The sequence below is a fragment of the Lynx rufus genome, unplaced genomic scaffold (assembly GCF_022079265.1).
Source record: "Lynx rufus isolate CCGP_SWC_20201006 ecotype Redwood Valley unplaced genomic scaffold, mLynRuf1.p SCAF_14, whole genome shotgun sequence".
Taxonomy (NCBI): Eukaryota; Metazoa; Chordata; class Mammalia; order Carnivora; family Felidae; genus Lynx; species Lynx rufus.
In genome coordinates this window covers 16,627,740-16,771,918 of record NW_025814828.1, presented here as the reverse complement: position 1 = coordinate 16,771,918, position 144,179 = coordinate 16,627,740, and positions in this window count along the sequence as shown.

Sequence of the window (144,179 nt, the reverse complement as noted above, 5' to 3'; positions counted from 1 at the left end):
ATGGGTTGATTGCCAGTTTCAACTCAGAACTATTTTCCTTTTTATTATACATCTTCATTGCTGCTTTTCTGGACACCAAAATCAATTCAGATCAATAACCTAAATTAAGGAATTCTGAAAACTTTTTAGAAATAGGAGTAGAATCTATTCCTTTCACTCCTCAGAACATGAATCTCTGATTGGAAAAAAAATATTTCTTTAAGTAAGCCCATGTCTTGAGTCTCTTCAATCCATGCCAGATGGAATGTTCAGGAGCAGATTGTACAAGCAAGATTGCAAGGGAACATGGTTTTGTAAATATAGCTTCTCTTGTTGGTGGCTGTGACTCTACTTGGTACAAGAGAAGACCAATACAAAAAGCATACACAAAAAAGTACATTTTCTCCAGTACTGACAGACTTGTTGTACTGGTGCCAATAAAATGATTGTTGATTTCCAGAGGGTTGCAGGCAGGGTGAGGCGGGTGGACACAAAGCTACCCAGTGAACAAGCTGTTTCTCTCTCTCTCCCCACACCTCCTTTAAAAAATATCCAAAATAGAAATTTCAAAGCTTGAAAAACTTCAACGCAATTTAATTTAAGTTGCTTCCCATGACTTTAAATACTAAATGTTCACACCTACGTCAGTACTACATTGAGAACCTCCCACTCAGAGACTGTATTTAGGAAAGAAAGGATGCCGTGGTCTGCAATGAGGCCTAGATTTGAGGGACCTTGAATTCTTAGACATGTTCTTCTGCAAGACTCCAGAGTTCAGCAGATCTAATTCTTACTCATCAGTGGAGGGTCTGGTCAATGTTTTCAGGAAATTTCCTTTTAAGGATAATTATTGAAGATAAAAATATTTATTACAAGATAAACACAGTACACCTATATAACCAGCTTCATCATTCACATATACCCTGCTCCATGCAGTAAGTTTGTTCCCAAGAATCTGGATACATATTGAGTTTCAGCCTTTAGGGCTTTCCTGATATAATCCTAAAGGACAGACATTGCTATTTCTCCCCACACTTAGGCACTGACAAATATCCATGCCTCATTTTCTTCAACAATGATTGCACCTTTATTAGTTTTTAATATATAGTGTAGATTTACTGAACATCCCTTTTCTGGGAAAGTAAATTTTGTTTTTAGTGTTTAAGCCATAACATGGCTAAATTGTATACCTGGCATGTTATTTCACACTCCACCATTTTCATGTTTTTTTAGTTTAAGCCAAGCCAGGTGAGTAGGCGTCATCCAAGATAAAATCTTACTGACTTTTTTTTCCCCAAAGAAAAGCTGGTGAACAGGAGGTGATAAATGCTATGCTTCCTACTCAGACTCTGTCATATAAGATGTCAGGTTTTTTTTTAAAATTATATTCTTTGCCAGATCAAAGAGGCAAGTAATTTTGCTACATATTATCTTACCTTTGTTAGAGTTCCTCACAAGCAGCAATGGAAGACCTTTCATTTGTTGTGCCAGAGCTGGTCTTAATACCCAATTCTAAACCAATCTCTTGGCATCCTGGAAAAAGAAACAGATTATTAGTTGTCAAAAAAGCAGACCAGACAATTACTAAAATGCAAGCCAGGAATGAAAGAAGAAATACTTTTGTGAAACAATATAGCAACTGGAGAGTTTGTTTTTTTTTAAGAAACTCTGTATATTTAATCCACTCAAGTAGTAGCATCGAACTACTAGTTCAATGAACTACTAGTAGCAAATGAACTAACACAATACAGACATCATCAAGAAGATGCTGGAAACAAAGGAGAAACTAACAGCTGCTATCTTAATTGGATTTCCAAGAATCAGACCCTGTCATCAGGATTCTATTGCCAGTTGTGTATTTGGGAAGCACAGGTACCACCAATGGAATAGTGAGGAAAGAATAAGGGAAAGGGAAGGCAACATTTTCAACGACAGGGTCCATTATTAAGCCAGTCACTACAGTGGACAAATGAAGCTTAATCCTGAGAGAAAACTCTGGGAAATTCTGTAAAATATATGCCTCAGAATTATCCCACCCAGAAACCAAGGGAGCTGAAGCAATTATACCACAACCTCAGGCAGTCATTGGTTGAGGGCTACTGAGGTAGAGGAAGGGTAGAAATTATGTCATCAACATTTCTCATCTGCCTTGCAAGTTTCAGAAGAAACCCTCAGGCCCAGAGATGCAGACATTGGAGGTAGATGTGGGCTGGAGCGTGCTAGCCAGCCAGGTCCAAGGACAAGAGCAGCAGACTGATAGCATCTGCTACAGCTCCCGTTTGTACCTAATCATGATATCTTCAGACCGAGAATGTTGTACCAGTCTTTGTCATGGGGCTTCCAGTTAGGGTCAAAAAATTTAGCAAATAAAATACAGAATACATAGTTAAATGCAAATTTCAAATAAGCAACAAATAATTTATTAGTTTATGTTTGTATTCTTTTATGAGATTGTCAGTCAGATGTGGCAAGAGGAGACAGAGGAGAGGCTCCAGAAAAAGCAAATTTTATTATACTCACAGATCCTAGACACAGGAGCATGGCACACTGTTCGGGGTCATATGGCAAAGATACCAGAATGGTCAGGAAACAGAAGTCGGGAACAAGGGAAAAGTTTGGGCCACTGTCTTTACTAGGGTTTCCACAAGGCAGGGCAGAGGACTGGTTAGGTTGAATACTTTTATCAGGCTTTAGACTATAGGCGTGCTCCCTAGTTACCTGGCATCTAGCCCTGGGATTATTAAAGCAGAGTAATATGGTCTTGTGGGGTGTACAGGCCAGATAAAGAAAGTATAGCCCCTGATTGTTTAGTTTGTACATTAAAAACATGCTCTGCTTAGGCCCTTTGCTATCTCTAAGAATTGGCTAGCTCAGGGAAGGGTAATTGCTCTCTAGCCAGAAAGGTTTTGTCTTTATTTTAGGATGCCAAAACATCATAATATATAGAAAATTAAAAATGTTTACACTGTACTATATTATGTCCATACAGCAAATGGTTTGTTGTTTATTTAAAATTCAAATTAAACTTGATGTCTTGTGTTTTATCTAGTAACCTTACCTTCAGAGAGATATGACAGAGAAATGCAATAAAGTCAACCTGTATCGGAGAGAACAGTGTACACTTGTATTACCCCCTCTTCCTTCCTTACCTATATCTCCCACTTCTCATTTACTTGAGTCAGACACTTTGGCCTTCTGTGTGAAAGATGCAGGTGGTGAGACCCTGTTCAGTTTATTTGTGGAAAGATGAGGGACAAGCATTTGATCCTGGAAACAGACATAAGTCTTTTTTGTGATGATGTGTATGCAATAAATAATAAAATATGCTCACATTTATTGAAGCTATTCTTAATGCTAAACACCATTTTATATGATTTACACATATTATTCAATTAATCTTCACAACAAGATTATGAAGTAGGTGCCATTATTATCCCTGATTCACAAATAAGGAACCTAAGACACAGAAAAATTAAGTAGCCTGCCTATGGGTACTTAACTACATAACTAGAAACTATCTTCAGAAACCATGCTCTTAACCACCATGCTAAAGGGGGAAAGAGGTGATAGTTGATGGGATACAGGATAAGAGGTTGACAAAGAAATAAATGTGAGAAGAAGATAGAAAAAGATCTCTGAGCAGTGGATTGGACTTGAGGATTCCAGATATTTTGAACAAATGGAAGAATAAAGAAAACACACAAATGTAGGGAAAGAGAACACATAATTATCTAACTCCTTTTCTTGCCACCATGGGAAAAGACAAGGTAGGAAGAGAAGCTACCAGGACAATGAGATCTAAATAAGTGCTCTAAATGAGCTAATGCATATCCAGTTGTCATTATCACTACTGTACAAATTATAAACCTTGTTTAAATACAGCACCATAAACATGACAGATACTTTACAGTATTTTTAAATTAATTTTACCCTTTTTGGTAATGAACTTGCAAATGCAAATAAGATGTCTACAAAAAACAAAAGCAAGATAAGGTGAGTCTGGAGAAGGTGAAGCTTTATAAGAGAATCCTTGAGGATAATAAGGTGTTATCTTGCCTTTGAACAGAAAACAATTCTGGCTGAAAGCTAACAAAGGTTCCATAGCTTTCAAATAGCCAAAGTGTCCTTGAAATGTGATGTTCTCTTGGCAACTAGGAATGTAATGTAGTAAGATGGCACAATGTTATTTGGTATTCAGCCCTAGCCGGGCTGTGAAATGGGGGCAAAGAACAGCAGCAAAAAAGCCAGCCTAGAAAACAGTCACTGAAGTCTTTTCTGGAACCAAAGGTGTTAGTAAGTCTGGAAGAGAGAGGTAAAATTGCAGCTAGCAACACCTTCCAGCAGCCAACAGAGAGAAGACAGTTCACAAAGGGCATATCACAGAAGGCACAGCTGCAAATCCAGTTCTTCTTTTGGTTATCCATCAGAATAATGAAAATGGGAAGAGCAAAATGAATTCATTATTTTTTGAAAAAAGATCTTTTCTGGTTCTGTTCAATGAAGGGGTCTGGAGACAATGACACCGAACAGCAGTGAACACAGATTTGGTGTCTAGATACCATTTGTCTTTGAAAGGAAACAGAATTCCTTTGAGAAATGAAACGCTTGTAGAAATGCTTAAAGAGAAATGCTTATAGGTCAGGGGCAGGAAGAGTAAGAGAGTGAGCCTGAAATATTTTTCCATGCCAGAAAGTAAGGAAGCACTCAGAGTGCTGGAAGGACATAAAAGCCAATTTGAAGGAGTTCCTACTTGGTAAATTTATACAATTTGAATATCAAAAGGAATAATGGCCATAAATTATTACAATGCTAAATACATAAAACTCCCTGGGTCCAGGTGTTGCTCAAGGAAAAAAAGACAGTGGAAAAAAAAGAAATGCCCTTTTCTACAGAAAGATGTCAGCTAACAAATATAGAAGGACTGACAAAAATAACGAATCACTCTTTTGCATCCATAATGTAATAATTGGTTGGTACAAGAATGTTAAAGCTACTGGGTAAAGGGTTATTGGGGGAACAAAATATTTGGGTGGTGTTGAAATCCTCCCCCCACTTTGGATTACTTGGTAGTTGTAAAGAGAAAGGTTTTCCTTTGATTGGAAAGATCTGGTAGACCCAGAGAAGCAGTCGTATATAATATAAATATAATAATAGTAGCCACATCAGAGAGTTAATATAAGGATTAAATGACTCATCTATGCAAACCACATACCACTGGACCACAGAGTTAGGGCACAGCAAATTATACTACTGCTGTTGCTACTACCACTATTACTCCTCCTCCTCCTCCTCCTCCTCCTCCTCCTCCTCCTCCTCCTGCTACTACTACTACTACTATTACTACTACTACTACTACTACTACTAATGGTTCTTATTCATATTATTTTATCTAAGTTACAGGTCAACCAAAGGCCTAAAGTCAAAGCAGGTCAAATGATTTACTTTTTTAATTTTCCACAAAGATCATAGCCAAATCACAAACTAGTAATTAGATGGCCAATATAAAAAAATATTACAAACTTAAGGGCATAGATCTAGAAGAGAGTGCCCCAATATCTAGAAAGAGTTTGTATAGATAGTTTACTCCAGACTTTTCCAGAGTGGGGCTGCTGCCCCTAAGCTGTCTAGCAAAGCGATGCAGGCTTCTTGTCCTCCTCCCTTCCCCACAACAAGGAGACATAAGGGAGTAAAGGGATTCAAAGAGAGAAAGAGATGGCTAAGTCTTTTCCCAAGTGGTAGCATCCTTAGTCCCCATGACCCCTACTGCTCCAAGGAAGAAGATGCTTTTGAAGAGCTGAAATGGGGATCCAAAAACAAAATGATGGTTGAGATTTCCCCCAACAGGAATGCAGCCCCAGTCCATTTGCCAAGATATCTAGAAGAAAATTATTTTAAAATATGAGGGACATATTACTCCAATGCAAGTTAATTTATTTCTGCCCTCCTAAGGTTTCACACCATGGAAAATGTGTCTGGATGAGAAATCGCACCCCTTGAAGTTGATCAGTCCTCAACACACTTCTTCATCTTGGGACTAAGGTGAATTGGTAATGATAGAGCCAGTAGGAGTTTGCTATGAGCATCTCTTGGCTAAAGTCTAGATTAGATGGTGTTTTTGGACCTTATTCTTTTAGTGCAATCCTGCTTGAATGAATTCCATTACCAGCACCTGCATCTCTTTGCCAGAGAGCTTTCTCTAGCAGTTTGGGCCAGTTCCATCTAATGTACAGCACATCAGAAGTACTAGAGAATTAATGGCCCTTGGAGAAGTCCTCAAACCATGATGAACAGGACTTGGAGTATCTATTCCCCAGATCTCTAATACCTTAGGTGGTATGACTCTAAGGTGTGTCTCCTATAGTTTCCAGAGTTCTCCTATAGAATGAAGCACTAGTTTCCCACAATGAGATCTTTCTTGATAAAAAAACACTCTAATGGCTGTCTTTCCTTCCCTGTCTCACTTCCCTACTCCTTTATTGATGTTTTTCAAGGCCACCTTCCAAATAAGCTATTTGTGCCACAATTCTTGTACTTGTGGAGGAATACAAATTATGATGGCTTACTAAACCAAAATTACCATTACTAACCAAATTTACTAACCAAAATTACCATTTCTAAAGTTACAAATGAACTGCATGACCAAGTCAATCTTTAGGACTAGTACAAACAGCTACATTTAAAATGTGCACCTATAATTTGAGAGAGGATGTAGAACCCTGGGAGAAGTCTCCAGGTGCCTCCTCTTGTTATATATGCTTATCTGAATGGTTAAAATTAGTTTATGATCTATCTGGAGCAACATTAGTATCTTTATATGGGAAGTTACTAAAACATTTACCTACTGCAACAATGCAAACTTTGGAGTAGGATCCTGAAAGATGTCAAGAATGGTGGGTCCAAGGCAGTTGTGGCGGTAACAGCAGCTGGTTTTCTAAGCCAAAGTCATTTACTAACCAGTAGGGCAATGTTTCACTATTTTAACAATCAATACAACCCTATAGTGTATGATAACTGAATATCAATCCTATTCTAGATTACTGAGATGGTTTTTATAGTATTTGGATAAATAGGAGAGTCCCAAGGTTTAAAAAAAAAAGGCTCCTTTTTGCCAGCACCTCAAAAAGAACAGCAAATGATAGTGCAGTACAATCTGGGGTATAGAATGTGCTCTGAAAATTAAGTCTTTGGCATAATAGTTACATCCTGGGTTATCAATTTTAAAATAATTATCCTACAACAAAATACGTTGAGTACTAAAACCAAAAATAACATGTTTTAACTTTTTTCTTCAAAATGACTTCAGAGTCATTAATACAAATAACAATTTTCATTGTTTTGTAGCTTTGTGGATAAAACAGATGACTCCATACTACATACACCTGTTTTTACAGAGTAATTATAATAAAACAGCTGTATAACTTTTGAGTACATTTGATTTCCTTAGAAAGTTACAACCATAAGGAATTTTTTTTTTGGATCTTAAAGAACTATTTTAAACACATCTCTTACAAGGTTACCAGTAAAAACATAAATTCCAATTAGAGAAACCATTTCCATAAGTTCTGTTGGAGCTTATAGAATACTGATAGGGAAATGTCAGAATGTAGCATACAAAATAAACCTGATCCAGACTATATGAGGGATAATTTTATGAATACTTGGCCTACATGGAAACCTCAAAAAGCATACCTTCAGCTTCAGGTAACAGTTGGGTCCTAAAAAATCCTTTTTAAGTAAAAGTAAATTGGTTTTCAAAAAATATATAGTTAAAAACTAAAATTATTTTCTAATACTTTCTTTTAAAACTGAGTATGATGAGTATTCCGAGAAAAACTACCAATAAATATCAATAAACTATAATCAAATAATTATGTAACTATACAAATGTTCTAGAGATAATATGAAGTAAAAAAAAACCCTTTTTTAATAAAAGAATAAAGTTGTATCAGAGGTTTCCATCAAAAGCAAGCTCAGCTTCCAGAGAAGATGGCAACATGAGCCTAAGTGTCTAATCCTCCATATTGTCTCTGATGTTTTTTCTCTTTATCCCCTTCTTTTATATTATTTTTATTCTCTTTTTTACTGCTTTTTATCAATGCATTATTCTCATACTCTGTAGTATTTACCCTAGAAATTATAACATATATCCTTGACTTATTAAAGTGTAATGAAAAGTGGTACCACTTCCCAAAAAATGAAAAGACCATGGAACTCTTTTATTTTATTCACCCCCTTTACACCTTTTTTGTTGTTATATATTTTAATTCTAATGATACTTTAAGTCACATCAAACATTATGCTTTCATGGATTTTAGTTTTCAGCAGTTTTACTATTATATGCTTCAGTATGACTTTGTATTTTTCCTGCTTTGGACTTTTATAGTTTTTTGAATATGTAGCCTGATGTCTTTTGTCTGCTTTCAAAAATCATCTTTTCAGACATTGTTTCTGCTCTATCTGCTTTCTCTTCTCTTTCTGGAACTTAAATCATCCTTATTAATTGAAAATTAAATCAGTGAAAAGTCAGACTAGTTCATTGTGTTCCATATATCTCTTCTGTTCTTGTATGTTTTATCCTTCTGTTCTCCATGCTTCAGTCTGGATATTTTCTTCTCATATATCTAACAGTTTATTTTTCTCTTTTCAATTGTGTATAATGTGCTGTTAAATCATCTATTAAGGGGCACCTGGGTGGCTCAGTCAGTTAAGCCTCCAACTCCAGCTCAGTTTGTGAGCTCGAGCCCTACATTGGGCTCTGTGCTGACAGCTTGGAGCCTGGAACCTGCTTTGGAGTCTGTCTCCCTCTCTCTCTGCCCCTCCCCCACTAGCGCACGTGCGCTCTCTCTCTCTCAAAAATAAATAAACATTACAAAATCATCTATTGAATTTTTACATTTTTTATTATTTTTTAATGTTTATTTTCAACAAGTTTGTTGAATTATATTCTATTTGCATAGCATATGCTTTTATCTGGTTGCATTTTCTTATTTGTTGGTTTTGGTCTATCTCTTCAATATTCAAATTCTTTATTTTTAAAAATCTTTTATTTTTTAGTGTAAGATTTTGGCCTTTCAGTTTAAATTCTTAAGGTACCTGAAACTGTTTGTGGAAAGGAGATCCAATTTTATTTTTTTTTCCATATAGGTATTAAACTGTTTTAGCACATTTTTTTCATTTATACCTCTACTGAGGTATAAATGACAGATAAAAACTATATATATTTAAGGTGTACAACTTGATGTTCTGATTTCTATATTCAAATTCTTTTCAGAATCGGGTAAATATCTTTAGAGAAATAAGATAGTGTACCCATGAAATAAGAAAGAATGTGATGAAAATTATTTATAATAAATCAAATTATACAAGATAAACTTGCAGAATTGAGAAGATTTTAAAAGGAAGTGAACACACTTGCAAAAAATTTCAAATCAAACATCTTGGAAACCCTGAAAAAAGCAGAGTCAGGCATGTGTATGACCTGGGAGCCATCTGACTCAAAGAAAATATTCACTTTGTATTTGTTTTTGCAGCCTTGGAGAGAGAATCAGGATAAAATTAAGCAATGGATTTTAGTAGCTAATGGGTAGTGATAAAAATAACAAAAGGTGTTCAAGTTATAAAATGATAACAAATGCTTAATGATAGATACTAATTAATTTTTAAATACTACCCCCTTGTTATTTGGATTTTAGAAACCATATTTTATAAAAGGCACAAGTATATGAAATATATGGTCTAATCTGACAATTTAGTTACCAAAGTCATGGAAAATCTGACCCTTTGAATTTTGTTATCCTAGCAGAATTATGACAACTTGTCCAAATTTTGGTCATTCTGGTGCCTAAGAAAATGTAACAGTAGCATAAATATTCTCCTTTAGAGTCCAAACCTATAAAATAAAGACAAATTCCAGAAACTGTCTTAATGATTTGTATTCAGCCCCATACATAGTTTTCAATCCGATACTGTTTTGATCATAGACAAACTGAATGTAAGCTTCTACTCTCAAAATCCCATAAGAGATTTTAGGACAATTACTTTCTTCTTCTATTTCAGCTTTGTCTATTAACTATAGAACCTGTAGTGTTCAGAAACAATGCAGGGAAACTACTATTTGAAACATACCCTACATACAACATTATAAACATACAACATTATAAAACCACATGACATAATATGGTAATTAGTAAATGTATATTCTGAGCTCTTTAGCAAACACATACTCAAGAATTAAATTATTTCAAATTTATGTGCCATATCATATCATAATATGTTCCCTTCCTCACAAATGGAAAGGGGAAGAGGAATTGTGTTATCATTTTCACCTATTGCCACTTGGTATCAAGTGTCAAGGGTATATGGCCCTTGACATCCTGTAATAAGCTTTGCGACTTGCCTCCTTTACTTTGGAACAGTGACTCACCTTGATTTATATAATACTTAGTTCTCAGGAAACCAAATTTCTTAGTTTCTCCCTGATCTCAAAAGTGCTTATTGCTTAAAGCAAACAACAACAACAAAACAGGTTTTTTTAAAATTTTTTTAAATGTTTACTTATTTTTGAGACAGAGAGAGACAGAGCATGAGCAGGGAAGGGGCAGAGAGAGAGGGAGACATAGAATCTGAAGCAGGCTCCAGGCTCTGAGCTGTCAGCACAGAGCCCGACGTGGGGCTCGAACTCGTTAACTGCGAGATCATGACCTGAGTGGAAGTCAGATGCTCAACTGACTGAGCCATCCAGGCACCCCAACAACAAAACAGTTTTAAGGAAATATTCAAGGCAACAAAAAGAAGGGGAAATTTTTCAAACAATTGCCAGAACATGCATACTGTTATGATTATCTAACCCTCCATGCACTCACATTCAGATCATACAAGCGTTGACTCTGCATTTGCATGATCTTGAGAGTGAGCACCTCCTTAGTTTGTGCCCTAGGCACCTTGTTTGCTTCACCCTATTTCCCATTAGGTACAGTAGAGAGCCCAGAAAAACAGCATTTAAGACATAAGCAAAAGGAGAGAACCCCTCAGGAGGCACTGAGAAAGTGTAAGAGAGGAAGAAGAAAAGCTGCACCAGTGGTGTCACGGAAGACAAGAAAAGAGAGCACATCCAAAAGAAAGCAGTGGTCAACATCATCCAACTCTAAACGGGAGTCATATGAGATAAAGTTCAAAAAGTGTTCATTGCTAGCAACTGCCAGTTTAAGGGAAACATACGTGACTTTTAAATATACAGAAAGATGCTTAATCTTACTTAGAAATTTTAAAATGCAAATTAAAACTTCAAGAAGACACAATTGATACACCGTGTTGGAGAGGACATCAGGAAATGTTCCCTCAAACATTACTGGTGGGGGCGTAAATTGGTACAACAGCTATGGAGCTCAATGTGGCAGCATCTATCAAAAATTGCTTTGACTCAGCAATTCCACCTCTACATATTATGCAACATATTCTTGATATATGTGTTAGAGGAAATATATTGCAGCATTGATTGTGAATACTGAAACAAAATAAGTGTCATAGAGAATAGGTTAAATAAACCTTGATACATCTATGCCATAAAATTAATACAATACTATGTAGTTCAAAGGAATGAGTGAGCTCTCTATGTAATGATATGGAAAGATATCTACTATCTGTCATTATGTGAAAACAACAGGAGAACAGAACAGTGTTTTTCATATGCTCCAATTTATGATTTAAGACTATTTTACTCATTTTTGCATAAAATGTCTCTAGAAGGAAACAAACAAAATAACCTGGTGATAGCTGTTGCTTCTTGAGAAGGAAACTAAGCTAGAAAATGTGGGTTGGAGACAGAGACTTTCTTTTTACTCTACCTTTTTGAACTTTTAAAACATTAATTTCACGTGTATATAGTACCTATTGAAACTTACAAAAACAATGGGGTGCCTGGGTGGCTCAGTCAGTTGAGCGTCTGACTTCAGCTCAGGTCATAATCTCACAGTTTGTGGGTTCGAGCCCTGTGTTGGGCTCTGTGCTGATAGCTCGGAGCCTGGAGCCTGCTTCGGATTCTGTGTCTGCCTTATCTCTCTGCCCCTCCCCTGCTCCCGCTCTGTCTCTCTCTGTCTCAAAAATAAGTAAACATTAAAAAAAATAAAATTACAAAACCAAATAAAATGAAAGCTTTTCACTGTGTATTGAGAAAAAAGAGGTTGCAAACAACCTTAGTAGTGGCTGCTTCAGAGACATGGTAAGCATAGGAATCATATTGCAGTGGATTAAAGAGTAACACTGAAGTTAATAGAGACATTCTAGTGAGAATAACTTTTAAAGTTCTTTGGCACTGAATGGGAGAAGAGTATAATAGGATAGCAGCCAGAGGTGGACTCAAGGTCATGAAATTGAGGGGCTAAATATCTACATGAATACTGATGTCACTCAGTAGAGAAGAATATGGTGGGTAATTGAACAACCTGACTTCAATTGGACACTTGGCTTCTGACTCTCCTAACCTGTGTAAGATTAGCAAGTTATTTCATTTCCCTGCACATCACTTTCCTCATTCACAAATTTCATACAGAGGCTGTAAGGATTAATTGAGTTAATAGAGGTAAATTATTTAGAACAATGCCTGGCACATAGTAAATACTGTGTGTATTAGCTTGCTAGAACTGCCATAACAAAATGCTAAACACTGGGTGGCGTAAATCACAGAAATACATTTTCTCATGATCTTGGAGGCTAGAAGTCTGAGATCAAGGTGTCAGCAAGGTTGGCTTCTTCTGCGGCTTGTCTCCTTGGCTTGCAGACGGCTGTCTTGTCCCTGTGTCTTCACATGATTTTCTTTCCATGTGTCTATGTCCTCATCTCCTTATAAGGGCGCCAGTCACATTGGATTAGGGCTCACCCTAATGAACTCATTTAACCTTACATACCTCTTTAAAGATGCTATTTTCTAATATAGCCACATTCTGAGGTAGTGAGGGTTAGGACTTCAACATATGAATTTTAGGTGGACATAATTCAGCCCATAACACTGAATGTTTGAGGCCAATATAGTATTCAGGATAATGGCAGATGTTAGGCTACACAAGAAATCAGTGATGCTTGTAGTAATGTTTTAAATCGATTAGGGGGAGGAGGAGGGGTTTGATAGAAGACAGCAATGAGGAAGGGGAAAGAGTAGTTTAACTTCTGGAAATTAAAATGAATAATTGTTGCATTAACTTGATTCAAGCTGTAGAAGATTATTCTCTAAGTCCTTAGAACCTCTTAATGGAAAACGTTAAGGAAAGAAGCTATGGATACAAGTAGTATGTGCAGACCAGACAATGCACCAGCTTAGCCATTAGCTTTTAATTAGGGAAGAATGAAGTTTGGGGAAGAGTTACATACCAACTAGTGCAAAATTTGAGTTAAATCTATATTCATGCAATATATTTTTATCATGAAGTTAAATTTCTGTCTAGTTCTAATTACTAAAAATGGCAGAGAAGTTTTCTTTAACATAGATTTTTTAAAAATAGTCCTAAGAACTGTTCACTTGTCACTTTGAGATTGTCAATGTTTATTATCAGAAACTACATTTGCTACGATGTTTGCATAGAAAGCAGGATTTGTTGACTTAACATCGTAAACTATGGTGACTGAATTTCTGTAATCTATGGAGGTTGCATTTAACACTGATAACCATTGGAGGTAAACTTACCCATCATTGTTGGGATAATTAACCTGCTTACTATGGCTGCACTGATCTAGTTTTAATTACTTAGCCAGTATAAAAGATGATGAAGATTATTTTAGAACTAAGAACATGTCTAAAGACTTTTTGTGTAAAAGCTATTTTCCATGTAAAATAACTAAATGAGCATACATAATAACTGAAAATGAGGCTGAATTTCAATCTTCCATAATGAGCTGATGGCATGAACATCAATGGGGTGTTTTTTTTCCCAATAAGATTGAAGAACAATGTCCTGAAAGTAGCAGGAGGAACTAAAGAGGTGTGAAAAAGAGTATTACCCCACTTAAGAGGGTTTTAGGTGAAGCTGAGTCTTTGGGGAGAGGCCTGGCTTTTAGTTTCAACAAGGAGATGGAGGGAATCTCCAAGAAGAGGATGAGAATATGCAAAGTTTGTAACCATTGAAAAGGGAGTTCTTGGGGACTCATGACAAAGTTTTTGGAGTGAGAATCAGTGAAAGTTTGGAATGGGAATGAGAATGCCTAGGGCATTCTGGAAAAGTGAACGTGGTGGAGAATGGTCAGAAGACCTGATGCTTCATAGATTTGGAAGGTTACCAAGGGTATCAGAGACAAGAGATATGTGGATTCAGCTGTCCATAGTTCTGCCAACTTAATCATTCCACTGGTGGACTGGATGAGCATTCAGGCCTTTCAAGCATCAACCAAGATCTATATGGTTTGCATTTTCAAGAGAGCTCAAGTCAATGGGAAAGATTCCAGCTTATGGAGAGGTTTAGGCTGAGGCCTTCACTGATTATGAAGCTCCATAGCAGAGAGTCTAGGCTCCAGACTATTGGAAACAGGCTCCTTGGGAGTTGTTACAGACCAGATGGATAAATCAGAGGGCCTGGTCCCTAGGAGCTGTTGGATACTTATGATCTAACTGAAGTCCTGTATTTTCTTATTAACTTTGATTACTCCTGGTGTGCCACATACAGATGCAGGGCCTTATTTACCAGTGCAGGGAGGAAGATGTGGTTAGATGAAATATGAAAAGCATGACAGAAAAAAACTTTTGGAAAGAATGAGTTGTTGACTTACAAGTATGCTGAGTTTGAGTATATATGTGGACCACACAGGTTTAACTGATCCATGGTATGCCTTTGCTGATCCATGGTGTGCCTGGAATATTGAGGAAGACTATATGTTGCCTCTCATATTCTTTCTCCTGCTTCTTGCCTAATTCATTTCTATTTATCCTTTATTTCTTCAGCTTATGCCTCTTTTTCCACTTGACCCTTTCCTTTATCCATCAAGCATGCCTGAGTTTTCATTGCCTAAATAAATCTTCCTGAGTTCTGATTCTTCTGCAAGCTACTGCCCCCACCTCCTCACACACATTCTTTTTTTTTTTGTAACTTTTGCAAAATAAGAGATGTATTTGATGTCTACACTTTATTCTTCTACTCTTCAGCTCCCTGTAATCTGGCTTTCATAACTCTTTGGGAAATGGTCCTTGATTCACTTGGGGAGTAGGTGGGGGCATGAGTGAAATAAAGGGGATTAAAAGGTATAAGCTTCCAGTTATAAAATAAATAAGTCATGGAGATGAAAAGTACAGCATAGGGAATATAGTCAATAGTGTATGGTGACAGATGGTAACTACACTTACCATGGTGAATATTGAATAATGTATAGAATTATTGATTCAATATATTACATACCTGAAACTAATATAGCATTGAATGTCAATTATACTTCAATAATAATTTAAAAATTCTCTCTGATGATAAGCTAATTTTCAACTAATCGCCAATTACAAGTAATCATCCTGCTGACCTCTTGGCAACATTCAATGTTATTGAGCACATTCCTTATTGATTCTCTTTCCTAGCCCTTGGCTGCTTTTCTTTCCTCATTCTCCTCCCATCCCTTCTCTCTAAGCTTCACTAGGTACTCTTCCCTGGTTTTATCTTAAAGTTAGCTATTCTGTATATTCTATCTGTTGGATGCTTCATCAACTTAAAGCCATGAGGAGGGTGACTGCCTGAAAACCTTGGGGAGCTCAGGGACATATGCAACCATTGCCATCATGAATGTCACTTTAAGGACTCACCACCACCACCTGCTGGCACAACCATCAACAGAAGAAGCAGGAAGGTTTTTATGTGGGTTTTCACCTGATAGTCAAATGACTAATTAAATGTCACTAAAATAGGAGAATCACAGAATGCTACTTAGAATTTAGCGTTCTACAACTCTCAGCTCCAAACTCCCAAAGTTGCTTAAATGTGCTACTTGTATTGCCCTGTATTGTGATCTCTACTACAATTCTTCAAGCAAAGGTTCCTGACAGGGTGTTGAGAATTCGCACCAGTTAGTTATCATCAAACATACCCACCTTTGTCTCTCTTTATGTGTTATCAGTATGGGGCGAAATGATGGAAGTCTGTAGGATTAAGACATGAGGGCATTTAGGGTTTTGTGAAAGTGAGTAGGTCATATTTTGGTGTTTAGAAGCTCTACACATTTGCTCTGACTCACAAGGTTGATGTAACCTATCAGGTCTGAGATCCGTGTTGTAGCACTGCCTTTTAGCCCTCTTAACTCTCACTCTCCTTATTTTCTCAGACTACCTGATCTTTATATCTAGCCCTGATTCCCATTCTGGTCATTTTCAAGTGATCCATATCCATACCTCCAAGGGCTGACTGGATAACTCCACACAGATGTCCTGAAGGCAGCTTGACCTCATCTATAAGTGAACCTATTTCCTGCCCCCTTAGCTCTTCATTCCCTTTCCCCAATAAAAACATACCTATAGTCTTTACCTTGGCAAATAGCAACTATCCTCAATTCCTTATCTTCAACCCCAGCACACGTTTCTCTTGATATTGACTGTCTGATGTTTCTCCCATCTGTTAACTCCCTCACACCCACTTCCACTGCCCTAGTTTCATGCCTCATCCCATACTGGCTGGACTTGCAATAGCCTCCAGATACTCCCCTCTCCAATCTGTCTTTTACAGTTTTGTCAGAAATGTGTTCCTTAAAAAATAAATATATTCAGTTCCTGGTTAAATATCTCTATTAAAGTCCTGTTGCATGCAGGATAAATTCCAAACATTAACCAGGCTTGCAGGTTTGACCATTATATGGCCCCAAAATAATTTTTCCTTAGATATTTTTTTAAATTATGGTAAAATTTATGTACAGTGAAATGCACAGATATTAAGGGTGCAACTTGACTACTTTTAATAGATGTACACAAACCTGTAACCAATGCCTCAATCAAAATGCAGAACATTCCCATCACTTCAGAAAATTCGCTTATGCCCCTTTCAACCAATTCCCACATTCCCATAAGCAATTACTATTATGATTTTTATCATCATTGATTAATTTTGCTTATTCTAAACATAAAGTATGTGTCATTTTTTCACTCAGCATGATGGTTTGAGAGACTCATTCATGCTGTTTTATGTATCAGTTGTTCACTATTTTTTTTATTGCTGAGCAGTATTCCACTATATGATACCACCAATTTAAGTTATTTCTGGTTTGGAGCCATGATGATAAAGCAACTATAAACATTCTTATACAAATGGTTTTGTGCAGTTATGCTTTCATTTTCTCAGGTGTGGGATTGCTGTGTCACATAGTAACTGTATAGTTAACTACAAAAGTTTGTTAAACAGTTGTTCAAAGTGATTGTATCATTTCCACTTTGTCAGAAATATATGACTTTCTCTATATCCTTGACAAAATTTGGTGCTGCCAGTCATTTTAATTTTAGCCATTCTAGTGGTTGAGCGCTTGTTTAAATAGATCATTGTGGTTTTCTTTTCTATGTCCTGGATTACTAATAAATTTAAGTACTTTTCTATGTTTATATTGGGCATTACTATATCTTATTTTCTTAACTGTTCAAGTATTTTTATAATTTTAAGTTGAGTTTATTGCCTTTATATTATTGCATTAAAAACATTCTTTGTATTTCTTTACTACAAAGAATCTGTCAGTTATCTGTATTGTGAATACTTTCTGCCAGTCTATGGCTTGCCTTCAAATTTTCTCAATCATCTACTTTAATAAGCAGTTTTAAATTTTCATGAAGTCTAATTCATCAATTTTTACTTTATGTTTATTGATTTTTGTGCCCCATTTAAGATATCTTTGCCTACCCCTATATAGCAAAGATATTTTCTAGTAGCTTTCTTCTAGAAGTTTTATGGTTTTAGCTTTTGCACTCACACCTATTACACAGCTTGAGTTTATATTTGCATATGGCATCAATGTTCATTATTTTCTGTATGAATATCCAGGTGGTCAATATTCATATGTTGAAAGGAATGTCCTTTCCTATTGAGTTGCTTTAGTGCCTATATTAAAAACCAGTTAACCTTATAAGGGCAAGTCTACTTCTGCACTTGTTATTCTCCTCCATCTATCTGTCTACTTTTATGCCAATATGACATCGTATTGATTAATGTAGATTTATAGTAAGTCTTAAGTTAGGTGGTGCAAGTGGCCCAGCTTTTATGCCTTTTTCAAGATCATTTTGACTGTTCTCAGTCCTTTTCATTTTTGTATAAATTTTAGAATCAGTTTATCAAATTCTATTTTTAAAAGCCTGGTACAGTTATGACTGGGGTTGTACCAAATCTGTCGATGAAATTGAAGACAATCAACATCTTAACAATATCGAGTTTTACAATCCATTAACCATGGTATATTGTTCCACTTATTTAGGCCTTTTATAATTCCTTTCAGCAATATTTTATAGTTTTCAGTGTAGAGGTCTATTTGTATTCAGTGTGGAATATTTGTTAAATGTACTAAGAACTATTTATGTTTTTGACACTATTAAAAATAGAATTTTAAAATTTCATTATTCAATTACTTGCTGCAAGTATTTAAAAATCAAATTGAATTTTTATATTAACCCCGTATCCTATACCCTTGATACATTCACTAATTATTTCTAGTAGTTGTTTTTACATCCCTTAAGATTTTCAATGTAAAAATCACATCTGCAAATAAAATAGTTTTACTTTTTCTTTCCAATTTATACACCTTCTTTTCTTGCCTTATGACACTAGGCAGGATCTTTAGTACATTGTTGAATAGACGTGGTGAAAAAACATCTTTGATTTGTTCCAACTTATGGGAACACATTCAATATATTACCATTAGGGATGAGGATAGCAGTAGGCTTCTTTTTTGTAGATGCCCTTACTCAAGCTGAGAAAGTTCTCTTTTATTCCTAGTTTTCTGAGAGTTTCTACCATGAATGGATGTACAAGTTTTATAAAATTATTTTCTTGGGGCGCCTGGGTGGCGCAGTCGGTTAAGCGTCCGACTTCAGCCAGGTCACGATCTCGCGGTCCGTGAGTTCGAGCCCCGCGTCGGGCTCTGGGCTGACGGCTCGGAGCCTGGAGCCTGTTTCCGGTTCTGTGTCTCCCTCTCTCTCTGCCCCTCCCCCATTCATGCTCTGTCTCTCTCTGTCCCAAAAATAAATAAACGTTGAAAAAAAAAATTTTTTTTAAAAAAAAATTATTTTCTTCATCTATTGAGATAATATTAAGGTTTTCTCCCATATTCTGTCAATGGTTAATTACATTGATTTTAAACATTAAACCAGCCTTACATTTTAGATAAATCCTACTTGGTCATGATGTATTGTCCATTGTATATATTGTTGGATTCAATTTACTATTGTTTGTTAAGGAATTTTGCATCTAAGTTCATAACACATGTCAACCTGTAAGTTTCTTTTTAAGTTTATTTATTTATTTTGAAAGAGAGCAGGAGAGGAGCAGAGAGAGAGGAAGAGAGAGAGACAGCACAGAGACAGATGTGGAGCTAATCTGTAAATTTCTTTTAATGTCTTTGTCAAGTCTTGATGTTGGGATTTTGCTGGTCTCATAAAACCAAGTTGAAAGGTGTTCTCCATACTTCCATTTTCTGAAATAATTTACAAAGTATTGGTAATATTTCATCCTTAAATGTTTGATCTAATTCACAGATAAAACTGTATGGGTCTGTAGTTTTTTATGTGAAGAATTTGTATTAGGAATTTAATTTTTAATACATAGTACAATTAAGATTTTCTATTTCTTATTAATTTTGGTAGTTTTCATTTTTTGAGAAATTTGTCCATTTTTCTCAAAAATGTTGAATTTATTGGGATGAATGTGTACATAATATTGCCATAGTATAATCTTGACATCTATAATATTTTTAGTTATATCCTTTTTTTCATTCCTGGTATTAATAATTTGTGTTTCTCTTTTCCTTGATCATCCTCTTAGACTTTTGCAATTTTATGTATTCAGAGAATCAGCTTTTGGCTTTGTTAATTTTCTTATGTTTATCTGTTTTCTATTGTATTGCTTTTTTCCTTATCTTTATTATTTAATTTCATGTATTTATTTTGTATTTAATTTATTCTTCTTGCTTTAGCTTTTTTAGGGAGGAAACTTTGAACTAGGTTTTAAACCTTTCTCATTTCAAATATAAGCATTTGGAGCAATGAATTCTCCACTAAATACTATTTCAGTAATATGCTGCAAAATTTGGTATAATATATTTTAACTTTCACTTAGTTCTAAATATTTTTTTAATTTCCCTTGGGATTCCTTTTTTCGACCCACACTTTATTTAAAACTTTGTTGTTTAATTTCCTAATATTTAATGACTTTCATATTGTATTGATTTATAGTTTACTTCTATTATGATCAGAGAATATACAGTATAGGATTTTTGGTCTTTTGAAATAAATTAAGAATCATTTTTATGGCCTGGGATATGGTCTACCTTGCAAATATTTCACAGACACTTGAAAATAATGTGTATTCTGTACTTTGGGGGTACATATTCTATAAATATTAATTAGGTCAAGTTTATTGATGGTATCATACAAATCTTCTATATCCCTACTGGGTTTTTTTTTTGTCTACTGTGTCTATTAATTCCTGAAAATAGAGTATTAAATTCTCCACCTATGATTGCGAATTTGTATCTTTGCCTCTTTATTTTGTCAGTTCTGACTCTATGCATTTTTTTAAATGTGAAATTTTTTGTCAAATTGGATTCCATACAACACCCAGTGCTCATCCTAACAGGTGCCCTCCTCAATACCCATCATCCACCCTTCCCTCCCTCCCAACCCCCATCAATCCTCAGTGTATTCTCAGTTTTTAAGAGTCTCTTATGGTTTGGCTCCCTCCCTGTCTAACTTTTTTTTCTCCTTCCCCTCCCCCATGGTCTTCTGTTAAGTTTCTCAGGATCCTCCTGAGAGTGAAAACATATGGTATCTGTCTTTATCTGTATGACTTATTTCACTTAGCATCACACTCTCCAGTTCCATCCACATTGCCACAAAAGGCCATATTTCATTCTTTCTCATTGCCACGTAGTATTCCATTGTGTATATAAACCACAATTTCTTTACCCATTCATCAGTTGATGGATACTTAGGCTCTTTCCATAATTTGGCTATTGTTGAAAGTGTTGCTATAAACATTGGGGTACAAGTGTCCCTATGCATCAGCACTCCTGTATCCCTTGGGTAAATTCCTAGCAGTGCTATTGCTGGGTCATACGGTAGATCTATTTTTAATTTTTTGAGGAACCTCCACACTGTTTTCCAGAGCGGCTGCAGCAGTTTGCATTCCCACCAACAGTGCAAGACGGTTCCTGTTTCTCCACATCCTCTCCAGCATCCATAGTGTTCAGTTTAGCCACTCTGACTGGCATGAGGTGATATCTGAGTGTGGTTTTGATTTGTATTTCCCTGATGAGGAGCGACGTTGAGCATCTTTTCATGTTGGCCATGTTGGCCTGTTGGCCATCTGGATGTCTTCTTTAGAGAAGTGTCTAACATGTTTTCTGCCCATTTCTTCACTGGATTATTTGTTTTTTCTGGTTTGGAGTTTGGTGAGTTCTTTATAGATTTTGGATACTAGCCCTTTGTCTGATATGTCATTTGCAAATATCTTTTCCCATTCCATTGATTGCCTTTTAGTTTTGTTGATTGTTTCCTTTGTAGTTTAGAAGCTTTTTACCTTCATGAGGTCCCAATAGTTCATTTTTGCTTTTAATTCCCTTGCCTTTGGATATGTGTCAACTAAGAAATTGCTGCGGCTGAAATCAGAGAGGTTTTTTCCTGCTTTCTCCTCTAGGGTTTTGATGGTTTCCTGTCTCACATTCAGGTCCTTTATCCATTTTGAGTTTATTTTTATGAATGGTGTAAGAAAGTGGTCTAGTTTCATTCTTCTGCATGTTGCTGTCCAAGTGTCCCAACACCATTTATTTTTTGTTTCTTTGTGTTTCCCTTCCCTTATGATCATCTGTTTTGTCTCTTAAAGTCCTCATATGAGTGAATTCATATGATTTTTGTCTTTCTCTGACTAATTTCACTTAGCATAATACCCTCCAGTTCCATCCACGTAGTTGCAAATGGCAAGATTTCATTCTTTTTGATTGCTGAATAATACTCCATTGTATACATATACCACATCTTCTTTATCCATTCATCCATCAATGGACATTTGGGCTCTTTCCATACTTTGGCTATTTTGAATAGTGCTGCTATAAACATGGGAGTGCATGTGTCCCTTCAAAACAGCATACCTGTATCTCGTAGATAAATGCCTAGTAGTGCCATTGCTACGTCGTAGGGTAGTTATATTTTTTTTTTTTTGAGGAACCTCCATACTGTTTCCCAGAGTGGCTGCACCAGCTTGCATTGCCACCAACAATGCAAAAGAGATCCTCTTTCTCCGCATCCTTGCCAACATCTGTTGTTGCCGGAGTTGTTCATGTTAGCCATTCAGACAGGTGTAAGGTGGTAACTCATTGTGGTTTTGATTTGTATTTCCCTGACGATGAGTGATGTTGAGCATTTTTTCGGTTGGCCATCTGGATGTCTTCCTTGGAGAAGTCTCTATTCATGTCTTTTGCCCATTTCTTCACTGGATTATTTGTTTTTTGGGTGTTGAGTTTGATAAGGTCTTTATAGATTTTGGACACTAACCCTTTATCTGATATGTCATTTGCAAATATCTTCTCCCATTCTGTTGGTTGCCTTTTAGTTTTGCTGATTGCTTCCTTCACTGTGCAGAAGCTTTTTATTTTGATGAGGTCCCAGTAGTTCATTTTTGCTTTTGTTTCCCTTGTCTCTGGAGATGTGTTGAGTAAGAATTTGCTGTGGACAAGATCAAAAGGTTTTTTCCTGCTTTCTCAAGGATTTTGATGGCTTCCTGTCTTACATTGAGGTCTTTCATCCATTTTGAGTTTATTTTTGTGTATGGTGCAAGAAAGTGGTCCTGGCTGATTCTTCTGCGTGTCACTGTCCAGTTTTCCCAACACCATGTGCCAAAGAGACTATCTTTATTCCATTGGATATTCTTTCCTGCTTTGTCAAAGATGAATTGGTCATACGTTTGTGGGTCCATTTCTGGGTTCTCTATTTTGTTCCATTGATCTGAGTGTCTGTTCTGGTTCCATTATCATACTGTCCTGATGATTACAGCTTGGTAGTATAGCTTGAAGTCTGGGATTATGATGCCTCTTGCTTTGGTTTTCTTTTTCAAGACTGCTTTGGTTATTCTCGGTCTTTTCTGGTTCCATATAAATTTTAGGATTATTTGTGCTAGCTCTGTGAAGAATGCTGGTGTTGTTTTGATAGGTATTGCATTGAATAAGTAGATTTCTTTGGGTAGTATTAACATTTTAACAATATTTGTTCTTCCTATCCAGGAGCATGGAATCTTTTTCCATTTTTTTTTGTGTCTTCTCCAATTTCATAAGCTTTCTATAGTTTTCAGTGTATAGATTTTTCACCTCTTTGGTTAGATTTATTCCTATGTATTTTATGGTTTTTGGTGCAACTGTAAATGGAATGGATTCCTTGATTTCTCTTTCTGTCACTTCATTGTTGGTGTATAGGAATGCAACCGATTTCTGTGCATTGATTTTATACCTGCAACTTTGCTGAATTCGTGAATCAATTCTAGCAGTTTTGGTGGAATCTTTTGGGTTTTCCATACAGAGTATCATGTCATCTGCAAAGAGTGAAAGTTTGACCTCCTACTGGCCGATTCAGATGTCATTTATTTCTTTGTGTTGTCTGATTGCAGAGGCTAAGACTTCCAAAACTATGTTGAGTAAAAGTGGTGAGAGTGGACAACCCTGTCTTGTTCCTGACCTTAGTGGGAAAGCTCTCAGTTTTTCCCCATTGAGGATGATATTAGCATTGGGTCGTTCATATGAGGTTTTTATGATCTCGAGGTATGCTCCTTCTATCCCTGGTTTCTTGAGGGTTTTTATCAAGAAAGGAACTATATTTTGTCAAATGCTTTCTTTGTATCTACTGCGAGGATCATATAGTTCTTGTCCTTTTATTGATGTGATGAATCACGTTAATTGTTTTGCAGATATTGAACCAGCCCTGCATCCCAGGTATAAATCCCACTTGGTCGTGGTGGATAATTTTTTAAATGTATTGTTGGATACAGTTGGCTATCTTGTTGAGGATTTTTGCATCCATGTTCATCAGGGAAATTGGTCTATAGTTCTCCTTTTTAGTGGGATCTCTGTCTGGTTTTGGAATCAGGGTAATTCTGGCTTCATAGAAAGAGTTTGGAAGTTTTCCGTCCATTTCTATTTTTTGGAACACCTTCAAGAGAATAGGTGTTAACTCTTCCTTAAAGATTTGGTAGAATTTCCCTGGAAAGCCATCTGGCCCTGGGCTCTTGTTTTTTGGCAGACTTTTGATTACTAATTTGATTCCCTTACTGGTTATGGGTCTGTTCAAATTTTCTATTTCTTCCTGTTTCAGTTATGGTAGTGTATATGTTTCTAGGAATTTGTCCATTTCTGCCAGATTCCCCATTTTATTGACATATAATTGTTCATAATATTCTCTTATTATTGTTTTTATTTCTGTTGCATTGGTTGTGATCTCTCCTATTTCATTCTTGATTTTATTCATTTGGGTCCTTTCCTTTTTCTTCTTGATCAAACTGGCTAGTGGTTTAACAATTTTGTTAATTCTTTCAAAGAACCAGCTTCTGGTTTCATTGATCTGTTCTACTGTTTGGTTTTGTTTGGTTTGGTTTTGATAGCATTAATTTCTGCTCTAATCTTTGTTATTTTCTGTCTTCTGCTGGTTTGGGGTTTTATTGACTGTTCTTTTTCCATCTCCTTAAGATGAAAGGTTAGGTTGTGTATCTGAAATCTTTCTTCCTTATTTAGTAAGGCCTGGATTGCTATATACTTTCCTCTTATGACTGCCTTTGCTGCATCCCAGATGTTTTGGGTTGTGGTGATATCACTTTCATTGACTTCCATATACTATTTAATTTCCTCTTTAACTGCTTGGTTAGCCCATTCATTCTTTAATAAGATGTTCTTCAGTCTCCAAGTATTTTTTACCTTTCCAATTTTTTTCTTGCAGTTGATTTCGAGTTTCATAGCATTGTGGTTTGAAAATATGCACGGTATGATCTCGATCTTTTTGTACTTACTTAGGGCTAATTTGTGTCCCAGTATATGGTCTATTCTGGAGAACATTCCATGTACACTGGAGAAGAATGTATATTCTGCTGCTTTAGGATGAAATGTTCTGAATATATCTGTTAATTCCATCTGGTCCAATGTGTCATTCAAAGCCATTGTTTCCTTGTTGATTTTTTGATTAGATGATCTGTCCATTGCTGTGAGTGGGGTGGTGAAGTCTCCTACTATTAAGGTATTACTATCAATGAGTTTCTTTATGTTTGTGATTAATTGATTTATATATTTGGGTGCTCTCACATTTGGCACATAAACATTTACAATTGTTAGGTCTTCTTGGTCTATAGACCCCTTGTGATATAATGTCCTTCTACATCCCTTGATACAGTCTTTACTTTAAAGTCTAGATTGTCTGATATAAGTATGGCTACTTCAGCTTTCTTTTGTTGGCCATTAGCATGACAGATGGTTCTCCATCCCCTTATTTTCAATCTGAAGATGTCTTTAGGTATAAAGTCGGTCTCTTTTAAACAGCATAAAGATGGATCTTGTTTTCTTATCCATTCTGTTACCCTATGTCTTTTGATTGGAGCATAGAGTCCATTGACGTTTAGAGTACTGAAAGACATGAATTTATTGCCATTATGCTGCTTGTAGAGTTGGAGTTTCTGGTGATGTTCTCTGGTCCTTTCTAATCTTTTGTTGTTTTGGTATATATATATATACACATATATATACATATATATATGTGTATATATATATATATATGAAATATATATATATATAAAATATATATATTTTCATCTTTTCTCCCCTCAGAAAGTCCCCCTTAAAATTTCTTGCAGGGCTGGTTTAGTGGTCACAAACTCCTTTAATTTTTGTTTGTCCTGGAAATTTTTATCTCTCCTTCTATTTGGAATGACAGCCTTGCTGGATAAAGAATTCTTGGCTGCATATTTTTCTGATTCAGCACACTGAATATATCCCGCCACTCCTTTCTGGCCTGCCAAGTTTCTGGGGATAGGTCTGCTGCAAACCTGATCTGTCTTCCTTTGTATGTTAGGGACTTTTTTTCCCTTGCTGCTTTCATGATTCTCTCCTTGCCTGAGTATTTTGTGAATTTGACTATGATGTGCCTTGTTGATGGTCGGGTTTTGTTGAATCTAATGGGGGTCCTCTGTACTTCCTGGATTTTGATGTCTGTGTCTTTCCCCAGGTTGGGAAAAGTTTTCTGCTATGATTTTCTCACATAACCTTTCTACCCCTATTTCTCTCCCTCTTCTGGGACTCCTATGATTCTGATATTTTCCTTTTTAATGAGTCACTAATTTCTCTAATTCTTAAATCATGCTCTTTTGCCTTAATCTCCCTCTTTTTTTCTGCTTCATTATTCTCTATAAGTTTGTCCTCTATATCGCTGACTCTCTGTTTTGCCTGGTCCATCCTTGCCGGTGCTGCATATGATTGCAGCTCAATTATAGCATTTTTAATTTAATTCTGGTTATTTTTTACTTCTTTTATCTCTGCAGAAAAGGATTCTAATCTATATTTGACTCCAGCTAGTATTCTTATTATCGTGATTCTAAATTCTGGTTCAGACATCTTGCTTGTATCTGTGTTGGTTAAATCCCTGGCTGTCGTTTCTTTGTGCTTTTTCTTTTGAGGTGAATGCCTTTGTTTTGTCATTTTGAAGGGAGAAAAGGAATTAATGAGGTAGAAAAATTGAAATTAAAAAAAATTTAATTAAAAAATATTAAAATTAAAAATTAAAAAAACACACAAAAATGTAATAGATGATGCTAGATCCTAGGTGTGTTTTGGTCTGGGTCTTGAAAGTGGTAGATGAGAGGGAAAAAAGGAGGTCAGGGGAAAAGGAAATCGTTTGGGAATGTGAAAAAATGAATACATTGAAGTAGACTAAAATGAGATGATGGGGTTAAAATAGAATTTGAAAAATATACACAAAAGTAAAGAATATAGTAGAAAAAAATTAAATAAAAATATTTTTATAAAAATTAAAAATAAATGTGTATTTTTTCCATTTTCTGTATTTAATAAAAAAGAAAAGAAACGAAAAAGGTAAAAAAAGGAAAGAAAAAAAGAAAAAAAGTCGTTTGAAAATTTGAAAAAGTGAATACACTGTAGTAGACTAAAACAACGATGGACATAAAATAGAATTTGAAAAAATATAAATAACTGCAAAAAATATAGTAATAAAAATTAAATAAAAATATTTTCATTAGAAATTGAAAATAAAAATGAAGTTTTTCTCTTTCTGCTTTCAAGAAAAAGAAAAGAAATGAAAAAAAGAAAAGGAAAGAAGAAAAGGAAATTGTTTGAAAATTTGAAAAGGTGAGTACACTGAAGTAGACTAAAATAAAATGATGGAAGTAAAGTAGAATTTGAAAAAATTTACACAAAAGTAAAAAATACAGTAATAAAAATTAAAGGGGGCGCCTGGGTGGCTCAGTCAGTTGTGCATCCGACTTCGGCTCAGGTCATGATCTCATGGTCTGTGGGTTCAAGCCCCACTTCAGGGTCTGTGCTGACCGCTCAGAGCCTGGAGCCTGATTTGGGTTCTGTGTCTCCCTCTCTCTCTGTCCCTCCCCTGCTCATGCTCTCTCTCTCTCTGTCAAAAATAAATAAAACATTTAAAAAAGTTAAAAATTGAAAGATATTTTTTAAAAAATTGAAAATAGAAATGTATTTTTTCTCTTTCTGTATTCAAGAAAAAGAAAAGAATTGTAAAAGAGAAAAAGGAAAAAGAAAAAAAAGGAAGAAAATTGAATAGATGAACCTGCTAACAGATTGAAGTACGACTTATATTTCTACGTTTTCCCCTAGAAGTCAGTCTATGTAGTTCTTTATAGTCCATAAATTAAGCCAGCAGTGAGACTTGTGTTCTTGAAGAGCAAAGTTGGCCCAGTTGGGCAGGACTCAGAGTAACAGCTCCGCTCTCCACTAGATGGCACTGCTAGCCTACTGGGGTGGATTGTTGCTGGGCTCGTAGGTGCATATGCACATGCGCGGGAGCGTTGAACATGGCACCACCCAGCTACCCATTCTGTTCTCCCAGATCAACAATTGTGCCCCCTTCCTCCGTCTTCAGCTCTCGTCCACTCCCCACTTCTTCACTCTCTGTGACTCAGCCACAGACAGTACCTGTCTCCCAAGTTTTGTCTCAGATGCAGCTGTTTTCCCCGGCCCCTTACTTCTGAAGGACTGCGGCTTTCACCTGTTCCGCGCCTCTGTGTGAGGGTCTCACCGAGCAATGGCCGAGTGAGCAATGTTAGAATATTGCTGCACCCAGGTACGCCTGCTGGACCCTGTTGTTGCCAGTTCCCCGGGGCTGTGGTAAGGTGCCAGCCCATCCCAGAAAATGTTCATGAGACAGGGTAGCAGCAGCGTCTCAGGGATTATGGAAAATCACAACACATATCTGGCACCAGTCTTCACCCTTAATGACCTTGCCCCAGCACCAGCGAATGTCTCCCACAACCATGTCAAAGATTAGTGGGCCATACATTTGTGGGTCCAATTCTGGAGTCCTATTCTATTCCATTGGTCCATGTGTCTGTTTTTGTGCCAATACCATGTTGTCTTGATGATTACAGCTTTGTAGTAGAGGCTAAAGTCTGGGATTGTGATGCCTCCTGCTTTGGTCTTCTTCTTCAAAATTACTTTGGCTATTCAGGGTCTTTTCTAGTTTCATACAAATTTTAGGATTGCTTGTTCTAGCTTCGAGAAGAATGCTGGTACAGTTTTGATTGGGATTGCATTGAATGTGTAGGTGGCTTTGGGTAGTATTGACATTTTAACAATATTTATTCTTCCAATCTGTGAGCATGGAATGTTTTTCCACTTCTTTATATCTTCTTCAATTTCCTTCATAAGATTTTCATAGTTTTCAGCACACAGGTCTTTTACATCTTTGGTTAGGTTTATTCCTAGGTATTTTATGCTTCTTGGTGCAATTGTGAATGAGATCAGTTTCTTAATTTATCTTTCTGTTGCTTCATTATTAGTGTATAAGAATGCAACTGATTTCTGTATATTGATTTTGTATCCTGTGACTTTGCTGAATTCATGTATCAGTTATAGCAGACTTTTGGTGGAGTCTATCAGGTTTTCCATGTATAATATCATGTCATCTGCAAAAAGTGAAAGTTTGACTGCATCATTGCCAATTTTGATGCCTTTGATTTCCTTTTGTTGTCAGATTCCTGATGCTAACACTTCCAACACTATGTTAAACAACAGCGGTGAGACTGGACATCCCTGTCGTGTTCCTGATCTCAGGGAGAAAGCTCTCAGTTTTTCCCCGTTGAGGATGCTATTAGCTGTGGGCTTTTCATAAATTGCTTTTATGATGTTTAAGTATGTTGCTTCTATCCCAACTTTCTCGAGGGTTTTTATTAAGAAAGGATGCTGAATTTTGTCAAATGCTTTTTCTGCATCAGTTGATGGGATCATATGGTTCTTTCATCAATGTGATGAATCACATTGATTGATTTGCGAATGTTGAACCAGCCCTGCAGCCCAGGAATGAATCCCATGTGATCATGGTGAATAATTCTTTTTATATGCTGTTGAATTCGATTTGCTAGTATCTTATTGAGAATTTTTGGATCCATATTCATCAGGGATATTTGCCTGTATATCTCTTTTTTTTGCTGGGTCTCTGTCTGGTTTAGGAATCAAAGTAACGCTGGCTTCATAGAATGAGTCTGGAAGTTTTCCTTCCCTTTCTATTTTTTGGAAACCCTTGAGAAGGATAGGTATTATCTTTTTTTTTAAGTTTTTTAATGTTCATTTATTTATTTTGAGAGACAGAGACAGAGCATGACCAGGGGAGGAGCAGAGAGAGAGACACAGAATCTGAAACAGGCTCCAGGCTCCGAGCTGTCAGCACAGAGCCCGACGCGGGGCTCAAACTCACAAACCGTGAGAACATGACCTGAGCCAAAGTCGGACACTCAACCGACTGAGCCACCCAGGCGCCCCATGAGAAGGATAGGTATTATCTCTGCTTTAACGCCTCTGGTAGAATTCCCCAGGGAAGCCATCTGGTCCTGGACTCATTTGTTGGGAGATTTTTGATAACTGATTCAATTTCTTTGCTGGTTATGTGTCTGATCAAGTTTTCTATTTCTTCCTGTTTGAGTTTGGAAGTGTGTGGGTGTTTAGGAATTTGTCCATTTCTTCCAGGTTGTCCAGTTTGTTAGCATATAATTTTTCATAGTATTCCCTGATAATTGTTTGTATTTCTGAGGGATTGGTTGTAATAATTCCATTTTCATTCATGATTTTATCTATTTGAGTTATCTCCCTTTTCTTTTTGAGAAACCTGGCTAGAGGTTTATCAATTTTGTTTATTTTTTCACAAAACCAACTCTTGGTTTCATTGATCTGCTCTACAGTTTTTTTTACAAACTCTACAGTTTTTTTTAGATTCTATATTGTTTATTTCTGCTCTGATCTTTATAATTTCTCTTCTTCTGCTGGGTTTGGGGTGTCTTTGCTGTTCTGCTTCTATTTCCTTTAGGTGTGCTGTTAGATTTTGTAATTGAGATTTTTCTTGTTTCTTGAGATAAGCCTGGATTGCAATGTATTTTCCCCTCAGGATGGCCTTTGCTGCATCCCAAAGCATTTGGATTGTTGTATTTTCATTTTCATTGGTTTCCGTATATTTTTCAATTTCTTCTCTAATTGCCTGGTTGACCCATTCATTCTTTAGTAGGGTGCTCTTTAACCTCCATGCTTTTGGAGGTTTTCCAGACTTTTTCCTGTGGTTGATTTCAAGCTTCATAGCATTGTGGTCTGAAAGTATGCATGGTATGATCTCAATTCTTTTATACTTATGAAGGGCTGTTGTGTGACCCAGTATGTGATCTATCTTGGAGAATGTTCCATGTGTGCTACTGGAGAAGAAAGTATATTCTGTTGCTTTGGGATGCAGAGTTTTAAATGTATCTGTCAAGTCCATCTGATCCAATGTATCATTCAGGGCCCTTTTTCTTTATTGATCCTGTGTCTAACTGATCTATCCATTGTTGTAAGTGGAGTATTAAAGTCCCCTGCAATTACCACATTCTTATCAGTAAGGTTGCTTATGTTTGTGATGAATCGTTTTATATATTTGGGGGCTCCCATATTCGGCGCATAGACATGTGTAATTGTTAGCTCTTCCTGATGAATAGACCCTGTGATTATTATATAATGCCCTTCTTCATCTCTTGTTACAGCCTTTAATTTAAAGTCTAGTTTGTCTGATATAACTATGGCTACTCCAGCTTTCTTTTGACTTCCAGTGGCATGATAAATAGTTCTCCATCCCCTCACTCTCAATCTGAACGTGTCCTCAGGTCTAAAATGAGTCTCTTGTAGACAGCAAATAGATGGGTCTTGTTTTTTTATCCATTCTGATACCCTATGTCTTTTGGTTGGCGCATTTAGTCCATTTACATTCAGTGTTATTATAGAAAGATATGGGTTTAGAGTCATTGTGATGTCCGTAGGTTTCATGCTTGTAGCGATGTCTCTGGTACTTTGTCTCACAGGATCCCCCTTAGGATCTCTTGTAGGGCTGGTTTAGTGGTGACGAATTCCTTCAGTTTTTGTTTGTTTGGGAAGACCTTTATCTCTCCTTCTATTCTAAATGACAGATTTGCTGGATAAAGGATTCTAGGCTGCATATTTTTTCTGTCCATCGCATTGAAGATTTCCTGCCATTCCTTTCTAGCCTGCCAAGTTTCAGTAGAGAGATCGGTCACGAGTCTCATAGGTCTCCCTTTATATGTTAGAGCATGTTTATCCCTTGCTGCTTTCAGATTTTTCTCTTTATCCTTGTATTTTGCCAGTTTTACTATGATGTGTCGTTCAGAAGATCGATTCAAATTACGTCTGAAGGGAGTTCTCTGTGCCTCTTGGATTTCAATGCCTTTTTCTTTCCCCAGATCAGGGAAGTTCTCAGCTACGATTTTTTCAAGTACACCTTCATCCCCTTTCTCACTCTTCTTCTTCTTCTGGAATTCCTATTATACGGATATTGTTCCGTTTGATCGCATCACTTAGTTCCTTAGTTCTCCCCTCATACTCCTGGATTTTTTTTAATCTTTCTCTCAGCTTCCTCTTTTTCCATAATTTTACCTTCTAGTTCACCTATTCTCTCCTCTGCCTCTTCAATCCATTCTATGGCTGCCTCCATTTTATTTTGCACCTCTTTTATAGCATTTTTTAGCTCCTCATGACTATTTCTTAGTCCCTTGATGTCTGTAACAATAGATTCTCTGCTGTCCTCTATGCTTTTTCAAGCCCAGTGATTAATTTTATGACTATTATTCTAAATTCTTGTTCCATTATATTGCTTAAGTTGTTTTTGATCAATTCGTTAGCTGTCACTACTTCCTGGAGTTTCTTTTGAGGAGTGTTCTTCCGTTTCATCATTTTGGGTAGTCCCTGGGGTGGCTTGAAACTGCAGGGCACTTCCCCTGTGCTGTCTGGAGTAACTTGTGTTGGTGGGCGGGGCCGCAGTCAGACCTGATGTCTGTCCCCAGCCCACCACTGGGGCCACAGTCAGACTTGTGTGTACCTATCTTCCCCTCTCCCAGGGGCAGGACTCACTGTGGAGTGATGTGGCCCCTGTCTTGGCTGCTTGCACACTGCCAAGCTTGTGGTGCTGCTTTTATGGGTGTATTAGCCAGGTTGGATCCACAAGGTGCAAGGGTTGGGAGGGGTACGCTTAGCTCACTTTGCCATCTGTGGCCCCCTGCGGGAGGGGCCCCGCAGCACTGGGAGGGAGGCAGATCCTTTGGAGGGATGGATCCAGAGAAGCACAGCATTGGTTGTTTGCATGGTGGAAGCAAGTATGGTGATGGGAACAGGTTCCCTCTGGGATTTCATCTGGGGGATGGGAGAGGGAGATGGCACTTGCCAGAGCCTTTGCTCCCCGCTGAGCTGAGCTCTGTTTTCCCGGGGCTCAACACCTCTACTTCCCAGGGTCCTCTCGCCCTCCCGCTCTCTGAGCAGAGCTGTTGTCTTTTAACATTCCAGATGTTAAGTCCCCCTGGCTGTCAGAACTCAATCAGTCTGGCCCCTCCGCTTTTGCAAGCCATACTCGAGGGCTCTGCCCTGCCAAGCGGGCTGCCCCTCCACTGCCCCAGCTCCCTCCCACCAGTCCATGTAGCATGCACTGCCTCTCTGCCTTTCCTACCCTCTTCCGTGGGCCTCTTTTCTATGCTGTGCTCTGGAGAATCCGTTCTCCATCCTATTCCCTCTAAATTACATGTCCCTGCCTCCTTTGCAGTTAAATGTGCCAGGAAGACTGAGTTCTGGCCAAGTGAATGTGAACAAATTAACTTGGTTCACTTCCTGGGCAGGCTCTTCCACATCTGTTTTTTTTTTTTTTAACATTTTGATTGAGATTTCATTTGTATTTTAAATTAATTGTGTCTTTTGTAACAATTGGTTTCAGTTTTACTAATGGAACACTGGACATTGTGTTTAAAAAATGGTAAAAGTGAATGTGAGGCTTTAAATCATCCTCCAGACATGGGCTACTTTTGCTTCTGGCAGAAAGTTAGGGTACAGGAGATTTATCTTATTTTGGCTGGGATTGAGCTGATTTGAAGCTTTGTTTAAATTTTTGTGAGAGATGGTCCATTAAAATTCACTCTTTTTTTTTATTGTGGCAAAAGTCGTGAAACATAAAACTTACTATCCTAACCATTTTTAAATGTATGGTTCAGTGGTAGTAAGTACATTTATATTGTTGTGTGACCATAACCACCAGCCATCTCTAGAACTCTTTATTTTACAGAAATGAAACTGTACCCATTAAACAATAAACCCATGACACCTTCTCTTCAGCTCTGGAAACCGCTCTCCTTTCCTTTTTTTTTTTTCTTTTTTTTTCTTTTTTTTCCTTTTTTTCTTTTTTTCTTCTTTCCCTCCCTCCCTCTCTCCTCCCTCCCTTTCTCCCTCTCTCCTTCCTTCCCCCCCCCTTTCCCCTTGTAAATCTCCCTTTCCCACATGCCCCAGCCTCTGGTAACCACTATTCTATTATTTTCCGTTACTATGAGCTTGGCCATGTATGTATATTTCACATGTATGTGTGATCATGCAATATTTTTTTTTCTGTATCTGTCTTATTTCACTTAGCATAATGTCCTTCAGATTCATGCATATTGTCACAAATGGAAGGATGCATGTGCACATACATGTGTGTATGTATGTGTATCACATTCTCTTTATACATTCATCTGTTGACAGACATTTAGGTTGTTTCCATATCTTGGCTATTGTGAATATTGCTGCAATAACATGGCAATGTAGATATCTCAAGATAGTTATTTTATTTCCTTTGGATACATCCTAGCCAACACTTGTTATCTTTTGACTTTTTAGTAATAGCTGTCCTAACTGGTATGAGGTGATATCTCATTGTGGTTTTGATTTTCATTTCCCTGATGATTAGTGATGCTGAGCATCGTTTCATGTCCCCAGTGGTTGTTTGGATGTCTTCTTTGGAGAAAGGTATATTCAGGTCCATTTTTTAAATTGGATTGTTTGGTTTTTTGCTATTGAGTTGTATGAGTTCCTTATATATTAGGGATATACCCCTTTATCATAACATGGCTTGCAAATATTTTTCCCCATTTTGCAGGTTGAATTTTCAGTTTCTTAATTGTTTCTTTTGTTATGAAGAAACTTTTTAGTTTCATATAACCCCACTTATTTATTTTTACTTTTGTCACTTGTGCTTTTGGTGTCTTATCCAAAAAATTACTGACAAGACCTGTGTCAAGGAGGTTTACCCTGTTTTTTCCTGTGGTTTTTGGTTATGGTTTCAGGTTTTATGTTTAAATCTTTAATCTATTTCATGTTAATTTTTGTGACTGGTGTAAAATAGGAGTCCAATTTCATTCTTCTACATGTGATTATCCAGTTTTCCAAACACTGTTTATTGAAGAGACTGTCTTTTCCCCCATTGAGTATTTTGGGGTCCTTTGTCAAATATTAGTTGACTGTATAGGTGTGTGTTTATTTCTGAACTCTTGATTCTGTTACAGTATGATCTATGTGTCTGTTTTCATCACTAAGGCTTTGTAATATAGTTTGAAATCAGGAAGTGTGATGCCTCCAGTGTTACTCTTCTTATTCAAGATTGCTTTAGCCATTTGAGGTCCTTTATGATTCCACATGAATTTTAGGATTTTTTTCCTTTTTCTGTGTAAAACACCATTGGAATTTTGGTAAGGATTGCACTGAGTCTGTAGATCACTTTGCATAGTATGGCCATTTTGACAATATTAATTCTTCCAACTCATGAACACAGGGCATTTTTCTTTTTACTTGGGTCTTCTTTAATTTATTTCATGAATGTTTTATAGCTTTCTGTGTATAGATCTTTAACTTCCTTAAATTTATTCCTATTTTATTCTTTTTGATGCTATTGAAAATAGGATATTTTTCCTAATTTTTTGGATAGTTTATTGTTAATGTGTGGAAATTGAACTGATTTTTGTATGTTGATTTTGTATTATGAAACTTTACTGAAATTGTTTATCAATTCTAACAGTTTTTTGGTGAAGTCTTTAGGGTTTCCTATATATAAGGTCATGTCATCCACAAAAAGACTTGAATTTACTTCTTCCTTTCCAATATGTGTGCCTTTTATTTCTTTTTCTTATCTAATTGTTCTGTCTGGGAGTTCTAGTGCTATGTTAAATAGAAGTGATGAGAGTGGGCATCCTTGTCTTGCTTCTGATCTTAGAGGAAAAGCTTACAGATTGTCAACATTGAGTATAATTTCAGCTGTGAGCTTGTAATATATGACCTTTTCTATGTTGAAATGCACTCCTTCTATACCTAATTTGTTGAGAGCTTTTATCATAAAAGGGTGTTGAATTTTGTCAAATTTGTCTGTATCTGAGCTAATCATATACACTTTATTCTTTGTTTTGTTAATATGGTGTATCACATTGATTGATTTGCATATATTAAACCATCCTTGCTTCCCAGGGATGAACACCCCTTGATCATGGTATATGATCCTGTTAATGATCTGTTGACCTTAGTTTGCTAATATTTTGTTGAGGAATTTTGCTTCTTTGTTCACCAATGATATTGGTCTATAGTTTTCTATTCTTGTAGTCTCCTTGTTTGACTTTGGTACCAGAATAATTAATGCTGGCTTGGTAAAAATGACTTTGAAAAAGTTCTACCTTAAATTTTTTCGGAAGAGTTTAAGAAAGATTGGTATTAATTCTTCTTTAAATGCCTGGTATATTTCACCAATGAAGCCATCTGGTTCCATATTTTCTTTGTTGGGAATTTTTTTGTTGCTAATCAATTTTACTCATTATTGGTATGTTCAGATTTTCTATTTCTTCATCATTCAGCCTAAGTTATTTGTCTATTTCTAGGAATTTATGCATTTCTTCTAGGTTATCCAGTTTGTTGGCATGTAATTGTTCATAGTAATCTTTTATGATCCTTTGTATTTCTATGGTGTCAGTTTTGTAATATCTACTCTTCATTTATGATTTTATTTATTTGAGTCTTCCTTTGTTCTTAGTCTAGCTAAAGGTTTGTGAATTTTGTTTATCTTATTTTAAAAAAGCAATTATTATTTTCCTTGATCTTTTATATTGTCTTTCTAGTCTCTGTTTCATTTATTTCTGCTCTGATCAGTTATTTCCATCCTACTGACTTAGGGTTTAGTTTGTTATTTTTATTTTTTAAGTTGATTCATTTGGAGAGGGAGAGAGTGCACTGAAGGGGCAGAGAGAGAGAGAGAACCACAACCGGACTCTGCACCACCAGTGTGAGCCCAATGCAAGGCTCGAACTCACAAACTGCGAGATCATAATGTGGGCCAAAATCGAGAGTCAGATGCTTAACTGACTGAGCCACCCAGGTGCCCCTAGTTTGTTATTTTTCTATTTCCTTTAAGTATAAAGTTAAATTGCTTATTTGAGATCTTTCTTTTTCTTTTTCTTTTTTTCCTTTACATGGGGTTTATCACCATAAATTTCTTTTTGGTATATCCCACAAATTTTGGTATGTTATGTTTCCATTTTAGTTTATCTCATTTTTTGATTTCCGTTTTGATTTTTTCTTTGACCCATTGATAGCTCAGAAGTGTGTTGTTTAATTTTCACGTATTTACACATTTTCCAATTTTCATCCTGTTATTGATTTCTAGTTTCACACCATTGTTGTCATAAAACATACTTAATATGATTTCAATCTTAAATTTGTGAAGACTTGTTTTGTGGCCTAACATATGATCTATCCTGGATAATGTTCCATGTGTACTTGACAAGAATATATCTTTTGCTGCCATTTGATGGAATGTTTTGTACATATTTGTTAGGTCCATTTGATCTAAAGTGTACTTCAAGACCAATATTCCCATATTGACTTTCTGTCTAGATGATCTATCCATTGTTCAAGGCAGGGTATTGCAGTTCCCCACTGTTATTATAATGCTGTTGATTTCTTCCTTCGGGTGTGTTTTATTTGCTTTATATGTTTGGGTGCTCTGATGTTGAGTACATAAGTTTTTGTAATTCCTATATCCTCTTGATAAATTGACCCCTTTATCATTATATACTGACCTTCTTGGTCTTTGTGACTATTTTTGAATAAAAGTCTATTTTGTCTGATATAAGTATACCTGCCCCCTCTTTATTCACTTCCATTTGTATGCAATATATTTTTATATTGCTCTGTTTCAGTCTACTTGTGTCCTTAAAGCTGAAGTGAGTCTCTTGTTGGCAGCCTATAGTTGGGTCTTATTTTTTTGTAAGACCCATTCAGCCACTCTGTGTCTTTTGGGAATTAATCCTATTACATTTAGTGATTATTGATTGGTACGGGCCTCCTATTGCTATTTTTTTGTTGTTGTTGTTGCTTTCTGGGTATTTTGTAGGTTTTTTTCTTTATTCCTCTCTTGCTGTATTCCTTTGTTATTTGATCATTTTCTGCTTTTATTAATTTCTCCTTATCTTTCACATATCTACTAAAGGTTTTTGCTTTGTAGTTACCACGAGGCTCACATAAAATGTCTTACAATAGTCTATTTTAGGTTGATAACAACTTAACTCCCATAGTGTACAGTAGCTCTACATTTTTACTCCCTCTTACACTTTATGTTTTTGATGTAACAATTTATATCTTTTTATAATGCGCATCATTTAAAAATTATTGTAGCTACAGTTATTTTTAATACTTTTGTCTTTTAACCTTTATACTAGAGTTAAAAGTATTTACACACCACCACTACAATATTAGATAATTTGACTATATATTCATTTTTTTCCAGTGAATTTTCTGCTTTCCTGTGTCCTTATGTTATTATTCATTGGCCTTTTTTTTTTTTTTTTTTTAGCTTGAAGAACTCCCTTTAACATTTCTTGTAAGGCTGATCTAGTGATGAATTCCTGAAGCTTTTGTTTGAGAATATATTCATCTCTCCTTCACTTCTGGAGCACAACTTTGCTGTGCAAAATATTCTTGGTTGGCAGTATTTTTTTTCTTTCAGCACTTTGAATATATCATCTCACTCCTTTCTGGTCTGCAGAGTTTCTGTTGAAATATTTTCTTATAGTCTTATGGAAGTGTCTTTGTACATAAAATGTTGCTTTTCTCTTGCTGCTTTGGAAATTCTCAGTCTTTAAATTTTGTCAATGTGTCTTATTACAATGTGTCTTATTACAATGTGTCTTGGTGTATCTTTGATTCATCCAATTTAGTGTTCTTGGGTCCCCTGTATCCGGATGTCATTTTCTTTTCATAGATTTGGGGAGCTTTTTTTTTACTGTTTTTTGAATAAGCTTTCTGTCCTTTTCTCGCCCTTTTCTCTTTCTGAAACTCCTATGATATGTATATTGTCCTTTTGATGATATCCCATAAGTCTCTTAAACTATCTTACCATTTTTTTCCACTCATTTTTTATTTCTCTAATTAGACAATTTCCACTGACCTATCTTTGAGTTTGATGATCCTTTCTTTAATTTGGTTTAGTCTGCTGTTGAACCCCTCAATTGAGTATTTCCAGTTCAGTTATTTTATTCTTCAGATTATTTTTTATATTTGATACTTTTTAATATTTTCTATCTCTTTGTTAAAGTTGTCATTTTGTTTATGAATTGTTTTTCTAACCTCAGGGAGCATATTTATGGCTATTATTTGGAATTCTCTGTTGGGTAAATCACTTAACTCTTTTTCATTATGATCAGTGTCTAGATTTATCTTGTTCTTTTGTTTGGAACATATTACCCTATTTCTTCAATTTCCTTGATTCTCTGTGTTGGATTTTGCACATTAGATAAAACAACCACCTCTTCCAGTCTTGACAGACTAACCTTGTGTAGGAAGTGAAACCCACCTCTCAAACTGGCTCAAAACTCTGGGTGCCTGTCAAATTTGTGCTTGTCTATACCACCATTTTTGTTGTTAGTGTTCCCAGGAGATTAAGATGTGTGAAGTCCCAATAGTGCCACAAAAGTGCAGGAAATGCTCACATGCCTATTCAAGCTCCTTCAGAACTATTAATTACTTGGTCAGGTCCTAGATGTGAGCTAATTGGAAGTCTGACCTTCAGGTAGTTTCTGGGAGGGTTGGGATGTTAGATAGGCAGTCTGCTCCTATCAGGAATATTAGGGAAGAAGCAGCATGGTATTGCCTATTTGCTCTGTGCTGATCCAGGAGGAATAGCTGCTAGGAGAACTTGTGCACCCTTAAAAACAGCTTTTTGTTCTCTGTGATCCTGGTAGACTCACAAATGCTGAGTCCTATTAGTTTCCAGGGCTAGATAATTTAGAAGCCAGTCCCTCAGATGACACCTGCTAGAAGAGTCAACAAACTCCTTTCAGAGAGAAGTTGGAGACTTGGGTTTGTTGTTGGAGTAAGCTGGGAGAAGAAGGTAGAGGGAGCACCCACAAACCCTCCAGGTTCCAGAAGCCCCATCAGCTCCCAGATGCAAGCCTGAGGTCAGCAGCTGGGAAAGTATCCATTCCAAGTAGAAACCAGAAGCTGGGTATTTTTGCCTTTTCCCTCTACACTGTGCCCAGCGGAATAGCTGTGGGAGTGTTTGTTCTAATTGTTTAAAAGAGGCTGTTTAAAAACTGCCTCTTTGTTTATTATGTCCTGAGAGACTGGCAAATGCCAAGCCCCTTTGGCTTTTTGAGCTAGGTGGTTTGGGAGCTAGTCCCTTAGGTGGCAGCCATAAAAGTTAGGGGGCTAGATGTGTGGTAAAAATTCTTCCCTCCTCAAGGAGAAGCTGGAATTTGGGAGTTTTCTCCCAATTCTAAGGCATTGTGCCAAGAGTGGGTTTATGTCATAAGTGTGTCTCAGCTTTTCCTATCCATTTTTATGTGGGTATTTTCTCAGTTTCCTGCTGTGTAGGAGTCACTCAACTAGATTCTGGATTTCTCTCAGAATGAATAGATCCATGTGTAGCTATATAGCTTTATATTCAGCATGTCTATGGGGAGAGGGAAAATTAGGAGCTTCCTATTTTACCATCTTGTTAATGTACCAGTTCATACTTACATGTAAAGTGTAGTCCTTCAAGATTTCCAGCTGAAACTCATGATTATTTGCAAGGGCCCCTCCTCACTATAGAGCCCTGTACTCCAGATTTGTTCCCCAAACCTATGAGATTCCTAAATACTCTGTTCAGTTTCTCAGTCTCTCAACTCCTACCCTCAAATTGGCAAATGTGTCAGGGGCTCTGGATAAGTACCTTTCTGAACCACAGTTTCCTCACCTGTAAAACAGGGCTAATACTGCAAACCTTACAGTGTTGGAACACTTGAACGCAAAAACTTTCATAAAATATATAATTTGATGCTTGGTACTTAATAGCTTCTCAATACATTTCATTTTCCTTTCATTTTTTTTGTGGATTTAACCCTTCCTTTCACAATGTTTAAGGAGAAACTACAATGGCAGTCATATGGCAGTTGTTCTAGACAGGACATAAAGGGAAGAAAAGCATTATTTCAACTCTCTTTTCACAGCATCTGAAGCACAAATACCCTATGCTTATCTTATATGTGGAATCCAGCATCACTGTTCATCTTTTTTCAAAGTAAGCCATAAAAAACCACAAGTTATTTAGAGTAAAGTACCTAATTCAGAATGCAATATTTATGAACTAATTTGAATTTCATATGTGGAAGAATTCTAGCATTTTACTTACCCTTGGGAAAATAATAATGTGTAGCATATATATAAATATTAGAGGTCAAAGGATACACATGGGCATGGGGACACTTGCAATCAGTTTTTCTCTTTCACAGAAAAGAATATAAAGATGCAAACATTAGGCACTACTTTACAGAACCATGAATTATATCTCAGAAAGTGCCTCTTTTCTTTTCTTGTTTACTTAGAAAGGTAAGCTTCCTTATCAGAGGCTGGAGACTTCTTTGAGGCAGGCATCTGAAAAGAAATGCCATAATGCAAAAAGGCTTGCCTTCTTAATAGAATTGGCACCCTCAGTCTGCATGAGAGTAGCAATAGCTCTGCCACATGGTGCATTGGAATACATGGTTAATTCTGGGCTCCTGAGATGCTTCAAAAAACAACATTATTGAGTTATTGTTTACATGCAATAGACTTCACCCATTTAAAGTGTATATTTTTGTGGTGCCTGGGGTGGCTCAGTTGGTTAAGCATCCAACTCTTAATATCGGGACAGGTCATGATCTCATGGTCCTTAGATCGAGCCCCATGTTGGGCTCTGCACTGAGTGTGGAGCCTGCTTAAGATTCTCTCTCTCTCTCTGTCTCTCAAAAAATAAAAATAAGTAGAAAAAATAAAATGTATATTTTCATGAATTTCAATAATACATATGTATGAAACTACCAACATAATGAAGATATAGAAAATTTACATATCTCCACCCAGAAATTCTTTGTGCACCTTTGCAGTACATCTTTCCTTTCACACCAGTCTCAAACACCCACTAATATGCAGTCACTATAGATCAATTTAAATTTCTTTATTAGTTTACATCTCCTAGAATTTTGTATAAATATAATCATACAGTGTAACTTTTTTCTACCTTCTCTCACTCACCATAAGTATTTGAAGTTCATCATATTGTTGCATGAATCGATAGTTCATTTCTCTCTATTGTTGAGTAGTATTTCATTATATATGTATACTAAACTTCGCTTAGCTTTTAACCTATTTTTTAATTTTTATTTTTATTTTTATTCCAGTATAGTTAACACTCCATTCCAGTATAGTTAGCAGTGTTATATTAGCTTTAAGTGTACAATATAGTGATTCACCAATTGTATATATTACTCAGTCCTCATCAAGATGAGTGTGCTTTTAATCCTCTTTACCTATTTCACCCATCCCCTCACCTACCTCCCCTCTGGTAACCATCTGTTTGTTCTCTATAATTAAAAGTCTGTTTTTTGGATATATATATCTGACATCTCTTTTATCCATTCACCTATCAGTGGACACTTGGGCTGCTTCTATAATTTGGCTGTTGTAAATAATGCTGCAATAAACATAAGGGTGCATATATCTTTTCAAATTAGTGTTTTCATATTCTTTGGGTAAATAAAGAGTATCAGAATTACTGGATCCTATAATAATTCTATTTTAAATATTTTGAGGAAACTGCATACTGTTTTCCACAGTGGCTACACCAGTTTGCATTCCCACCAACAATGCACAAGGGTTCCTTTTTCTCCACATTCTCACCAGCACTTGTTCTTTCTTGAGTTTTTTATTTTAGCCATTCTGACATGTGTGAGGTGATATCTCATGGTGGTTTGATTTGCATTTCCATGAGGATGAGTGATGTTGAGCATCTTTTCATGTGTCTGCTGGCCATCTGTATATCTTCTTTGGAGAAATGTCTGTTCATGTCTTCTGACCATTTTTAAATTAGTTGTATAAGTTCTTTATATATTTTGATACTAACCCACTATTGGATATCTCACTTGCAAATATCTTCTCCCATTCAGTAGGTTGTCTTTTAGGTTTTTTTGTTGTTTGGTTTGCTGAGCAGAAGCTGTTTATTTTGATTTAGTCTTAGTATTTATTTTTGCTTTTGTTTATCTTTCCTCGGGAGACATGTACAGAAAAATGTTATGGCTGATGTCAGAGAAATTACTGCCTGTGCCCTCTTGTAGGATTTCTATTGTTTCAGGTCTCATATTTAAGTCTTTAATCCATTTTGAATTTATTTTCTGTATACTGTAAGAAAGTGATCCAGTTTCATTCTTTTGCATGTAGTTGTCCAGTTTTCCCAACACCATTTGTTGAAGAGACTGTCTTTTCCCATTGCATATTCTTGCCTCCTTTGTTGAAGGTTAATTGACATATAATTGTGGGTTTGCTTCTGGGCTTTCTATCCTGTTCGATTGATCTATTTGTCTATTTTTTTCCAGTAATGTGCGGTTTTGACTACTAAAACTTTGCAGTATTACTTGAAATCTAGAATTGTGATACCTCCAATGTGTCATCCACAGTCACTGTTTCCTTGTTGATTTTATGTTTGGGTGATCTATCCATTAATGGAAGTGGCGTGTTAAAGTCCCCTACTGCTATTGTATTACTTTTGATTACTTCCTTTATTTATTATTAACGGTTTTATGTATTTGGGTGCTTCCATGTAGGGTAAATAAATATTGACAATTATATGTTATATATATGTTATATCTCTTGTTGGATTGTTCCCTTTATGATTATATAGTGTCCTTTGTCTCTTGTTACAGTGTTTAAGTCTATTTCACCCAATTATAAGTATTGCTACTCTGGCTTTCTTTTCACATCCATTTGCCTGATAAATACTACTCCATCCCTTCATTTTCAATCCGCATGTGTCTTTAGGTCTTAAATGAGTCTCTTGTAAGGAGCATATATGGGTCTTGCTTTTTAATGCATTCCATTATCTTATGTCTTTTTATTGGACCATTTAGTCCATTTATACTCAAAGTAATATTGACAGGTATGCACGTACTGCCATTTTGTTACTTGTTTTTGGTTTGTTTTGTAGTTCTTTTCTTTTCCTTTTGTCTCTTACTTTCTTCTCTGACAATTAGTTGGCTTTCTTTAGTGATATGTTTGGATTCCTTTCTCTTTATGTTTTGCATATATATTACTGATTTTTGATTTATGGTTACCTTTAGGTTTGTGTATAACATCTCTGGATATAGCAGTCCATATTAAATTGATGGTCATGTAAGTTTGAGTCCATTTTATACTCCCCTCCCCCTTCACATTTTTGGTATATGGTGTCATACTTTACATACTTTTATTTTGTGAATCCCTTGACTTATTTTTATCTCTATACTTATTTTCACTGCTTCTGTGCTTACTACTTTTTTGACTCTTACGTACAGTCTTTCCTTTGTACTCAAAGAGTTCCCTTTAAGATTTCTGATAGGAATGGTTTAGTGGTCATGATTTCTCTTAACTTTTGTTTTTATGAGAAACTCTATCTCTCTAGTCTGAATGAGAGACTTTCTGGGTAGAGTATTTTGAGCTACAGGTTTTTTCCTTTCAGTACTGTGGATGTATCAAGTCACTCCCTTCAGGGCTGCAAAGTTTCTGCTAAAAAATCAACGGATAGCTTTCCTTGTATATAACAGTTTTGTTTTCTCTCACTGCCTTTAAAATTCTCTCTTTATTATTACTTTATGTCACTTCAATTATTATGTGTCTTGTTGTGGACCTCGTTGGGTTGATTTTGTTGGAGACTCTGTGTGCCTCCTCGATTGGGATTTCTGTTTCCTTCCCCAGATTTGGGAACTTTTCAGCTATTATTTTTTCGTAAATTCTTGCTTCCATTTTCTCCTTCTTTTCCCTCTGGGATCCCTATGATGCAAATGTTATTATGCCTGAAGGTGTCGCTGAGTTTCCTAAATCTATTCTCTTTTTGCATATTTTTTCACTCTCCTGCTCAGCTTGATTACTTGCCATTACTGTTCTTTCATTTGGAACATATTCCGCTGCCTATTGATTTTGTCTAACTCTCAGTGTCTGTTGCTATGAATTAGGAAAGTCAACTACATCTTCTGCTCTTGAAAGTAGTGGTGCTATGTAAAAGAGTTCCTATACTGCCATGCAGTGCAATGCTCCCTGTTCACCAGAACCTGGTGCTTCAGGGGTGTCTCCTTTGTGTGTTGTGTGTACACTACTCTTGTGGCTGAGCCTCGTTTGTCTTTAGTCCAGATATCTGCAATAGTTCTTGGCCTGTTGTGGGCAGAATTTGGCCACTGTGTTGTTATTGGGCCAGTCTGGTCCACCTTGGGCTTGAGTTAAGTCAGACTAAGCATTTCCCAAGCTACAGTCACACCAAACTACGGGGTGCTCTCCCTGTGTTGTCCCTTGGAAGGTTTATGTTGGTGGTCAGGAACTGCAGTCAGACCAGATTTCTGCCTCCAATCCACTGTTTGTGCCACAATGGAACTGGTATGTGCAGTTATCTGCCCTATTTCCTGGGGCAGGGGTCACTTTGGAGTGGTGCTGGCCCCTGTGGTTGCTGCTTTCTCATTGCCATGTTTGTGGGACCACTTTAGGTGAATTCCTCCTGATGAAGTTTTGGAGGGAATGGGTCCACAGGAGAACACAAGGGTAGGCACATGGTTTTAGCAAGCTTTGCTCTGGTCTGTTATTGGAAGGGCACCTGGAGAAGCTTTGGTGAACTGCAGAGAGTGGGTTGAAGGGATAAGGTCCTTAGAAGAGTATGGGAGCAGTGTGGGCTATTAGCAAGCTAGGTGGAAAGTGTTTGTGCTATTTTGGTTCCCACAGGTGTCCATGTATCTAGACTGGAGGTGGGGGGGTTGGGCGGGCAATGGAGGCAATGGTTCCTGCCAGCCCTTTTGTTTCTGGAGAAGTTTCCCAAAGATCCTGTGCCCCAGCAAATGCTCTGAGATTAGTAAACAAATCCCCGCTCCTGAATGCCCCTAGGTGTTTTTCAAACTTGTGCTTCTGTGTTTTATGTCAGCTGGGCTATTTGTTGTGCTTTTCTTTAAAGGAAGGGACTTGGTTTCCTATCACCCTCTGGCTGTCCCAGAGCCAAGCCCAGATGATTTTTAAGGTTCCAGGTGGTAAGTAAGCTCCACTGATTATAAGAACTCAAAAAGTTAAGTCACTCTGTTTTTCAAAGCCAAATATTATCAGTTTTGTCTTCCCAGCGCAGGTCCCCCATGCCTTGGGTGCCTCTTACGGAGTCTTCTCTTCTCCCATTTCTGTGCCCTCAGCATCCTCCCTCTCTTGTACATTCTCACAGGTCAGTTTGGTTCCCCACCATGTCTACATCCTTCCTACCACTTTTAGTGTAGCCTGTTGTCTACAGTAAGCTGTGGAGAGTTTGTTATGCCAGTCTTTGGGTCATTTTTTCTGGATTGTTTACACTGATGTGGGTGTTGCCTAGGTGTATCAGTGGGACAGGTGAACTTAGGATCCTCCTACCCCACCATATTCCTCAGAAGTCCTTGAAATTCATGTAAATCAGATTTTGGTTGTTCCAAGCTAATGGTATAAATTTCTTATCTTCTCTCTCCCACTTTCTATATCTTTTTGTTTTCCTTTATAAGACATTTCCTCATGTTTATCTTTCAACTGTTGAATATTTTTTATTTCATAATTTTAAACTCCAAAAGCTCTTTTGTATTTTCTGATTATTCCTTTGTTATAACATCCTATTATTGATTTACAGATGCAAGGTTTTCTCTTACTCTCTCCTGTTTTTTAAAAAATATTTTTGTTTTGGGGCGCCTGGGTGGCGCAGTCGGTTAAGCGTCTGACTTCAGCTCAGGTCACGATCTTGCGGTCCGTGAGTTCGAGCCCCGTGTCGGGCTCTGGGCTGATGGCTCAGAGCCTGGAGCCTGTTCTGTGTCTCCCTCTCTCTCTGCCCCTCCCCCGTTCATGCTCTGTCTCTCTCTGTCTCAAAAATAAATAAACGTTAAAAAAAATTTTTTTTAATTAAAAAAAATAATATTTTTGTTTTATTTTAACTTTTGTTTGTTCCACTTATTTTCAGTCTATTTGTTTTGGTCTCTGACAGTCATGTTTCAGGCTATCTAGAATGATCATCTTGGACTGTTTTTTCATATTTAAGAATAAAACATTGAAAAGGTAGTTAAAAGCTCTGCATGATTGGATGGGACCCAACCATTTTGGGGGGGAACCCTCCAATTTTAGCATCTACAAGTGTTTTTATCTTCAAATTGTTTCTTCAGAAAAGACTCTTCCAGTTTCCTGCCTGGATTATTAGAAGTCTAACTACTAGGGTTCTAGAAGTCAAGAAAGGACAGGAACTTCAATAATTTAATAATTTCACCTGCTTCTCTTCCATACCCTTTACCTTGCCAGGATCTGGAGCCTTTCAGGCTAAATTGTTCCAGGCCCCTGTTGAGTTGCAAAGTGATAGCTGGCTGGGCAGGATTATAGAGAGAAACTGGGAGGGGGGGTGCTAACTTTCCCCTATATAATTTCAATAAGTTTTCCTATATTTCACTAAAACTTATGAGGTATTTGTGTGTCTGTTTTTCACCATTTCTGGGATTCTATAGGGCAAATTAGCTTGTTTACTGTTGGCATTTCTCTTTGTAGACACTTAGTTTCAGCTTTCTATTCTAGAGAGTTGCCCTTATAGAGATGGGCAAAGCTGTTTTCCCAGCACTACATTTGCATTTCTGCCCTTAGGAGAGAGAGAAGAGAGGGGGTAGGCCAAACACGTTCCTTTTAAGTAGAAAGTGTATACACATATATATGTATATATGTATATACATATACATATGCCTCTTTGTATCCTTGCTCACATTCCATTGGGATAATTCAATATCATGGCCACAGTTACCTGTAGGCAGGATGATAAATGTAGTCTCTAGCTAGCCAGCTATATATCCTGATAAAACCCATGTGTGTGGGGAGGTGCTTATTAAAAGGAGGAAAAGGAGAAGGGGAAGGGAGGATGATAAGCAGTCTTTGCCACACATAGGAATAGTGTCATGCCATTCCACTTTACAGTGGTTCACCTGTCCATAAAGCCCAAGTCTTCCATAGATGGACATGTGGTCAGCAGCATGTGCACTTCTAAATATCTGCTGCCCTGGGCTTATGGGTGGGCTATACTGACCATTCTAACCCATGGTCCCCGAATGTGTAGATTCCCTGTGAAAAATTCACTTTTTCCTTTGACAGAAACATAGATATAACCAGATAAGGCTTCCAGCTGTGTAGGTAATTTTCTACTCATAAACTGTCAGCAACATCTATAGTAGCATCTCTTTTCTATGCTTGGAGAGAGTTTGACCACAGTCTCTAAATTGATACTTATTTTACCTGGTATAAGAAAGAACATTCTATGTTTAATACAAAATGGGGAAAATTCTGTCTACTACTCAAAATTAGTGCTTTCTATACACCCTATAGCAGTGCTTCTCAAACATGGATGTGTATAAGTATCATCTGGAAACAAGGTTAAAATGCAGATTCTAATTCAGTAGGTATGGGCAGGGCCTGAGTGACTACATTTCTTTCTTTCTTTTTTTTTTTTTTTGGTAGCTGACACACAACATTACATTAATTTCAGGTGTACAACATAGTGATTCAACAAGTTTATACGTTATGCTGTGTTCACCATAAGTGTAGCTACCATCTGTCACCATACATCACTATTACAATATTATTGGTTATATTCCTCATGCTGTGCCTTTTATTCCCATGGCTTATTGATTCTATAACTGGAAGCCTGTATCTCCCACTCCTCTTCACCCATTTTGACCATCTCTTATCCCCCTACCCTCTGACAACCATTATTTTGTTCTCTGCATTTATAAGTCTCATTCTGCTTTTGTTTGTTTAATTTTTTAGATTCTACATATGAGCAAAATCATATTGTATTTGTCTTTCTCAGTCTGACTTAGTCTGCATTTCTAACAATCTCCTGGGCAATGCCGACTTTGCTATCCAAAGGCCACACTATGGTTAGCCAGACACTAAGTAATTCCTCTGTTAGTATCCAGTTACTCTCTGCTTTGAGATCAGATAGCTCACATTGTATGCAGAATTCATATATGTCTAAAGGAGACAACAAATGTATTTCTTCTGATAAGCATAAGCAAAGGAGTATCAAAGATTTTTGCAACTTTTGCTGTACCTATGAAAATTAGCATATGGTAATAGTGAATGATAAATAATGATGGGTGAATTACAATCCCAAAATGAACTGCTTTGCCATGTAAGTAAAAGAAAACATAAATGCCTAAAGCATCCAAAGAGAAAAATTGGTTATTCACCTGGCTATTCTCTTGTCTTATGGTTTAACCTGCTTAATTAACGAATATAAACATGTACTCAAAGACCAACACATTTCAAATTATTTTAAGCAGCTGTTCTCCGGTTTCAGTGTATCAAAAAATTTGGACTGTTTTGATGGCTGTGGTGGCTGCTGGTTTTTGGAAACTGTATTTCAATATGGAGAGCACTACTTACCATTGGAGGCAAGCCAAGATCAGTGATTGTTTTTCCTAAACAAACTGAAGTATAAAAAAACCTTTTAATACCCACATTGCTTCTTAGCTTTATGCTGACCATGTGACTTACTGAGTGGCTCATTCTCCAAGCCTGCCCCTTAGGGTTAACTTGCCAGAGGTATTCATTTTTCCCTAAAGATGCTGTGAAGTGCAAGTCTCTCATTCTTGTTTTCAATTTTTATTTTCTGTCCTCGTATGGGGCAACATGAAGGAAGGGAGATACACATCTGGTTGAGGGAGAGGGAATTTTGCTAAATTCTTATTGGTGGAAAAACTGGTTTCATCCCAGTTTCTCATGAAGTAATTTTTAAGTAGGTGATTGATATAATAATCAATGAAAGAAAGCTGTACTATCAGTAGCCTTGGAAAGGGTTTTGAATTTTGAGGGTGGGAGGATAGAGTCAGGGGTTAATTTCTTTTGAATTTTAAAATAGAAATTAACACACAAAAATAAATACACAGCTTAAGGAATTTTCACAAATTGAACACCAGTAATATAACCAACATCCATATAGATAGAATATTACCAGTACTTCCAGAAACCTTGCTCATGTCAACTTCCATTCACTTACACCCCACTCCACCCTTTGACCTCTACCAGCAAAGGTAACTACTTATCTGACTTTAAATACCATAGACTATTTTGCCTGTTTTTGAACTTTATGTAAATAGAATTATGCTGTGTGTAGTCTTTTGGGTCTGGTTTCTTTTGCTCATTATTACACTTGTGTGATTTTTTGCACCTATCTGTTATGTATTTTTACATATAGTTATAATTTCTTCATTTCATTGCTGTGTATCACAAGCCTGGTAGTGTACAAGCAGCCCTACAGGGGCCAGCACTACTCCAAAGTGACTCCTGCCCTGAGGAGAGGGAAAGATCTGACTTTAGCCCCAGCAGTGGGCTGGGAGAAGACGGCTGGTCTAACCACAGGCCCTGCCCACCAGTGAAAGCCTATCAGAGATCAACACAGGGAAAGTGCCCTTCAGTTTGGTGCTACTACATCTCTGGTAAATGTGTTGTCTGTCTCAACTCAAAACCAGGGTGGGCTCATACCGGCCAACTAACAGCACAGGGACCATACACTACCCACAACAGGCAGAGAGAGCCACTGAAGACAACTGGACTGAGCAAAGCAGCTAAGACACAACCGCAGAGCACATGCAACACACATGAAAGACACCCCTGAGGTGCCAGGTTCTGATGAACAGGAGCATTGCATTGAAGGGCACTATAGGATTACTACTTCATAAGGCCATTAATTTCAACATCAGGATACATAGTTGACTTTCCTAACACATAGAAACAGACACAGACAGTGAGATAAATGAGAAGACAGGGGCACCTGGGTGGCTCAGTCACTGAGGCGTCTGACTCTTGTTTTCAGCTCAGGTCATGATCTCACAGTTTGTGAGTTCAAGCCCCACAGCAGGTTCTGTCCTGACAGTGCAGAGCCTGCTTGGGATTCTCTGTCTCCCTCTGTCTCTCTCTGCCCCTCCCTGTTCATACTCTCTCTCTCTCTCTCTCTCTATCTCTCTCTCTCTCTCCCTCAAAATGAATAAATAAATAAATAAGCATAAAAAAAAGAACAAGAAAAATGAGGAGACAGCAGAATATGTCCCCAATGAAGGAACAGAACAAAATCACAGCAAGAGATCTAAGCAAAACAGAGATAAATAATAACGCTGATAGAGAATTCAAAGTAATGGTTGTAAAGACATTCACTGAACTTGAGAGAGTGGAGGACCTCAGTAGGACCATCAACAAAGGCATAGAACACACAAAAAAGAAACTATAAGAGATGAAGAACTCAATAACTTAAATTAAAAATATACCAGCAGACTAGAGGAAGCAGAATGAATCAGTGACTAGAGTAATGGAAAGCAATTAGGATGAACAGGAGAAAGGGGGAAAAAAGTAGTAATAATAAAGAAAACTTGACTGAGGGAACTCAGAAACACCATTGAGCATAATAACATTTGCATCATAGGGATCCCAGAGGGAAAAGAGAGAAACGGAGGCAGATAATTTATGAAGAAATAATAGCTGAAAACTTCTCAAATCTGGGTAAGGAAGTAGAAATCCAGATCAAGGAGGCACAGAGAGCCCCCAACAAACTCATCCCAAGGAGGACCACACCAAGCCACCTAGTAATTAAAATGGCAAAGAGTAGTAATAAAGAGAGACTTTTAAAGGCAGCAAGAGAAAAGAAAACAGTTACATAAAGAGAAACCTCATAAGGCTATCAGCTGGTTTTTCAGCAGAAATTTTGCAGGCCAAAAGGAAGTGACATGATATATTCAAAGTGATGAAAGATAAAAATCTGTAGCCAAGAATACTCTATCCAGAAAGGCTCTCATTCAGACTAGAAAGAGAGATAGAGTTTCTCAGAAAAATAAAAGTTAAGGGAATTCATGACCACTAAACCATCCCTACCAGAAATGTTACAGGGGACTCTTTGAGTGGGAAGGAAAAACTAACTAAAAGTAAGAAAAGTAGGAAGTACAAAAGAAGTGAAAATAAGTATATCTGTAAAAATCAGTCAAGAGACTCACAAAATCAAAAGATATAAAGTATGACACCATATACCTAAAATGTGTGTGTGTGTGGGGGGGGGTAAAGAATGGGTTCAAACTTAAGCAACCAATGTAATATATATTGCTATATTCAGAAGATGTTATATATAAACCTAGAGGTAACCATAAATCGAAAAATCAGTAATAGATATGCAAAAACTAAAGAGAAAAGAATCCAAGTATATCACTAAAGAAAGCCAACTAATTATCAGAGAAGAGAGCAAAAGAAGAAAGAAGCAGGGAAGAATCACAAAACAAACATAAAACAAGTAACAAAATGGCCATAAGTACATACCTATCAATAATTACTTTTAATGTAAATCAACTAAACATTCCAATCAAAATGCATGGGATGATTAATAGATAAAAAACATGTGCCATCTATATGCTACCTACCAGAGACTCATTTATGACCAAAAGACACATGCAGACTGAAAGTGAAAGTGTGAAAAAGAATTTATCATGTAAATGGATTTGAAAAGAAATCCTGGGTAGAATTACTTTTAGAACAAAATAGATGTTAAACCAAAGAAGGACACTACATAATCATAAAGGAAACAATCCAACAAGAAGATATAACAGTTGTCAATATTTATGTACCCAACATGTAAGAACCCAAATACATAAATCAGCTATTAACAAACACAAAAGAAGTAATAGATGCTAATAAAATAATAGTAGGTGACTTTGAAATCCCACTTATATCGATTGATAGATCATCCAAACAGAAAATCAACAAGGAAACAACGGCTGTGAATGACACATGGAAGCAGATGGCACTAACAGATATATTCAGAACATTCCATCCTAAAACAGCAGAATACACATTCTTTTCAAGTGCACATGGAGCATTCTCCAGAATATATCATTTGTTAGGCCACAGGAAAAGTCTCATCAAATTCAAAAAGACCAAGGTCATACCATGCATCTTTTCTGACCACAATGCTACAAAACTAAAAATCAACCACCAGAAAAAGTCTGGAAAGAAACTAAATACATGGGAGTTAAATAACATGCTACTAAACAATGAATGAGTGACCCAAGAAATCAAAGGGGAAAGCAAAAAATACATGGAGACAAATTAAAATGAAAACACAACAGTCCAAAATCTTTGGGAGGCAGCAAAAGCTGTTCTACAGAGGATGTTTATAGCAATATGGGTCTACCTCAAGAAGCAAGTAAAATCTCAATCAAACAACTTAATCTTACACATAAAAGAGCTAGGAAAAGAAGAACAAAGTCCAAAACCAGTAGAAGGAATGAAATAATAAAGAGTAGAGTAAAAATAAATGAAATGGAAACTAAAATAAGCAAAAGAACACATTGATGAAACCAGGAGCTGGTTCCTTGAAAATATCAAGAAAATTGATAAATTGTTAGCTAGACTCTCCAAAAAAGGAGGAAGAAGAAAAAGTTGTTCTCAAATAAAATAAGGAATGAAATAGAAGAAATTAAAACTGACACCACAGAAATACAAAGGATTATGAGTATGTAATGAAAAATTATATGCCAACTGGACAACCTAGAAGAAATGGATAAAATCCTAGAAACTTATAATGTCCCAAAACCCATTTAAAAAATGGAATGTTTTGACAGACCCAGTTACCAGCAAAGAAATTGCATCAGTCATCAAAAAATTCCCAAGAAACAAAAGTCCAGAACTAGGCAGCTTCACAGGTTAATTCTACCAAACATTTAAAGAAGAGTTAATACCTATTCTTCTCAAACTATTCCAAAAAATAGAAGAGGAAAGAAAGCTTCCAAATTCATTCTATGAGGCCAGCATTACCCTGACACCAAAACCAGATGAAGACACTGCCAAAAAACAGAACTACAGGCCAATATCTCTGATTAACATAGATGCAAAGATCCTCAACAAAATATTAGCAAACCAAATCAAACAATACATTAAAAAATAATTCATTATGATCAAGTGGAATTTACTCCTGGGATGCAGGGGTGGTTCAATATTCTCAAATTGATCAATGTGATACATCACATCAACAGGAGGAAGGATAAAAAACAACATGATCATTTCAAAAAATGCAGAAAAAGCATTTGACTAAATACAACATCTATTTGTGATAAAAACCCTCAACAAAGTGAGTTTAGAGGGAGCATATCTCAACATAATAAAGGCCTTATATGAAAAACCCACAGCTAGTATCATACTCAATGGGGAAAACTTAGAACTCTTCCTCTATGGTCAGAAATAGGACAAGGATGTCCACTCTCACCACTTTTATTCAACATAGTACTAGAAGTCCTAGCCACAACAATCAGACAGAAAAAAGTAATAAAAAGCATCCATATTGGTAAGGAACAAGCTAAACTTTCATTATTTGTAGATGACATGATACTATATATAGAAAACCTGAAAGACTCCACCAAAAAAGTACTAGAGCTAATATATGAATTAAATAAGATCTCAAAATGCAAAACCAATATAAGGAACTCCATTGAATTTCTATACACTAATAATGAATTAGCAGAAAAAGAAATTAAGAAAACAATCCTATTTACAATTGCACCAAAACATAATGAAATATCTCAGAAGATATTTAACCAAGAAAGTGAAAAACCTGTACTCTGAAAACTATAAAACATTTATGAGAGAAATGAAGATGACACAAAGGGAAATATAATGCATGCTCATGGATTGAAAGAACAAATATTAAAATGTCCATACTACCCAAAACAATCTACAGATTTAATTGCAATCCCTATCAAAATACCAACAGCATTTTTCACAGAGCTAGAACAAATAATCTTAAAATTTGTATAGAACCAGAAAAAAAAAAACCTGAATAACCAAAGCAATCTTGAAAAAAAGAATAAAACTTGAGGTATCACAATCCCAGATTTCAAGATATACTACAAAGCTGTAGTAATCAAAACAGTACGATACTGTCAAAAAATAGACACATAGGTCAATGGAACAGAATAGAGAGACCAGAAATAAACCCATAATTATGTGATCAATTCATCTTTTAAAAGGAGACAAGATGAATTCCTTCATTTTGTCATTTTGAAGCGAGAAAAGGAATTAATGAGGTAGAAAATTTTAAATTAAAAAAACTTAAAAAAATATTAAAATTAAAAATTAAAAACACACACTGAGGGTTGTTGGAGGGGTTGTGGGAGGGGGGATGGGCTAAATGGGTAAGGGGCATTAAGGAATCTACTCCTGAAATCATTGTTTCACTATATGCTAATTTGGATGTAAATTTTAAAAAATAAAAAATAAAATTAAAAAAAAAGGAGGCCAGAATTTGCAATGGGAAAAGCTACATTTTTATTAACAAATGGTGTTGGGAAAACTGGACAGCTACATGTAAAAGAATGACACTGGACCACTTTCTTACACCAAATACAAAAAATACACTCAAAATGGATTAAAGATTAAATGTGAGACTTGAAACCATAAAAATCCTAGAAGAGATAACAGGCAGTGGTTTTTCTGATATCAGCTATAGCAACAATTTTCTACGTATGTGTCTTGAGGCAAGGGAAAAAAAAGCAAAAATAAACTATTGGGACTACATCAAAATGTAAAACTTCTGCACAGTGAAGGAATCAATCAACAAAATGAAAAGACAAATATTGAATGGGAGAAGATATTTGAAAATGACATATCCAATAATGGGTTAGTATCCAAAATATATAAAGAATGTATACAACTCCACACCCAAAAGCAAATAATCCAATTAAAAATGGCCAGAAGTCAGGGCATCTGGGTGGCTCAGTCAGCTGAGCATCCGACTTTGGCCCAGGTCATGATCTCATGGTTCATGGGTTCAAGCCCCACATCAGGCTCTGTGCTGACAGCTCATAGCCTGGAGCCTGTTTTAGATTCTGTGTCTCCCTCTCTCTCTGCCCCTCCCCAACTTGTTCTCCCCCTCCTCTCAAAAATAAATAGTAAAAACATTTTTAAAAATGGTGAGAAGTCATGAATAGACATTTCTCCAAAGAAGACATACGGATAGCTAACAGACACATGAAAAGATGCTCAGCATCAGTTATTGTCAGGGAAATGCAATTCAAAACCACAATGAAATATTTATTACCTCACACCTGTCAGAATGACTAAAGTAAAAAACACAAGAAACAACAGGTGTTGACAAGGATATAGAGGAAAAGGAACCTTTGTGCACTGTCAGTGGTAATGGAAACTGATGCAGCCACTGTGGAGCACAGTATGGAGTTTCCTCAAAAAATTAAAAATAAAATTACCATAGAATCCAGTGATTCTATTACTGAGTAGTTACCCAAAGAATACAAAAACACTAAATCGAAAAGATATATGCACCACTGTGTTTACTGCAACACTATTTACAATAACTAATTTATGGAAGCAATCCAAGTGGCCATCAATAAATGAATGTATAAAGAAGATGTGGTACACACACACACACACACACACACACACACACACACACACAAATATTAGTAAGAGATGAAAATGAATGAAATCTTGCCATTTTCCACAACATGGATGGACCTAGTGGGTTATGCTAAGTGTATTAACTCAGTCAGAGAAAGCCAAATGCCATATGATTTCATTCATATGTCTAATTTAGAAAACAAGACAAAGGGGAAAAAAGACAAACTAAAAACAAGACTCTTAAATATAGATAACAAACTAATGGTTACCAGAAGGGAGGTGGTAGGGGGTTGGGTGAAATAGGTGCAGGGGATTAAGAGTACATTTATCATGATGAGCACTGAGTAATGCACAGAATTGTTGAATCACTGTGTTGGACACCTGAAACTAATATTAGACTGTATATTAATTAAAGTGGAATTCAAAAATATAAATAAATAACAAATAAATATAAAAAAGCAATTTCAAAATAAAAATAGTTAAAAGGTGGTGAAGAAATTATAAAAGAGGCAATAGGACATATTCTAGAAATTACAGAAATGAGTTTTCAGAATGCAAGAACTCATTAAATGCTAAGTAAAATGCAGAAAGTAAGAACTACCCATCCACAAGATACATCATTTTGAATGTTAGGATAACAGGGAGATACAGAGAAAGCCTAAAAATTCCTAGAATAAAAATTAAGTTTCCTCACTAAGAACCAAGAATCAATATTCCATTGGGCTTTCCAGCAGCAACACTGGAAACTGGAACAATGCCCATAATATTTTCATTAAAGTTTATTTCCATTCTGGAATTCTACATGTAGCCAAACTAACACTCAAGAATGAGAGAACATTTTCAGGCATGAGAGAACTTTAAAATGTATTTTCAGAAAGCTACTCCAGAATGTGCTTCACTAATTTAAGGGAGTGAACCTACAAAGTGGAAGATTATGATCCAGAAGACAGAGAAGTCAACACAGGAAAGAAAAGAGAATTCCTTTATTAACAGAGGATTGTGACAGGACAGCCATGAAGCTGGTCTAAAGAACAATTAAATCAGATTGAATCAGAATAACAGGAGACTCTAGGACAGATGTCTCCAGGGGAAAGGGAGAGGAGATGGAGCTGATAGGTTACCAGATGTGTTTGATGGTATTGAGAAGCATCTATAACTCTATGGGAGAGTTGGGGAATAATTAGCAATTGGTTCACAGAAAACTAAACAAACATAAAGAAAAACCAGTTATTACCTATAGAAAAAATATACAGTAAAGGAATTAGTGCATACTACATGCCTCAAGTGTGAACAGTTCTACATAGTCATAATAGTGTTTGACATAAGATATTCATTTAACCAAAAATTATGATACAACTATATTGGAAAGATGAAGAGAGGGACCATATGGGTGTGTATAAGTGTACTAAATTCTAATCTTCCACTGTAGGAAGTCAATAAATAATGTGCAAAATAGGTAAATAAGAAAGCACAGTATAAACATTTTGTGTATAATTAGGTACATAAATAGAATAAATAGCTACAAGAATTGAAGCTAGTTTTCTCTGAGGAGTGGTTTTGGGGGGTAGGGAGGAATAGGGCAGTAGATGTATTTTCTTATAAGTTTTAGTGCTAATTGTACTTCTTAAAATTAAATACATCTATTAAATTGGTAAAAATAAAAATACAGGCAGATCAACAACACATTACTTCTCTGAGAAGTATCCCTTTACAATTTGGATTCTCTTCCACCCCCTAGTTGTAACCTGAAGTGATTTATTCCTTGTTAAGAAATGTCAGGCATTAGGAATCAAGTAAGCACTATATAATTGTGGTGAGCCCAGTATCCATGTGATCACATCACAGCATTCCACTTACATGAGTACTGGTCCTAGTGGAATATTTGTATGTGTATTTGGTAACATTGCATTGTAATTTCTAAACAATGTCAGCATCCTTGAGTAAACAGTTATGAAAGCATGATTAAATGATAAAAATCAAACCCAAGGGCATTTTAACAGGAGTCATAGTCCTGAAAGTAGAATGAGGATAAGATGGCCTGATTAAAGGAGTATCAGATATGAACTTGGGCCTCAGTGTCCTAATCATTCAGGAATCTTACTTTCCTAAGAATCATCATCGGCCTCATCTGACATGAGAGGCAGTCTTCCCCCAGGAAATGCCAGATAGATGAGGCATAACAGCATAGATCCAGAGCAGAGTTATACTGGGCCAATAGCTGCCTGGGCATAAGGGAAGCTGGGCTGAAAAGAGCCCTTCAGTTTTATTATTCATTATCCTGACTTAGTGGCTCCTCAGCCATCTTTCTGACAGCCGGAAGCAGTGACCAGTGGAGCATTCAGTCAACAAATGTTATCATCACTGCAATAATAGTCATGTTATCACCCATGATAATGGTGTTTATTCTGAGAGAAGACTCAGAAGGCTTGAGGTTTCCATTTGGGAAAAACTTCGAGAAGAAAGGTGATGTAAGCAGGATGGGTATGCCAGTAGGGGTGGGAAAAAAAAAACAGGGCATATGGATTTGAGAGTGGAATAAAGGGATAAAAGACAGTTGGCAGTGAGGAAAGAGGCACAATAAACGCTATACAATACAAGCTAGAAATTTAAAAGACTGGTTTTACAATAGTGTTGAGAATAAGAGGTTTGTCTGCCACAGTCACATTATATCCACTCTACAATGTGTTCATTAGTCAGGTATACAATTGAGGATAATTTCAATTATATAGTAGATGCTGCCAATGTTCCTCCTATGTCCTCTTTGATCTACTTACCACATACATTGTATACCAGCCGGAACTCCAATAGCCATTGCATGTGCCTTTGCCAGAAAACTGACCTGGAGCTGCTGGAACAAACTTTGCCCACACACACAACAGTGCCTAAGATTAATATTCCTCCAGGGACAGCCTTGAACAAATGGCTGATGGTTATAGAGGCACAAATGTCTTAGGTATCTGGCTCCTTGGGTGGGTTATGCTGCGATGCATGTTTTATCCCATTTCCAAAGTTTCACAATGGGAATAAACTTAATTTGTCCACTTTTTTAAAAAGCACCTTTTATTAACTGTCTTCCCTTCCCTATATCAGTTCCTCATTCCCACAATGTACCTCCCTAACATACATTCAATTTTCTGCCTCAGGGGAAAACCCAACCAAGACAAACTTCTACTCACTTTCACACATGGTCAGCATCAAAGGTTGATCTGTGGTGTGTAATTCCTGCCAACTGCAACAGGATCAAGGACAGTCCAGATAACAGACAAAGGATGATTAGTAATTATAGCTTTTTCCCAAGATGCACCCATTCCATGGAAAAAGTACCTTTCCTGTCTAATGGGTCCAATCAGCACAATGTAAACAATGAAGGAAATTCAATACAAAGATGATGATCTCTAAATATAATATATCCAAAGAAGATTATGTCTTTATAAGAGTCTTAGGTTAGAAGAGGCAATGAGAATTTGTTTTTTAATTTAAGATTATATTCCTCTCACACAATTCAAAGCAACATGCTGCATATCAACCAGGATTTGGTATTTTTCATACGTGGGAGCAATCATAGAAATAATACTGGCCTTACTCTATAGAAGATAAATATGATTATGATATATATTCAGAAGACCTATAATATATTTATTTGTAATATATAATATCATAGGTCTATGACATAATCATTACCATGTAGGTAGTTGCACTAATATGTGAGGTACCACTTGAGGGGGCCACTTGTAGGTCTTTGTCTGAGGGCCTGGAGATCCTCAAGGCAAGGCAATGTTTGAAAAGGAGAGTCTGGTGGACAGTTCTCACCCTTTCTGCAAAGGTACCAAACACCAAGAACAATCCCTTAAACCCCAAGATTAAGTGTTTTCCAGTGTTCCCAGAAAAAAAAAAAAACAATGAAAGAGAGTTGAATGTTCTTGGTCCAAGAACAGTGGTTGTAGCCAGTTGGAAGGAGAGATGGGGTATCCCCTAGCCAAATAATCCTCAAAATGCCTTCTATATTGGATCTCACATTGGGGCCCAGACCAGGATTCCAAGCAAAGGACACCTTAAAGGATAGTGAATGAGACAAGGGAGTTGATTCCCTGGTGTGATTCTAAAACCCTCCAAGAACAATGCAGAGCTATCTTAAGACATAATAAAAATAAAACCTAAGTAGGAGACTGTTCTTGCTCCCACTGCAGCTCAATGAGTGATTAGATGCAAGAGTGGCTATAACCACATCAGACAGCAGAGAATTTAGTTCATCAAATAATTTAATAAATATTTATTGAGCATATACATATGTCAGCAGAATACTGTACAATATAATACCCTATTAGATACATATGCTTGTCAGCCCCCTTTTAAAGATTAAAGCAGAGGTTAGGAGACTTGCTCATAGCCATACAGATAGGGCTAGAGCTGGGATTTGAACTCTACAATGTGCTGCCTTCTAAAGAGTCCTAACCTCTATTGGTCTGTTATGTTGGAATTTATGTTCTGGTCTGCAAAAAAGACATCATATAAGACATTAACAATATTTGCAATCATTTCATTTCAATCTTGGTCTAGACCTTGTAGGAGGTGCTATGTACAGAGTGCCATGAGCATATTCAGCAGCTTATTCACTCCATAATTGATAGCCTACTCTGTGCCAATTTCTGTAGAGGATACTGGAAATTTAATGAGAGCAAAACAGATACTTCCTCTGCTGTCTTGTGGAGGGAAAGGGGTGTCAGACATTATTTAACTAATGGCATACGTTTATATGTGACTACAAAGGTGGCAAATGCTTTGAAGCAAAGTACCAAGCATATAATAGGAGGACTTGACATTTAAAATGAGATCAAATGAGATCTGAAGGATGAGTTACAGTTACCTTGGCAAAGAGAAAAGGAAAACTCATTTCAAGGAGGCGTGTGCCAATGCTCTGAGGTAAGAAAGAAAAGGAAAGGAAAGAAAAGAAAAGAAAAGAAAAGAAAAGAAAAGAAAAGAAAAGAAAAGGAAAAGAAAAGAGGAAGGGAGGGAGAAAGGGAGAAAGGAAGGAAGGAAGGAAGGAAGGAAGGAAGGAAGGAAGGAAGGAAGAAGGGGAAGGGAAGGGAAGGGAATCTAAACCACTGAGGGAAGGCTGGTGAGGCTAAAGAACAGTGAGTGAGGAGGAAAGTGGCATGCAAAGAGGTAGGGGTGGTTGGCAGGGGTCACATGACATCTCAGCCAATCAGCATACTTTTCAAAGTGAAATGTGTGCTGATAATAATTCAACCAGGAGAACAGGCATAAACAGGTATTGAATTGGGTAAACTGGGACAGATGACTAATTTGTAAGGCCTTATAAAGGATTCATTCTCTAGCCTAAGAACAATAAGAAGTCATTGAATGATTTTAAATTAAGGGTGGGGAAATGTATAATTATATTTTACTATGATTATTTTTAATAGCACTTTAGCTGTGTACAGAGAATAAATAAGAGCAATAGTGAATGCAGGGGCAAATAAAGGATGTTGTAACAATAATCCAGGTGATGGTGCATTAGACCAGAGTGGAAGTAATGGAGATGGTAAGAAAGAGAAGGAAACTAGTGATCATGAGTATTAAACTCAACACAACTTGGAGACTTATTGGATTTAAGGAAGGAATACAGGAAGACATAGGAGCAATCTGGAAACTGCTTAATGAGGTTGGGAGAAATGAGAAAGAAATGGCCAAATAAAGAATGAAAAAAAATGATCAAACAAAATGATCAAACAGATTGTCTTCTTGTTTGCTGCTGGAAATTTTATATATTTAGGTTTTACATTCATGTCCCTGAACCTTTCATTTAATATACTTACATGATGCAGGTTATGGATTAAAGTTTTTCTTCTGTTTTTTTTTTTCTGTTTGCATATGGATAGCTAAGAATCATGACCTTTGTTAAAAAATACTTTCTCATAAAACACTTTTCACTTTGAAAAAAAAAAAGGTTCATATGGCCATTTGACTCCTTAGGAAGAATTTGAAGAGGCTAAGAAACCTGCCATCCCAGTGCTAGGGGCTACTGTTTATAGCCCCAGTGTTCTCCATGATGGCTCATAGATAAAAACCAGTTTTTGCTGTCTGAACACATACGCACAATTAGACAATGCCTGTATATCTGAAAGATCTACAAGTAAGTGAGTGACAGAAGCAGAGAGATGTTGTTCAAGGTTGGCAATGTGATTTCAGAGAGGAAATGTATCTTGAAAACAATTTGGAAGAGAAGGAAGGAACCTGGCTTATAAAGGAAATAGTATTCCAGATATAAGAAAAGTCATGTGAGGAAATCCAATTGGGCTGTGTGTTAAAAGTATGTTAGTGATTTTCCAAAATTGTTGTTATTTAATGTTTGAGGTTGTCTTCTGTGTTTCATTTTTCAAGTATAATTAACATACAGTGTTATTCTAGTTTCAGGTGTACAATGTAATGATTCAGCAATCCTTTACATTTCTCAGTGCTCATCAAGATAAGTGTGTTCTTAATTCTCTTTATCTATTTCACCCATCACCCCACTCACCTCACCTCTGGCAACCGCAGATTTGGTCTCTGTATTTAAGGGTATGTTTTTTTCTCTTTTTTTTTCTTTTTTATTTGTTTTGTTTCTGAAATTCTGCATATGAGTGAAATCATGTGGTATTTGTCCCTCTCTGACTGACTTATTTCACTTTTGGAGTTCTTTTATTAATAAAAGTGGAAAATAAGGAGCCCACCCCAAAGTAGTTTCCCTTCCAAATTAATAATTTTCTCTTTTTCTGAACCACTGTCAAATACCATCGGATTCCGTCCCAAATGAAACAAGCAAATTGAGGATGGGGGTGTGGAATCCCCTCAAGGAAATGTGTCCAAAGCATACTACTTTCCTTGTGGATAAGTGAACTCAGAACATAAACTTCTCTTAGCTAACATATCTTTGTTGTTGCTGTTGTTGTTGTTAATTTTACTTATGTCTGAGTCCAATCAAAGTAAACCATGTTTAAAACAGCTCTCAATCAAATTCAAATTCCTCTTATTGACTTTATTCAAAATGGAAATGTTATCCTTTCTAAAATTATAATTCTCATTCTCATTTGATGTGGACGTAACAGTGCGAGTATAAGCAGAAATTCTAATTGTTATTGATATTTCTATAATGCCTCCATTTTTATATTCAGCTGCATGTGTCAGGCTGATATTTCACTCCTTCTACCAAGAATTCTAAGGGAGAAATAAGAGACAGTGATGTTTCCTAATAGTTTGTCTTTACCAGGTAACAAATGAATAATTCAAAGTTAAGGGCTTAGTCCTGGGATGAAATCTACAGATTAGCTACTCCTTTTCCCATATTTTGAAAATGTAGAAAATGAATCTCAGAAAAATTACTTGCCCAAACAGCAGAGTCAGAATAAGAGCTTAGCTTCTTGATGCCCAGGCCCTACTCTTTTCACCACATTGCATAATCCTAAAGCTTTGTTGGTCTTCAAGTCTCATGAAGTTTCTCACAAGCTAATAGTGTGAGAAGACATGATGGTTTATTTAAATAGTATTTTCCAGAAAGAAAATATTCATCTCTTTTAATATCAGTATTCAATTCCTTATAACATTAATATTTAGTTAATGTTCTTTCTTAACATGAAGCCACCTATAACTTCTTTTGGCAATTATATTGTATCAAGGGACTTTTCTGTGGTAGAATACAGCTAATTTGATGAAAACCTCACAAATTCAATCTCTTATGTTGCATTCTCATTTAATCTTCAATTAGATTTAAATCAGAGGAACCAACTTTCTTTGAAACAGTAGAGAATAATAAACATGGTATTTATTTGTTCTTTTTTCAAGTATAAAGCCAACAAAAAATAACAAGATTAATTTGTACTTTATTTTGTTTAAAGCTTTTGAAGAAGAATTACATCTGTCATGTGTGTACAAATAAATATTTTTGTGTTACCTCAGTCCTCCATTGCTGAAAAATAGATGTGGAGTTATGTAAAGGTTAAGAGATGGATATGATTTAATTCAAAACTTATTTTACATAGGAAATAATAACCACAATAACAATAACAATAACCACATCTGGTTTAAAATGTTCTGATATTTGTATTTCATAATAAACAATACACAAATTATTGTTAACCCAAATTACTTCATCTTGAGACTCAATCAATTCCCCTTATTCTTTGGTTATCAAATGAGTTAAAGGTTTTGGTTACATAATTGGGTAATATTTATAAAACGTGATTTGAACTGCCCCCAAAAAGTCTTTCAGCTATCTTACTACAACTTTAAACTACCATCTTGTCTCATTTATTTTTGAACATCACACGTCTCAGAAGAGTATCTTCTCCCCTTGACTTCCACTTCTTTATTAGTCAATTTTTAATTCTACCTCCATTGAAACTGCATTCCTAAAGGTCACTAATGAATGGCTGGCCTTCCTCAGCCACTAACAAGATCTTTTGGTGTTTTTTCAGTTGTCATTCTTATTGACATTTACCCACGATATTTGACATTGTTGACATTGATATTGTTCTTTATCATCTAAACTGCTAAATTATCCTGGTACCTTCATCCTATTGCATCAACAGCACCGCTGGTCAGAGTATAGAACTATCGGGTCCTCTCATTTGGAAGAAGGGGAAAACATTGTTAGAAATAAAATGAGATAAAACAGTACCTTTAGAGGGAATATGTTTTGGTGAGTGAGTTGTCGAAGACATATAGGCAAATTAAAAGAAGAAAAACAGAATGGGAGTGTAACCAAGTAAAGTCAGGTCCCAGCAGAAGCTGAAATATATATGTACCAACCCCAGATGCCCTGGCATTGGAGCTACCTACCTTTCAGTAGTGCCATCATATTGACTTTTAAAAAATACAAAAAAAACAGGATAATTAAAGGTAAAACCAGGAGTGGTTTCAAAGGAGTTTGGGTAGGGTCTGTGCCTCAGACAAACAATGAGACAGATCACAAGAGAAAAAAAATTGGATTAAATACATAAAGATCATGTTGGACCTACACACCTGTTATATCTTCTGGAACCAGTACATTCCTGCTGTTTCTACCTCTATGTTGGTAAAGTCAGTGTTGGTAAAGTATTATCTGGTTGCATATTCATTTTTTTTACTCATTGGCCTAGATGCCTATGAGGAATCTTGGTCTGGAAAAAAAAAAAAAAAGACAGAAAAGCATTTTCCCAGACTGGCATCAGAGCAACTGGAGGTCCTGCTTTTCAGACTGCTCCCCCAGCCCTGCAACCACCCATTGGGTTGGCTCAGCCAGAGTGAGGAGTGGGAGAAGAACTGACATTCAACACCTTCTTCCCTTCTTGGTTTCTACCCCACCCCCACCCCGCCTCCTTCCATCCTTCAGTAAATGTGTATTGAGAACTTAACAAATGTTAATTACTTTGTTAGACACTGAGGGCACAAAAATTAATAATACTGGCCACCAAACAGAAACAGCTTATGCTCTTAAGGGAAAATATATATCTTACAAGCACCTTAAATCAACATTTTAAAAAATTCATGTATTTTAATCCTCATATCTCTCCCAACTCCTACCTGCCCTAGCCCCTCTTCCTGATTTTCCTATTTCTACTCCAGGTAATCAACATTAACCCAAGCTTAAAATTCTAGATTTATTATTAAGTTTCTAAAATTAAGCATCCCTCCCTTCCTTTTCTACTGCCATGCCTCTGGTTCACATACTTATTAATATCCTCCCAGACTAATGTTCTTGCTAGTCTCCCTGCTTCTAGTTGCTCCACAATTCAATTCATCCTGTTCAAGTCCACCAGATTAATTTTCCTCAAGCATGACACTGAGTATATCCATCTCCTAGATAAAACCATCATGGACTCCACAAAGTGTGTATTCAGAGCACCTGCCAGCTGACTGCAACTTATCTCTCCAGCATATTTTCCACCATTCCAAATGTATATTTTTCTCTGATTATATTTGTGTGGTAGGCTGAGTAATGGCCCCTAAAAATGTCTACACCATAATCCCCAGAGCATATGAATATGTTACCTTGCATAACAAAAGGGACTTTGCAGATATGATTATGTTAAGGATCTAAGATTATCATGGATTATCCAGGTGAGTCCAGTGTAATCACAAGAGTCCTTATAAGAGGGAGACAGGAAGTCAGAGGGAGGAGAAGGCAATTTGACAACAGAAGCAGAGATTGAAGTGATGCAGCCATGAATCAAGGAATGCCAACAGTCTGTAGAAACTGGACAAAGCAAGGAACAGATTCTTCCCTGGAACTTCTAGAAGAAACCAGCCCTGCTTACATCTTGATTTCAGTCCTGGAAGGTTCATCTTGGACTTCTGATCTTTGTATTGTTTTAAGCTACTAAAATCATCGCAATTTGTTGTAGCAGTAATACAAATCTAACACAATTCATTAGCAATTGCTCCATAAATGACAGCTACAAAATCTCAGTTGCATACAAACATAAGCATTTACCTCTGGCTCACATGTCTACAGGTCAGCCAGGCTCTATTGGTCTTAGCTGGGTTCTGCTGGCTGCCCACTGTTGGTTCAGTTCACCTCTATTCCGTGTACCTCTCATTGTTCCAGAAACAGCAAGTTTCCTAAAAAATATCTTTCTCATGTTGAAATAAAAGGATGCAAACCACAAGTCTAAGTAGGTAAGTACATTTCAAGTATTTGATTATGTCACATCTGCTGACATTCCATTGGTCATAGCACCTTACCTGGCCAAACCCAAGATCAGCAGGGCAGTAAAATATCACTTGCCTCTAGTGGAAAGAATTTCAAAGTCTCAGGACAAAGAGCATAGATTTAGGGAGAGTTGAGATAATAGGAATCATAACGTAATATACACAGTGGTGTGCTGGTAGACCAGCTTTCAAAAAACAAACGAGAACAAAACAAACAAAAAGAACCCTGATTTATAGTATTTACTAATTTCCATGGTGTAAATATTCCCACCATGGTTGATTTTAAGCTACCAACATGGCATCACAGAACATGAAATTGGGAAGAGATGCACAGAGTATACTCATAACCAGCACCAGTCAGCTCCAGCATAGCATCAAATCTAAATATCAATCAAACCAGTCATTACATATTCCTTCCTGAACAATGTCTCAAGCCATTCTATCTGATTAGAATTCTTCCACCTTTCAAATACCAGTTTTTATGCAAAGCTTTTCTGTTTTCCTAACCAGAAGTAATTCTACCCTACTTCATTCATTTTTCTGCAATACATATTGTGCATACAGACATATGACCACTGGCGTTCAAAGTAGTAGAAGGTTGGGACTATATATAATACATCTTGAGATCCAAGTGCACTTTACACACAATAAGTATTAATAACTATCTAGTGGGTGAATGGATGAATGAATGATGGGTCACATAAAAAGATAAGAAATATTAATTAGATTTAATTGGGCAGGTGATGTTCTGGCAGAATACTGTTACCTGAAAGGGAGAGGCCAACTAAGAATTCTAAGGAGCCATAACTTAAACCCAGAGAACACAAGAATTCTGAGCATGTGCAGTGGGTGAGTTTTATCTTCCTAACCTATTCAGAGCTGAGTATTTGAAAATCCCCACAAAATCTAATTATGACAAGACAAAACATTCTCTCCTCAACCATTAGGAGACAGAAGCTCTAACACCCACAGAGAATTTGGAAGCCCTCAATGACAGAAGCAGTGGAAAAGGAGTCTGCTTCATAATCCATAGCAGCTTTGCAGAAATTCTCCATTTTTATTGTTAGGAGGAAGCCACAGCTGTTACCACCTGGCAGCTGTCAAGACCTGGGATTCAAATTGGTAGAACCAGACTTGTTTCCTGTGGAAATACCTTTTTCAATCCTATCACCAAACTCATCCCTGTGAATGAAAGTCTCTTACAACCTCAATGCAAAGCACACAGATGAATTCTGCTTGAAATTGAGATTGTTACTGAGTCAATTTTTAGAGTTTGTCATTCAAGCACATTCACAGGTAGGCTAAGAAATTATACAGGAACTGTGACTGTCCCCTGTTGCAGTGTTTATGAAATGAAAAATAAGACTCTTTTTTATTGCTTTTGGCCTTTTATAAAGCTCTTTCATACTAGGAGGAATATAAAATTTATAAAATTTATAAAAAAAAATAAATGTAGCTAGAGTCCCTTTTCTTTCAAACAAAGCATTTTGGTACAGTTAACAGAAACTTGGTGCATAAAATACACACAAGGGCTATCTTCCCTTTGTTCATTAAGAGTCATGGACAGCTGTATATGTGTAGGGAGAAAACTTATAGATATAGACAATATTCTTTCTGAAATGAGGCAAATCTGTCCTGTAGAAATATATATCCATCTCTTGGTATATCATGTCAATAATCTCTCTTCCTGCATACCATGAAAGTGGCTTCTCGGGATTAAACAATAAAGCTGGATATTCACTCAAGTGGTGCCAATTAACATGTTCTCATTTGTTCATTCAATTAACTATTTATTGTATACTTACTGTGTTCCTGACACAGTGTTTGACAATAAGGATACCAAGATTAATTTTTAAAAAAGAAAAAAGAGGAAAAAAAAGAATCCCTATTTTAAAGGAACTAAAAGTCAAGTAGAGAAGATACATATAAGTAGTTAGAGCGTTAGGTGTCCCCATGTCTGATCACACATATACATTGCAAATCTGTTATTAAAGAGTGAAGCCAGTGTTCAAAGGGAGCCATATTGACAGTGGTACAGATTCAACTGGGTCTTACCCCCACATACTCATTGAAAACCTCAGACTTTTTAAAAGTATACCTTGAACACATATGGTATCTGTCTTTCTCTGTATGGCTTATTTCACTTAGCATAACACTCTCCAGTTCCATCCACGTTGCTACAAAGGGCCATATTTCATTCTTTCTCATTGCCACGTAGTACTCCATTGTGTATATAAACCACAATTTCTTTGTCCATTCATCAGTTGATGGACATTTAGGCTCTTCCCATAATTTGGCTATTGTTGAGAGTGCTGCTATAAACATTGGGGTACAAGTGCCCCTATGCATCAGTACTCCTGTATCCCTTGGGTAAATTCCTAGCAGTACTACTGCTGGGTCATAGGGTAGGTCTATTTTTAATTTTTTGAGGAACCTCCACACTGTTTTCCAGAGTGGCTGCACCAGTTTGCATTCCCACCAACAGTGCAAGAGGGTTCCTGTTTCTCCACGTCCTCTCCAGCATCTATAGTCTCCTGTTTTGTTCATTTTTGCCACTCTGACTGGCGTGAGGTGATATCTGAGTGTGGTTTTGATTTGTATTTCCCTGATGAGGAGCGACATAGAGCATCTTTTCATGTGCCTGTTGGCCATCCAGATACCATATGTGTTCACTCTTATGTGGATCCTGAGAAACTTAACAGGAACCCATGGGGGAGGGGAAGGGAGAAAAAAAGAGGTTAGAGTGGGAGAGAGCCAAAGCATAAGAGACTCTTAAAAACAACTGAGAACAAACTGAGGGCTGATGGAGGTGGGAGGGAGGGAAGGGTGGGTGATGGGTATTGAGGAGGGCACCTGTTGGGATGAGCACTGGGTGTTGTATGGAAACCAATTTGACAATAAATTTCATATATTAAAATAAATAAATAAATAAAACACTTATGACTATTTAAAAAAAAAGTATACCTTGAAGATCTCTGGAACTCCCCATGGGATATCTCACATATACTTGTGAAGATAGGTACTGTCACCAAGAACCACTATGTCCTGGCCCAGGGAATGGGAGTGCTTATGGGCAGTGCTCAATAGTGCATCCCTTTTGGGGAACATTCTGTTAGGTTGGATCCCGAGTTTTCAAATATCTTTACAGATATTTAAGTATTCTATTTTTCAATTGCCATGCAAGCCCTTTTCTCCCTATGGGCCTTATACTAGTTCAAGAGACAAATCTAAATGACAAATACCATGCTGTACTCAAAATCCCCATGCCCTTGGAGTTTCTTAGCTATTACTTATTGAACCACCCTTATTGGGCCTGCCTCTTTCTTTCTTCAGGGTGATCTGGCTCACAAAAGGGCCTCTTGACCATTTGGGAAGTCATGTTCAAGTATTTCTACAATGTTCTGAGACTCAAGCTAGAACCCTTGCTATTCTTGTAATATTTAAGCAGTCTGGTTCAGCCTAGTGGAAAAAATAAAGAAAACATCCTACAGGAAATCACACACAGCCTGAGGGTTAACAGATGAATAAAAAGTATCCCAAGTAGGGGCGCCTGGGTGGCGCAGTCGGTTAAGCGTCCGACTTCAGCCAGGTCACGATCTCGCGGTCTGTGAGTTCGAGCCCCGCGTCAGGCTCTGGGCCGATGGCTCAGAGCCTGGAGCCTGCTTCCGATTCTGTGTCTCCCTCTCTCTCTGCCCCTCCCCCGCTCATGCTCTGTCTCTCTCTGTCTCAAAAATAAATAAACGTAAAAAAAAAAAAAAAAAAAAGTATCCCAAGTAAAGATGAGGAATGATAATACCAGCAATGAGGTAGAGAAAGCAAAATACTCTGTTTCACTTTAACATTGCATCATATAAGCTATTATGGTTATGTAGTGCACATGGTGGGTATGTGTCCCAGTTCTAGTTTTACCCATTAACATATCATTGATCTAGTCATTGTCAATGAATTGATAGAATTTGAACACACCAATGTATCATGGTGGTACTTATTTGAATATTTTATGGAGACACCACGAGTTACAGTAATATCTATGAAAATCATAATTGATAATTAAATTCAAATATGTATTTTAAGTATAATATATTTAAATTACTCTTCTAGTTTCAAAAATCATTATGAACAAATTTGTTTAAATTAAAATGAAGGCATACAACTGATTCAGAATTGAGAGGAGAAGCAGAAATTAGAACTATGACCAGAACAGGAAAGAAGCAAATTGGAAGAAGGTATGCCACAATCTTCACAATGAATGGCAATTATAATTTGTGACAACAGAACAAAACGAAAAACCTATCTGTGTGTAAAACACTTTAGAAAAAAATTAAGTGGAAAATATCAAGAGACATTTCAGCAAATACATAGTGAATTTGATAAGTTCTGTATCAATAGTCAAAAACAACCCAATGAAATGTGTCACTTAAAATAAGAATAAAATGTCCAACAAATTTTTAAAAAGTAATTCATAACCTTGGCTAGCTGCAAAATGAATGGCTTGGATTCCTGCACAAAAAAAAAACTCATACTTAGAGAAACAGTAAAAGATTTATCATTTCAGTTATGAAAATTGTGTTAGAAACTTATAAGGAAAAGATTTTAAATGATATTTTACAAAGTGAAAGTCAGTTATACCAGCAAACAATTACCTGTGGCATACAAGAATTTTCTAACAATTTCAAAGATCAATTGATTCAAAATCTGAAAAATTGCATGTACTTTTCTGTAGCTTTAATTATGCAGTGTAAGTGGCACTGCCCAATAATACTTTGGGTACATTTTGTTTCAAAGGACTTATGAATTTATAAAGAAACTATGTCAATTAACAGCCTAAAAATCAAATTTATGGTGTAGATATTTTTAAATCTCTTACATCTGTCAAAAAATAGAAAAAATAATTTCTATCATAACAGATGATGCTTTGGCTATGTTAGTTTAGAAAATACAGATTTATTGAATTTTTAAACAAAAGACTGATGTTTCCCTTATTGCTTTGTTCCACTGTATAATGCACATTGAAAATATTTGTGCTCACTTTTCTGAAGCAAACCTAAGAAAAGTGTCATGGATACAGTTATTAAAATTGTTTGGTACACATGCAAATGCTATGAGTCATTGCCAGTTTATGGAACTGTTTACAGAAATAGAAGACAATGATCGTCTGGTCTTTGCCAATACTTATTGGCTGAGTTGCAGAAGAGCTTTGAAAAGATTTATTGTACAGTACTTTTAAATAAAATTCAAGGTTTTCTTAAAGCCAAAGGAACACTTGCCAAATAGTCAATAACCAAAGGCAAAAATGGATGTGGGATTTACATTTCTTCACTGATATCAAACGGCACATGAATATACTAAAGTTTTTATCCTGGCTTTATTGAAGTATAATGTGCATACTATATAATTCACCCATGTAAAGGGTACAGTTCAATGATTTTTTAGCATACTCACAGAATTGTGTAGTCATCACCACAATCTGATTTTAGAACATTTCCATCACCCCAAAAGAAATCTCATATCTGTTAGCAGTTATTGCCCAATTCCCTCCCAGTTTCTCCCTTTTATCTGCTGCTGGCAGCCACCAGTATACTTTCTGTCTTTATGTATTTGCTTGTTTGGGACATTTCATATAAGTGCAATCATACAATCTGTGGTCTTTTACGACGTATTTTTCAATCATCATAATGTTTTCAATGTTCATCCATGGTGTGCATGTATCAGCACTTCATTTCTTTTTATTGATGAATATCATTCCATCATATAAATATGCAACATTTTATTTATCCATTCCTCAGTGGTAACATTTGTATTGATTCCACATTATGGCTATTATAAATAATGCTGCAATGGATATTTGTGTACAAGTTTTTGTGTAGATGTATGTTTTCATTTCTCTTGTATGTATACCTAAAAGTGGAATTGCTAGGCCATATGGTAACTTTGTAAGGAACCACAAAACTCTTTTCCAAGGTGGTTCCACTATTTTGAATTCTTACTAGCAGTATATGAGGAGGTCTCATCTTTACACATCCTTGCCAACGTTATTTCCTTTTAGAGTTTAAATTTAGATTCCTCTTAGTTAACGTACAGTGAAATATTAGTTTCAGGTCTAAAATACATTGATTCAACACTTCCATACAATACACCTGGTGTTCATCACAAGTGCACTCCTTAATCCTCATTTCCTATTTAACCCATCCCCCATACCCATCTCCTTTCTGCAAATCATCAGTTTGGTCTCTATAATTAAGAGTCCATTTCTTGGTTTTTCTCTTTTTTTTCCCTTTGCTCATTTGTTTTGTTTCTTAAATTTCACATATGAGTACAGTAAAACCTTGGTTTGCAAGCATAATTTGTTCCAGAAACATGCTTGTAATCCAAAGCACTTGTATATCAAAGTGAATTTTCCCATTAGAAAGAATGGAAACTCAGATGATTCATTCCATAACCCAAAAATATTCATATAAAATGATTAAAATAGTATAATACAATACAAAATAATAAAGAAAATACACAATATAAGGAAAAATAAATTAATCTGTGCTTACCTTTGAAAAACTTCGTGGTTGGTGTGGGGGAGACAAGAAAGAAGAGGGTTATTGTCTAGGACATCTTTCACTATCACTAACAGAATCACTGCTATCTATTGGCTCAATGGAATCTTTTTCTTTTCATGCAACTTTAACAAGGAACCTATCCAATGACACTTGCTTTTACCTCATTTTGAAGATTTTATGGAAATGCAATCATTGTTATTGTTAAAGAGATTCATCACTTGCACTGCTACAGCCTTATTTGGGTGCTGCTTTTCTACAAAATTTTGTACTGTTTCCTACATTTTACACATCTCCCTAATCTCATTTGAAGTGAGGAATTCCTCTGCCTTTTTCTCCTCCTTTTCTGAAGACGAGATACAGAGGGAGATTTCTTATAAAATCTTGCAATTTTGGCCCCTTGCATACCTCATTCGTACTTCTCCATGATTTCCTTCTTAACTTCCACTGTAATCATCCCCATTCTTCTTACCACCCTTCTTTCAACCTTTTTCTGCATGGGGGCCATTGTATACAATTGCATGGGATGTTGACTATACTACAGTATTAACAAACTCTTGTCATATACTCTGTTTAATGTACCTGGCAATAAAGCAGCAGATGAAAGGGTCTTTATCTGTAGGCAGCCTAACCTAGAATGAAACGAAGCATTCTTAAGCTTACTCTTGTATGGAAAAGCAAAGGACTATCCGTAGGTGATTTGAAGTGACAAAACATACACTAGTACCAGTTGTGGGCACCTTTCAATGTTCTGAAAAATCATTGATTTCTGCCAAACACCGTGCCTTGAGACCGAGCATCCAAGCATGGCAGATGATCACCAGCAATCCCGCAGTGAGAGAGAGAGAAAAACCATTGGCTCAGTTGTGATCATGTGATCTTTGGCATCATGTACTACTTGTATTGCAAGACATCGCTTGATTATCAGTTTAAAATTTATTAGAAATGTTTGCTTGTCTTGAGGAACACTTGCAGAATAAGTAAGTCACTATCCAAGGTTTTACTGTATTTGTCTTTCCCTAACTTATCTCACTTAGCGTAATCGTCTCTAGCATCATCCATGTCCTTGCAAATAGCAAGATTTCATTCTTTTTTATGACTGAGTAATATTCCATTATATATACATACCACTTCTTTATCCATCCATCAGTTGGACTGATTCCATAATTTGGCTATTATAGATGCTGCTGCTATAAATATCAGTGTGCATGTATCCCTTTGTATCAGTATTTTTGTATCCTTTGGGTAAATACCTAGTAGTGAAATTGCTGGATTGTAGAGTAGTTCTATTTTTAATTTTTGAGAAACTCCATAGTGTTTTCCCGAGTAGCTTCACCACTTTGCCTTCCCACCAATAGTGCAAGAAAGTTCCTTTTTCTCCACATCCTTGCCAACACTTGTTGTTTCTTGAGTTTTTTATTTTAACCATGCTCACAGGGGTGAGGTGATATCTCATTGTAATTTGATTTGTATTTCCCTGATGATCAGTGATGTTGAGCATCTTTTCATGTATCTGTTGGCCATCTCCATGAGTTCTTTGGAAAAATGGCTATTTATGTCTTCTGCCCACTTTTATTTTATTTTTTATATGAAATTTATTGGCAAATTGGATTCCATACAACACCCAGTGCTCATCCCAACAGGTGCCCTCCTCAATGTCCATCACCCACTTTCCCCTCTCCCCCACCCGCCATCAACCCTCAGTTTGTTCTCAGTATTTAAGAGTCTCTTATGGTTTGCCTCCTTCCCTCTCTGTAACTTTTTTTTCTCCACCTTACCCTCCCCCCTGGTCTTATGTTAAGTTTCTCAGGATCCACATAAGAGTGAAAACATATGATATCTGTCTTTCTCTGTATGACTTATTTCACTTAGCATCACACTCTCCAGTTCCATCCACGTTGCTACAAAAGGCCGTATTTCATTCTGTCTCATTGCCAAGTAGTATTCCATTGTATATATAAACCACAATTTCTTTATCCATTCGTCAGTTGATGGACATTTAGGCTCTTTCCATCATTTGGCTATTGTTGAGAGTGCTGCTATAAACATTGGGGTACAAGTGCCCCTATGCATCAGTACTCCTGTATCCCTTGGGTAAATTCCTAGCAGTATTACTGCTGGGTCATAGGGTAGGTCTATTTTTAATTTTTTGAGGAACCTCCACACTGTTTTCCAGAGTGGCTGCACCAGTTTGCATTCCCACCAACAGTGCAAGAGGGTTCTCGTTTCTCCACATCCTCGCCAGCATCTACAGTCTCCTGACTTGTTCATTTTAGCCACTCTGATTGGCGTGACGTGGTATATGAGTGTGGTTTTTATTTGTATTTCCCTGATGAGGAGTGACTTTGAGCATCTATTCATGTGCCTGTTGGCCATCTGGATATGTTCTTTAGAGAAGTTTCTATTCATGTATTCTGCCCATTTCTTCACTGGATTATTTGTTCTTTGGGTGTGGAGTTTGGTGAGTTCTTTATGGATTTTGGATACTAGCCCTTTGTTGATATGTCTTTTGCAAATATCTTTTCCCATTCCATCAGTTGCCTTTTAGTTTTGTTGATTGTTTCCTTTGCAGTGCAGAAGCTTTTTATCTTCATGAGGTCCAATATTTTATTTTTGCTTTTAATTCCCTTACCTTTGGAGATGTGTCAAGTAAGAAATTGCTGCAGCTGAAGTCAGAGAGGTGTTTCCCTGCTTTCTTCTCTAGGGTTTTGATGGTTTCCTGTTTCACATTCAGGTCCATCATCCATTTTGAGTTTATTTTTGTGAATGGTATAAGAAAGTGGTCTAGTTTCATCCTTCTGCATGTTGCTGTTCAGTTCTCCCAGAACCATTTGTTAAAGAGACTGTCTTTTTTCCATTGGATATTCTTTCCTGCTTTGTCAAAGATTAGTTGTGTCTTCTGCCCATTTTTAATTGGATTATTCATTTTTTAGGTTTTGAGTTGTATAAGTTCTTTATATATTTTGGATACTAATCCTTTATCTGATATGTCATTTGCAAATATATTCTCCCATTCTGTGGGTTGCCTTTTAGTTTTGTTGATTGTTTCCTTCACTGTGCAGAAGACTTTTATTTTGATGAAGTTCCAATAGTTTATATTTGCTTTTGTTTCCTTTGCCTCAGAAGACATATGTAGAAAGATATTGCAATGGCCAATGTCAAAGAGGTTACTGCCTGTGCTCTCTTCTAGGATTTTGATTATTTAAGGTATCACATTTTTATCTTTAATACATTTTAAATTTGTTTTATGTATGATGTAAGAAAGTGGTCCATTTTCACTCTTTTGCATGTTGCTGTCCAGTTTTCCCAGCACCATTTGTTGAAGAGACTGTCTTTCCCATTGCATATAGTTGCCTCCTCTTTGAACATGAGTTGACAATATAGTTGTGGGTTTATTTCTGGGTTTTCTAGTCTGTTCTATTGATTTACGTGTCTGTTTTTATTCCAGTAATAATCAAAACGTAATGGTTTGATCACTGCAGCTTTGCAATATCATTTGAAGTCCAGAATGCCTCCAGCTTTGCTTTTCTTTTTGAAGGTTGGCTATTTGAGGTATTTTGTGGTTCCATACAGATTTTAGGATTGTTTGTTCTAGCTCTGTGAAAAATTTTGTTGGTATTTTGATAGAGATTGCATTAAATGTGTAGATTGCTTTCAGTAGTGTAGACATTTCAAAAATATGTGTTCTCCCAATCCATGTACATTGAATATGTTTCCATTTCGTTGTGTCATCTTTAATTTCTTTTATCAGCATTTTCTACTTTTCAAAGTACAGGTCTTTTACCTCTCCATTTATGTTTATTCCTGGATATCTTAATGTCTTTGGTGTAATGGTAAATGGGATTGTTTTTGTAATTTCTTTTGCTGCTGCTTCATTATTAGTATAGAGAAATGCAACAGATTACTGTATGTTGATTTTGTACCCTGCAAATTTACTGAATTCATTTATCAGTTCTAGCAGTTTTTGGGGTGGAGTCTTTCAGGCTTTCCATCTAGACTATCGTGTCATCTGCAAATAGTGAAAGGTTTATTTCCTAGTTGCCAATTTTGATGCCTTTTATTTCTTTTCGTTTTGTGATTGCTATGGCTAGGACTTCCACTAGTATGTTATATAACATTGGTGAGAGTGGATATCCTTGTCTTATTCCTTACCACATAGGACAACTTCTCAGTTTTCCCCCATTAATGATGATATTAGCTGTGGGTTTTTCATAGACGGCCTTTGTTATGTTGAGGTATGTTCCCTATGAACCTAATTTTTTGAGCTTTTTTTTTAATTTAAATTCAAGTTAGTTAACATACAGTGTAGTCTTGGCTTCAGGAGTAGGACCCAGTGATTCATCTCTTATATATGACACCCAGTGCTCATCCTGAAAACTGCCCTCCTTAATGTCTATCACCCATTTAACCCATGCCCCCGCCCCCACCCCTTCAGCAACCCTCAGTTTGTTCTCTCTATTTAAGTCTTTTATGGTTTGCCTCCTGATAAGTTTTTACCTTATTTTTACTTCCTTACCCCCATGTTTGTCTGTTGAGTTTCTCAAATTCCACGTGTGAGTTAAATCATATAATATATATCTTTCTCTGACTGACATATATGCTTAGCATAATACCCTCTAGTTCCATTCACGTTGTTGCAAATTCCATTGTGTATATATATACCACATCTTCTTTATCCATCCATCAGTCAATGGATATTTGGGCTCTTTCCATAATTTAGCTATTGTTGATAGTTTTGGTGCAATTGTAAATGGGATTTATTCCTTGATATCTCTTTCTGCTGCTTCATTATTGGTATATAGAAATGCAGCCGATTTGTGTATGTTGATTTTATATCCTGTGATTTTGCTGAATTCATGTATCAGCCCTAGCAGTTTTTTGGTGGATTCCTTAGGGCTTTCCATGTAAAGTATCCTGTCATCTGCAAAGAGTGAAAGTTTGGCTTATTCCTTGCGAATTTGAATGGATTTTATTTCTTTTTTTTGTCTGATTGCTGAGGCTAGGACTTCCAACACTTTGTTGAACAACAGTGGTAAGAGTGGACATCCTTGTCATGTACTTGATCTGAGGAGGAAAGCTCTAAGTTTCTCCCCACTGGGGATGATATTAGCTGTGGGCCTTTCATATATGGCTTTTATGATGTTAAGGTATGTTCCTTCTATCTCTACCTTCTTGAGGGTTTTTATCAAGAAAGGATGCTTTATTTCATCAAATGTTTTTTCTGCATCTACTGAAATGATCATATGGTTCTTATCCTTTCTTTTATTAATGTGGTGTGTCACATTGATTGATTTGAGAATATTGAGCCAGCCCTGCAGCCCAGGAATAAATCCCACTTCATCACTGTGAATAATTTTTTTAACGTACTGTTTCTATTTCTATGTTTTCTATTTCTATTTGCTAGTATCTTGTTGAGAATTTTTGCTTGCAGTTTCATCAGGGATATTGGCCTATAATTCTTTTTAGTGGAGTCTTTGTCTGGTTTTGGAATTAAGGTAATGCTGGATTCATAGAATGAGCTTGAGAGTTTTCTTCCCATTCATATTTTTTGGAATGGTTTGAGAAGAATAGGTATTAACCCTGCTTTAAATGTCTGGTAGAATTCCCTTGGGAAGCTCTCCGGCCCAGGACTCTTATTTGTTGGAAGTTTTTTGATAACCAATTCAATTTCTTTCCTGGTTATGGACCTGTTCAAATTTTCTATTTCTTCCCGTTTGAGTTTTGATAGTTTATGTCTACGAATTTGTCCATTTGTTCCAGAATGTCCAGTTTGTTGGCATATAATTTTTCATAGTATTCTATTATAATAGTTTGTATTTCTGTGGTGTTGGTTGTGATCTATCCTCTTTCATTCGTGATTTTATCTGTTTGGGTCCTCTCTATTCTTTCTGAGAAGTCTGGCTAGGGGTTCATCAATTTTGTTTATTCTTTCAAAAAACCAGCTCTGAGTTTCATTGATCTGTTCTGCCATTTTTTGTTTTTGTTTTTGGTTTTTTTGGGGGGGAATTCTATATTGTTTATTTCTTCTCTAATCTTTATTATTTCCCTTCTTCTGATGACTTTGAGCTTTATTTGCTGCTCCTTTTCTAGCTCCTTTAGGCGTAAAGTTAGGTTGTATATTTGGGACCTTTATTGCTTCTTGAGATGGGCCTGAATTTGCCTTGTATTTTCCTCTTAGGACTGCCTTGGCTGCATCACAAAGGTTTTGGAATGTCATGTTTCATTTTCATTTGCTTCCATACATTGTTAAATTTCTTCTTTAATTTCCTGCTTAACCCATTCATTGTTTAATAGGATGTTCTTTAACCTCCATGTTTGAGGGCTTTCCAAATTTTTTCTGGTGGTTGATTTCAAGTTTCCTACTGTTGTGATATGAAAATATGCATGGTACAGTATCAATCTTTTGGTACCTCTTGAGGGCTGTTTTGTGACCCAATATGTGATCTATTCTAGAGAATGTACCATGTGAACTCAAGAAGAATATGTATTCTGTTGCTTTTGGATGAAATGTTATGAATATATCTGTTAAGTCCATTTGGTCCAATATGTCATTCAGACTCATTGTTTCCTTGTTGATTTTCTGATTAGATGGTCTGTCCATTGTTGGATGTGGGGTATTAAAGTCTCCTACAATTATGGTATTATTATCAATAAGTTTGCTTATGTATGTGATTAATCAATTTATATATTTGTTTTAAATCTAGTTTGTCTGATATAAGTGTGGCTACTCTGGCTTTCTTTTAATGTCCATTAGCATGATATATAGTTCTCCATTTCCTTACTTTCAATCTGCAGGTGTCCTCAGGTCTAAAATGAGTGTCTTGTAGGCAGTATATAGATGGATCTTGATTTTTTATCCATTTTTAAATCCATTGTCATTTGATTGGGACATTTAGGACATTTAGTCCATTTACATTCAAAGTGATTATTGAATGATATGAATTTAGTGGCATTGTGTTATCTGTAGTTTTCATTTTGTGGTGATGTTCTATGGCCCTTCTTAGTCTTTCCTGCTTTCCACTCACAGAGTCCTCTTTAGGATCTCTTGCAGGGCTGGTTTAGTAGTCACAAACTTCGTTAGTTCTTGTTTGTCTTTAGTTCCTATCTCTTCTTCTATTCTGAATGACAGCGTTGCTGGATAAAGGATTCTTGGCTGCATATTTTTCCTATTCATCACATTGAATATTTCCTGCCACTCCCTTCTGGCCTGCCAAGTTTCAGTGGACAGTTGTAGTACTAACCTTATATGCCTACCCTTGTAGGTTAAAGACTTTTTGTCCCTAGTTGCTTTCAGAATTCTCTCTTTATCTTTGTATTTTGCCAATTTTACTGTTACATGTCATGGTGACCTTTTTTGTGGATTTTGAAGGGAGTTCTCTGCACCTCTTGGACTGGGATGCCTGTTTCCTTCCCCAAATTTGGGAAGTTCTCAGCTATAATTTGTTCAAATAAACCTTCTGCCCCTTTTTCTCACTCTTCTTCTTGGAATCCTATGATATGGATATTGTTTCATTTCATGGAATTGCTTAGTTCTCTAATTGTCCCCTCATGATCTAGTCATTTCCTTTCCCTCTCTTTTTTCAGCTTCATTATTTTCCATAATTTTATTTTCTATTTTTCTATTTCTATTTCTATTTATTTCTATTTTTCTCTGCTTATTCAGTCTTTGCTGCCACTGTATACAGTTTATTTTGCATCTCAGCTATAACATTTTAAAATTCATCCTAACTAGTTCTTAGGTCTTTGATCTCTGCAGCAAGGGTTTCTCTGGTGTCTTCTATGCTTTTATCTAGCCCAGCTATTAGTCTTATGACTGTTATTCTAAATTCTTGTTCAGATATATTGTTTATATTTGTATTGAACAATTCTCTGGCTCTGATTTCTTCTTGACCTTTATTTTGGGGAGAATTTCTCTGTCCTGTCGTTATGGTTAAGTTTCTTCCTTTTCCATGTTTTAAAAGTTTGTTATGTGTCCTGCACCTGAGAGTACTACTATATTAAAAAGTATAGGCACTTTCCAGGGACTGACACTCCAGGAAGTGTTTCTGATGTGTGTTGCATGCACTCTGCTGTTGCGTTTTGGCTGCTCCATCCTACTGGTCAATCCTCTGCAGAACTCCTCCTTGCTTGTACTGGTGGAGTGTTTGGGCCTTTAACTAGGTGTGCTTTAATTTGTTTGTTGAAGTAACCCTGAGGGAAAAAAGGTTGGTGGGGTTGGGGGAAGCCTGATCCCATAAAAAGAGAAAAAGAAAAAGGGAGAAAAGAAAAACAAACGGAGAATCAAAAAGCTATAAGGTTAGTTCCAGAGAAAGAGAAAGGAAAATATAGAAGAGGAAGAAAGAAAAAAGACATAAAAAGAATAGAATAAAAGTGACTCATCAAAAAATATATATTTATATATTATATATTATTATATATTTATATATTATATATTAATATAATATGTATATTATATATGTATATATAATAAGAATTGACAAAAAACAAATCAGAAACTATGAGCCTGATTCCAAAAGGAAAAAAGAAGGGGGAGGAAAGAAAAAGAAAAACAAAGAAAGAAATAGGAAAAAAAAGAAATAGTTGTCTGTTGGCACCTGGGGCTGGTGGTTGTGCTGATCTGGAGGAGAGGCCAGCTGTCTTGGGTCAGTCAGTCTTGCTCCAATAAATAAGCAGTTGCCAGGCACAGAGGCTTGGGGTTTGGTATAAGTGTGCCCTGCCTCCACTCGGGGGTACTGTGCTGCTCTCTGAAGTCCCACCATGTTGGTGTTGGGGGAAAGTGGCATCACCCCAATCTCTCCTCCCTGGACCAGGTATCTCAAGCCACACTCTTCAGCAGCCCTCACAGAATAATGAGGGTGGTCAGCTTGCCCTGCTCCACAGTTCTCTAAAGCCTTCTTGGTGCTCGGCTGGGATTCGAAACCCGATGACTTAAAGGATCTAGCCTGGTGCAGCTCCTCTCCCCTGCTCTGGAGTACAGCCTCTCTACCCTGCTAATGAAAGGCCCTTGGCTGAGATGGTAGGGTCTTTTGTCCTTGGGGTGGCAATAGACCCTCTTCTCAAAGTACTCCAGGAAGGGGACTGTTCTCTCCCAGGGCACCCCTGAACTCACTACACCATGCTATGCACTCTGGGGCTGGCTCCCTCTGCTCTGTATAAAGTCATGCACTTCTGAAACCTCTGAGTTCCAGCTCCAAAGGCTGTAAATAAATAAATGAATGAGTGAATGAATGAATGAATGAATGGTGCTCTCTGTATTTCTTGTTCCCCGGTCTGTCACCCAGGGAGGTTTTCCTCTTGTGCTAACTCAATGCTGCACTTTCACAACCCCTCTCTCTTTACCTTTTGTCTCTCCACAGAAGGGGTTCCCTCTCCTCTATGCCTATGCCATTTTATCTCTCCCAATTCACATACACACACCTCGATCTTACCAAGCTGTCTTCTTCCAACTGTGGAGATCTTTCTGCCATTCCACAGATCGATTTCCTGGGTGTTCCAAGTGATTTGACCTCAATACAGCTGTGTTTGAGGGACAGGGAAAATCCCGGTCACCCTACTTCTCTGCCATCTTAAGTCTTGGGTCTGTTGAGGGTTTTTTATAATGAATGGATGTTGTACTTTGTCAAATGCTTTTTCTGCATCTATTGATATGATAACATGGTTCTTCTCCTTTCTTCTATTAATGTGGTGTATCACGTTGATTGATTTGTAAATATTGAACCACCCTTGCAACCCGGGAATAAATCCCAGTTCATTGTGGTGAATGATTTTTTAAAATGTATTGTTAGATTCAGTTTGCTAGTATTTTATTGCTAAGTTTGCATTCATGTTCATCAGGGATATTGGCCTGTACTTCTCTTTTTTAGTAGAGTCTTCATTTTGTTTTGGTATCAGGGTAATGCTGACCTCATATAATAAATTCAGAAGTTTTCCTTCTTTTTCTATATTTTTGAATAGTTTGAGAGGAACAGGTATTATCTCTTCTTTTAAATGTTTGGTAGAAATCCCCAGTGAAGCCATCTGGTCCTGGACTATTGACTGTTGGAAGCTTTTTGCTTTCTGATGAAATTTCTTTGCTGATTATCACTGTGTTAAGGTTGTATATTGCTTCCTGTTTCAGTTTTGGTAAATTGTGTGTTTCTAGGAAGTTGTCCACTTCTTCCACGTTGACCAATTTGTTGGCATATAGTTTTTAATGAGATTCTCTTAAGATTGTTTGTATTTCTGTAGTGTGGTTGTTATTTATCCTTGCATTTGTAATTTTATTTATTTGAGTACTTTCTTTTTTATTTTTGATAAGTCTGGCTAGAGGTTTGTCAATTTTATTGATTCATTCAGAGAACCACCTCCTGGTTTCATTGATCTCCTATTTTTTAATTTTATATATAATTTTTTCTTCTCTAATCTTTATTATTTCCTCCCTTCTGCTGGTTTAGGCTTAATTTCTTGTTCTTTTTTGAACTCCTTCAGGTGTAAGTTTAGGTTGTTTATTTGAGATTTTTCTTGTTTCTTGGGGTAGACCTGTATTGCTAAATACTTCCATCTTAGGACTGTTTTGCTGCATCCCAAAAGTTTTGGATCATTGTGTTTTCATTTTCATTTGTTTCTATGTATTTTTTAATTTCTTCTTCGATTTTCTGTTTGTCCCATTCATTGTTTAGTAGCATGTTGTTTAACTTCCATGTATTCGTGGTCTTTCCAAATATTTTCTTGTGGTCAATTTCATGTTTCATAGCATTGTGGTCAGAAAATATACATGGTATGATCTCAACCTTTTTGCACTGTTTGAAGCCTTATTTGTGACACAGTAAGTAATCTATTCTGGTGAATGTTCCATGTGCACTTGAAAAACAATTTGTATTCTGCTGCTTTAGGATGAAATCTTCTGAATATATCTATTAAGTCCATCCAGTCCAGTGTGTCATTCAAAGCCATTGTTTCCTTGTTGATTTTCTGTTTAGATGATTGGTCCATTGATGTAAGTGGGGTGTTAAAGTCCCCTCCTAATTCCTTTCTATTTGCTATTAGTTGTTTTTTTTTTTATATATCTGTGTGCTTTCATGATGGAGGCATAAATACTTACAATTTTTATATATTCTTGTTGTATTTTTCCCTTTATGACTATATAATGCCCTTTTTTCTCCCTTTTTACAGTCTTTGTTTTAAGGCCTAATTTGTCCAATGTAAGTGCTGCTCCTTCAGCTTTCTTTTGACATGCATTTGCATGATAAGTATTTCTCCATGCCCTCACTTTCCATCTGTAGATGACTTTAGGCCTAAAATGAGTCTCTTGTAGTCAGCATATAGATGGGTTTTGTTTTTTAATCCATTCTGATACCCTATATCTTTTTTTTTTATTATGAAATTTATTGTCAACTTGGTTTCCATAAAACACCCAGTGCTCATCCCAACAGGTGCCCTCAATACCCATCACCCACCCACCCACCCACCCCCCATAACCCTCAGTTTGTTCTCAGTTTTTAAGAGTCTCTTATGTTTTGGCTCCCTCCCTCTCTAACTTTTTTTCTTCCCTTCCCCTCCCCCATGGTCTTCTGTTAAGTTTCTCAGGATCCACATAGGAGTGAAAACATATGGAATCTGTCCTTCTCTGTATGACTTATTTCACTTAGCATAACACTCTCCAGTTCCATCCATGTTGCTACAAAAGGCCATATTTCATTCTTTCTCATTGCCACGTAGTATTTCATTGTGTGTATAAACCACAATTTCTTGATCCATTCACCACTTGATGCACATTTAGGCTCTTTCCATAATTTGGCTATTGTTAAGAGTGCTGCTATAAACATTGGGGTACAACTGACCCTATGCATCAGCACTCCTGTATCCCTTGGGTAAATTCCTAGCAGTGCTATTGCTGGGTCATAGGGTAGGTCTATTTTTAATTTTTTGAGGAACCTTCACACTGTTTTCCAGAGTGTATGCACTCGGTTTGCATTCCCACCAACAGTGCAAGAGGGTTCCCGTTTCTCCACAACCTCTCCAGATCTATAGTCTCCTGTTTTGATCATTTTAGCCACTCTGACTGGTGTGAGGTGATAACAGTGTGGTTTTGATTTGTATTTCCCTGATGAGGAGCGATGTTGAGCATCTTTTCATGTGCCTGTTGGCCATCTGGATGTCTTCTTTAGAGAAGTGTCTATTCATGGCTTCCGCCCATTTCTTCACTGGATTATTTGCTTTTCGGGTGTGGAGTTTGGTGAGCTCTTTATACATTTTGGATACTAGCCATTTGTTGATATGTCATTTGCAAATATCTTTTCCCATTCCGTTGGTTGCCTTTTAGTTTTGTTGGTTGTTTCCTTTCCTGTGCAGAAGCTTTTTATCTTCATGAGGTCCCAATAGTTCATTTTTGCTTTTAATTCCCTTACCTGTGGGTATGTGTCAAGTAAGAAATTGCTGTAGCTGAGGTCAGAGAGGTGTTTCCCTGCTTTCTCCCCTAGGGTTTTGATGGTTTCCTGTCTCACATTTAGGTCCTTTATCCATTTTGAGTTTATTTTTGTGAATGGTGTAAGAAAGTGGTCTAGTTTCATTCTTCTGCATGTTGATGTCCAGGTCTCCCAGAACCATTTGTTAAAGAGACTTGTCTTTTTCCATTGGATATTCTTTCCTGCTTTGTCAAAGATGAGTTGGCCATACTTTTGTGGGTCTAGTTCTGGGGTTTCTATTCTATTCCATTGGTCTATGTGTCTGTTTTTGTGCCAATACCATGCTGTCTTGATGGTTACAGCTTTGTAGTAGAGGCTAAAGTCTGGGATTGTGATGCCTCCCACTTTGGTCTTCTTCTTCAAAATTACTTGGTCTATTCGGGGCCTTTTGTGGTTCCATACAAATTTTAGGATTGGTTGTTTTAGCTTCGAGAAGAATGCTGGTGCAATTTTGATTGGGATTGCATTGAATGTGTAGGTAGCTTTGGGTAGTATTGACATTTTAACAATATTTATTCTTCCAATCCATGAGCACGGAATGTTTTTCCATTTCTTTATATCTTCTTCAATTTCCTTCATAAGCTTTCTATAGTTTTCAGCATACAGATCCTTTACATCTTTGGTCAGGTTTATTCCTAGGTATTTTATGCTTCTTGGTGAAATTGTGAATGGGATCCGTTTCTTTATTTGTCTTTCTGTTGTTTCATTATTAGTGTATAAGAATGCAACTGATTTCTGTACATTGATTTTGTATCCTGCAACTTTGCTAAATTCATGTATCAGTTCTAGCAGACTTTTGGTGGAGTCTATCGGGTTTTCCGTGTATAATATCATGTCATTGGAAAAAAGTGAAAGCTTAACTTCATCTTTGCCAATTTTGATGCCTTTGATTTCCTTTTGTTGTCTGATTGCTGATGCTAGAACCTCCAACACTATGTTAAACAACAGTGGTGAAAGTGGACATCCCTGTCATGTTCCTGTTCTCAGGGAGAAAGCTCTGTTTTTCCCCATTGAGGATGATATTAGCTGTGGGATTTTCATAAATGGCTTTTATGATGTTTAAGTATGTTCCTTCTATACTGACTTTCTCGATGGTTTTTATTAAGAAAGGATGCTGAATTTTGTGAAATGCTGTTTCTGCATTGATTGACAGGATCATATGGTTCTTATCTTTTCTTTTATTATTGTGATGTATCACATTGAATGATTTGCAAATGTTGAACCAGCCCTGAATCCCAGGAATGAATCCCACTTGATCATGGTGAATAATTCTTTTTATATGCTGTTGAATACGATTTCCTAGTATCTTATTGAGAATTTTTGCATCCATATTCATCAGGGATATTGGCCTGTAGTTCTCTTTTTTTACTGGGTCTCTGTCTGGTTTAGGAATCAAAGTAATACTGGCTTCATAGAATGAGTCTGGAAGTTTTCCTTCCCTTTCTATTTTTTGGAAGAGCTTGAGAAGGATAGGTATTATCTCTGCTTTAAATTTCTGGTAGAATTCCCCTGGGAAGCCATCTGGTCCTGGACTCTTATTTGTTGGGAGATTTTTGATAACTGATTCAATTTCTTTGCTGGTTATGGGTCTGTTCAAGCTTTCCATTTCTTCCTGTTTGAGTTTTGGAAGCGTGTGGGTGTTTAGGAATTTGTCCATTTCTTCCAGGTTGTCCAGTTTGTTGCCATATAATTTTTTATAGTATTCCCTGATAATTGCTTGTATCTCTGAGGGTTGGTTGTAATAATTCCATTTTCATTCATGATTTTATCTATTTGGGTCATCTCCCTTTTCTTTTTGACAAGCCTGGCTAGAGGCTTATCAATTTTATTTTTTCAACAAACCAACTCTTGGTTTCGTTGATCTGCTCTACAGTTTTTTAGATTCTATATTGTTTATTTCTGCTCTGGTCTTTATTATTTCTCTTCTTCTGCTGGATTTGGGGTGTCTTTGCTCTTCTGCTTCTATTTCCTTTAGGTGTGCTGTTAGATTTTGTATTTGGGATTTTTCTTGTTTCTTGAGATAGGCCTGGATTGCAATGTATTTTCCTCTCAGGACTGCCTTCGCTGCGTCCCAAAGCGTTTGGATTGTTGTATTTTCATTTTCATTGGTTTCCGTATATTTTTCAATTTCTTCTCTAATTGCCTGGTTGACCCATTCATTCTTTAGTAGGGTGCTCTTTAACTTCATGCTTTTGGAGGTTTTCCAGACTTTTTCCTGTGGTTGATTTCAAGCTTCATAGCGTTGTGGTCTGAAAGTATGCATGGTATGATCTCACATCTTGTATACTTAGGAAGGGCTGTTGTGTGACCCAGTATGTGATCTATCTTGGAGAATTTTCCATGTGTGCTACTCGAGAAGAAAGTATATTCTGTTCCTTTGGAATGCAGAGTTCTAAATATATCTGTCAAGTCCATCTGATCCAATGTATCATTCAGGGCCCTTTTTCTTTATTGATCCTGTGTCTAACTGATCTATCCATTGTTGTAAGTGAAGTATGAAAGTCCCCTGCAATTACCATATTCTTATCAATAAAGTTGCTTATGTTTTTGATTAATTGATTTATATATTTGGGGGCTCCCATATTCGGCGCATAGACCTGTATAATTGTTAGCTCTTCCTGGTGGATAGACCCTGTGATTATTATATAATGCCCTTCTTCATCTCTTGTTACAGCCTTTAAAGTCTAGTTTGTCTGATATAAGTATGACTACTCCAGCTCTCTTTTGACTTCCAGTAGCATGATAGATAGTTCTCCATCCCCTCACTTTCAATCTGAAGGTGTCCTCAGGTCTAAAATGAGTCTCTTGTAGACAGAAAATAGATGGGTCTTGTTTTTTTATCCATTCTGATACCCTATGTCTTTTGGTTGGCACATTTAGTCCATTTACATTCAGTGTTATTATGGAAAGATACGGGTTTAGAGTCATTGTGATGTCGGTAGGTTTCATGCTTGTAGCAATGTGTCTGGTATTTGTCTCACAGGATCCCCCTTAGGATCTCTTGTAGGGCTGGTTTAGTGGTGATGAATTCCCTCAGTTTTTGTTTGTTTGGGAAGACCTTTATCTCTCCTTCTATTCCAAATGACAGATTTGCTGGATAAAGGATTCTAGGCTGCATATTTTTTCTGTTTATCACATTGAAGATCTCGTGCCAATCCTTTCTGGCCTGCCAAGTTTCAGTAGAGCGATCCGTCACGAGTCTTATCAGTCCCCCTTTATATGTTAGAGCACGTTTATCCCTAGCTGCTTTCAGAATTTTCTCTTTATCCTTGTATTTTGCCAGTTTTACTATGATATATCATGCGGAAGATTGATTCAAGTTACATCTGAAGGGAGTGCTCTGTGCCTCTTGGAATTTCAATGCGTTTTTCCTTCCCCAGTTCAGGGAAGTTCTCAGCTATGATTTCTTCAAGTACACCTTCAGCTCCTTTCCCTCTCTCTTCCTCCTCTGGAATCCCAATTATGCATACATTATTTCACTTGATTATGTCACTTAGTTCTCTAAGTCTCCCCTCATACTCCTGGATTTTTTTTATCTCTCTCTTTCTCAGCTTCCTCTTTTTCCATAATTTTATCTTCTAATTCACCTATTCTCTCCTCTGCCTCTTCAATCCGAGCTGCGGTCGCCTCCATTTTATTTTGCAGCTCATTTATAGCATTTTTTAGCTCCTCCTGACTGTTTCTTAGTGCCTTGATCTCTGTAGTAATAGATTCTCTGCTCTCCTCTATACTTTTTTCAAGCCCAGCGATTAATTTTATGACTATTATTTTAAATTCATTTTCTGCTATATTGCTTAAATCGTTTTTGATCAGTTCGTTAGCTGTCGCTACTTCCTGGAGTTTCTTTTGAGGAGAATTCCTCCGTTTTGTCATTTTGGATAGTCCCTGGAGTGGCGGGGAACTTCAGGACTCTTCCTCTTTGCTGTCTGGAGTAACTTGCATTGGTGGGCGGGGCCACAGTCAGACCTGATGTCTGCCCCCAGCCCATTGCTGGGGCCACAGTCAGGCTTGTGTAACTTATCTTCCCCTCTCCCAGGGGCAGGACTCACTGTGGAGTGGTGTGGCCTCTGTCTGGGCTACTTGCACACTGCCAGTCTTGTGGTGCTGCTTCGATGGGATCTGGCGTATTAGCCGGGGTGGTTCCACAAGGTGCACAGGGGTGGGATGGGCAGGCTCAGCTCTCTTTGCCTTTGGTGGTCCACTTCAGGAGGGACCCTGCAGCACTGGGAGGAAGGCAAACCCGTTGGAGGGATGGATCCGCAGAAGCACAGCATTGGGTGTTTGTGTGGTGCAAGCAATTTCCGTGATGGGAACTGGTTCCCTTTGGGATTTTGGCTGGGGGATGGGCGAGGGAGAAAGCGCTTCCCAGTGCCTTCGTTCCCCACCAACCTGAGGTCTGTCCTCCGGGGCTCAACAACTCTCCCTCCCACTCTCCGAGCAGAGCTGTTGACTTATAACATTCCAGATGTTATGTCCCACTGGCTGTCAGAACACACTCCGTCCGGCCCCTCTGCTTTTGCAAAGCCAGACTTGGGGGCTCTGCCTTGCCAGGTGGGCTGGCTGCCCCTCCACCACCCTGGCTCCCTCCCGCCAGTCTGTGTAGTGCGCAACGCCTTTCCGCCCTTCCTACCCTCTTCCATGGGCCTCTCTTCTACACTTGGCTCCAGAGAGTCCATTCTGCTAGTCTTCTGGTGGTTATTGGGGTAAATTAGGCAGATGTGGATGGAATATAAGCAATCAGCAGGACGTGGTGAGCCCAGCGTCCTCCTACACTGCCATCTTCCTCGAGCCCAGAACTACCCTATATCTTTCTATTAGAGCATTTAGTCCATTTACATTCAAAGTAATTATTGATAGATATGTATTTATTGCCACTTTATTACTTGTTTTCTTGTTGTTTCTGAAGATTCTCTCTGATCCTTTCTTGTCTTTGTCACTTTTGGCCTCCCCTTTGTATTCAAAGAGTCCCCTGTAATATTTCTTGTAGGGCTGATTTAGTGGTCAAGAACTCCCTTCATTGTTGTTAGCCTATGGAACTCTTTATCTCTCCTTCAACTATGAATGATAGCCTTCCTGGATAGAATATTATTGGTTGCAGATTTTTCCCATTCAGCACTTTGAATGTATCATGCTATGCCCTCTGGCTTTCCAAGTTTCTGTTGAGTTATCTCAAGCTAGCATTATGGGTTTTCCCTTACAAGTTAAGGACTTCTTTTGTTTTGCTGCTTTTAATATTTTTTCTTTATCACTATATTTTGCAAATTTAATTACAATATGTATTTGTTTTGGTATCCTTTTGTTGATTTTGATTCGATTTCTCTGTGCTTCCTGGATTTGGATGTCTGTTTCCTTCCTTGGATTAGGGAACCTTTCTGCTCTTATTTCTTGAAATAAGTTTGCTGTGACCTTTTCTCTCTTCTTCATCTGCTTCTGCTTCTGCTTCTGCTTCTGCTTCTTCTGCTTCTTCTCCTACTTCTCCTTCTTCTCCTTCTTCTCCTTGTCTTCCTATAATACAAACGTTATTATGTTTGATGGAATCACTGAGTTCCCTAAGTCAGGCTTGCATTGCACAATTCCTCTTTCTCTCTTTTGTTCAGTTTTGTTATTTTCCATTACTTTGTCTTCTATGTCACTAATTCATTCCTCTGCTTCTTCCAGCCTGCTATTCATTGCATCAAGCCTGTTTCCAATTTGTTTATTGCATTCTTCATTTCTGATTGATTCTTTCTTAATTGTTTTACCTCTGTGGTAAGGGTCTCATTGATGTCTTCCATTCTTTTCTCAAGCCCAGTGAGAATCCTTAGGTTTCTTTCTTTCTTTCTTTCTTTCTTTCTTTCTTTCTTTCTTTCTCTCTTTAATATTTTTTATTTTATTTAAAAAAATTTTAATAATTTACATCCAAATTAGTTAGTATATAGTGCAACAATGATTTCAGGAGTGGATTCCTTAGTGCCCCTTACCCATTTAGCCCATTCCCCCTCTGACAACCCCTCCAGTAACCCTGAGTTTGTTCTCCATGTTTATGAGTCTCTTATGTTTTGTCCTCCTCCCTGTTTTTATATTATTTTTGTTTCCATTCCCTTAAGTTCATCTGTTTTGTGTCTTAAAGTCCTCATATGGGTGAAGTCATATGATATTGGTCTTCATCTGACTGACTAATTTCGCTTAGCATAATACCCTCCAGTTCCATCCACATAGTTGCAAATGGCAAGATTTCATTCTCTTTGATTGCCAAGTAATAATCCATATATATATATATATATATATGTATATATATATATATATACACACACACACACACACACACACACACATTTTATCCATTCATCCATTGATGGACATGTGGGCTCTTTCCATACTTTGGCTATTGTGGATAGTGCTGCTATAAACATGGGGGTGCATGTGTCCCTTCAAAACAGCACACCTGTATCCCTTGGATAAATACCTAATAGTGCAATTGCTGGGTAGTAGGGGAGTTCTATTTTTAATTTTTTAAGGAACCTCCATACTGTTTTCCAGAGTGGCTGCACCAGCTTGCATTCCCAACAGCAATGCAAAAGAGATCCTCTTTCTCCACACCCTCACCAACATCTGTTGTTACCTGAGTTGTTCATGTTAGCCATTATGACATGTGTAAGGTGGTATATCCCATTGTGGTTTTGATTTGTATTTCCGTGATGATGTACAATGTTGAGGATTTTTTCCTGTGCGGTTGGCCATCTGGATGTCTTCTTTGGAGGTGTCTATTCACGTCTTTTGCCCATTTCTTCACTGGATTATTTGGTTTTTGGGTGTTGAGTTTGATAATTCTTTATACATTTTGGATACTAAGCCTTTATCTGATATGTCGTTTGCAAATATATTCTCCCATTCTGTTGGTTGCCTTTTAGATTTGCTGATTATTTCCTTCACTGTGCAGAACCTTTTTATTTTGAAGTCCCAACAGTTCATTTTTGCTTTTGTTTCCCTTGCCTCTGGAGATGTGTTGAGTAAGAAGGCTGCAGCCAAGATCAAAGAGGTTGTTGCCTGCTTTCCCCTCAAGTATTTTGATGACTTCCTGTCTTACATTGAGGTCTTTCATCCATTTCGAGTTTATTTTTGTGTATGATGTAAGAACGTGGTCCAGGTTGATTCTTCTGCATGTCACTGTCCAGTTTTTCCAGCACCACTTGCTGAAGAGACTGTCTTTATTCCATTGGATATTCTTTTCTGCTTTGTCAAAGATGAGTTGGCCATATGTTTGTGGGTCCGTTTCTGGGTTCTCTATTCTGTTCCATTGATCTGAGTGTCTGTTCTTGTGCCAGTACCATACTGTCTTGATGATTACTGCTTTGTAGAATAGCTTGAAGTCTGGGACTGTGATGCCTCCTGCTTTGGTTTTCTTTTTCAACATTGCTTTGTCTATTCATGGTCTTTTCAGATTCCATGAAAACTTTAGGATTATTCTGTTCTAGTTCTGTGAAGAATGCTGGTGTTATTTTTATAGGGATTGCATTGAATATGTAGATTGCTTTGGGTAGTATCGACATTTTAACAATATTTGTTCTTCATATCCAGGAGCATGGATTCTTTTTCCATGTTTTTTTGTCCCTTCCTCAATTTATTTCATAAGCTTTCTATAGTTTTCAGTGTATAGATTTTTCACCTCTTTGGTTAGATTTATTCCTAGGTATTTTATGGTTTTTGGTGCAATTGTAAATGGGATCTATTCCTTGATTTCTCTTTCTGTCACATCATTCTTGGTGTATAGGAATGCAACTGATTTCTGTGCATTGATTTTATATCCTGAAACTTTGCTGAATTCATGAATCAGTTCTAGCAGTTTTTGGTGGAATCTTTTGAGTTTTCCATACAGAATATCATGTCATCTGTGAAGAGTGAAAGTTTGACCTCCTCCTGGCTGATTTGGATACCTTTTATTTCTTTGTGTTGTCTGATTGCAGAGGCTAAGACTTCCAATACTATGTTGAATAACAGTAGTGAAAGTAGACATCCTTGTCTTGTTCCTGACCTTAGGGGGAAAGCTCTCAGTTTTTCCCCATTGAGGATGATATTAGCACTGGGTCGTTCATATATTCCTTTTATGATCTCGAGGTATGATCCTTCTAGCCCTACTTTCTTGAGGGTTTTTATTAAGAAAGGATGTTGTATTTTGTCAAATGCTTTCTCTGCATCTATTGAGAGTATCATATGGTTCCTGTCCTTTCTTTTATTGATGTGATGAATCACGTTAATTGTTTTGCAGATATTGAACCAGCCCTGCATCCCAGATATAAATCCCACTTGGTCGTGGTGAATAATTTTTTTAATGTATTGTTGGATCCAGTTGGCTAATACCTTGTTGAGGATTTTTGCATACATGTTCATCATGAAAATTGGTCTATAGTTCTCCTTTTTAGGTGGGTTTTTCTGCTTTTGGAATCAAGGTAATGCTGGCTTCATAGAAAGGGTTTGGAAGTTTTCCATCCATTTCTATTTTTTGGAACACCTTCAAGAGAATAGGTGTTAACTCTTCCTTAAAGATTTGGTAGAATTTCCCTGGAAAGTCCTCTGGCCCTGGGCTCTTGATTTTTGGCAGACTTTTGATTACTAATTCAATTCCCTTACTGGTTATGGGTCTGTTCAAATTTTCTATTTCTTCCTGTTTCAGTTTTGGTAGTGTATATGTTTCTAGGAATTTTTCCATTTCTTCCAGATTACCGATCTTATTGGCATAAAGTTCCTCATAATATTCCCTTATTATTTTTATTTATGCTGTGTTGGTTGTGATCTCTCCTCTTTCATTCTTGATTTTATTCATTTGGGTCCTTTCCTTTTTCTTTTTGATCAAACTGACTAGTGGTCTATCAATTTTGTTAATTCATTCAAAGAACTAGCTTCTGTTTCATTGATCTGTTCTACCATTTGATTTGGTTTGGTTTGGTTTCAATAGCATTAATTTCTGCTCTAATCTTTGTTATTTCCTGTTTCCTGCTGTTTTTGAGTTTTATTTGCTGTTCTTTTTCCAGCTCCTTAAGGTGTAAGGTTAGTTTGTGTATCTGAGATCTTTTTCTTCCTTCTTTAGGAAGGCCTGGATTGCTATATACTTTCCTCTTATGACCACCTTTACTGCATCCCAGAGGTTTTGGGTTGTGGTGTTATCATTTTCATTGGCTTCCATATACTTTTTAATTTCCTCTTTAATTTCTTGGTTAGCCCCTTCATTCTTTAGTAGGATATTCTTTAGTCTCCAAGTATTTGTTACCTTTCCAAATTTTTTATTGTGGATGATTTTGAGTTTCATAGCATTGTGGTCTGTAAATATGCACGGTATGATCTCTTTTTGTGTTGTTGATGGCTGATTTGTGTCCCAATATATGGTCTATTCTGGAGAACGTTCCATGTGCACTGGAGAAGAATGTATATTCTGCTGCTTTAGGATGAAATGTTCTGAATATATCTGTTAAGTCCATCTGGCCCAGTGAGTCATTCAAAGCCATTGTTTCCTTGTTGATTTTTTGATTAGATGATCTTTCCATTGCTGTGAGTGGGGTGTTGAAATCCCCTACAGTTATGGTATTACTATCAATGAGTTTCTTTATGTTTGTGATTATGATTTATATATTTGGGTGCTCTCATATTTGGTGCATAACTGTTTACAATTATAAGGTCTTCTTGGTGGATAGACCCCTTGATTATGACATAATTCCCTTCTGCATCTCTTGTTACAGTCTTTATTTTAAAGTCTAGATTGTCTGATATAAGTATGGCTACTCAGGCTTTCTTTTGTTGACCATTAGCATGATAGATGGTTCTCCATCCCCTTACTTTCAATCTGAAGGTGTCTTTAGGTCTAAAATGGGTTTCTTGTAAACAGCATATAGATGGATCTTGTTTTATTATCCATTCTGTTACCCTATGTCTTTTAATTGGAGCATTGAGTCTATTGACGTTTAGAGTGAGTATTGAAAGATATGAATTTATTGACATTATGAGGATTATAGAGTTGGCGTTTCTGCTGGTGTTCTCTGGTCCTTTTTAATCTTTGTTGATTTTGGTATTTATTTATTTATACTTTCATCTTTTCTCCCTTCAGAGAATCAGTCCCCCTCCAAATTTCTTTCAGGTCTGGTTTAGTGGTCACAAACTCCTTTAATTTGTGTTGGTCTGGGAAACTTTTTATCTTTCCTTCTATTTTGAATGACAGCCTCGCTGGTAAAGAATTCTTGGCTGCATACTTTTCTGATTCAGCACATTGAATTTATCCTGCCATTCCTTTCTGACCTGCCAAGTTTCTGGGGATAGGTCTGCTGCAAACCTGATCTGTCTTCCCTTGTAAGTTAGGGACTTTTTTTCCCTTGCTGCTTTCATGATTCTCTCCTTGCCTGAGTATTTTGTGAATTCAACTATGATATGCCTTGTTGATGGTTGGTTTTTGTTGAATCTAATGGGGGTCCTCTGTGCTTCCTGGATTTTGATGTCTGTTTCTTTCCCCAGGTTTGGAAAGTTTTCCACTATGATTTGCTCACATAACCCTTCTACCCCTATTTCTCTCTCTTCCTCTTCTGAGACCCCTATGATTCTGATGTTGTTCCTTTTTAATGAGTCACTGATTTCTCTGATTCTTAAATCGTGCTCTTTTGCCTTCATCTCCCTCTTTTTCTCTGCTTCATTATTCTCCATAAGTGTGTCCTCTATATCACTGATTCTCTGTTCTGCCTCATTCATCCTTGATGCCTCAGCATCCATCCATGATTGCAGCTCGGTTATAGCATTTTTATTTTATTCTGACTAGTTTTTACATCTTTTATCTCCACAGTAAGGAATTCTAGTCTATTTTTGACTCCAGCTAGTATTCTTATTATCATGATTCTAAATTCTGGTTCAGACATCTTGCTTGTATCTGTGTTGGTTAAGTCCCTGGCTGTAGTTTCTTCCTGCTCTTCCTTTTGTGGTAAATTCCTTCGTTTTGTCATTTTGAAGGGAGAAAAGGAATTATTGAGGTAGAAAAATTAAAATTAAAAAGTTACAATAAAAAATATTAAAATTAAAAAATTAAAATCACACACACACAAGAAAAATCGCATAAGTGATGCTAGATTCTAGGTGTGTTTTTGTCTGGGTGTTGAAAGTGGTTTGATAGATTAGAGAAAAAAGGGGAGAAAAGGAAATTGTTTGAGAATTTAAAATAAATGAATACACTTAAGTAGACTAAAATGAATGATGAAAGCAAAATAGAATTTGAAAAAAATTACACAAAATAAAGAATATAGTAGAAAAATAAAGAAAAATATTTTAATAAAAATTTAAAGTAAAAATGAATTTTTTCTCTGTGTATTCAAGAAAAAGAAAAGAAATGAAAAAGTTAAAAAAAAGAGAAGACGGGGAAATTGTTTCAAAATTTGGAAAAGTGAATACAATGTAGTAGACTAAAATAAAATGATGGAAGTAAAATAGAATTTGAAAAAATTTACATAAAAGTAAAAAATATAGTAAAAAAGTAAAGAAAAATATTTTTAATAAAAATTGAAAATAAAAATGAAATTTTCCTCCTTTTGTATTCAAGAAAAAGATAAGTGAAAAAGAGAAGAAAAAGAAAAGAAAATTGAATAGATGGAATTGTTAACAGATTGAAATAGGACTGAAATTACCTCGTTTTACCATAGAAGTCAGACTATGAAGCGCTTTATAGTCCATAAACTAAGCAGCCGGTGAGATTTGTGTTCCTGAAGAGCGAGGTTGGCCCAGTTGGGCGGAGCTTAGTGTAACGGCTCCATTCTCCAGTTGATGGTGCTGCTAGCCTACTTGGGTTGATTGTTGTGGAGTTTGTAGGTGCGTATACACATGCACGGGAACAGTGAAAATGGCGTCACCCAGCTATCCAGTCTCCACTATCGGAACTCTGTTCTCCTGGATCAGCAATCATGCACCCGTCCTTTGTCTTCAGCTCCGTCCACTCCCCGCTTTTTCACTGTCCGTGACCAAGCTCCAGGCAGTACCTCTCTTCTGAGTTTTGTCTCTGATGTGATTGTTTTCCTGCCACTTACTTCTGAAGGACTTCAGCTTTGACCGATTCAGCCCCTCTACAGGAGCATCTCACTGAGCAATGGCTGAATGCTGGCTTCACCCAGGAATGCTTGCTGGACCCTGCTGCTGCCAGTGCCCCAAGACTGTGGCCAGGTGCCAGCCGGCCCCAGAAAAAGTGCGGGAGATAGTGTAGCAGCAGCGTTTCGGGGATTATGAAAAATCACAACACACATCTGGCACCAGGCTTCACCCTTAATGACCTTGTTCCAGCACCAGCAAATGTGGGCTTTCTCTGGCGTCTGCTGGGACCAGGTGGCCTCAACAGTCTCCACAAAATGTCCTTCTAGCAGTGGAACAGCTTTTCCCCATGTGGCCCAAGAACCTCCCAGAACCCCTTCTGTTCCTGGGGATTCGCCCCTCCTACCAGAGCACCGCCAGATATGAAGCTGTGGAGTTGCAGACTCTGTGTTCCCCTTGTTTACAGTCTTAATGGAATTTAAACCCTCTCCTTTATCCTTCCTCCCTTTTTAGTTTAGTCCCTGTGGCTGTTTCAATTTTCCACTTTCTCTCCAGCTGCTTTTGGGGAGGGATGCTTTTCCCATATTCTCCCTCTGTCTCTGTCCTCTCTCCACCCACAAAAGTGGTTCTCCATCTGCAGCGGCTTCTCACTCCCCACGTTCACCTCTCCGTGCCACACACCTGCTGAATTCTGTGGTTCAGATTGTACAGATTGTTGTGTTAATCCTCAGATCAGTTTTCTAGGTGTGCAAGATGTTTTATTGTTTGTCTGGCTGTATTTCATGGATGTGAGACACACAAAAAACTTCCATGCTGTTCTGCCATCTTGGTACCCCCCTCTCTTTCTTTCCTTTTCTTTCTTTTTTATTTAAAACCATATTAGTTAATATATAGTGTCATAATGATTTCAGGAATAGAATTTAGTGATTCACCGCTTACATGTAACACCCAGTACTCATCCCAACAAGTGCCCTCCTTAATGCCTATCACCCATTTAGCCCATCCCCCCACCCAACACCCCTCTAGCAACCCAAACTTTGTTTTCCATATTTAAGAGTCTCTTATGGTTTGTCTCCCTCTCTGTTTTTATCTTATTTTTCCTTCCCTTCCCCTATGTTCATCTGTCATGTTTCTTAAATTCCAAACATGAGTGAAGTCATATATTTGTCTTTCTCTGACTGGCTTATTTCGCTTAGCATAATACACTCTAGTTCTATCTAGGATTTTTGCTTTAAATTCTCCATCAAGCATGTTGTTTATATATGTTTCACTTAGATCTCTGGCCTTAGTCTTATCTTGTTCTTCCATTTGAGATAAATTTTCTGCCTTGACATTTTGTCTAAGTCTTTGCCTTCTTCTGTGTGTTAGAAAAGCAAACCAGAAGTTTGCTCCTAAAAGTAATGGCATTATGTAGAAGAGGTATTTGGTAGTCCCCATGGCCTGGCACTTCAGGGAGTGTCTCTGGTGTGTACTGGGTGTGCTCTGTAGTTGTGTTTGGTCTTCTCTGTCCTTCAGGCCAGTCATTTTCATAAGCTCTCCTTGTCTTCTTTGGGCGGTGTTTAGTCCTTGGCCTGAATGTGGTGAGTTTTAACTAGGTGTGCTCTGGTCTGCTTGTAACATGAGACCTGATACCAACTCCACTGGAACTGTGGCCCTGTAGAACTCTCTGGTCAGGAAATGTTGTGCGGGCATGGGTTTGTGCTGGTGTTCTGGGGTAGGGGCCCAATGTGCTGGGACTAGGGCAAGCTTGACTGAGGAGGGCAGTTCCACCAGAGTGCAGGCTCTGCACTTGCTTGGTGTAAGCAAGTTAGGAAGCCATTGTCCTAGCTGTGCTGTTTCCCACATGTGGCTCTGCATTTATGCAGAGGGATGAGGCTGGGAAATGGCATCAGCCTGTTCCTTTGTTCCCAGAGAGACATCTCTGTTAACACGGCTTCTCAGGGACATGCTCCGAGAAGAGTACATATCTTCCCGTGTGTGCCGTAGGCACACTTCTGATCACTATCCCCGTGTTGTCTGTCCCCAGGTTATTTGCCTGCCTTCTCTCTAGGAGCAGTGCAGTGCCCCCTGGGCTCTATCCCAGCCAAGGCTCCTGACCTTTAAAACTCGAGCCTTTAAGCCCTGCTGTTTTCAAGAAATCATGGAATTCAGCACCTCTTGTTTTCCAAGCCAATGGCTTTGGGAAAATGTTTTCCTTGTGAACTCCCCTGTGTGTTCATTCCTGTTTCTCTCTTTCTTGTCCTTCTCTGTGACCACTGCTCCCTCCCCTCCACAATACCCACAATCTGTTTCTTTCTTAAACCACATCTCTGCACTTCCTACCTTCTTCAATGTGACCTCCTCTCTCCCTCTAGTTGTGGAGTTTGTTCTGTCAGTCTTCAAGGCTATTTCTGGGGTGTTTGGGATGAATTGATAGTTATCTAGTTGTGTTTATTGATTGAGATGAGCCTAGGGTCCTCCTACTCTGCCACCATCTTGAAAATCCATCCACATTGTTATTATTTGGGGGGTGGGAGTAGATAAATACTAGTTTAATTCTAGTAAGCACAGAAAACTTGCTCTGATAAAGCTTTTAAAAAATGTTTAATTATGTTATATTAGTTTCAGGTGTAAAACATTGGGATTTGACCATTAAATATGTTACAAAATGCTCATCATAAGGATAGTTACTATCTGTCACCATAAGAAGTTATTACAATATTATTGACTGTATTCTACATGTTGTACTTTTCATCCTTATGACCTATTTATTTTATAACGAGGAGTTTTACCTATTAATTCCCTTCACTATTTCACCCATTCCTTCACCCCCATCTGCTTTGGCAACCACCAGTTTGTACTTTCTTTTTATCAGTCTGTGTCTGTTTTTTGTTTCTTTGTTTTTCATCTGCTTTTTCTTTTAGGTTCTACATATAAGTGAAATCATATAATATTTGTTTTTCTCTGTTCGATTCATTTCACTTAGTGTAATTTCCCCCTAGCCAATCTATGTTGTTTCAAACATCAAGATTTCATTCTTTTCTTTAAAGTTTTTAATTTTGAGAGAGAGAGAGAGAGAGAGAGAGAGAGAGAGAGAGAGAGAGAGAGGAGAGAGAGAGAGAGGGAACACACACATGAGCAGGGGAAGGGCTGAGAGAGGGAGAGACAGAGAATCCCAAGCAGGCTCTGCACTGTCAGCGTGGAGCCCAAATCAGGGCTCAAACTCATGAACCATGAGATCATGATCTGAGCCAAAATCAAGATTTGGACACTTAAAGGACTAAGCCACCCAGGTACCCCAAGATTTCATTCTTTTTTATAGCTGAGTAATATTACATTGTGTATATAAGCCACATCTTTATTTATCTATCAATGACACAAATTGCTTCCGTATCTTGACTATTATAAATAACGCTGCAATAAACATAGGAATGCATATATCTTTTCAAATTAGTTTTAAATATTCTTCAGGTAAATACCCAAATGTAGGATTACTGGGTTGTATGGTATTCCCATTTGTAATTTTTTTGAGAAAGCTTCATGTTTTCCATAGTGGCTGCACCAACAGTTCAGGGTGTTTCTTTTTCTCCACATCTTTGCCAATACTTGTTATTTCATGTCTTTTTCATACTAGCCATTCTGGCTGGTATGAGATGTTATCTCATTGTGGCTTTGACTTGCATTTCCTTGATGATTAGTGATTTTGAGCATCTTTTCATGTGTCTGTTGGCCATCTGTATGTCTTCTTTGAAAAATGTCTCTCCAGGTTCTCTGCACATTTTTAAAACCAGATTATTTTAATTTTTTGGATGTTGAGTTGTATGAGCTCTTTATGTATTTTGGATACTCCCTTGCCAGATATGTCATTTGAAAATATTTTCTCCCATTCAGTAGGTTATCTTTGTGTTTTGTTGATAATTTCCTTCACTGTGCAAAAGTGTAATCCCCATTAGTTTGGTGTAGTCCCCATTGTTATTTTTGCTTTTGTTTCCCTTGACTGGAGAGACACACCAGAAAACATTGCTAAGGCTGATGTCTAAGAATTGACAGCCTATGTTTTTTTTATGGAGTTTTATGGTTTCAGATCTTTCATTAAAGTTAATCCATTTTGAGTTTATTTTTGTGTTTAGTGTAAGAAAGTGATCCAATTTCATAATTTTGCATGTAGGTGTCTAGTTTTCCCAACACCATTAATTGAAGAGATTGTTTTTCATCACTGTATATTCTTGCTTCCTTTGTTGTAAATAAATGGCCATATACTAATGTGTTTATTTCTGGGCTCTTTATTCTGTTCCATGGATCTGTGTGCCTATTTTTTTTTTTTTTTGTGCCACAACACAAAAATGTTTCAATTACTACAGTTTTGTAGAACAGTTTGAAATCTAGGAGTGTGATACCTCCAACTTTGTTCTTTCTCAAGATTTCTTTGGCTATTCAGAGTGTTTTATGGTTTCATACAAGTTTTAGAATTATTTGCTCTGGTTCTGTGAACAATGCCATTGTTATTTTGTTAGAGATTTCACTGACTCTCCACATCTTCACCAACACTTGTTGTCTCTTGCTTTTTAAAATTTTATTTTAGCCATTCTGACAGATTTGAGGTTATTATCTCATTGTGGTTTTGATTTACATTTCCCTAATGATAAGTGATACTGAGCACGTTTTCATGTATTTGTTCACCATCTATATCAACCTTTGGAGAAATATCTGTTTATTCTTCTGCCTATTTTTTAATTGGATTACTTGATTTTGGGTGTTGTGTAAATTCTTTATATATTTTGGATACTAACCCTTTATTGGATGACATTTGCAAATATCTTCTCCCATTCAGTGGGTTGGCTTTTTGTTTTGTTGACTGTTTCTTTTTCTGTGCAGAAACTTTTTATTTTGATGTAGTCCCAGTAGTTTCCTTTTGCTGTTGTCTCCCTTGCTTCAGGAGACATATCTAGAAAAATGTCACTACAGCTGATGTCAGAAAAATTATTGCCTGTGCTAACCTCTAGGATTTTTATGGTTTCAGGCCTCACATTTAGCTCTTTAATCCATTTTGAGTGTATTTTTTGTGTATGGTGTAAGAAAGTAGTCCAGTTTCATTCTTTTACATGTTGCTGTCCAGTTTTCACAACACAATTTGCTGCTGAGACTGTATTTTTCCCATTGCATATTCTTGCCTTCTTTGTTGAAGATTAACTGACCACATAATTGTGGGTTTAATTCTGGGCTCTCTATTCTGTTCCATTGATCTGTGTGTCTTTTTTTGATGGTATTATACTGTTTTGATTACTACAGCTTTGTAGTATATCTTGAAATCTGGGATTATGATACCTCCAATTTTATTCTTCTTTTTCAAGATTTCTTTGGCCTTTCAGCATCCTTTGTGGTTCCATACACATTTTAAAACTATTTGTTCTAATTCCACGAAAAATGCTATTGGTATTTTGACAGGAATTGCATTAAATCCATAGGTTGTTTTGTGGACATTTTAACAATATTTGTTTTTCCAATCCATGAGCATGGGTTATGTTCCCTTTGTTTGTGTCATCTTCCATTTCTTTCATCAATGTTTTATAATTTTCAGAGTACTGGTTTTTCACTTCCTAGGTTAAGTTTATTCCTAGATATTTTATTATTTTTTGTGCAATTTTAAATGAGACTATTTTCTTTAATTCTCTTTCTGCTAATTATTAGTGTATAGAAATGCAACAGATTTCTGTATATTGATTTTGCATCCTGTGATCTTATTGAATTAATACATCAGTTCTAGTAGATTTTTGGTGGAGTCTTAGGGTTTTCTATATACTAAATGTTTTATTTCTTTCTTACCAATGTGGATGCCTTTTATTCCTTTTTGTTGTCTAATTCTTGTGGCTAGGACTTTCAATACCATCTTGAATAAAAGTGGTGAGAGTGGACATCCTCGTCTTGTTCCTGATCTTAGGGGAAAAGCTCTAAGTTTTTCCCCATTGAGGATGATGTTAGCTGTGGATTTTCATATATGGCTATTTATTTTGTTATATATGTTCCCTCTAAACCTTTTTGAAGGATTTTATCATGAATGGATATTGTACTTTGTCAAATGTTTTATCTGCATCAACTGAAATGATTATATGGTTTTTATCCTTTCTTATTGATATGATTTAACATATTGATTTATTTGCAGATATTGAACTATCTATGCATCCCAGAAATAAATCCCACTTGATCGTGGTGAATGGTTTTTTTTAATGTATTGTAGGATTTGGTTTGCTGATTATTTGTTGAAGATTTTTGCATATATCTTCATCAGAGATATTGGCCTGATATTCTCTTTTTTTGTAGTGTCTTTAGCCGGTTTTGATCTCAGAGTAATGATGGCCTCATAGAATTAATTCATAAGCTTTCCTTCCCCTTCCACATTTTGGAATACTTTGAGAAAAATAGGTATTAACTCTTCTTTAAATGTTTGGTATGATTTACTTGTGATGACTTCTAGTCCTGAACTCTGGTTTGTTGGGAGTTTGTTATTACCAGTTCAATTTCCTTGCTGGTAATCGGTCTGTTCAAATTTTCTGTTTCTTCATGATTGAGTTTTGGGAGATTATATGTTTCTAGGAATTTATCCATTTCTTCTAGGTTGTCTACTTTGTTGGCATATAATTTTTAATAATATTCTCTTAAAATCCTTTGTGTTTCTGTAATGTTGGTTGTAATTTCTCCTCTTTCATTTCTGATTTTATTTCTTTGAGTCTTTTCCCCATTTTTTTGATAAGTCTGGCTAAAGGTTTATCAATTTTGTTGATCTTTTTAAAGAACAAGCTCCTGGTTTCATTGATGAATTCTAGTGTTCTTTTAGTTTCTATTTCATTTATTTCTTCTGTAATGTTTATCATTTCCTTCCTTTTACTGGTTTTGAATTTTGTTTTTTCTTCTTTTTCCCACTTCTTTAAGTCTAAGGTTAGGTTGTTTGAGATTTTCCTTGCTTCTTGGAGTAGGCCTCTATTGCTATATACTTCCCTCTTGCAACAACTTTTGCTGCATCCCAAAGATTTCGGAGTGTTTTGTTTTCATTTGTTTCCATGTATATTTTTTACTTATTCTTTGATTTTTGGTGACCCATATATTGTTTAGTAGCGTGTTATTTAACCTCTATGTATTTAGTTCTTTCAAGATTTTTTTGTGGTTCATTTCTAGTTTCGTAGCATTGTGGTCAGAAAAGATGCATGGCATGACTTCTATCTTTCCAAATTTGTTGAGACATGTTTTGTGGCCTAATATGTGATCTATTCTGGAGAATGTTCCATGTGCACTTGAAAAGAATATGTATTCTGCTCTTTTTGGATGGAATGTTCTGAATATATCTCTTAATACCATCTGATTCAGTGTGTCATTCAAAGCCACTGTTTCCTTACTGGTTTTCTGTTTGGATGATCTATCTTTTGGTGTGAGTAGGGTGTTAAAGTCTTTTACTATATTGTCATACTATCTGTTACTTCTTTTATGTTTGTTAATAGCTGATTTATTTATTTGAGTGCTTCCTTATGAGTGCATAAATATTGACAATAATTATATCTTCTTGTTGGATTTTCCCCTTTATGATTATGTAGTGTCCTTCTTTGTCTCTTGCTACCTCAGGTTTCTTTTCACATCCATTTGCATGATAAATGCTTCATTAACCATTCACTTTCAATCTGCATGTGTCTATGGGTCTGAAATGAGTCTTTTATAGGCAGCATGTATGGGTCTTGTTTTTTTTTTAATGTTTATTTATTTTTGAAGGAGAGAGAGACAGAATGTGAGCAGGGTTGGGCAGAGAGAGAGGGAGACACAAAATCTGAAGCAGGCTCCAGGCTCTAAGCTTTCAGAACAGAGCCCAATGCGGGGCTTGAACTCACAAGCTGTGAGATCATGACCTGAGCCAAAGTTAGATGCATAATGGACTGAGCCACCCAGGCGCCCCAGTGGGTCTTGCTTTTTAATCCATTCCATCACCTTATGCCTTTTGATTGGAGTATTTAGTCCATTTGCATTAAAAATAACTATTGATAGGTATGTACTTAGTGCCATTTTGTTACTTGCTTTATTATTGTGTATTTCTCTGTTACTTTCTTCTCTTTCTCTGTTCTCTTGTGGTTTGATGGCTTTCTTTAGTGATACACTTGGACTCCTTTCTCTTTATTTTTTGCATATCTATTGCCAGTTTTTCATTTGTGGTTACCATTAGGTTCATACATAGCGTCTTCTTCATATAGCATCATATTACATTGATGGTCACATGAGTTTGAACTCATTCTAAAAGCACTAAATTTTTACACCTCTCCACCCTTATGTTTGAGGTATATGGTGTCATTCTTTACATTCTTTTATTTTGTGAATCCCTTGACTAATTTTTAGAGAGTTTTTTTTTTACTTTATTTTACTGCTTTTATGCTTTAATTTTATCGCTTTTATGTTTCCTACTTTTCTTACTCCTTATGGCCTTTGCTTTCCACTCTATGAGTACCCTTTAACATTTCTTGTAAGGCTGGTTTAGTGGTCATTAATTCCTTTAACTTTGTTTGCCTGGGGAATTCTTTATCTCTCCTTCTATTCTGAATGATAACCTTGCTGGATAGAATAATCTTGGCTACAGGTTTTTTCCTTTCAACATTTTGAATATATGATTAAAATATATATTCCTTTTTAGCCTGCAAAGTTTCTGCTGAAAAATCTGCTGATAGCCCTACTGGGCTTTCCTTATATGTAACTGTTTTCTTTTCTCTTGCTGCTTTCAAAATTCTAACCTGCAAAGTTTCTGCTGAAAAATATGCTGATAGCCCTACTGGGTTTTCCTTATAAATAACTGTTTTCTTTTTTCTTGATGCTTTTAAAATTCTCTCTTTATCACTGCTTTTGGTTAGTTTAATTACTGTGTCCTGATGTTCCTCTCCTTGATTTTGTTAGGGGCTCCCTGTGCCTCCTAGATCTGGGTATCTGTTTCCTTCCCCATATTCATGAAGTTTTCAGCTATTATTTCTTTAAGTAAATTTTCTGCCCCCTTTTCTGTCTCTTCTCCTTTTGGGATCCCTATAACGTGAATGTTATCACACTTGATGGTGCTGCTGAGTTATCTATCTATCTATCTATCTATCTATCTATCTATCATCTCACATGTTCACCTTGATTGCTTTCCGTTACTCTGTCTTCCCGTACTCTGATGCATTATTCTTATTCCCTAGTCTACTATCTGTTCTATTCTAGTGTATTTTTAATTTCATTTATTGTGTTCTTCATCTGTGATTAGTTCTTTTTTTTAGGTTTTCAGTCTCCTTGTTGAGGGTCTCACTGAGGTCCTCCACTCTTTTCTCAAATCCACTGAGTATCTTTATGACCATTATTTAAAATTATCTATCAGCAATATTACTTATCTCCAATTCATTTAGCTCTCTTGCTGTGACCTGTTATTTCACTTAAAATATATTCTTCTTTCCTCATTTTGTCTAAATCTCTGGGTCTGTTTCTATGTGTCAGGAAAGTCAGCTATGTCTCCTGCTTTCGAAAGTAATGACTTTATGAATTAGAGGTCCTCTAGTGCCCTTCAGTGCAATGCCACTGTTCATCAGAGCCTGACTCTTCAGGGGTGTCTCCTATTTGTGTTTCCTATGCTCTGCTATTGTGTCTTAGCTGCTTTTCTCAGTCCAGTCATCTGCAGTGACTCTCATTGCCTGCTGTGGGCAGTGTTTTGTCCCTGTGCCATTAGTTGGTCAGTCTGGGCCCACTTTGGGCTTGAGTTGAGTCAGACCAGGCATTTGTCAGAGATGCAGTAGCACCAAACTGCAGGGCATTTTCCCTGTGTTTTCTAATGTGAAATGATATGTAGAAGATGCACTTATAATTGATAGCATTATATAAGTTGACTACAAAAATACTACAGGAAAAACTTGAAAAAACTCTTTCTTATTTTGGTTAATTGACTTGTTTTTCAATTTATATATTTCTTTGAGCCTGTTAATCTCACTGAGTTGACACAATATTTAGTGAATTTAGTTAACTTGGAAAGATATAGTTTTGAAATTGATATGCTTTTTATTCAAATCAAATCATTGATTCTAAAAGCTTTAAACCAGTTGTGTCAATGTGGATGCAAATAGTAAAGGCACATGATTTTGTATGGTACTTGCTTGATTTAAGTTATTGAAAAACTGTTGAGTATGTTTGGAAGAACTTAGGTATGTGAATCTACTTTTTCAACTGAAAATTATATGAAATCTAAATCCAGTTCAATTATTCCCAATAAAAATTTAGCTCACAAATTGAGATATATTGTAAGTACAAAGTATACACCAATTTTCAAAGACTAATATGAAAAAATAATATAACATATATCAACAATATATTTTTCATCTTGATTATATGTAGAAATGATAATATTTTCATTTATTAGGTTAAATAAATTATGTCATTTAAATTCATTTGACCTCTTTCCTTTTCCTCTTGGTAATAATTAATTTCAATGATCTATATGGCTAAGGGAAATACTGGGAGCAATATTCTGCATATAGAGATATATAATGAACTGAAATAGGAAGGCAAGCATGTTATCTTGAAGTTAAGTTGCCCAAACTGGAACTTACCTGCCGATTCACTGTTTGCTTAGACAAGTGCACTCCCAAATAGAGAAATCTTTGTGAAGATCAGAAGTGGGTAGAATCTTGACTAGTAGGAAAGGGTTTAAGACCAACTTAAGTTGTTATGCTTCAGTACTTTTGAAAATTTTTGTCTATCTACATATCCCTTCATTTTCTGGGATACCATGTCATGTATGGAATATGCAGACAATTTTTGAAGCAAATATATATAAGCAACTAAGGAATACACATGACCAGCATGTGAAATTGTTTCCACTTTGCAGCCAGCAGGATGTAACCGGAAGAATTGAACAGGAAAAATACGTACTACAGAGAACAATTTAGAAATTTTATTACAAGAGGTAAATTGATTGTTAAATGGAAGATTCCAAAATAAACAGCAAAGAACTATTTTTATAATATACATATACTACCTTTAAGTATAAATACATTTAAAGTACATATTTTAAAATATTTGTGTATATATAAAAACATACATATATATACATATAGAACGATATGTAACACTACGTTCACAATATTAATAGTGGTTATCTCTGGAAAGCAGAATTTCAGGTGATTTTTAGATTCTCTTCTTTTTGCTTGACTGTGTTTTCTAAGTTATCTACAGTGAGCATGTATCCCTTTTATTCTGAGGGAAAAAAAGTCTTTTAAAAAATAATCTGAAGACCTTCTACCTGTGTAATTGAAAGCTGCAGTCTTCTGAGCAGAGCATAACCAGAAATGGAAGAAATTACAAAGAATAAACAATCATCACCTTCCCTCAACACATAGCATAAAGATGAAAAGGCCTTCCAACAAATTAAGTCTCAGTGAAATTCTCCAACAGCCACTTTCAGCTCAGCAGGAAAGCACACATGTTTTCTTTGTTGCTTGGCTTAAGATGTCTGGTCACAGGCTCACTGGAGCGAGGTGATACCAGCCAGCCTCTCCCAAGCTCACCCAGGACATCGTTATCTGTGTGGTGCAGTGTAGCAGGCAAGGCTACGTTTTGCAGAATATCCCCCACTGACTCTGCTCCTGAAAACACATGAAAACCCCATTAACAAATTCTTAAAGTTTGCTACTGTGTGCTAATTTTAAATATTGCTCTCCTTCTCTTAAAATGCAAACACAATGGATTTCTTTGGAGGAGTAAAATGTACAGAAAATGAGTTAGGGTCATGGGTGAAGGGTGGGATTCAGTTTAAATGTCTACTTTTAGATTTCCATGGTCAGCTGCACAGTAAAGAATTTTCTCAAGTGACTTTCTTGGTTATAAAGCTTTTCTCTCTCAGCTCCAAACCCGCCCTGCCCTGCTCTGTTCTTTTCTCTGAGGTAGGAGCTGAGAGTCAGCTAGACACTTTTCTCCTTGGTCAGCTTTGCCCTATTAGACTCTGCCAATAGGGAGCGCATGAGAGAGTCTGTGAGGATGGTGGAGGGAGAGGGAACTTATCCCCATTTGCTCACTGTCTCTGTCAGCATCATTCAAGTAAGAATTCCTCACCATGGCACTGGCATTTGTTTCCTCAAAGATATCAGCACCAGTTGAGCAGTACCCCCTCCTCCAAATTACTAAATTTTAATAATCCCAACGTCTTCTCTGTATTTCCCAGTCCTAGAGGTAGGAACAGTTTATTACAGTTGTAACCTTTTGCCTTTCTGGATCTCCAACACTTGGTTAACAATTTGTTATATTAAACTCTTTCTGTTGAAACAGCTGTGTTTTTTGTCTCCTGACTAAAACTGACAGATTCAGTCAGAGAACTTAGTCTCGAAAAAGGTGAGGAGCATATTAATAGGACATACTAGGCCACTCTGTTCAGTTCTAACAGTTGGGCTTCTAAATAAGGAGATGCAACAAATAATTGAAACCATGTGTATTTATAAAACATGCATATTACTAAGGGCAGCTCTACAGATGTTTCAGTAATTGGGACCAGCTGTGGCTGGAGTAATCTAAGCTGTGTAGTTAGTTCAAGAAAACTTAGAGAAGGAAATGAATTTTAGGGATGAATGATACAATCTCTCAGAGAGGAGGAAGGCCATTCTGGTATGGTCATTGGCGTCTGCATAGGCTTGAATGGGAAAACAAATGAGTCACATGTACAAGGAAACGAGGGTAGTCCTCCATCATCAACCTCCTTCCCAGCACTTAGCACAGAACCTGGAACATTGGACATGATCAATAAATATTTGCTTAATTATTGATCTCAATAATTGAATTGTATTGCTGGTGTGCAGAGGTTGGGTAATCTTACCCTTGGAAGCCTTACTTATGCATGGCAATTCGGAATTATAGCAAGTTCACAATAATAGAAGCCAGGATTCTGGACAAAGATACCTGGAAAGTATGGTAAGATGATGGGAAGTTTAGAGACAACCAGGATCTATTGCCTGAGTGCAGAAACAACCCCTGGATTTCAGCACTGATGATGAAAAAGGTAAGGAAATGAAAGAAAAGTAGGCAGAATCTACAGTACCTGGAGATCAATTTAAGGAAAAAAGAGAAGAGAAAAAGCTTTTGCTCCAGTGTTACGAATCTGAGAAAGAAGAACTGCATAGGACTTGAGGAATGTCCAAATGGATATTGCTTGTGGGCAGAAGGGGAAAATGATACTAAAAGAAAGGAGAAATTTTCAAGCCTGGAAATGAAGATGTATAACCCATAAATACATGCAAATTGTGACTGAGTAGATAGTCAGCAGTGTGAAAAAGAGAGGGAACTCCAAAGGCAGAAGAAACAACTCATATACCTAAAGGATTTTTAAATATAATTTACAATGACCAGTTATTCTGCTTATATACTGGGAACAAACAAACAAAACTGGGCTTAAACTAGAGCTTGTTGGATTTAGATCAAATCCAATATTTGCTGACAATGAGAAAGTTACAAAATCTCCTTCTCTAGACTTTGTAAAAAATAACACTCTTATTTGTTTGTGGTGGTATGACTGTGAACCTACATAAACTTATTGGAATATAACTTATTATTTGATTTACCTTCTGTCATTATGATTTCCTAGGACTTTTAGGGGTTGGTTAATTCACTCAAGGTCATGTATAGTGAGAGGCAAATAGAAATCAGTTTGCCAAACTTGAAGTGGGTTTCATCTCAAATGATCATTTTGTATCTATTCCCTTCAAAAAAAATAATGAACGGAAAGAGTGCATCCTCTTGCATGTCTGGTGATTCCCACCTAGAGAGAACTGTCCCTGGCTCCTTATTTTTCTCACTGACTTGGAGCAGCAGAAAGGATAGGCAGTTAAGGTTGAGGAGAAAGATGCCAACTAGCTTATTTTTCTAAAAAGACTAAAACTGTACTTTCTGCTACCTTCAGTCAAAGAAATGCAAACTCTCAACAACAAAAATAATAACAGCAAATATTTCTGAATTTTGGCACTCCATTGACATCTCCATGATAAGGATTTTTCAGACATCATTTCATTTAATCTTCACAATAACCTAATGAGATAGATACTGTTTTTCATGGGTTAAGTTGTGTCCCCTTCAAAAATTTACATGTAGAAGTCCTAACCTCCAGTACTTCAGAACGTGACCTTATTTGGAAATGGGTTTGTTGCAGATATAATTAGTTTGGATGAGTCATGCTGGAGTATGGTGGGCCCCTAATCCAATATGATTCATGTTCTTATAAAAAGAGCACCATATGAAGAGACAGATACACAGGTACAGAGAGAACACCACATAAAGATTGGAGTTATGCTGCCACCAGCCAAGGAACTACTAGAAGCTATGAGAGAAGCCTAAAATAGATCTTTCTCTAGCAGCTTCAGAGGGAGTGTGGTCATGCCAACATATTCATCTTGGACTTTTAGCCTCCAGAACTTTGAGACCATAAATTTCTGCAATTTAATCCACTATGTTTGTGATACTTGATTACTAATATACTAATACACTAATATTACTAATAGCAAACTAATATACTATCATTATCCCATTTTGTTGATGAGAAAAATACGTGATAGCTAGTAACATGGCTTCAAAGCCTGAGTTTAAGAGGCTTTATGACCACCCTCCCCCACATACCATTCAATATGAAAGTGGTGATAAAGGAAGCTTATAAAATGGTGACAGTAATAGCTGAATTCCCTGACAATATCTTGAATTAACAGGAACAAGAAGGTATTTTTCTAGATACATCACATAACACACACATACATACACAGGAAATCTAGACCTTAAATGCTGTAAAAAGAACCTGTAAAAAGAACCACGGTGTTTTGAGCCCCAGATGTAGACTGAGGAGATGTGAATTTCCAGCCTCATTACCAACACTGACCATGAGGGTTTTTTTTCACCCCAGTCTCAGTTTCCTTATATGTAACAGGTGGTGAAAACTTTCTCCAGTTGTGAGAATTATGTAAAAATGTGTAAGAATGCACTTTGAAAACCATACAGTGGTGGGCAAACATAACTAGAATTTGACTAAATTTCAACTACCCATAAAGAACATAACAAAATGAGGGGCACCTGGGTGGCTTAGTCAGTTAAGCATCCGACAGACTTAGGTCATGATCTCACTGTTCACGAGTTGAAACCCCGCATTGGGCTCACTGCTGTTAGCATAGAGCCCACTTCAGATCCTCTGTTCCCCTCTCTCTCTCTGCTCCTGCCCTCCTCATGCTCTCTCTCCCAAAAATGAGTAAGCATTTTTATTTTAAAAAAAAGAACATAACAAAGTGAAAGTGATAGCAATTATACTGATATGTAAAAGTATGAATTTTTTTCAGTGATATGACAAATTTCCATACATTATTCCTAAGCATATGTGTCTTTTCACTTCCAGTAGGGTAAAGTTACTTTAATAACAAAGCTATGGTGGCTCCACCACCATCTCCCACAAATGCACACCAAAGTTGGCCTTGAGTGTCCTAGCTTGTAGTTCTAATTGGAAACTGCTACTACTGTATCTGGTAAGAAATTAACTTAGCTTTGCAGTTAAGAACACAAAGGCTTTGTTTGGGATTCTTTGAAGAGCTGGGTTTTCAGAATCCTTTTCACTGCTTTCCAATAACCAGCCAGCCTAGAACTGAATTGGACCTCCCACTGCCTCATGCACATCTGGTGTTTTCTAATGAAGAGGGGAAGGCAAGGAAAACAGGCCTTTTGTTAAAGGCAGAGGAAGTTTTCTGTTTTCATTCCAGAGCCAATAAGCAGCAGCCAAACAGGAGAGAGAACAATGAACTACTATTGGGCTTATCTTCCAAATGCACCTGTTTGTAATAATCCAGTGACCGCCAAAGCTGCTGGTATTTGACTAGAAACAGAGTCTCCTTTGAGAAGCACCTTGAAATCTTGCAGAACTGGAGAGAAAAGAGAATCCAGTCTGGCTTGCAGTGCACAACTTAGAAATGTGCATTGATATTGTCTTATTGGGCACATTAAGGGATCAAGATTAGGAGTACTTGCAAGCTTATTCAAAGGAGTACCGCTTGAACAACAACAACAAAAAAAACTTTTCTCATGCTGCCATGTTTTGTAATCCCTTAGCTCCATCCTCCTTCAAACCCCAGAACAACAGAATTATTAGGAAAAGTGTCAACTTAGTGTCACCCTCTAGTTCAGAGATGCCTGTTCCCTGAGGGAACATCATCCACTCATGAGCTCTTGATGTCTGCTATGGACCAAATGTTGTTTCTCCCCAAAATTCAGATGTTGAAACCATAATCCCCAATGTGATGATACTTGGACATGGTGCCTTAGGTCATGAGGGTAGAGCCCTCATGAATGAGATTAATGTTCTTGTAAGGAAAGACACAAGAGAAATGATTTCTCTGCATCTGAAGACACAGCAAAAGGAAAGCCTTCTGTGAACCAGGAAGAGGGCCTTTACCAGAATCTGACCATGCTGGTGCCCTGATCTCAGAATTATCAGCCCTTGGAACTGTGAGAAATAAATTTCTGTTGTTTGAGCCATTCAGTTTATGGTATTCAGTGTGCTTTTGTTAAAGCAACCCAAACTGAACAAGACAGCACCCCATAACATTCAGGACCCAAAACATATTCAGTATATAACCAGAGAAAGGTCTGGTTATAATTCAAGATTTTGATACTAAAGATTTCATGTCCATCCTTCCCCACCAGCGTATGGACATCAATATATTGAATAATATACAAAATTCATGTATAACATACTAATGGCAGGAGGAGGGAAATAAAAGTGAAAAAGCAAGTTTTTCTGAGTGTACCTATTTAACTGTTTGAATTAGTAAAGATAACACATAAATCCTAAAGTTTCAATGGCTTAACATCGTAAAATTTAGTTCTTGTTGACATAGTAGATCAATGTGGTTATTTCTCCTAGGCAACTGGGGACAGTCATTCAGGAGCAAGCTAATATAGACTATCCCATCTTTTACATATGGCTTTTAAGGTCTCCCTGAGTATCAATATCCAGACATGCAGACAAGAAAGGAAAGAGAGAGAGAAAGAGAAGGGGGTGGGGGGAGGGAGGGAAACACTTGGGAAATTTATATGATTAGGCTTGATAGAGAAGTATATTCCACTGACTTGAATTCATCACATAACAACACCTAACTACAAAGAAGGATACAGAAATGTAGTATTAGTGCCCAAAAATTAAAAATTAATAAAAGGGATGAAGAGAGAAAGAGAGAGAGGGAATAAAGCTGATGATCAAGCAGCAGTCTCTGCCACAACTGATTTTTTTGATGCAGTGTTATAGACTTGTGTCTAATCCAGAAAAGCAAAATGAAAGGAAAATTGACCATTGCACACTGACTTAAAATCCCCACTCTTAAAGCACAAAGTCTAAAACAGTCCTCCTGTATCAGTTAGCTATTGCTTCATAATATACCACACAAAATTGAGTATCTTAAAACAATATTTACTTACTGTTACAGCTCGCATGATAAGGGGTAGGCCAGGGTTTATCTGACCTTTGTTGGACTTGCCATGCATTTACATCTGCAAGTTGGCTGGCCTGTTGAGTTGTCTACAGGTCATTTGGGAGCTCTGCACTAGGGTGCACTAGGCTGAACGTCTTAGGCCGCAGGTCTGCTCTACATGGCTATCATTTGCCTCCTGAGTCTATCAGATGGCCTGAATATGTCTTTCTCACAGTAAAGGCATAAGTGCACGAGAGGTACCAGGAACACACAAAGCTACTCGAGGCCTGACTTCAAAACTAGGGCATCATCAATTCTACTTCATTCTCCTGGCCAAAGCAAGTCACATAACTGAGATCAAACTCAAAGGGTAGGGAAATAAATTCTGACTCTAATGTTAGGAATAGGAAAGGTGCATGGCAAAGGACATGAATACAGAAAAGGGTGAAAAATAGGACTATCAATGTCATCTAGCACATCCCCAATTCCACCTGAAGCTACCCTAACAGCAGTTAAGCTTAAAGGAAACATTGATGGTTGTAGTTCTTTTTGCCCCAGTTTTATTGAGATATAATTAACATACATCACTGTTTCCAATTAAGGTGTACAGAATGATGATTTGACTTCGCATATATTGTGAAATGATTACCTCAATAAGTTTAGTTAGCGTCCATCATCTCATATAGATACAAAAAACTTTCTCCCTGTGATAAGAATTCTTAGGATCTACTAACAGTTTTCAAATATATATACCATACAGCAGTGTTAACTCTAGTCATTATGATGTACATTACATTCTTAGAAATTATTCATCTTATAACTGGAAGTTTATACATTTGGATCTTTAACCAATTCTCTTTCCCCCCCCTCCTCCCACTTCTGGCAACCACAAATGCAATCTCTTTTTCTATGAGTTTAGTGGGGGGTTTTGTTTTGTTTTCTTTTGTTTTAGATTCCACATATGAGATTATACAGTATGTGTCTTTCTCTGCCTGATTTATTTCACTTACAATAATGCCCTCGAGGCATACCCATGTTGTCATAAATAGCAGGATGTTTTTATTTTTTATGGTGGAATAATATTCCATTTTCATATTCCATTCTGTAACTTCTTTATCCATTAATACATCAATGGACACCTAGGTTGTTTCCATGTTGGCTATTGCAAATAACACTGCTATGAACATGGGAATGAAGATATCTCTGTGACATAATGTTTTCATTTCCTTCAGATATATTCCCAGAAGTGGAATTGCTAAATCATATGGTAATTCTATTTTTAAGTTTTTGAGGAACATGCATACATCTTTCCATAGTGGTTGTACCAATTTACAATCCTACCAACAGTGTTCTCTTTTCTCCACAACTTTGCTAGCATTCGTTATCTCTTGTCTTTTTGATAATAGCTATTCCAGTAGGCATGAGGTGATATCAAATTGTGGTTTTGATTTGCATTTCCCTTCTGATTGGTCATGTTGAGCATCTTTTTGTGTACTTGTTGGCCATTTGTATACCTTCTTTGGAAAAAAATGTCTATTAAAGTCCTTTGACCATTTTTTTAACTGGACTATTTGCTTGTTTTTTCTTTGCTACTGAGTTGTATGAGTTCTTTATATATTTTAGATATTAATCCCTTATCAGATATATGGTTTGCAAATATTTTCCCATTCTATACATTTTCTTTCCATTTTGTTGATTTCTATTGATCTGCAGAAGCTTTTTAGTTTGATGTAGCCCTATTTGTTTATTTTTTATTCTGTTGCTTATGCTTCAGTTGTTATATCCAAAAAAATCATTGCTAAGACCCATGTCAAGGAGCTTTTTTTGGTATGTTTTCTTCTAGGAGTCTTTTGGTTTCTGATCTTATATTTAAGTCTTTAATTCACTTCAAGTTAATTTTGTGAGTGATGTAAGATAGGGGTCTAATTTCATTCTTTTATGTGTGAATATCCAATTTTTCCAGCACCATTTATTGAAGAGACTGTCTTTTCTCCATTGAGTATTCTTTGTTCCCTTGTCAAATATTAGTGACCATAAATGAATGGGTTTATTTTGGGGCTCTTGATTCTGTTCCATTGATCTATGTGTCTGTTTTTATGCCAGCACCATAATGTTTTGACTACTACAGGTTTATATACTACAGCTTTATAATATAGCTTGAAATCAGGAAGTGTGCTACCATTTGCTCTTTCTTTCTCAGAATTTCTTTGGCTATTGGGGATCTTTTGTAGTCCCATGTAAATATCAGGATTATCTTACTACTTCTGTAAAAAATGCTATTAAAATCTTGATAGTGATTGCATTGAATGTACAAATGACTTTGGATAGTCTGGGTATTTTAACAATATTAGTTCTTTCACTCCATGGACATGGGATACTTTTCCATTTATTTGTGTTGTTTTCTATTCTTTCATCAATGTCTTGTAGTTTTCAGTGTAGAGATCTTTCACCTCCTTGGTTAAATTTATTCCTTAATACTTTACTTAAATTTCTTGATGCTATTGTACATGGGATCATTTTATTTATTTCTTTTTCAGATAATTTATTGTTAGTGTATAGAAACATTGCTGATTTTTGTATGTTAATTCAACATCCTACAACTTTATTGAATTCACTGATAAGATCTAACAGATTTTTGGTGGAGTCTTGGATTTTCTTTTCTTTTCTTTTCTTTTTTATTTTTTAAAATTTACATCCAAATTAGTTAGCATATAGTGCAACAATGATTTCAGGAGTAGATTCCTTAGTGCCCCTATATATAAAATTATGACATTGCAAATTTTGCTTCTTTCTTTCCAATTCTCACACCTTTTATTTATTTTTCTTGTCTGATTTTTCTGGCTAGAACTTCCAGGACTGTGTTGAATAGAAGTGGTAAGAGTAGGAATCCTTGTCCCTGATCTTAGAGAGAAAGCTTTCAGCCTTTTATCATGAGTACAATAAGCTTGTCATATATGGACTTTTTTTGTTGAGGTACATTCCTTCTATATCTAACTTATTAAGAGCTTTTATCATGAGTGGATGTTAAATTTTGTCAAATGCTTGTCTTCATCTATTGAGATGATCGTATGATCTTTTTTTCATTTTGTTAACATGATGTATCACATTTATTGTTTTGCAGATGTTGAACAAATCTTGTATCCCAGGGATAAATCTCATTTTATCGTGGTGAATAAACCTTTTAATATGCTGCTGAATTTGGTTTGCTAGTATTTTATTGAAAAGTTTTGCATTTTTGTTCATTAGAGATATTCACCTATATTTTTATTTTCTTATATGTCATTTTCTTACTTCACTTTTAGGGTGATGCTGGCCTTGTAAAATGAGTTCGGGAGTGTTCCTTCCTCTTTGATTTTTTGGAAAACTTCAAAGAGGATTGGTGTTAATTATTTAAATATTTGGTAGAATTCATCAGTAAAGCCATCTGGTCCTGGGATTTTCTTTCTTGGGAGATTTTTTTATTACTGATTCAATCACCATATTAGTAATTGGTCTGTTCAGATTTTCTATTTCTTTATGATTCAGTCTTGGTAGGTTGTATGTTTCTAAGAGTTTTCCCATTTCTTCTACATTGTCCAGTTTGTTGGCATATAGTTTTTCATAGTAGGTTCTCATGATTCTTTGTATTTCATTGGTTTCAGCTGTAATGTCTTCTGTTTATAATTTTGTTGATTTGGGTCCTCTCTCTTTTTGCCTTCGTAGCCCAGCTAAAAGTTTGTCAATTTTATTTATCTTTTCAAAGAACCAACTCTTAGTTTTGTTCATCTTTTCCATTGTTTTCTGTTCTCTATTTCATTCATCTCTGCTTTTAAGTTTATAATTTCTTTCCTTCTGCTAACTTTAGGCTCAGTTTGTTCTTCTTTTTCTAGTTCCTTAAGACATAGACTTAGGTTGTATATTTGAGATCTCTCTTGGTTTTTGCTTTTGTTTTTGTTATGGGGGGTTTGGTGTTTTGTTTTTGTTTTTGTTTTTGTTTTTGGGAACCTCTACACCCAACTTGGGGCTTGAACTCATGATGTGGAGATCCAGTTGCATGCTCTTCCAATTGAGCTATCCAGGCACCCCTCTTTTGTTTTTTAATGTAAGTGTTTATTGCTATGAACTATTGCTTTTGTTGCATCCTATAAGTTTTGGTATGTCGTGTTTCCATTTTCATTTGTCTCAAGATACTTTTTTATTTCCCGTTTAATTTCTTTTTTAATCCATGGTTTGTTCAGGAGAGTATTGTTTCATTTCCATGAACTAATGAATTTTCCAATTTTCCTCCTGTTATTGATTTCTATTTTCATTCCATTGTGGTCAGAGAAGATACTTGGTATTATTTAAATCTTCTTGAATAAAGAAGGTTTATTCTTTATTCTTCTTGCTAAAACTTGTTTTGTGGCCTAACATATGATTTATCCTAGAAAATGTTCCATGTGCACTTGAGAAGAATTTGTATTACGCTGTTGTTGGATAGAATGTTCTGTATATGTCTACTAGGTCCATTTGGCATCAATGTTTCCTTACTGATTCTCTGGATGATTTGTCCATTGGTGAACGTGGGATATTAAAGTCCCCAAATATAACTGCATTGTTGTTTATTTCTCCCTTTAACTCTGTTAATTTTTCGCTTTATATGTTTAGGTACTCTGATTTGGGGTGCATAAATATTTACAAATGTTATCCTGATGGATTGACCCCTTTATCATTATATAATGACCTTCTTGGTCTTGTTTAACATATTTACTTTAAAGATATTTTGTCTGAAAAAAGTATAGCTACACCTGGAATTTTTTGGTTACCATTGGCTTTAAATATATTATTGATGGTTATGTTTATGATAAGAATGAGTAAACTGAATTATAATCACTCCCAATATGCAATCTTCACAGTAGACAGGTAAACAGGAAAACAACACTGGCTGATAGAGAGTCCAAGCTGTCTATCTAATTGACAAGCATTAGTCATCCCTTCTAACATAAGTTAGTATACAAATGATATTGCTGGTTCAAGTCTAATTAGAAAAGAACATATGAAATATAAGCTTAATTTTAAGCCACTCGTGACTTAAGGGAAAGACTTTGCCTGGGACCAGTTTCCATAAGCAATTGTCAATCCTGGGGAGTGGGAGTGGGACAGTGTGATGATTAATTTTATGTGTTAACTAGACTGCTCTATGGATTGCCCAGACTTTTGATCAAACATTATTCTAGGCATGTCTGTGAGAGTATTTCTAGATAAGATTAACATTTAAATCTGTAGACTGAGTAAAGCAGACTGCTTTCCCTAATATGGGTAGATCTCATCCAACTGAATGAAGAACTGAATAGAACAAAAATGGCAGAGTAAGAAGGAACTCCTCCTGTCAGCCTACTGAGCTGGAACATCAATCTCTTCCTATCTTTGATCTTGAACTAAAAATTTGGCTCTTCTTTGGTCTTGAGCCTACCAGCTTTCAGACTGGAATGTATACCATCAGCTCTCCTGGGTCTCCAGCTTGCCAACTGCAGATCTTGGGACTTCTCAGCCTCTATAATTACATGAGCCAATTCCTTATTTTATATCTATCCTATTGGTCTGAAAAACCCTGATTAATACAGGCAGCAAGAAGTATGGTTCATTTGGAGCTTTAGCAACCTTTGAAAGGCACTTGGGAAATATAAACCATGCCCTTGAAAAGTAAAGCTCCAGTTTGTTTTCCCAACTTGTCTAGCTTCAAAACACCAGCGGCTATTAACATTGATCTGTCTGGACTGCGTTCATAAAGATCTGTAAACTGATCAGAAGGGAAATTAAATTAGACTGTAATTCAGCAGCACTCTGAAGAACATTAGCTTGCAAGAAGACCCAGGAGGGCCAATTAGAACCATCATGGATTATCTGCCCATGGAATACAAACATGTTCTTTCTCATTCCAAGAGACCTGAAATGCTACTTGGGTAGTGCCTGTCTCATTTGGAGGGTCAGTGCTGCTTGTATCTAGAGGTGTTGATCAGGCATCCAGATTAGGAAATGCTTAAAGTAATCCTATTAGCAGAACTGGACTAGGGAATAAAGCCTGTTCAGTGATGCAGCTAAGGTCGAAAAACTAGTCATATGATCTCAGTGGGGGAAAAAAAGTGATCTCTGCCAGTGGACAGTGAGAGAAGGAAAATAAATAAGACAGAACCAGCAGGGCAAATAATTCTCAAAGAAGGACCCCTCCTCACCTAGCTGAAGTTCACAGTTAATTTCTAAATCCCCAGATAGAAAAGGAAAGGGACAGTAACATATTCTGTGCCTACCTTATGCCAAATGCTTGCACACATGGCTTTATTTTATCTTTGCAACATCCCTCCCAATTTTATAAATAAATTAACTGATGCTTAGAGAGATTAGGATAATTGCCCAAGATCATATCAGTAGAAAGTGAGATTCCTTGGATTCTGGCTCAAGTCTGCCAGAATCTAAATCATGTATTCTTTCCACTACATCACACAGCGTGTATGTCTAAGGAAATGAATGAAGTAAAGGGAAAGTAGAAATGGGTAGAAATGGCTTAGAGCAAGCAAGGAGGTGTGACTGCTTGCACTGCATCAAGGAAAAACATAATTAAAGGTAATAGTGGTTGCCATCAAAAGCTAAACCAAAGTGTATGAAAGAGAAAAGAAGCCTGCATATGATGAAAAAAAGTAGCCCGGGAAGCCCTGTGATGTGCCATATAAGAGCCACATCCCGGAGTGTTCTCTACTGGGAAGCACAGCGTCAGAGACAGGTAGCTCATCAGACAGATAAAGAAACACATTGAATTTAGAGAAATTAACCCAAAGTAGTAGTCTTGTGCCTACTTCACACCCTGGCAAAGAGAGCTGAGTAATATGAAAAGCTTGGAACTGACAAAGATGGTCCTCAGGGTCTGGACTGGCCTCCAGAAAGACTTAACTTTTACTCCAGTGTCCCATAAGCAAGTTGACCACAGATATGCTCAACGTGTTTATCTAGACTCTGAGTTTCCAAGAGTCATCTCATCTTTCTGGAATGTGATCAAATCTCTTTTACCTCATACTTTACTCAGACGGACTATTTATTGTTCAAAATGTAAGGCACTCTCTTTTAGGCCTTTAGGCATGTTGCTCCCTCTACCACAAATCTCCTTTCCTCATACTTAACTACATACAGCTCTAATATTGACTCATAACACAGCCCAGCTTACTTCTTGGGTGAAATCCCCCTTCAAGGAAGCCCTCATTGCCCCAACTTCTGGGAATGTTTTTGTAACAACCTTCGGCTCGAAGTCCCTTTAGGGACTGCTTCACCTGAAAAGAGCATCCTCACACAAATTAATGCTCCTTCTTGCAGTATCCTATATCCAATGACTAATCAGTGTTAAAATATTAAGGTCAGGCCATCTTCACCCAAACAGGGACAACTATGAATGGTCATATACCCTGCAGACCTCCCCACGGAGCTGGCCACACCTACTCTTGTACCTGCATTGAAGTTGACTTCTTTACTCAATTCTGCTTCCATCCTCTCCTTTCCACAAATATTTGTTCCAAGGACACTCTTTTTTTTTTTAATTTTTTTTCAACGTTTATTTATTTTTGGGACAGAGAGAGACAGAGCATGAACGGGGGAGGGGCAGAGAGAGAGGGAGACACAGAATCGGAAGCAGGCTCCAGGCTCTGAGCCATCAGCCCAGAGCCTGACGCGGGGCTCGAACTCACCGACTGCGAGATCGTGACCTGGCTGAAGTCGGACGCTTAACCGACGGCGCCACCCAGGCGCCCCTCCAAGGACACTCTTAAATAAATGTCCTGCACATTAAACTCAATCTCAGAGTCTACTTCTTCACAAAACCAATCTGTGACACATCTGCCCCATCAGAAGAGTGATAAAATGGGAGAGAACAGGAAAAATACTAACCATTCCCCACCAGTGAACCCCATCAAAAACAACTAAATATATTTCTAATCCCCTAAAATTTCAATAAATTCAAGAACTCTTGTACCAGTCTGAGCTTAGGAAAACAGAGGTACCACATTTATTACAAGAATAGGGAATTTAACATGGAAATCAAGATTTATACAGATGTGGGATTTTCTGAGAGAGTGAAGATCTCTAAGAGATTGTAGCCAGAGGAATGAACATTGAAGTTGGTGAAGGGGGCTGAAAAGCAGGAAGTGAGAACATCCCAGAAGCCACCATTCTAATCACCAAAGTGGGATCTCATGGAAAGATCTGTAAAGCTAACAAATCAGGAAAATCCACTGTATATCACAAAACTGTTGTATCTACAATCCACAACAGCCTAATAATTATAACTTCTTTCATTTCTACCTTTCAAATGTCACAGGAGTACCTCTCCTTTAGCAAGTTCTAACCCGAATCATACAGCAAAGAGGATTCTGGAAAATATATTTCCCTATCTTAGGAGTGGTAGTGAAGCCAATTGACACAGACAATCCAGAACAACTCTTTAAACAAATAATTAAGTTCATCTACCCAAATCCATGTTTTGTCCTCTTTATCTCTCCCCACATGAGGTGGCTTCTGGTCTCTACAAAAGTCATTATTTCTGAGTAGGGCCTCTGGGCAAAAATATGAGTGCCTGTCCTTTCCATGTACAATGAATGTGGCTTAAGCCACTGTTATTACTGTTTATGGAAAAGAGACAAAATCCAGTGAGTGGGCTTAGAATTGGGAGAATTTAGAGAAACTTGAAATATGTTTCAAGTTGGACATATGGTCAGCTTTCTTTCCCTTAGTCTTAATTATCCAGATTAATGAACATCTGTTAACCCAGGCACAGCCTAAAAAGCTCCCATCCATGATGGAGAATTTACTCTGGTATCAGAGTCATAAAGTAAAGTAGCTCCTATGAAAAAGGAACCTTCAACCACTTTAAAGGCAAATTCCAGAGTATAGGTCTTTTATCTCTTAGTTAAGTTTATTCCTAGATATTTTATTGTTTTTGGTGCAATTGTAAATAGAATTGTTTCCTTTCTTCCTTCCTTCCTTCCTTCCTTCCTTCCTTCCTCTCTCTCTTTCTCTCTTTCTTCTTTATTTCTCTCTCACTCTCTCTCTCTTTCTGAAAAACTCAAATCTTTAATTTTTTCCCTTGCCTGGTACAGCCCAGACTCAAGACACCTGAGTTTTGCAAACACAATACACATGTCAACCCCTGGGCCCTTGAATCATCAGGTTAAGTGCAGGCAGGGGAGGTCCCTCTGACACCCCTCAAAGTGCATCACAGACTGGCCCCCATGTGGCCCATCAGCATCCTGACAAGTCCATGGGCTGTAATGGAATTGTTTTCTTAATTTCTCTTTCTGCTCCTTTATCATTAGTGCATAGAAATGCAACAGGTTTTTGTACATAGTTCTTGTATCCTGAGATGTTACTGAATTCATTTATAAGTTCTAGTGATTTTTTTTGGAGGGGGGAGTCTTTAGGGGGTTTTACATATAATACCATGTCATATGCAAATAGTGAAAGTTTTACCTCTTCCTTACCAATTTGGATTCCTTTTATTTTTCTTTGTTGTCTAAATGCTGTGGCTAGGAATTTCAGAACTATGTTGAATAAAAATGGTGAGAATGGACCTACTTATCATGTTCCTGACCTTAGGGGGAAAGCTCTCACTTTTTAACCAATGAGTATGATGTTAGCTGTGGGTTTTTCATATAATTATTTCATTTATTTTTATTTATTTTACATTTATTTATTTACATTTATTTTCATAAAATTATTCTCATTTATTATGTTGTTATGTGTTCCCTCTGGACCTACTTTGTTAAGGGTTGTCATCAGGAATGGAAGTTGTACCTTGTCAAATGCTTTTTCTGTATGTATTGAAATGATCATATCATTTTTATCCTTTCTCTTATTGATGTAATTGTATCATGTTGCTTAATTTGTGAATATTGACCCACCCTTGCATCAGGAATAAATCCCACTTGATCTTGGTGAATTACTTTTTATGTATTGTTGGATTTGGTTTGATAGTGTTTTGTTGCGGATTTTTGCATCTATGTTCATCAGAGATAATTATTGGCCTATAGTTCTCTTTTTCTGTGGTATTTTTATCTGGTTTTGGTCTCAGGGTAATGCTGGCCTCATATAATGAATTTGGAAGTTTTCCTTTCTCTTCTAATGTTTGGAATACTATGAGAAGAATAGGTATTAGCTCTTCTTTAAATGTTTGGTAGAATTAGCCTATGAAGCCATCTTTTCCTGGACTTTTTTTTGTTAGGATTTTATTATTATTACTATTATTATTATTATTACTGATTCAATTTCATTGCTAGTAATCAGTCTGGTCAAATTTTCTATTTCTTCTTACTTCAATTTTGGGAGGTTGTGTGTTTCTAGGAATTATCCATGTCTTCTAGGTTATCCAGTTTGTTGGCATATAGGTTTTCATAATACTATCTTACAATTGTTTGAATTTCTGTGGTATTATTGTTATTTCTCCTCTTTCATTTCTAAGTTTGTTTACCTGGGTCCTCTTTCCTTTTTTTTATAAGTCTGGCTAAAAGTTTATCAGTTTTGTTGATCTTTTCAAAGAACTAATTCCTGGATTCATTGGCTTGTTCTATTGTTTCTTTAGTTCCTCAATCATTCATTTCTGCTCTATCCTTACTATCACCTTTCTTCTACTGCTTTGGGGTTTTTTTCTTCTTTTCTTTTTTTTTTTTTTGGAAGTTTATTTATTTTGAAGGAGAGAGAGACAGAGCGTGATCAGGGAAGGGGAAGAGGGAGAGGGAGACCCAGAATCTGAAGCAAGCTCCAGGCTCTGAGCTGTCAGCACAGAGCCTGACGTGGGTCTTAGTCAAGACCCTGACTTGAGCTGAAGTCGGAGGCCCAACTGACTGAGCCACCAAGGCACCCCTGGGGTTTGTTTTTTCTTGTTTTTCTAACTCCTTTAGGTATAGGATTACATTTTTTTTTGAGATATTTCTTGCCTCTTGGTCTAGGTCTGTATTGCTATAAACCTCTCTTAGAAGTTTTTGCTGCATCCCAAAGCTTCTAGAATTTGTGTTTTCATTTTCATTTGTTGCCATACTTTTTTATTTCTTCTTTGATTTCTTGGTTGGCCCATTGTTTAGTAGCATGTAATTTAACCTCCATGTTTGTGTGCTATTTCCAGATTTTTGCCTGTGGTTGATTTCTAGCTTCATAGCATTGTGGTCAGAAAAGATGCATAGTATGACTTTGATCTTTTTGAATTTGTTGAGACCTGTCTTCTGTCCTAATATGTGATTTATTCTGGAGAACGTTCCATGTGCACTTGAAAAGAATGTATATTCTGCTCTTTTAGGAGGGAATGTTCTGAATATATCTGTTAGTACCACCTGGTTCAGTATATCATTCAAAGCCATGGTTTCCTTGATTTTGTTTGGATGATCTGTCCATTGATGTAAGTGGAGTGTTAAAGCCCTCCCCCCAACTATTATTATTTTACTATTATTTCCTTTATGTTTGTTATTAAATGTTTTATGTATTTGGGCGTATCATGTTGGGTGCATAAATATTGACAATTGTTATATCTTCTTGGTGGATTGTTCCCTTTATGATTACTTAGTATCCTTCTTTGTCCCTTGTTACGGTCTTTGTTTTAAAGGCTATTTTGCCCAATATAAGTATTGCTACCTTGGCTTTCTTTTTACATCCACTGGCATGATAAATACTACCCCATTCTTTCACTTTCACTCTGCATGTGGTTTTAGATCTGAAATGAGTCTCTTGTAGGCAAGATGTAGATGGATTTTGTTTCTTTATCCATTCATCACCCTATGTCTTTTGATTGGAGCATTTCATCTATTTACATTAAAAGTAATTATGGATAATTGTGTATTTATTGCCATTTTGTTACTTGTTTTGTGGTTGTTTTTGTAGTTCTTCTCTGTTCCATGCTTCCCTTGTTCTCTTCTCTCACAGTTAGTTAGCTTTATTTAGTGGTATATTCAGATTCCTTTCAATTTATGTTTTGCATATCTCTTTTTTTAAATATGAAATTTATTGTCAAATTGGTTTCCATACAACACCCAGTGCTAATCCCAACAGGTGCCCTCCTCAATGCCCATCACCCACCCCCCCTTCCCTCCCACCCCCCATCAACCCTCAGTTTATTCTCAGTTTTTAACAGTCTCTTATGGTTTGGCTCTCTCCCCCTCTAATTTTTTTTCCTTCCCCTCCCCCAGGTCTTCTGTTAAGTTTCTCAGGATCCACATAAGAGTGAAAACATATGGTATCTGTCTTTCTCTGTATGACTTATTTCACTTACCATAACACTCTCCAGTTCCATCCACGTTGCTACAAATGGCCAGATTTCATTCTTTCTCATTGCCACATAGTATTCCATTGTGTATATAAACCACAACTTCTTTATCCATTCATCAGTTGATGGACATTTAGGCTCTTTCCATAATTTGGCTATTGTTGAAAGTGCTGCTATAAACATTGGAGTACAAGTGCCACTATGCATCAGCACTCTTGTATCCCTTGGGTAAATTCCTAGCAGTGCTATTGCTGGGTCATAGGGTAGATCTATTTTTAATTTTTTGAGGAACCTCCACACTGTTTTCCAGAGCGGCTGTACCAGTTTGCATTCCTACCAGCAGTGAAAGAGGGTTCCCATTTCTCCACATCCTCTCCAGAATCTACAGTCTCCTGATTTGTTCATTTTAGCCACTCTGACTGGCGTGACATGGTATCTCAGTGGGGTTTTGATTTGTATTTCCCTGATGAGGGGTGATGTTGAGCATCTATTCATGTGCCTGTTGGGCATCTGGATGTGTTCTTTAGAGAAGTGTCTATTCATGTATTCTGCCCATTTCTTCACTGGATTACTTGTTTTTCGGGTGTGGAGTTTAGTGAGTTCTTTATAGATTTTGGATACTAGCCCTTTGTATGGCATATCTCTTTTTTTAATGTTTATTTATTTATTTTGAGAAAAATGGAGAGAGCATGAGCAGGAGAGGGGCAGAGAGAGAGGGAGAGAAGAGAATCCCAAGCAGGCTCTGCACTATCAGTGCAGAGCTGGATGTGGGCCTTGATTTTACCAACCATGAGATCACAACCTGAGCCAAAATCAAGAGTCAGACATTTAACCAACTGAGCCATCCAGGCACCTCTAGTTTTTGCATACCTATTACTGGTGTTTGGTTTGTGATTACCACTGAGTTTGTATATAACATCCTCTGCATATAGCAGTCCACATTAAGTTGATGGTCACTGAAATTTGAACCCTTTCTGTGCTCTCCCCAGCCCCACGTTTTAGGTATATGGTGTCATATTTTACATCCTTTTATTTTATGAATCCCTTGACTAATTTTTACAAATATACTTTTTTTTGTACTGCTTTTGTGCTTTCTACTTTTATTACTCCTTTGTGTGGTCTTTCCTTTCCACTCAACGAGTCCCCTTTAACATTTTTTTATAAGGCTGGTTTAGCAATTGTGAATTCCTTTAACTTGTGTTTGTCTGGGAAACTCTTTATCTCTCCTTATGTTCTGAATGATAGCCTGGCTGGATAGAGTATTCTTAGCTGCAGGTTTTTTTCCTTTCAGCACTTTGACTATATCATGCCACTCCCTTCTAGCCTACAAAGTTTCTGTAGAAAGATCAGCTGATAGCCTTATGGGGTTTTCCTTGTATATAACTATTTTCTTTTCTTTTGCTGCTTTTAAAATTCTCTATAACTACTTTTTACCATTTTAATTACTATGTGTCTTGGACCATACTATGTGGACCTCCTTGGGTTGATTTTGTTGGGAGCTCTCTGTGCCTCCTGGGTCTGGATTTATGTTTCAGCTATTTGTTCTTCAAATATGCTTTCTGCCTCCTTTTGTTTCTCTTCTTCTAGGATCCCTGTAATGTGAATATTATTATGCTTCTTAGTGATGCTGAGTTTTCTAAGTCTGTTTTCATTTTGTATTACTTTTAGTTGCTCATCTGTTCAGCTTGATTGCTTTCCTTTATTCTGTCCTCCAGATCACTGACCCATTCTTCTGCATCCTTTATTCTACTCTTCATTTCCTCTAGTGTAATTTTAATTTCATTTATCGAGCTCTTTATCATGGATTAGTTCTTTTTTATGCTTTCTGAGCCTTTGTCGAGGGCCTCACTGAGGTCCACCACTCTTTTCTCAAATCCAGTAAGTACTTTTATGACCATTACTTTAAATGTTCTATTAGGCATATTATTTATCACAATCTCATTTAGCTATTGTGCCATGATTTTGTCCTGTTCTTTCATTTGGGACATATCCCTCTGTTTCCTCATTTTGTCTAACTCTCTGTGTCTGTTTCTCTGTGTTAGGAAAGCCGGCTACATATCCTGCTGTTGGAAGTAGCAGCCTTATGAAGAAGAGGTCCTGTAGTGCCCTGCAGTGCATGTCTCCTGTTTGCCAGAATGTAGTGCTTCAGGGGTGTCTCCTATGTGTGTTGCATGCACCCTACCATTCTGGCTGAGCCACATTTTTCCGCAGTCTAGTCATCTGCATTGACTCTCTTTGCCTGTTGTCAGCAGGGTTTTGTCTCTGCATTGTTAGTGGTCAGTCTGGAGTGCCTTGGGCTTGAGTTGAGTCAAACCAGGAATTTGCTGGAGATAGAGTAGCACCAAACCTCAGAGTGCTTTTCCTTTTTTATACGTTGAGAAGCTTTTGTTGGTGGGTGGGAATACAGTCAGAACAGCTGTCTTCCCCCAGCCCACTGCTTGGGTTGCAGTCTTACTGGTGTGTGTCGTCGTCTTTCTCTTTCCCTGGGCCAGCAGTCATTTTGACGTGGTGCTGGCTCCTTTAGAGGCTGCTTGCACACTTCCACATTTTTGGCATCACTTTGGATGGGCTCTGGCCAAGAGCCTATTGGAGGGGAATATCTTCAGAGGCATGTGGTGGTGGGATGCAGTGTTATCAAGGTTTGTACAGGTCTGCTATGGGAAGAAGCCTGGAGTGGAGGGCTGACTGGAGGATGTGTGTCCTCAGGAGAACATGTGCGTGGGGTATGCTGTTAGCAAGTTAGGTAGTAATTTTTAATGCCACAGTGGTTCCTGCAGGTGGCCATGTGTTTAGGCCGAGGGGTGGGAGAGGGAAATGGCTCTAGCCAGCTCCTTTGTTCCTCCAGAATTCTCCTAATAATCCCTACCCTTCCAGCACACACTATGAGAATAGTAAACAAATCTCCCTCGTGCATACCTCAGGCTCTTTCCCAACTTCTGCTTCTATGCTGTATCTCTATGGCTGTTCTATGTGCTATCTGTTTAAGAGTGGGGACTCAGTTCCCTCTTGCTCTCCTGGCTCTCCTAGAACCAAGCCTGCTGATTTTTAAAGTTCCAGGTTTTTAGTCTTGCTTGTAAGAACTTGTGAAATTGAGTCCCCTGTTTTTCAAAGCCAAATATTATGGGGATTCATCTTCTCCTTGAGGGTTCCTTGCTCCAAGAGTCTGTTTGTCTCCACTGTCTGTGCCGGTGGCATTCTTCCATCCTAAAGACAGTCCTGTGGGTCTGTTTAGCCTCTGACCTTGTCTCCACCCTTCCTACACTCTTTGATGAAGCCTCTTCTCTACATTTAGCTGTGGAGAGTTTGTTCTGCCAGCCTTTGGGTCATTTTCTGGGTTATTTACACTGATGTGAGTGTTATTTAGTTGTATCCATGAGATGAGATGAGCTTAGGGTCCTTTCACTGCCATCTTCCCTTGTGTCTGTGAGAACATTTTTTCTTAAAGTCCTTCTTCCAGGAAACAAGATCCGCAGTCCCTGTAACATTGAATAAAGCTAAAAGAAAAGGTAGTAATAACCTCCTTTGTATTCCTTTCTTTCTAAACATCAAATCACATATTTAGATTCTTTTTCTGTTTGTTTTGTTGTGTTATATTTTCACTTTTAAGTGTGCCCCAGGACCTTGCTACTTTCAGTGTGGTCTTTGGACCAGCAATATCAGTACCACCTGGGAGTGTGTAGAAATGCAGAATCTCAAGCCCCAGCCCATACCTGCTGAATCAGAATCTGCATCTTAACATGATGACCAGGTGATTCCTACACCTTATGAAGTGAAAGTGACCACAGAAAGTGAAAGTATGAGATTTTCATATACCTGAGGGCTTCCTAATGGAGATTATTTATGCCACATGTTCTGCTTGCTTTAAGCCAGAGATTTTTTTTATATGAAATTTATTGTCAAATTGGTTTCCATACAACACCCAGTGCTCATCCCAAAAGGTGCCCTCCTCAATACCCATCACCCACCCTCCCCTCCCTCCCACCCCCCATCAACCCTCAGTTTGTTCTCAGTTTTTAACAGTCTCTTATGCTTTGGCTCTCTCCCACTCTAACGTCCTTTTTTTTTTTTAAGCCAGAGATTTTTATTCTTTAGGAAAGCAGGTGACTTGTTTGCCTTAAAACTTAAGCTTAGTCATCTTGGGAACTTTTGTGATCCCATGACCTCAAATTAAGGGGCCTGGTTTCATAACTTAGGGCAATGTGATAACTTTCCCATATTCAGTATGCCTTCACTGAACCTTGGCCTCATCCCTTCTACTCTTTCTGCTCCAGGTTGAGGCAGGGCCGTTTGGTTTTGCAAAAGTGGTCTAGGAGTGATCTCTGGATGGTCTGAATGATACAGAATTCTTGAGGACATTTTCCATGTCTAGATTTAGACCATAATCATTATAGCACATGTTGACAGTGCTGTGCCCATACCATTTTCATGCACACCTGCTCCTGGTAGGCGTGCTTTCCCTCCCAACAGTCAACACCTGTATCTTTGTTGGCTGGCTGCCCTCTGGCTGTCAGAATCTGGTTTGCATGTGTGCATGAAAAGCCCAAAGTGCCTGAGGATTTACTTCTTCCCTTCCTAGCCCCTTACCTAAGCCTAATTTGTAGAGAAGACAAATACTCAAGACCTCTTGGACTTGAAGTTGACTGGACAATGCTGAAGTGTGACCTATGTACTATTTCCAGAACTTTTTCTGTGGAACATTGATACCATACAGTTGCTTGATCTCCTTTTCTTCCTGTTCCCACTTCCCTGTTGGTTTTTTTCTAGAAACATGTCCTACTAAATCATTGTCACATGAATTCTTGTCTCAGACTCTGCTTCTGGGGAACCCAACTTAAAATAGTCACCTTTGTGGCCTTCCCTATTATATACCAAGGTTTGTAAGTTGATATTAAATGTATTATTCTCTATATTTATTAAATACCCTCATGTAACAGGCACTGAGTCTGGGTTGGAAATAGAGTGGTAGTAATGCCTGAGTGAATCTGAAAAACTAGGAGTTTGCCAGGAAAAGGCGCTGCAGACAGAAAGGACAAAGGAAAGGCCAAGCAAGTTAAACTATCCTAAGATCCCAACATGAAGTGCAAAGTAAGGAGTGGGAAGAAGTGAGGGTAAAAGTGTAGACAAAGGGAGAAAACATAGGGCCTTGAGAGCTATGTTAAAAATACATGTACATCTAATTGTATTTTTGATTTGTATTTCCCTGGTGATGAGTGATGTTTAACATCTTTTAATGTGTCTGTTAGCCATCTGTATGTCTTATTTGGAAAAATGTCTATTCATGTATTCTGCCCATTTCTTCACTGGATTATTTGTTTTTTGGGTGTTGAGTTTGATAAGTTCTTTATAGATTTTGGATACTAACCTTTTAGCAGATATGTCATTTGCAAATATCTTCTCCTCTGCCAATGGTTGCCTTTTAGTTTTGTTGATTTCCTTCACTGTGCAGAAGCTTTTTATCTTCATGAAGTCCCAATTGTTTATTTTTGCTATTGTTTCCCTAGCCTCAGGAGACATATATAGTAGGAAGGTGCTACAGCTAATGTCAAATCCTGCCTATGTTCTGTAGGATTTTGATAGTTTCAGGTCTCACATTTAGATCTTTTGTTAATTTTGAATTTATTTTTGTGTATGGTGTAACAGATGGTCCATCTTCATTATTTTGCATGGTGCTGTCCAGTTTTCCCAACACCATTTGTTGAAGAGACTGTCTTTTTTTTCCATTGGATATCCTTTCTTGCTTTGTGAAAGATTAATTGACCATATACTTGTGAATTCATTTCTTGGTTTTCTATTCTATCCCATTGATCTATGTGTCTATTTTTGTGGCAGTACCATACTGTCTTGATGACTACAACTTTGTATTATACTTGAACTCCAGAATTGTGATGCCTCCAGCTTTGCTTTTCATTTTCAAGATTGCCTTGATTATTTGGGGTATTTTGTGGTTCCATGCCAATTTTAGGATTATTTGTTTCAGTTCTGTAATAAAATTCTGATGCTACCTCACATCTTTCAGCACGACTAAAATTAACAATACAGGAAAAAACATATGTTGGAGAGGATTTGTAAAAAGGGGGACTCTCTTACACTGTTGGTAGGAATGCATACTGGTGCAGCCACTCTGGAATACAATATGGAGGTTCCTCAAAAAGTTAAAACTAGAACTACCCTATGATCCAGCAATTGCACTACTGGGTATTTACACAAAGGATACAAAAATACTGATTTGAAGGGGCACATGCACCCTGATGTTTATAGCAGCATTGTCAACAACAGCCAAATTATGGAGAGAGCCCAAATGTCCATCGACTGATGAAGGGATAAAGAAGATGTAGCTTATATATACAACGGAATACTACTTGGCAATGAGAAAGAATGAAATCTGGCCATTTGCAGCAATGTGGATGGAACTGGAGGGTATTATGCTAAGTGAAATAAACCAGTCAGAGAAAGACAGATACCATATGTTTTCACTCATATGTGGATCTTGAGAAACTTAACAGAAGACCCCTTAATAGGGGAGGGGAAGGGGGGAAAAAAGTTACAGAGAGGGAGGGAGGCAAACCATAAGAGACTCTTAAGGACTGAAAACAAACTAAGAGTAGATGGGGTGTTGGGGAGAGGGGAAAGTGGGTGATGGGCAGGGAGGAGGGTACTTGTTGGGATGAGCACTGGGTATTGTATGGAAACCAGTTTGGCAATAAATTATATTAATAACAAAAGAAGATGTGGTATATACATACAGTGGAATATTACTCAGCCATAGAAAAGAATGAAATATTGTCATTTGCAATGACATGGGTGGGGTGTATTATGCTAAGTGAAATAAGCCAGTTAGAGAAAGACAAATACCACATGATTTCACTCATATGTGGAATTTAATAAACAAAACAAATGAACATAGGGGAAAGAAAAAAAGAGAGGGAGGAAAACTATAAGAGAGACTCTTAACTATAGAGATCAAGCTGAGGATTTATGGAGGGAAGATGGGTGGGGGGGATGAGCCAAATGGCTGATGGGTATTAAGGAGGGCACTTGTGCTGAGTACTGAGTGTTATAGTTAAGTGATGAATCATTAAACTCTACTTCTGAAACTATATATTACACAATATATTAGTAAATATTACACTATATGTTAACTAACTAGAATTTAAATGAAAACTTGAAGCATACAATCAATCAATCAATCAATCAATAAAATACATGGACACCACCAGAGGTGATCTGTTAAAGCGTTCAATTTAAGCACAGAATGGAAAACCAATAGAGGCAGATTTTCATTTGAGCCAATCACCCTGCCAACTTCATAGATGACTGCATTTAAGAAAAATCAGTTAAGAGACGGGTAGTAATCTAGATTTGACATCACTAACTAGAAGTGATGGGTTCAAAACTGCTGAGACTAAATGTTCTTTTAACAAAAAAGAAATAGTAGTTATTTGACATGATAGAAGTGTTAACCAAAGCTATGGTAATAATTATAATGCAATATACAAATGTATCAAATCAATATGTTGTATACCCTAAACTTACACAATGTTATATGTCAATTATATTTCAAAAAAGAGAAGTATTTAGAAACAAAATAATTACATCTGAAAAGTAATATGGTTTATCTCAAAACATGTGACATTCGGAAAGCATTAACTTTTACAGTGAACCACAAATATTGGCCCTTGTTGTATATGAGCTCTCATCCTGAATGATATGACTCACATGGAATTTTCTCAAGATTTTGGAGATCTGCAAGAATTGTGCTGGCAGATAAACCTAGAAGCACAGAACCTAGAAGGCAGATCTTAAAGAATAAGAGACATCCAGTGCCAGATTTGTCAGCAGGCTCCCACTTCCCTGATACAAGAAAAGAGGCCTGGAGTAAGCCACACCAAACAAGAAGTAAGGTCAAGGCAGCTGAAATAATATGAAGCAAACATGTATTGAGAAGGTTAGAAAATGACATATTGAAATAAAAAAAATTATTCTCCCCCCACCTCAAATTACTGCTAATTCATTTGCCCTGTGAATTACCTTAAAATTAAGATTTTTAGGGGCGCCTGGGTGGCGCAGTCGGTTAAGCGTCCGACTTCAGCCAGGTCACGATCTCGCGGTCCGTGAGTTCGAGCCCCGCATCGGGCTCTGGGCTGATGGCTCGGAGCCTGGAGCCTGCTTCCGATTCTGTGTCTCCCTCTCTCTCTGCCCCTGCCCCGTTCATGCTCTGTCTCTCTCTGTCTCAAAAATAAATTAAAAAAATGTTAAAAAAAAATTAAGATTTTTAAAACTGCCAGATTGTCCTCCAACTAGAAGTCATCTAGAAGAGATATCATTACCTATTCCTCTATCATTAGCAGGTGGGTACCTAGCAATAATTCTTCAGAGGATTTGCAGATTGATTTTTCCCACCTATTAGTCATCAATGCTAATAATTTCTTGTAGCATCTTAATGTCAAAGTAATTGGACAGAACAAAAGGAGTTAGAGCAGTTATTCTCAACCTTCACCACATAGTAGAGTCACCTGAGAGCTACAAAAAAGTACTGATGCCTGAAGTCCAATCCAGATTTAATTGATCTGGGGCTTTGGACATTAGAATTTTTTTAACTCCTGGGTGATTCTGATGTGCAGGTAGGGTTGAGAATCACTGCCTGGGACACTGGCCCCAAAATGATCCTAGCTGGACAAGAGCAATATGTACCCTTTTTTTCATTCCCTAACAGTCCTATAGAGTCTGAATAGAGGGTAGCACTCACATTTTGGCATAGGCAAGCAGCAAGAATACTGGAAATATCACTTTAGTTTATCCAAATTGTCTCCTGTCTATCTCCTTGGGTGCCCTAGACATAAATTAAGAAAACAGTCATATAGCCTGTATAATTTTCTCCAATAAGGAAAGGGTCTGTCAGTGAAATGGACACATTTTCAGACACCAAAAGGGATCTCAGTGCTTTTCTCACTGCATGTTAAAATCTAACAGCATGAGCTACTTTATCTTGAAGAAGTTACCTCAGTAAATTTTGGAAAGAAAAAAAATCACGGAGACAAAACTTAATAATAACACACAGAAATGTAAAATACTAAAATTAAATAAGGAAATATGTATATGCATTCTGGCAGAGTGAGAAAGTTGTAGCTAAATATAGCCTTAATACCCACGAGGGTGGCAAAATTGAGGGATGATGCTTGTGATCACATGATATTAATGAAAATGCTTTTCAAGAGATTGAATACTTACATTTCAATGAAAAAAAGCTCCGTTCAATAGGAGGGTGATAAAAGAGCCTAAGAATTCTAAGTCTAGAGTGACTAAGTCAAAGCCAAATCTCATAGTATAAGGGCTAAATTTTAGGGAGTGCTATGTGTGCAAAGTGCTGTGTGAAACATTTTATTCCCACAGTGTACCTAGGAAGTATATATTACTAATTCCATCTTGAAGATACTATATAGGGATACTAATAGTTTCATCTTCAGTTTTGTGAGGATTAAATTAGTTAATATGTGAAAGCACTTAGAAGGCTAAGAGTGCTAGGGGTAAGCAGCATATTATGTGTTAGCTATAATTATTATGGCTTGTTATCCTGAAGATCACAGGAAAAGGAATTTTTTTTCAAGGATGAAGGCAAAGCTATGATATAAACAAGAAAAGAAACCAAGAATAAACCAGAAACTTTGAGAAAATATTGGAAAAATAAAATGAGTTAGAACTAGGCCAATGGAGAAGACTGAGCAGAGGGAGCCATAGACCAAAACATCAGCAGAAGGAGCAACTCTTTGCAAAGGTGATCCAGAAGAACTCAAACCTAAAGGGAGCACCTGCAAAGATCAGGCATGGGCCTGGAAGGATGAACAGAGCTAGTCAGTGACAGTACCAAAGGGAAGAGGCATCAGAGACTTCTGGCACCCAGCGAACGCTCAGAACTGAACTCTAAAGAAAGGGATCCCTTGTCTGCCACAACTCCTGGTTTAGGTATGGGGACCTAAGAAAAAAAGCAAAATGGGGGTGCCTGGATAGTTCAGTAGGTTAAGCGTCTGCCTTTGGCTCAGGTCATGATTTTGCATTTCTTGAGTTCGAGCCCCGCATCGGGCCCTGTGCTGACACCTCAGGGCCTGGAGCCTGCTTTGGATTCTGTGTCTCCCTCTCTCTCTGCCCCTCCCCTGCTGGCTCTCTGTTTCTCTGTCTTTCTGTTTCTCTGTCTCTGTCTCTCTCTCTGTCTCTCTCTCTCTCATTCTCAAAAATAAATAATCATTAAAAAACTCTAAAAGGAAAAAAAGCAAAATGGAGTATGGGTAAAATCCAAATTCCCCAAAACAGACAATAAAACCAATCAAGGCATGAGTTCCCAGAAGGGAGGTAACTAAATCCTTTCACTGCTCAGGTAAATCCTCCCTCATTTGGCAAGTGGGAGGGTTCCTTACAGACCAAGCCACCTGACCAGTGTCCACAAGTACATGTGAAAACCAGATGTAAGGAATGGATTTCTAAGGTAATATAATTTCCCCCAAACTGACCACAGAAGTTATAGAAAAATCTAAGGAGAAAAAAAATTTTAAATCTGTCAACTAAGCACTAGACTTAGTTGATGTTACAGAGGAATAAAGACCTAAAGAACAGACCATTCAAGTGCTATTTAAATATCCCACTAAATAGAAAACAAGGAAATTTCCCATATTCTTTTTATAAACAAAGCCAAACATAGATATCAAAACCCAACAAAGATTACACAAAAAGAGAAAACTAGAACCCCACCTCACATATGATTTATGATGGTAAATTCTAAGTGAAATATTAGTATATGGAATCCAGAAGGACAATTCTCTATTGATAATTGGGGTTTTATACCTAGGATATGAAAAATATGTTAAAATAATCCACCATATTAACTCATGCAATACTTACTATGTGCTAGGTATTATTCTAACTGCTCTCCATACATCAATTTATTTCATCCTCAGTGGAAACTTTAGAAGGTAGGCACTATTATTATCATGATTTAAAGAGAACAAAACAGAGACACACAGAGCTTAAGTGACTTCCCCAAGAGAGCAGCAGAGCTGGAATTTGAACATCAGCAAGGTGGTTCAGAGCCTGTGTACTTCTCCACAATGCTGTATTGCGTCTTATTAAAGGAATATGGAAAAAAGTCATTTTATCATCTGCGTAGACACATTTGGTAAAATTCAACCTCCATCAAGATTTATTGTTTCCAGTGAACTATTGGGACCTCATCAGAATAAAAACTTCTGCACAGCAAAGGAAACAATCAACAAAACTAAAAGGCAACCAACAGAATGGGAGAAGAAATTTGCAAACAACATATCAGATAAATGGTTAATATTCAAAATCTATAAAGAACTTAGCAAACTCAACACCCAAAAAACAAATAACCCAGTGAAGAAATGGGCAAAAGACATGAATAGACATTTCTCCAAGGAAGACATCCAGATGGCCAACCAACACATGAAAAAATGCTCAACATCACTCATCATAAGGGAAATACAAATCAAAACCACAATGGGATACCGCCTTACACCTGTCAGAATGGCTAACATTAACAACTCAGGCAACAACAGATGTTGGCGAGGATGAAGAGAAAGGGGATCTCTTGTAAACTTCGGCTGGGAATGCAAACTAGTGCAGCCACTCTGGAAAACAGTATGGAGGTTTCTCAAAAAATTAAAAATAAAACTCCCCTACGATCCAGCAATTGCACTATTAGGTATTTATCCAAGGGATACAGGTATGCTGTTTTGAAGGGGCACATGCACCCCTATGTTTATACCAGCACTATCAACAAGCCAAAGAATGGAAAGAGCCCAGATGTCCATTGATGGATGAATGGATAAAGAAGATGTGGTACATATATACAGTTGAGTATTACTTAGCAATCAAAAAGAATGAAATCTTGCCATTTGCAACTATGTGGATGGAACTAGAGGGTATTATGCTAAGCAAAATTAGTCAGGGAAAGACAAAAATCATATGACTTTACTCATATAAGACTGTAAGACACAAAACAGATGAACACAAGGGAAAGGAAGCAAAAATAATATAAAAACAGGGAGGGGGACAAAACATAAGAGATTCTTAAATATGGAGAACAAACAGGAGGTTACTGGAGGGGTTGTGGGAGGGGGTATGGGCTAAATGGGTAGGGGGAATCAAGGAATCTACCCCTGAAATCATTGTTGCACCTTATGCTAACTAAATTGGATGTAAATTTTAAAAATTAAAATAAATAAATAAATAAATAAATAAATATTTTTTTAAAAGATTCATTTTTTCCTGGCTAATTTTTTTTATTGTGGCAAATTGTAAATAACATAAAATATACCATTTTAACCATTTTTAAGTGTACAAGCCAATGGCATATGTGCTTTCACGTCTTTGTGCAGCCACTACCACCATCTATTCTCCATAAATTTTACGAAGAAATTTTAAAAGACTCTTAGGAATAAATGGTAAATCTCTTAACATGATTAAACATATATATCTCATACATAGAGAACAATAGAAAGATTGCCATTTGAGTCACAAACAAAACAAGTGTGTCTGCTCTTATTTACCATTGCTCTGGAGGCACTGGAAGCAAAAAAAAAATAGATAAGAAAGTTAAAGATGAAAAATTTGCCAAACGGTTAATGCTATATTTACAGCTGATATCAGGATGTACTTGTGAAATATAAGAGAACTAACTGAAAAACATTCATAAATAATAGAATGCAATAATGTAGCTGGGTATAAAAATGTACACAAATAATCACAATTATAAATCACAAGCGATCAGAAGAAACAGAGGAAAATATATCAATTTACATTAGTCATACATACATGCAGAGTACCTAGGAACAAACATAACAGGAGATATAATGGGACATTTTCAAATGCCAGCGGAAGTGTGGAAGGAAGTGTGAGAAATGTAAAGACAAACCGTATTTCATGACTAGTAGGTTTGTTGTAATAAAAATGTCAACTCTCCCTAAGTAATGTAATCTCATTAAGAATAACAAAAATTTTATTTGCAACTCATAAGAAGATTCTAAATTTCATTGGAAAAAATAGGGCAAGATTATATATAAAAACTCAGAAAATAGACACAAATAAGAAGAAGCTAACACTACCAGACATTAAATATTATAAAGATAAAACAATTTTAAAAATCAATAGAAATTATAAGTAATCTAACTAGATATGAAAATGTATTTTTTAAATTTTTTAACATTTATTTATTTATTTTTTTTTTCAACGTTTATTTATTTTTGGGACAGAGAGAGACAGAGCATGAACGGGGGAGGGGCAGAGAGAGAGGGAGACACAGAATCGGAAACAGGCTCCAGGCTCTGAGCCATCAGCCCAGAGCCTGACGCGGGGCTCGAACTCACAGACCGCGAGATCGTGACCTGGCTGAAGTCGGACGCTTAACCGACTGCGCCACCCAGGCGCCCCAACATTTATTTATTTTTGAGAGAGAGAAGCAGAAAGAGGGAGACAGAGGATTTGAAGCAGGCTCTGCACTGTGAGCACAGAGTCAGCCACTTAATCGACAGAGCCACCCAGGTCCCCCAAAAATGTATTTCTTATAAAAGTGATAGTTTATAACCATGGCGAAGACATGGATTATTCTGAATTTTAATTAAACAACTGGGTTGCCATCTAAAAACTAAAACTTTAGGGGTGCCTGTGTGGCTCAGTCGGTTAAACATCCAACTTTGGCTCAGGTCATGATCTCACAGTTCCTCAGTTTGAGCCCTACATTGGGCTCTCTGTTGTCAGCACAGAGCCTGGAGCCTGCTTCAGATCCTCTGTCTCCCTCTCTCTGCCCCTCCTCCAGCTCACCCATGCTCGCTCACTCTCTCTCTCTCAAAAAATAAACATTAAAAAAATGAAAATAAAAACTAAAAATTTGATCCATACCCAACATTTATACCAAGGTAAATTCCAACTTGAAAAGATATTTTTATTTTAAAATTAAATAAAACTGAAAATAAATGGAAGAATACTTTCAAATCTTGGGGGATGGCCTTAAAGATTAAAAATGCTGAAGCCATAAAGGAAAATACTGAGAAAAATCTGTAACCTAAAGCCAAAAGACAAACATGAACTTAGAAAAATATTTGCAATTCATACCATAAGGTGCTAATTTCCCTAACATGTAAAACGTTCCTATAAATTTTTTTTTTTAATTTTTTTTTTCAACGTTTATTTATTTTTGGGACAGAGAGAGACGGCATGAACGGGGGAGGGGCAGAGAGAGAGGGAGACACAGAATCAGAAACAGGCTCCAGGCTCTGAGCCATCAGCCCAGAGCCTGACGCGGGGCTCGAACTCCCGGACTGCGAGATCGTGACCTGGCTGAAGTCGGACGCTTAACCGACTGCGCCACCCAGGCGCCCCACGTTCCTATAAATTAAGATCAGACCAAGAACCCAATAGAAAAGTGGGAAAGACTATGAACATACAGTTCAACAGAAAATGCAAATGGTTCTTAAACTCATTTTAAGGGCTCAACTGCACTCATAATAAAGAAAAATAAAGCAAAATTATGCTGATATACAGTAGTTCTATGATATTGGTGACAATGAAAAGTTTAATAACATGCTCTGTTGGACTGAGAGGAAAAAAGTTCTTTCATATGTTGCTGCTGAGAATATGAATTGGTAAACTTTCATGGAGGTAAACTGGCAATATTTATCAAAATTACAAATTTACATTTCTCCTCAACCAACAGCATGACTTTTGGCAATTTATCCTACAGACATTTGCATATGCTTATTCATTATGGCGTTGTTTGTGATGACAACAGATTGTAAACACCCAAAATGTTCAAAGAGGCGCTGGTTAAATAAGGCCTATCCATACAAAAAAAATGTTTTGACATTTGTCAAAAATGTGGAAGTCTTTCAGTTAATGATCTGGAAAGATAGTAATGATATAATGTTAAATAAGAAAATAATACACTACCATTTGTAAAAAATAAAAAAGAAGAGTAAAAGAATATAAAAGGTATTATTTTTTAACGTTTATTTATTTTTGAGACAGAGAGAGACAGAGCATGAACAGGGGAGGGGCAGAGAGAGGGAGACACAGGATCTGAAGCAGGCTCCAGGCTCCAAACTGTCAGCACAGAGCTCGTCGCAGTGCTCGAACCCACAGACCATGAGATCATGACCTGAGCCAAAGTCAGATGCTTAACTTACTGAGCCACCGAGGCGCCCCTAGAAGATATTATTTACTAGCACATATGTATGTTGTAGTTGTTGGTTCACAACCTTGGGAGCGTCTCAGGTATAATGCGAACCTGGCATCCATGTATGGAGTGCAAGAAGAGACCAAAGAAAGAGGCAGGCCACTGCAGATTGGTAGGTGGCAGGTTTAATAAACAAGCAAACTTATTTACAGCCTTTTCTTAGGTGCTGCAAGACAAGTAGATTTCCACATGGGCCTGCCAGAGTCTTAAGTTTATATAGAGGCCTTCACTGGGTTCATTCAATTACCTTGCCCAAATACCCTCAATACCACATTTCTGTATCAAGGTTGTATCGTTGGAGCAGCTTAGGAGTGGGGAATGCAAGGACAGGGGAGGGTTGGGGAGCCTCCAGTTGGCCAGCTCCCGCTCTGGAGTCAACTGGTGGTCACATCTTATTGATGCTCTCCTCCAAGAGTAGTGTATTCCTAAAATAACTCTGGAAGAATACATATGACAGAAGTAACAGTTATCTGTGGGAGAGGAATTGGGCAACAGGAACCATGGTGAGAGAGGTGAATTAACATAATTTCAGAACTCCAGGGATAAAAGAAATTAAAATAACTTTGAGAAACAGTGGAATGATGCTTTTAAAACTTTGGGGGGGGAGTGATTAGGAACTTATCATTTATGCTTAGCCATACTACAAGTATAAGAATAAAATACATCTTCAGATATGCAAAAATGCAGATAACTTGCCACCTACACATCTGTATGAAAAGCACCTTACAAAAGTTATTATAAAAAAAAGTAATGTTATACATAAAAGCCTGAGATAGAAGAAACAATGGCAGTTGACTATGATCTGAAAGAAGCACTATAATTTGATGCTTCTAAAATCCTCTCTCAAGTGTGGTGACATGGATATTTCTATAGAAGGAATCTCCTGTAGTGAATAATATTTACATGAATTTACATAAATCTAATAGTGCAAGTTCTATTTTGTTT